At 36.6% G+C, this 144,179-nt stretch overlaps 1 long non-coding RNA gene across 1 annotated transcript; it reads right to left on the bottom strand.

Moving 5' to 3' along the window:
• Positions 1-24,898: 24,898 nt before the first annotated feature.
• LOC131066707 (uncharacterized) lies at positions 24,899-121,314 on the bottom strand. The gene is made up of 3 exons (XR_009111707.1): positions 121,217-121,314; positions 25,164-25,253; positions 24,899-25,040 (listed from the first exon to the last, which is right to left on the bottom strand). It is a non-coding gene; the product is annotated as an uncharacterized LOC131066707 (long non-coding RNA).
• Between the last annotated feature and the right edge of the window lie 22,865 nt (positions 121,315-144,179).

The raw sequence follows: 144,179 nt of genomic DNA, 5'->3' as shown, positions 1-144,179 counted from the left end.
TTCAGATAACTCCATATCCTCAGCTTGCGGGAACTTGTATACAGGAAGAAGATTGTTGACTGGCACCCTAGATTGCATGTCATAAACCAACTCAAAAGGTGACATGCCAATTGCTTTCTTGACAATAACCCTGTCTATCCATAGGGCCAACTTCAATTTATGGTCCCAAGACCTTTTGTTCTCCTCAAGGATTTTCTTAATAATGTTCAAAAGGCTCTTATTGCTAGCTTCAGCTTGCCCATTACCCTAAGGATGATATGGTGAAGCGTAGGACATAACTATTCCATGACTGGTGCAAAATTCAATGAACTCCTCTAATCTGAAGCTCATGGCATTATCCATTACCAATTTCACAAGAACATCAAATCTGGTTATAACATTATCCATCAAGAAGTCAATAACAACCTTACTTGTGGCTCTTCTCGTGGGTATAGCTTCAATCCACTTAGTGAAATAATCAGCGGCCACTATGATCCACCTATGACCTCTCCTTGATTTCTCAACTATTTCTCCAATAAAATCAATGCCCCATTGGACAAAAAGGGCTTCTACTGTGACTGGATTGAGGGGTAAGGCTCGCTCATACTTCAACTTGGATAAAAAATTTTGCCATGGGTCACATCTCCGAACATGTTCATGGGCATCTTTAAACAAAGTGGGCTAATAATAACTAGCCCAGACTATCTTACTAGTTGTGGTCTTGGTAGAGTAATGACCTCCACACATTCCATCATGCATTTCAATCAACATCATTTTCGCTTGGGATTTGTCTAAACACATCAACAATGCCCCATCTTTGTTTCGCCAATATAGATCAACTTGAATAAGGATATACTTCTGAGACTTCAACTTCAATGTTCTTCTCTGATTGTGAGTCATCCCTTCTGAATATGTTGCATCCCTTTAAAAATGTAGTATCTCTGAGTACCATCAATACTTGTGACGAGGATGTCCTTAATTTCAACATTATTCACCTCAACATCAAAAAGGTTTGATTCAGCCATTAGTTTAGCAAGACCTAAACCTCTTACTAATTTAGTAATTTTAATCTCTAAATCAAACTCTTGAATTCTGGTTATCCATCTACATCTTTTACCAGTGACCTCAGACTGAGATAGAATGTCCTTGACAGCCGCATGTGGGACATAAGCAATTACTTGTGCATTTACAAGATATGGCCTAAATGCTTTTATAGCTTTGACCAAAGCATATGCTTTTTTATCCATGATTTCATATTTTAGCTCTGCAGCTTGTAAAGATTTGCTATAAAAAGCTATAGGATGTTCATATCCTTCATTATCCTTTTGTAGAAGAACTACAGCCACTGTATGATATGAAGCAAAAGAAAACAGAGAGAAAGGTTTATTGTAGTCAGGGGACTTCAAAATTGGTGCCTCCTAGATAGCCCTTTTAATTTCACCAAAAGCCTTTGAAGCTTCTTCATCCAAGCAAAACTTTTTATCCTTCTTAAGCAATCTAACAATGGGCTTGACTATCTCTGCAAAATTGGCAATGAATATTCTAACAAAATTTACCTTGCCCAAGAAAAACTAGATACCTTTGACACTTTTTGGCTCAAGTACATTATTTATAGCTTCAATTCTTTTAGGGTCTACTCTAGCCCCTTCCTTGCAGACAACATGCCCAAGCATCTTTCCTTCAGTGATAGCAAAATGACACTTTTTTGGATTTAAAGAGATACAAAATTCAAGAGCTTTATTGAAAACCTTTTCCAAGTGCCCACAATGGTCATCCGCTCTTTTGGAGAAACATGTTAAATCATCTTGGTACACAACATGATAATATTAATGAATTCCTTGAAAGCTACATCCATTGCTCTTTGGAAAGTAGCTCCAGCATTTTTTAACCTAAAAGACATTCTTACATATACATATGTTCCCTAAGGGGTGGTAAAAGCAATCTTGAATTGTTTAGATTCTTTTACTAACACCTGGTTATATCTTGAGAACCCATCCATCATTGACAACAGGTCACAGCCAGTTACTGTCTGCAACATTGCTTCCATATTGAGAGAAGAATAATTGTCTTTTAAAGAAGCAACATTTAGGTTCCTAGAATCAACATAGAGCCTTATGTCCCCATTCTTCTTCCTAACTAGGACCAAATTAGTTACCCATGATGAATGCCTTATAGGCTTAATGATCCCCCCTTCCCTCAACTTGGTTAACTCTTGCTGCATTTTGGATTCCAGCAGGGGGTTGATAGGTCTTTGTTTCTGTCTAAAAGGCTTAGCAACTGGAAGCAAAGGGACTTCATGCTGAAATAGATCTTGTCTATACACCTTCAGATCTTCATAAGACTAGGCAAAAAGATGCTTATATTTCTTCAATAAATTAATAAGGTTAACTTTGACATGAGTAGACAATTTTTTTCCAATATATACCAAATTAGGGCATGATTCTATCCCCAAGTTTACTTCCTCCAATTCATCTAACTTGGTGGTTGACTACTGATGCAAATGACTATCACTGTAACTGAACATACTTTCCAATTCTACTAATCTTTTAGGAATTTCATTAGTTTCCAACTGAACCATGTCATTTCCAAACACAATTTATCTATCTTCTACCACTTCTACCAATACATTGCAATCAATTTTTTGTCCATCATAGTCATCAATTCATTGTATGAATCTGAGAATGTCTTCATCATCCACAAACACTTGCCAATTATATACATTATCAGGAATAGCGGGCCTAGCTTTTATCTCAACTGTGGATACACCGGTTAGTGTTATATCATCATTTTTTAATGCAACATTTATTGAGAAATCAGCCATGATATTCTTTGACCTTTTTATCCAATTAATAGAGAATGCACTAAAATGTTCAATCACATCCCATATTGCATGCTTATTGTTGGCATTATAACAGATAAAAAGAAGGCTGGCATTCCAATTACAATGAGAGATTGTTGGCATTTCAATAAGGATATTGAGAAGGTTGTTGATGACTATGGATATAACTGATTAAGGATGATTACTGTCTTAATATTATTATTTTGTCATTGATGTCAAGAAATTGATTTTCTAATTCAGTATGATGTTTTCATATCTTAATAAGTATGATTTGATGAGTATAAAGATGTCGGTAAAAGACACAGAAAGAATATGATGAATAAGGGGATAAGTTATTCAATGGGCAACTATTACCGAGTTAGACAATTATGAGATCATGATGTTTAGATTGTTTTGATATCCTGCATATTCTATTGTTTGAAAGGTTAATACTATACTATGCTACCGAGCAAAGAACCTAGTTGGTAAACCCTAAGATTATCGCTATCGGTTAATGAAGGTAGAATGTCTACCGAGTGAAGTTTAGTATTTACCGAGTTGCATTAAATGTTTACATGTGATATTTAATGAAGGAAGCTGATGAGTTGGAGTGGATTAAATGATTGGTAAGCTGTGTATGAAGATTGTTAAAGAATCTATGGTAAAGAAAGATTGGCAGGAAGATCTATAGCTTAGATTGAACCACAATACCCTAACACAAGTTCCAAGGTGAAAATGCAAGTTTCAAGGTAGGGTAAAACATTTTCAGATCGAAGGATACATTAAACCTAGACAAGATTGAAGATCTCATGGCTATGATTGATCATGGGAAATGTGATCAAAGAGATTAATTGGTTGGAAGATTGTTTATAAATAGGAAACTATTGATAAACAATGTATGTGGGCAAGTGTATGCATAGGGATGCTACATAGTGATTACCGAGCATAGAATCTTGAAGACCTGTTTTGATAATAGAGTATAGAGCCCAACAGAGGGGCAAGATAAGTCCTATGAATTGATTGTATTGAGCAAATAAGAATCCGCTTCAGCATTTTTAGATGTGAAGTTGCAGACATATTTTTATTACTCCTATTTTGAGAAGTAGCAGAAAATCTCTTAACCGAGTGGACTTAACAGTCTTATTTGTAAAATCCTCTAGCAAGGTGACATTCTTATTGAGTGTTTGAAATCCTTTAACAAGGTCACTTCTAACAAGGTGAAGATCCTAAAAGATCTGAGGGAAATCCCTTAACCGGGTCACATCTATCAATTTGTTTGTAATCTTTAACATGATTTGCTTTTAACCGAGCATACTCTAGAAGAGTATATTTCTTATTGGGTCCGAAATCCCCTAGTGGTTTTTCCCTATTTGGGTTTCCATGTTAAATCTAGTGTTATATGTTTGTGATCTTATCTATTTATGGGTCTACATGCATTACTATTTTTCTGATAAGGTTACTGAGGTTGAATTTTTTATTTTTATTGAAGATTAAGTTTGAATGATTCACCCCCCCCCCCCTCATATTGTTAGCTTGGCATCTTTACTAATCATATTTAGTATCAGAACTATCAATTGGTATCAGAGCTTTGGACTCTAGAAGAAAATTTTAAAGGCACTTGAGTTAAAGATCCAAAAGATGTATAAGAGGGATGCACCGAAGCTGAATAAGTCAAGTTTCTCTACATGGTAGAAAAGGATGAAGTTGCATCTATTAGGAATTGGAGAATATGTTGTCTATTATCTGGAGAATGATTTCATCACACCGAGCACCTATCCATTGACAATGGAAGAGATAAAGGCAAAGCAAGAACATATTCAAGCAATGATTGAAATAACATCTACATTGACCGACTCAGAGTTTAATGATCTAGAAGGATGTACTGATGCAAAGGCAATGTGGACTAAGCTCATATCTATGTATGGTGGAGATGAACATGTTCAAAGAGAAAAAGTGGATAGTCTAAGAGGACAACTTGAATCTATGAGGATGAATGAAGGTGAGAACATAACCCAGTATTGTACAAGACTAAAGGAGATTGTAATCAAATCAAAGGAGCAGGAGAAACTATTGAAGAAAAGGACGTAACAAGTAAGATGTTGAGAACCCTTCTACCTGCCTATACAATCCGAGTCTCTGCAATCAATGAATTGAGGTTTGTACCCAATATGTCTGTTTCTTTAGATGCTACTATTGGTAAGCTACATGCATTTGAGTTAAGTAACTTTGATAATAGTGGGTCATCGGTAAATAAAGTTGAATCTGCATTTAGTTCTTTTCATATTGATGAAACTGATGATTACAATGATAGAAAGTATGAGTACTCTAAAGGGAATCACAGTGAAGCAAGTGAAAGATTTCGCAAAAACATGGAGGAGGTACACAAACTGTATGAGGAAATCAGAAAGCAAGAAAAGTTTGAAGCACTATTAGCCAAAAGGCTACCAAGAGGAAAAGGTAAGTATAAAGGAAAGCTACCTTTAAAATGTTTCAATTGTGATAAGATAGGACATATGGCTTCTAACTGTCTTGACAAAGAATCTAGTGAAAAGAGAGATTACTGAGATGACAGACAGAAAGATAATCATTACAGAGGACACCGAGACTTCAGGAGAAGAGATAAAAAGACATGCCTAATAGCTGATGAGGAATCTAATGATGATAAATCAGATGAAACTGATACAGAAGAAGTTGTTTATGTGGCTATCAAAGATGGATCAGATGAAGAAAGGTATGAAGAAAAAGCTTTAATATCTCATATAAATACTAATGATTCTTGGATCATAGATAGTGGTTTCTCACATCACATGACAAGTGATAAACACAAGTTTATTAAATTAGATGATTATGATGAAGGCTATGTAAGATTTGGTAATGATGCACCATGTCCAGTAGGAGGTAAAGGATCCATAACACTTCTTGACAATGCTAAATGTAATGATGTTTATTGGGTTGAAGGTTTGAAATATAATTTGTTGAGTGTAGCACAGCTAAACAACACAAGTTACCAAATAGAGTTTGAAAAAGGAATTGTTAAAGTTCATGACAAGCATGGAAAGTTAGTTTCTACTAGGACACAAATAAGAGGTAATACATTTCATCTTGACTCAACTTGGAATAAATGTCTATATGCAAGGATAGATGATACCTGGTTATGGCATAAAAGATTTTGCCATGTTAATTTTGATAATCTGATCAAAATAAATAAGAAGCACCGAGTAAGAGGTCTACCGAGTCTTGAAAAACCTGAGAATGCTATGTGTCGAGGATGCTAGATGGGTAAGATGACAAGATCAAGCTTTACAAGTAAGTCCTACACTTCTAAACGAATTTTAGATCTTGTGCATACTGATCTTTGTGGTCCTATGAAAGTTCAGAGTTATTATGGTGATAAATATTTCATATTATTTGTGGATGATTACTCAAGGATAATGTCAATAATGTTTTTAAAAGAAAAATCAAAAGCTTTTCAAATGTTTAAATGGTACAAGGCTAGAGTTGAAAATGAAACAGGCAGACAACTGAAATGTCTCAGATCAGATAGAGGAGGAGAGTTTACTTCTAATGAGTTCAACTTCTTTTTCAATGATCATGGTATAAAAAGACAACTCTCTGCACCAAGAACTCCACAGTAGAATGGGATAGCTGAGAGAAGGAACAAATCTATTGTGGATTGTGTCAGAACCTTGATGATTGAAAAGAAAGTTCCACAAACATTTTGGAGAGAAGCAATAAGCACAATAGTTTACACCCTGAACCGAGTACAACTGAAGAAAGGAACTTTGAAGTCACCTTATGAAATCTAGTATCACAAGAAACCTAATGTAAGTTATTTTAAAATCTTTGAGAGTAGATGCTATGTTCACAAAGATGATAGAAATGGTAAGTTTGATCAAAAAAGTGAAGAAGGAACATTTCTAGGTTATTCTTCTAGAAGCAAAGCATTTAAATGTCTGATCAAATCATCTAACAAAATAGTAGAAAGTGCAAATGTGAAAATTGATGAGTTTGTAGAAAGAAATGATGAAGGAAACTCCAAAGAACCAGAAGATTATGAAGGATTTGTCTATGTTCAACCGAGAAGCCCTACTGAGAAGACTGCTAAAGAAAATGAAGCTAATATCTAGTTACCGAGTGATGAAGAAGATCATACAGAGCCTACCAATCTTGTATTAGCCAAGTATGTCATAGGGAATCATGCACCAAGTCAGATTATAGGAGATAAGAATGATCCAGTGATGATAAGGAACAAACTGAGATACAACACATGTCTAATATCTGAATTTGAACTGAGAATAGTGAAAGAGGCATTTAACAGTGAAGATTGGATAAATGCTATGACAAAAAACAATGATCAAATCAAGAAGAATGACACATGGACACTGGTCTCAAGACCGAAGGACAAAAATGTAATCGGTACAAAGTGGATCTTCAAAAACAAGCTAAATGAAAAAGGTGAGGTCATTCGGAATAAAGTTAGACTAGTTTTCAAAGGTTATGCCCAAGAAGAAGGAATTGATTATGGTGAGACTTTTTCACCTATGGCAAGACTTGAAGGAGTAAGAACATTGTTGGCATATGCTACTTACAAGAATTTCAAGGTATATCAAATGGATGTCAAATCTCCATTTCTGAATGGTATATTAGAAGAAGAAATTTTCATTGAACAACCTGAAGGATTCGTTGAAGGAGAAAATAATGATCAGGTATGTAAATTGAACAAAGCTTTATATGGTCTAAAACAAGCACCTAGATCATGTTATGAGAGATTGCACTCATATTTGATCAAAATTGGTTTTATAAGAACAAGTGAAAACAACAATATGTACATGAAGAATGATGAAAATGGAATACTGATCTCAGCCATATTTGTTGATGATATTATCTTTAGTGGAAATGACTCTCTATGCAAGAACTTTGGAAATGAAATGAGTAAAGAATTTGAGATGTCATTAATCAGTGAGCTAAAATATTTTATAGGTCTGCAGATACTGCAAATGAAAGATGAGATTTTCATTACCCAATCCAAGTACATAAAGAAAATCTTGAAGAAATTTGAAATGGAGGATTCAAAACCAGTAAGTACTCCTATGACTACCAACTGTAAACTATCAAAGAATGATGAATTTGCATCTATTCATGAGACACTTTACCAATCTATGATTGGAAAGTTGCAATATGTTGTTCATAGTAGGCCAGATATAGCACATGCAGTTGGTATTGTTGCAAGATTTTCTAAAGATCCTAAGGAAACACACATGACAGCAATCAAAAGAATTTTCAAATACTTAAAAGGCACTTAAGATTATGGCTTAGTATATCGGAAAGGAAATGTTTTTTATTTAAAAGTTTATACTGATGTTGATTGGGCAAGCAACATTGATGACAAGAAAAGCACAAGTGGAGGAGCTTTCTTTTTAGGAGAAAGACTAGTGAATTGGCTTAGCAAGAAACAAGGATGTGTTTTACAGTCAACAACAAAAGCTGAATATATTGTTGCAACACTGAATTGCACCAATATAGCATGGATCAAACAACTATTGGAAGGTATAAATGAGCAAGTTACCGAGCCAGTAACTATATTCTGTGATAACACTAGTGCCATTAACATTTCAAAGAATCTTGTTATGCACTCTAAGACAAAGCACATCTCTATCAAATATCATTATCTTAGAGAAGAAGTTCAAGAGAAGAAAGTGGTTTTGGAGTATGTTAGCAGAAAGGAACAAATTATAGACATCTTCACCAAGCCACTGCCAAAGGATACTTTTGAGTATCTCAGAAGACAGTTAGGGGTCCTACCCCTATCTTCCATTCACTGATCGAGTTCGGTGAAAGCATCAATTTGATGACTCTACAGAATATCTTTTAGGAGTTGATGCTGATTTACACACTTTAGGAGGGTTTCTAAAGGTGTGTAGGAAACAATAAATAGGGAACAGGAATTGAAGACAAAATACTCTAACCGAGACTGAATTGATACATAACAACATGGAATTCACTTCTCAAAGGAAGAAATTATGTTTTTAGTTCTTTTCATTTTTGGCATTTTTGTCAAAGGGGGAGAAGACTAATGTATGGGGGAGAAGTCTACTGACCGAAGGAGAAGACTAATGACAGAGGGAGAGCATTTCATAATTTCACAGCAATCTGAATCTGAATCAATAAAGTCAAATCAATTGGTTTTGCCATCAATGCCAAAGGGGGAGATTGTTGGTATTATAACAGACAAGAAGAAGGTTGGCATTCGAATTACAGTGAGAGATTGTTGGCATTTCAATAAGGATATTGAGAAGGTTGTTGATGACTATGGATATAACTGATTAAGGATGATTACTGTCTTCATATTATTATTTTGTCATTGATGTCAAGAAATTGATTTTCTAATTCAATATGATGTTGCCATATCTTAAGAAGTATGATTTGATGAGTATAAAGATGTCGGTAAAAGACACAGAAAGAATATGATGAATAATAGGATAAGTTATTCAATGGGCAACTATTACCGAGTTAGACAATGATGAGATCATGATGTTTAGATTGTTTTGATATCCTACATATGCTATTGTTTGAAAGGTTAATACTATACTATGTTACTGAGCAAAGAACCTAGTCGGTAAACCCTAAGGTTATCGCTATTGGTTAATGAAGGCAGAATGTCTACCGAGTGAAGTTTAGTATTTACCAAGTTACAACCGAGCTATAACAGAATGCATTAAATGTTTACATGTGATATTTAATGAAGGAAGTTGATGAGATGGAGCGGATTAAATGATTGGTAAGCCGTGTATGAAGATTGTTAAAGAATCCTTGGTAAAGAAAGATCAGCAGGAAGATCTACAACATAGATTGAACCGCAATACCCTAACACAAGTTCCATGGTGAAAATGCAAGTTCCAAGGCGAGGTAAAACATTTTTAGATTGAAGGATACATTGAACCTGGACAAGATTGAAGATCTGATGGCTATGATTGATCATGGGAAATCTGATCAAGGAGATTAAGCGGTTGGAAGATTGTTTATAAATAGGAAACTGTTGATAAACAACGTATGGAGGCAAGTGTATGCATAGGGATGCTACATAGTGATTACCGAGCACAGAAGCTTGAAGACCTATTTTGATAATAGAGTATAGAGCCTAGCAAAGGGACAAGATAAGTCCTATGAATTGATTGTATTGAGCAAATAAGAATTTGCTTCAGCATTTTTAGATGTGAAGTTGCAGACATATTTTTATTATTGTTATTTTGAGAAGTAGCAGAAAATATCTTAACTGAGTGGACTTAACAGTCTTATTTGTAAAATCCTCTAGCAAGGTGACATTCTTATTGAGTGTTTGAAATCTTTTAACAAGGTCACTTCTAACAAGGTGAAGATCCTAAAAGATCTGAGGGAAATCCCTTAACCGGGTCACATCTAGCAATGTGTTTGTAATCTTTAATAGGATTTGCTTTTAACCGAGCATACTCTAGAAGAGTATATTTCTTAGTGGGTCCAAAATCCCACAGTGGTTTTTCCCTATTTGGGTTTCCATGTTAAATCTGGTGCATGCATTACTATTTTTCTGATAAGGTTACCGAGGTTGAATCTGATGTTTTTATTGAAGATTAAGTTTGAATGATTCACCCCCCCTCTCATATTATTAGCTTGGCATCTATACTAGTCATATTTAGTATTAGAACTATTAGCTTATATCTTTTCAATTGGTCATTTTTAGATGCATACTTAGATCTAACCTGAGAAACAACCAGCTTTGAATCTCCTAGTACTCTTAACAACTGAATCCCATGCCTTTTTGCAACTTCAAGCTCCAATAACAAGGTTTCATATTCAACAGTGTTGTTTGTACATTGAAAGGCTAGCAAAAAGGTGTTGGCATTATAACAAACAATGAGAGATTGTTGGCATTTCAATAAGGATATTGAGAAGGTTGTTGATGATTATGGATATAACTGATTAAGGATATTTACTGTCTTAATATCATTATTTTGTCATTGATGTCAAGAAATTGATTTTCTAATTCAATATGAAGTTGCCATATCTTAAGAAGTATGTTTTGATGACTATAAAGAAGTCAGTAAAGACACAGAAAGAATATGATGAATAATGGGAGAAATAAGCTATTCAATGGGCAACTATTACCGAGTTAGACAATGATGAGATCATGACGTTTTAGATTGTCTTGATATCTTACATATGTTATTGATTGTAAGGTTAATACTATACTATGTTACGAAGCAAGGAACCTAGTTGGTAAACCCTAAGGAAACTAGTTGGTAAACCCTAAGGTTATCGCTATCCGTTAATGAAGGAAGAATGTCTATCGAGTGAAGTTTACTATTCATTGAGTTGCAACCGAGTAATAATAGAATGCATTGAATGAATAAAATAATTATTTAATGAAGGAAGCTATTGAGCTGGAACTGATTAAATGATTGGTATACTGTGCATCAAGTTTGTTAAAGAATCTATGGCAAAGAAAAATCGGCAAGCAGATCTATAGCTCAGATTGAACCGCAATACCCTAGCACAAGTTCCAAGAAATGAATGCAAGTTCCAAGGTGGGGTAAAACATTTTTAGATCGAAGAATACATTGAACCTAGTCATATTTGAAGATCTGATGGCTATGATTGCTCATGGGAAATGTGATCAAGGAGATTAAGCGGTTGGCAAATTGTTTATAAATAAGGAACTATTGATAAACAATGTATGCGGGCAAATGTAAGCACAAGGTTGCTACATAGTGATTACCGAGCATAGAAGCTTGAAGACCTATTTGAGAAACAGAGTATAGAGCCCAACAGAGGGACAAGATAAGTCCTATGAATAGATTGTATTGAGCAAATAACAATCTGCTTTAGCATTTTAGATGTGAAGTTGCAGATAGATTTTTATTACTGTTATTTTGTGAAAGTGATAGAAAATCTCTTAACCGAGTGGACTTAATAGTCTTATTTGTAAATCCTCTAGCAAGGTGACATTCTGATTGAGTGTTTGAAATCCTTTGACAAGGTCACTTCTAACAAAGTGATGATCCTAATAGATCTGAGGGAAATCCCTTAACTAGGTCACATTTAGCAATGTGTTTTATAATCTTTAATAGGATTTTCTTTTAACCGAGCATACTCTAGAAGAGTATATTTCTTAGTGGGTCTGAAATCCCACAGTGGTTTTTCCCTATTTGGGTTTCCACATTAAATCTGGTGTTATATGTTTTGTGATTTTATCTGTTTATGAGTTTGCATGCTTTACAGTTTTTTCTGATAAGGTTACCGAGGTTGAATTTGATGTTTTAATGGAAGATTAAGTTTGTATGATTAACCCCCCCCCCCCCCCCTCATCTTGTTAGCTTAGCATCTATACTAATCATTTAGTATCAGAACTATCAAAAGGAATATTTGAAGGTTATACCTGATGGGGACACAAAAAGAACTCCTGCTCCAGATCCTTCTTTAGAGAAAAATCTATCAAAATACATGTGCCACAAATCATGATGTTGAGATTCCAATTCAATCACAATAGAATCAGTATTCTTCAACTGAGGTAAAATTGGTTGAATTCTAAAATTGTCAAGATCCACATCAATCATACAGTTTAGCATACTAGGGTCTATTTTCTCAATTACCCTAGGGGCATGTGGTTCTCTATACAATGTAACCTAGCTTCCATTGATTGGGATAGTAGCATATGACAGATCCAACTGAACATTTCCACCTACTGTTGCAACCCATTGTCTAGATAATAGCATGCCATAGTGAGGTTTTATATCAGTTACTATGACATCCATCTTATATGTTGCTTCAAGGAATGCTGCTATTTTTACTTTCACATCTTTCATTGTACCTATCACTAGCACTTGTCTGTTATCCATAGCATAACACTTCCCATACATTGTACTTACTAACAACCCTAATTATTTCATGACACCATATGGCATCATATTTGCAGTTGCACCAGAATCTATCATACAGTTCGTTGAACCAGTTATTTAGTAACAAAGCAACATAGAAAGGATAAACTTGTGAAGGCTCCTTTGTAATAGTTGTTCCAACATATACCTTTGGGGTTTGTAGCTCATGATAATTTTCATCCTTGATTGAACTTGAAGGCAAAGTTGTACTACTATCAAATATCTTAGAAAATAAAGATAAAGCAACTTCTCTATGTTCCTTTATTTTCAATAATTCTATCAATGGGACTGTGACCTTCATCTGGGTAAGAGCCTGAGTCATATAAAAAGTGAAATTATTAATCAACTCGATATTAGTCTTAACTTTCTTTGTCTTAGGCTGACTTGCCCTTTTCGTTGTGGTAGTTCTTTGTATATCACCAGTAGCATTGTTATCCATACCTTTCGATACATCTTTAATTTGGTTATTCTTTTCTTGACCGCCTTGAGGAAAGGTGGCATTACTTACTGCTTTATTCTAGGATACTTCTTTAATGAACATTGAGATAGGGTCACCTTGATCTCCATCCTTCTTACTACTTCTCAAGTTGTAATTATGCTTGGCTTTGGCTATGGTAGCCTTAGTAAGATTTCTCACCTCTTCATCACTAGGTCTTCAGAGATGAACTTCTTCATCTTCAATAGTTACCACATTCAAAGTAGGATACCAATCAAGTGTCAACTATCCTTGGTAAGATCTATAACTATTTAACACATCACATTCACTAAATTCACTTTGTAAAGACTCATCATCACTATTAATAATAGTTTCAAACATATTAATGCCAGGCTCAACCTCTTTTCTCATGGATTCTTTGAGGGCTTGAGCTACAACACATTGACGAGGAGAATGTGGTCCATCACAAGCCATGCACCAAGGAGTATTCTCCATATTATGAACATTTCCTCCTTTCAAAGGATCTGGGGTATCTTGGTTTTGAATGTTTTTTGGCCTATCATTTTAAGGTTTTCCATCCTTCCAACTAGTATTGTAAGGCATGTCATGCAATCTAGGAGGCCTATCTTGCCAATTATAATGAGGCTTCTCATTTTTTCTTACCTTAGAAATAAGATCTTTCATGGTAGTCATTAATTTCTCTATTTTGTCTTCCTCCTTAGCAACTCTATTAGGTTGCTGCTTTGATTCTTGCCACAACCTCCCATCAGTTCTCCTTCCTACTTTCCCAGATGCTTTCATATTACTCTCCACATTAATGGCAATCCTAAATGCATCCCTTAAATTGTGCGGATTTTTATCCCTCAGAATATAGGCCATTTTAGAATCAAAGGCATTGTAATAAGTGTTCAGACACATATTATCATCTAACCTCATGACTTGATAGAGCCTATGCATTTCTTTCTAAAATATAGCATTGAAATCTATGACAATTTCATTATCAGACTTTCTAATATTTGTTAACTCATTGATCATGAAGCTCACATTTGTTTTGTCACCATATTGTTCTCAAAAGAAGTTCTTAAAATCTTCCCAAGACCCAATGCTATTCATAGGGAGACCTCTATACCAATCCCTTGCATCATCTACTAAGGATTGTACAAAAAATTTCATGATGACATCTTCATCTACAATTTCAAGACCCAATGCTATTCATAGGGAGACCTCTATACCAATCCCTTGCATCATCTACTAAGGATTGTACAAAAAATTTCATGATGACATCTTCATCTACAATTTCATAATCATTTATCAAGTCACCAAAAGATTTTAGATGCTCTTCTGTGTTGATTGCATTATTGCTAGCAAATTTGTGGAGTATATCCCTTAATTCAGTAGGAACATGGTTAGGGTAACCTGGGATTCCATCAAAGAAAAGTTATCTATATAACTCCAAGTTAATGGGTCTTCTCTAAAATGATTAGAAGTAAGGTTATTTCCCATGTTCATTTTTACATTAGGACCATGAGTCAAAAGTATTTGGTTACCTTGACTAGTAATAGGGGCATGATTAGCTAGGATAGTGCTTGTAGGCAAAGTTGACTAAATTTTGACTAGAGGGAGTGAGGCATGTTGAGGAACAAGTTTATTTGGGTCTACTGAAGGAAAAATGATAGGAGGAGCCTTTAGATAATTAATCTTTCTTTTAACCTCTTGATTGGCTACTTCTAATATAGCTTTTTCCAACTCCCTCTGCAGATATTCCTTCTCTTTCCTCATCCTATCTATCTCTCTCTCATGTGTAGATAACATATGAGAGATTTTTGATGTAGTCTTAGATCTAGACCCATCTTCCATGTACTTTTGTTTTCCTCTATCAACATTATTTCTAACAGGTTGTGGGTCACTAAGGACCTCCCTATTCGGTTTCACAACATATTTGTATGCAGGGTTGGTCTTGGCAACTAAAATTTCTCTGATGACTAGGCCTTTTTCCTTACTCTTAGCCCTCTCTTGGGTGAATAATTCAAGATCAGCAATCTGTCTTAAAAGCCTATCCCTCTCAATTAATTTATCTTTCACTTCCTTTTCTTTATTTGCCTCCTTTTGTGCTCTTAAGGAAATTAAGTGATGGACTCTTCTATTGAGGTTTTCAATTTCTTGGGATACCTTATCTTCATCAGGGAACATTTCTTTAGAATCTGACACATGGACTTGGTCAATATCAATGAAACTAATGTTTCCATCAACTGTTCTAGGTACAGAATCTATCTTAATATTTGAACTATTCCTATCCTTCCCAGATAAACTAGCATGAGAGATCCTCTGATTTAAAACAAGGAAATCTTCAATATTACCAAACAAACCAGAACGGAAACCCAAAATGTCCTGCTCAGATTTGCAGGAAGAAGAATTTGAATTTGCATATATGGGTCTTTCATATGATTTACCCATATTAAAGCTCGTTTGTACCCATGCAGCATTAGATAGCTCATGTACGACTGATCTTTTCTAGCCTCTCTATGCCTGTACAGGTAAAATCCCTCTTGCAATGTCTCTAAAGGATGCTTCCTCATGAAAGACCTGGTGTTCCTTCCTCTTTGCATTACACTTCTTTTTCTTAAAAGAGTTATACTTGTCAAAGTCGCCACCCACACAAATTGTGGGGAAATAAGAAAACAAGTTTTGACAAATCACTTGCAAAGATCTTTTTAAAAATTAGGAGGATTTTCAAAGAAAATGATAGTACAAACGAGAAATAATACAATCTACTATAAACACACAGATATCCCGACAAACTTGCAAACTAGTTCAAACACCAATCTGTAACATAGATACACACTATGACTCTCCCTAGTAGAGTAACCACTTTTGTTGTTCCCAAAATTTGATTCCTATCTATCCTTCTTGTAAGAAATATAATGAACTTTGTTTGCATATGGAGAGGACACCAAGAGAATTAGAACTCCAGAATAACATATGACAAGGTTTTAACAAAACCTTCTACACTTCAAACTTATCCAAAGTTCAGGTGGGTATACCTTTTTTTAAAACTTTCACACTTTGAAATTTGAAACCCATAGTAAACCAATGCTAAAACCTATGGACTTCATCACCTCAACAAAATGAAACAATGAAGGAAAAACTTATACTCATTCAGTATTGATCCCCAAGAGAAATGGAAAGAAAACCACAACCGATACCAGTTCCTTATCCAGGATACATAGGCATCTAAATCAAACAAGGATTCAAAAAATAAACATCCCATTACATCTCATTACTTAGGCTTTTATTAACCCTATTCATGCCTGACATATATTAGAGTTTTTTCTTGTTAAACTAAACATTGTCTATCAAATTCAAAGTTTCACACAAATAATCTACTGACAGAGATGTTTCATGCATATTTAATTCCTCTCCTAAAGAGAAAAGCTAAGAAAATCTCCATAAAGATTGCATTACAATCCATGTTTAGTTCAGTAACCCTAGACTATTCAAATGAAACCAGTAAATTACTGAAAGCACACCAGAAGACAACACAGGTTTTAGGCTTGAAAGGTTCTGATATGTATATTGATATTCATTTTGAAAAATAACTTTACATGACTTAAAGTATTCTCTGTAATAACTAGAAAAACCTAGAAATATTTCTACAGAGTTTCTTTACAAAAATTCTTGTGATCCTTTTTTCATTAGTCCTGGTATCCATTTATAACATTATGGATGCATAAAAGCTTCAGACTTTCCTAAGAATAATTAGTTACAACTGTAACTCTTTTCAAAAAATAGTTACAAGTCATCTTCGGTCCTCAATGGCCTTTTCGGTTTGTTGCTCCTTTGTAGCATCTTCTAACTGCTCCGGGATTCCTTCTTCTTGCACCACATACGTCTTGGTCCACTCTTGGAACATTTCATTAGTAGGCCATGAGTAGCTAACAATTTTCTCCTTTAATTTAGATAACCTTTTCCAAGAGTTTCCTACTTTCCTAACCTCTAATCCCAAAAATCCGTAGTGTGACTTTATCTTTTCTATTTCATCAATTGTTTTAACAAACAGAGATGTGTCATCTTTGTTAATGATTTCATTCACTCTTAAAGATAAATTATCTCCCAGCTCATCAAGCCATACCTGTTTGTCCTTCAACTAATTTTGGTTAACAAAACCCCCAGGAAACAATTCAAATTTATGCTCAGTATATTCCTTCCTGTACAAGTTATCCTTCCTCTCTACATTGGCTCTTCCTTCTACTAGCTTGGTTAGACCTTTTGCTAACTCACATGTGGATTTAATAATGGCATCAGATCCTGCTTCATCATAGGATGCACACATAAGTTCTAAATCCACTTCTCTTGGCATCCACTTATTCAAAATAGGCTCTAAAATAGCCTTGTCCTCATTGTACTCACACAAAGTATCCAAAATTCTTTTCATATTATTGTGCATAGTGGGGGCCTCTACTATATCAACAAAACTCAAAATTGTGGCCTTTACCTTCTCTTCATATTTATTCACAAATAGGGCTTGAGCCTATTTCAACTTTTCCAACTCATGTTGAATAGTCTCAGCTAGTTGAGAACTAGAAGGCATAGGAGAAGGGGGAAATTCTATGATAGGACTGGTAGGTGGAGGTCTTGTTGGCAAAGATGCAATCATCAGGGTAGAGGACTCACCTCCTTGGTGTTATCCTACCATTTGACTTTGTAGTCCAGCAATAATACTATCCCTGTTGGCTACCTCCTCTTTGGCTTCATTATAAGCCTTTAGAATTTTTTCTAGTTTCACTTAGAGATTAGCTCTCTTCTTTGCTTCTTTCTTAGAGATTATCTCTCTCCTTTGTTTCTTTCTTGGCCACTACTACACTGAATTTTGCAGTTTCTAAAACTATGTTGGTAGCTTCTACCACCCTTGTATCTTGAAATCTCTTCACTATCATACCTCCTAGGAAACTGGATTCTGAGGTATCTTTCCTCTTTCTACTTCCATCCCTCTTCAAGGACCACATGACTAAAGTAGCATTATCCTTGCTAAATGTCACTCCCTCCATAGGCTTGGTCTCTTTCCTGACTGCTTCAAGTACCAAGGCATCTACTATATCCCATTTAGGGAGGCATAGAATACCAGCCTTTGACACTATTTCCCTTCCTACTTTAGGAGTGATGGCTTGAAATTATGCCATTATTTCTTGTTTCACTTCCTCCTCTTTTGAAGTGGCATCTTTGTGAGGTTTCTCATTCTTTCTCTTTTCACGCCTTGCCTTGAATTTCTCAATGTTTTTCTTCCATACAAATTGCATGAAGGCCCCTGTTGTGACAAAATTTCTATCAGCTAGGAACTCTTCACTAGCTTGCTTGACAGCAGGGTTTAGCTCTTTACCTTTGAACTCATCTATAGTTAATTTCATCTTGACACTAGGTGGCTCTTCTAGTATTCCCTCTTATGTCTCCTCATATGTGTAAGCAATCTCTCTGAGGCTTCCCAACTTCAACAATTGTTTCGCTACTTTCTGTTCATCTCCTATATGGATAGGGGATTGAGATGTAGAGTATAAAGGTTCACTTGTTTGCACTTCCTTCCCCACCCTTTACCTTTTAGGGGAGTCTTGGATGTCAATCACATCTTCAATTTCTCTTTTCACTCTTTAAATAGAGGGCTCACCTATTACTGGCATCAACACACTATATTTGGACTTCTTATGCATTACATAATTGCCCAGAGGGATGGCCTTAGCAAAGGCAGGCTTGGCTAGAACCAACTTAGCCTTATCGGGATTATCTCTTATTATAGCTTCACTCTTTTCCTTCAAAGTTTGCATTAAATCTTCAAAATAAAGAATTAAGAATTTGATCTTTTCCTCAAAGGGATTAAAGCTAGATAGAGGGTCATAATTATTGTCAAATTGATGGATGAAATCTAGACCTTTCTTGTACGCTACCCACTTTTCTTTCCTCAATTCCTGCTCATCCAAACTGAACTCATTTCTAATTAGATCCTCAGGGAAATGAAATTGATGTGGCCTACCTTTGCATACTGCTCTCCTCCTGAACATGCCATTGAAAAAACCCTCAGGGTCAGCAAACCTTGTTACTGCAGTAGGCAACCTATATGGTTGAAAGAAATCTTCAAAGTACTTCCAACCACCCTTGGTGATCACAAATTGATGGGCCATGGTAACAATTTGGAAAATGGTCCCTTTTCCCCTATTTGTTAGTTCTCCCTCTTGCACACCTCCAATTTTCCTTAGGACCTCTCCAATTCCTATCTTGAATGGGACTTGATAGGGCAATAAATATAGAGTGCCTCTAAAACCATAAACTCTAAAAAACTATAGAGACAGGGTACAAGTATATGTCTCTTGAGTTGTACACAATCTTGATGCCTTCAGCAAATTCCTTAGGCCTAAGGAATTCTAAAAGAGCTTTGGGGATCCTAGGGTTTTCTAAACATAAAAGAATCCTAATCTTAGATGCAAAGAATCTGTCAACTTTTAGAGAGCTGGCATCCTCTCTATCCCAGGACAAAATAGTGCTCCATAGTTGTACAAGCATCTCTTCACCGTCCTTTTCCTTAACAAAATCCATTTCACTAGCAAAGTAATCAACACCTTTCAACAAAAACATGTGAATTAGAATAGAGTACCATCCAAATGGTCTGTCTACCTTACCACTTTTTATCCCCATCAGTCCTGCATGGATTGCATCTATGAGATAAGGTGCATAGTTGAATGTTACTACCAAAGAGAGGTTCAAAATCTATGCTATCATCAACATATAATGAGTTGGCATGGTGGTTTCAGCATCTTCCCCAAATATTTGACATAGTGACCAATACATGCCTTTAGCTCTTAGAGTGAACAAATTTAGGAAGAAAGGCTCCATGGTACTAGGGCCTACAACAATTAACCCTCCTATTTTAATAAAAAACTCTTTCAAAGGTCCACTCTTGAGGTGATCCCTTTATAAATTGTAAACCTGGGCCAGGGTATCAAAATTTATGGGCTCTAGATAATTAGACACCTTACTTAGCTTAAACACCTTTCTAAACTCATCATCATTAATCTCAATCAGGGCTCCTCCCTTCACATTCCTGATACATTTGGCAACTAGGTCATAACTGTGTGCAATTTGGGTTAACAAATCAACATCCATGAAAACCCTAGGGACCATGAGCTTTCCTACGTCCAATTCCCATATACTATTCATTGGGGCAAGATCATGTCCTTGACCAAATCCTAATTTGAAAAGACCCAGACCTAATATCCCTATATGTGGATCTCTTAACCAGTTGCCCTTTTCATACAAACCGTCTCCAATCCTTAGACAGGGGGCTTTAGATACCAATTCTTTATTTTTGGCTACAACATTCGTGGACATAGTCAATTATTCTAGGAATCATCACATATGTTTCTATCCTGATCATTTACCTTCCTTGTGAAATCCCTTCTTGGTTCCATCCTGATAATGCAATTATATCAATTAAGATTCAAACAAAACTCTAATTAGGCAAGCACACAATAATACCGATTTTCAAACTGTAACTAGCAAGACAAAAAAAACCTGTTACTCACCAGAAGAAAATCGCTCTGCACCATCTTTTCTACAACAAACTCATCAAAATGTTGTCGATATTCAATTTTGATGTGGACCTTAATACGACAACTTGGCATTGAATTGAGACATTAACTGGCATGCTTCGACCATCAACTCATAATTGAATTTGCAATTGAATTCAAAACTGGGCTCTAACAGATCACAAGCTTTTCTGAGTATTTCACTGTTTTGTTGTTTCACCATTTCGCGGAGCTTAAAACCCTCGCACGTTTCCTTCATGAAGCAATGACTCTCGTCGGATCTTGGAAACTTGCACTACCTTTACTTTCCCTGGTCATTCTATATTAGTAATGGGCCCCACCCTCCCTTCACTACTTCACGAAAGGTAAACCTTATGTACTTTGATCGTGTGAAACAACATTGGCCGTCTAATCAATTACCACCCACTCGATCTTTACTACTTATGGTGACAGCTAGTCTACTTCACTAATCGCGCACAACCATCACTGCTAGCGGTTTTCACTGCTTCGCGAAGGCTAACTACCTTGCATCTTCGGGCTATAAAAAAGCGTCCATCATCGGATCAATCTTGAGATGTACAACCTTTAACACACTTAAACCTTTTAAAGTGGGCCCTCAGCACGGAAACTACTTTCTTTTCTCTATCACCAATAAATGAATCTTACGTGTTAGTCAACTATTTGCCCAAGAACTCCATCGGGCTCCAATTTAGGACTTCCCCATGTTCTATTTCACCATGGGTTTCAACATCATCGCTAGTTAAATCAAAGCGGGCCCTCAACAATCCTTTGGAGCCACGTGTATCTAATAGGCCATCTTTTACCTCAGCCAAGTGATCCCTTGTCCTGCCATTTCATCCTCCATGTGATAGCTATGTCATTTCGCTACTTCGCAAATGGTGAACTTCGTTTGATTTGAGGCTGTGAATCAACATGAGTCGTTTGATCAACTACAAGTTGATCGCTCTTTAAAATCATGACTTACCTGTCTTTCGGGTCCACCAACCTTTCACTATTTTGCACTTTAAATCTCAAGCAGCTTTTCCTTGCGAACTAACGCAAACCATTGGATCTTGTCTAAGATGATCATCTGTTAACCACTTCATGACCACCTTACTTGGGCCCTCCACCTTTTTGCTGCTTCGCAAACGATAAACCTTGGACCATTTTCGGTTGCGAATCCACTTGCACTACTAGATCAACTCCAATTTGATTGGCCATTAACCAAAGAACCGCTTACCTCTAGGGCCCACCCATTGTTTCACTATTTCATAGATTTTAAAACACATGCATCTTAGGAAAGTAAATCAATGCGTGTCATTGGATCTAAAATGAGATGCATTTTCTTTACCTTACAAACCATCCTTCTACCCAGACCCATTTATCTTTTTGCTACTTCGCAAAAGGTAAACCACGGGCATCTTCTCCCAGCGAAACAATATGCATTGCAGGATCAACTTTGACTTGCATGATTGTTAAGAATCCTGACAAAGATTAAAAACAAGACATAGGTAAAGGCGTAAAAATTAAAATATATTTAAAACCTGCCTAGGGAAAACCTAAAGGGGGGACACCTTCATGACGGACCAACCCTTCCACTTAAGTGGAAAAGTAACATAGAAACAGAATGCAAGGGCTTTTAGAAGAAAAGAAAGGTCAAAACTCAAAAACCCTAAACCCCTTTTGGCACAAAACTCAGAGACAACATGAAATGTTAAACCCAGCCCTGTAGATTTAACCAATTTTGGAACAAAAATATCCAATTTTCAAAACACTGACAACAACCAGAAAAGCACTTTTGGTGGAGCTTTCTTTCTTGGAAAGAAGTTGGTTTCATGGATTAGCAAGAAATAGTCATGTACTTCTTTATCTACTATTGAAGCTGAGTATATTGTTGTTGCTACTAACTGTACACAAGTTTTATCAATGAAGCAAATGTTGAAGGATATAAAGGTGGATTGTGATACACCAGTAATTATTCACTATGATAACTCTATTGCTATTGATATATCAAAGAATCCAGTATTTGATTATAAAACAGAGCACATATCTATCAAGTATAACTTTTTGAAGGAGAAGGTGGAAGAAAATGAAGTTAGACTAGTTTATGTGAACACTAAAGAGAAGATTGCATATATTTTCACTAAACCTTTGTCCGAGGAATCATTTGAGTACCTGAGAGACAGATTGGGAGTTTTTGCCCCTCCGGTAGAGATTTGATTTATGCAGTTTGGCATCAGTTTGGCATGAATTATCAGAGATACTATTCATTTTGGCACTGATGTGGGATGCTACTGCTCAGGGGGAGTAGTCAGTTTGTGATTCAGTGGTTTATGTTTTTGATTTGATATTTCTATCAGATTTATGGCATTGATGTCAAAGGGAGAGTGATATTGATGTGAAAAAGTAAAAGAAGGTGAAAAAGAAAAAGAGAAAGAAAGAGAAATTCAGAGAGCTTTATAGAGATACTATTTGCAGGGGGAGAGATATTGATATTCAGAGCTATCTGTAAGAGTTTGTTGGTTGTCTTCCATTGGGGGAGACTTCTTTGCCATTTCTTGGTACTTAGATGTTTTTGACATTTAGTGTTGTCATCAATGCCAAAGGGGGAGATTGTTAGCCATCTAATGAAATTGATTATGTGTTGCATTGATGTTTTGTCATTGATGCCAACACTAGTTGTTTGGATGCTTTATCGACACCCTTCTGGTACTAGTAGGTTGAGTGGTTTTTGGTTAACTTGGATCTGGCATGATCCGATAGGCTCTGGTATAGTTTGGTGATGGAATCAGCTTGTTCATGATACTTATATTCATATTTGGTCAATTGGTTTAGGTCTGGAGATCGGATGTTATCGTGCCTTCTTAGAAGATTAGTTTCTGGTTCCAGCGAGGGTTTCACCAACAGAGATTTTGGTGGAGATCTCTAATGAATTGCATAAGTGGTGTTGGTGCAGCTTCTGGTGGAGTTTTAGGATTTTGTTGGTGATCATATTTGAGACTTGGCAGAAGGAGATCATTGTTGTGGCATGTGGACCTATACTTGGTCTCGGTTGATTTAGGTTATAGACTAGCTTTAATGTAACGTGTGGATAGTATTTCTAGGATTTCTTATGTGTTGATCTAAGGCCGACATGGTTTGTAATTATGTAATTGCTTTATTATCTGGTGGTTGACTTGATTGTTTATGGTCAAGAGTTTGTATATATATGTAAGATCTCATTATAGATCATCATGGTTATTGTTAGAGGTCATGGTCAAGGAATTTAATTTGCTAATAATGTAATATCATTCAGGTAGAGGAGTTGCTCGATCATTGGAGATCAAATTGGGTTTATGTAAGAGGATTTAGTCCTCTGGTATTGAGTTTAACCAGAACTATACTCAAGCATAGGAGATGCTATCTTTTACAGTTCAACACTTCTTTGGATTGTAGTCTGGATATATATGTAGTAATTGGGGCTCCTTTTATGATGAGTAGTGTGCTCTAGGTTGTTGGTCTTCCTACAAGTGCAGGCCCCTCAATTGTAATTCACATTCTTATTGCAGAAGTATTATTTGATTGTGGGTAGGCTTCCCACCATGCTTTTTCCCTTTATCGAGTTTTCCACGTACAAATCTTGGTGTCATGTGGATGGTATTTATTTTGTGATTATTGTTTATGCTTAATTGGTTTATCTTCTATTCCGATATTAATGTTTTGGATTCCAGTATTAAAGTTTAAATTTCTAACGGTTCTGGTAATCTGTGACAACTGATTCACCCCCCCCCCCTCTCAGTTGTCTTTTGGTTATTTGAACTATCTAACAAAATCATCCCAAAGCTTCTGCATAATATGTTACACCAAAATAACTGTATTCTTCCTGAATTACCAGATATCAGATCTTCAATCTTGCATGTGGATCAATATCAGAGACTAGGATTGCGAAATAAGTTGCCTCAAACATCCAATCAACTACCTCTATTACCGCAACCAAAAGTATGCAATAAAAATTGAGATAGCACTCAATGCATTCACACTTATATTCCACCTTCCAGACTTAAGCATAGATGAATAACAAATTTCTCAAACTTCTAGTAGATCACTTCTACATATACCAAATAAAATTTATGAGCTAAGTTGACATCAATAACAATCCCAAAGCATTCCTCATGCACAAATCTCTACCGGTATAGTGTCTCTTGCCAAAAAAGTCATCTCAAAATCTATACAAAATATACATACCAAATAGCCATGTATGAAACCCAAAATATCTCTATCACATCCTAAACTATTGATGGATTATCAAAATCGATCCTCTTTAAAGCACTCTTTGGTTCTAAAGGTTCCTACAGAAGAAAAAAGAAAACCACAATTGAGATTAGTTATATTATATTTACAATCAAAAAATTAACATCAAAATCAATATACATTGAACTATAATTAAACTCTAAAATTTAATTCTTGATTACCTCAAGTCTATGTCTTCTCCTAGGACAGCTAGGAGTCCTAGTATATGTATGTGGCAGAGAAGGGATGTCATTGACATTTTCAAAGTCCACCTGTATATGTTCACAAGCATAAAATTGATACAAGTTAGTACATAAATGTCAGTGATAGGAACATATCAAATTACGCAACTCACAAATCAAATGAACAAAAATAAATGAGGGGTTTTATGAATTTAACCTCTAAATTTATGAAATTTGATTAAGAATATAATCTATGAGTGCAAACTTGAAAATTAAAATGCATGCAAATCAAATTTGAGAACACAAATCAGAAATAATGGTGGAAAATTAGGGTTAGAGTTAAATTAAGATAATAAAACCACTAAGTTACCCAATCAACCATTATATTCAAGAGCAGAGAAATCTAATAGATCTAGCCTTGCAAGACCAAGATTCTGATTAGATTCCCAGTTCCTTTTTATATGGCTTTCTCCTCCTTAATTTGAATTGAATTGGATTGTTGAATTGAAGTGGTTTGGCAAAAACAGTAAGCTACAGATATTGTATAAAGCCACTGACTTAGATCTGCGCAAAAGCATATGTTTTGAAACTCTTCCCAAAAGTTTGATTTGATTTTTCAAAACAAGGTAGTATCAATTCGTCATGGTCCTCTGAATTTCTCATTGTCAAAAGTTGAACTTGTTCATCTCTGTGAATTCTATCAATCCTCCCAAATACAACTTTGTACCTATTTCCTATGTGTGTGGAAAGTGTACCTGCATTTGTAAGCACAACACTTCAATCAAGTCATTACATGCATGGTTAATCAGATATAATCAATGAATAATAAACCATAACAAATCGACCCATTGCCTTCTAAAAGATGGGAGTATATGATTACTCTTGGATTATAAGAAATACCAATGACTAGACAACATCAAGACAAAGGATTTAATCTATATGAGCATGATGAATGCTAGATGGATGCAACATTGATCTAACAAGATTTAAGCATATTAAGCGAAATGATTTTAACCAATGTGAAATAACTAATATGCAATATATCAATGAATCTAGAGCAAAAATAGTATAATAACGATGTATTCTCTAGCCTCCTTTAAATGAGAGATGAGCCTGAATTTATAGAAAATTCAGAAAGATACCAACGGCTAAGATCAATTGATGATGAGCGGTTAAGATTTTCCAACAGAAGCACAATCCAGGTGAATTGATATGATTGGATGCTTTTATCAGCTTTAAAGGAAGTTGAACTAAATTTAAGATTAAAATCAAAAAAAAAAAAAATTGATTTATTCTCTATTTCATTCAATTTTGAGATTTAATTGTTTTAATTGCTTTCTTTGAGATTATTTATCAATTTTTAATTTGTTTTTCAAGATTTATTTCCAATTGATTTCTTTTCTCAATTTTTAATTCTTTCTTGGTCAATTAATTCCTTTTTTTGATTTATTTCCATTTTTGAAGATTTGTGCTCAATTGATTTATTTAGTTGAATTAATTCTTCTTTTTGATGATTTAATGGTAAATTGATTTATTTAATTAAATATGCTAGGATATTCAATTAAATTAATTGTTTAAAATGATTTACTTGGGATGATCTATTAATTAAATAAATATTTAATTAATATTGAGTGATTGATTTTCCCATGTGACATTTGATGATTAAAGAATTAATTGTGTGCTCAAGATTGATTTAATTGCCTTTGGTTAGGACCTTAGTGACGTTGTCGAGATTAGGGGCTCATGGTTTAGATGACCATTTTTAGGGTTTTACATTTGCCCCTCTTTGAATTAATGTGCGAGCAGTGCGTTGGCTCAAAGAATAGTTGATGTCTAGGAGATGCCAGTTCTGAACTTGATTGATCACGAACTAGATGAAAGTGAGGTGTCAAGCTTGATTCAAAGCAACAAAGCTGAATGAAGTCTGATTAAAGTGATACCATTCCCAAACTTTATTAAACTTAGGAATGATAGAAAACAAAAGATACTAAACTTGAACTTGATTGATCAAGAAGTGGATCTTACTGATCTAGAACTTGATTGATCTAGACACGGTGAGTGATGATAAAAATTGATCTTGAACTTCATTGACCAAGATACGATGAAGATAAACTGTTTAGCTTGATCAAGAAACAAATGAAAATAAACACCTGCTTAGATTGAGTGTGATTAAAGATACTCTTTAAACCCTTGATTGAGTTTAAACAAATAATCAGCTTGATGAAAAGTGATGAAACTGATTAATGTTAAGAGATTGATTCAGATAAAAGACAAATATCAGCTTGATATGAAGCGATGAAACTGATATGCCCCTAGAAATTGATTTGATTCAGATGATCGAGAAATCTCAACTTGATATATAGCGATGAAGTTGAGATGCCCCTAGTGATGAGGTCTTATTTGATTGATTTTCTTTAGTTGAAAAAGATGTTTTGCTCGACTTTCGATGAAGATTGGAAAATTTTCTCGACATTTGAAGATGTAAGGTCGTAAGGTCACAAGTATGCCCCCTCAAGAGCGAAATTGAAAGGTAGTGAGGGTTCATGATGATAGGCAATTTTTAGTGATGATAAGTTGTTTGAGCACAAACTGGTTCGGAGGAATTTTTGAAATTTTTTGCGTTGATTGATAGGAAATTGAGTGCAAAGTTGATTGTAGAAATTAAATTGATATTCAGCATCGATTGATGAGAAATTGAGCGCAAATTGAAGAAAGAATGAGCATTTGACAAAAGGAGCGCTCAGTGGTCCAAATTCTAAAATTGACTAGCAAAATGATCTCGATTTTCAATTTCGATCCCAAAAATGGACTCAAGATGGTCACATTAGCTAAGGGTACAATTTTCATGTCCATCAGAGCAAGTTGAAAAATTAGGTTTTTGGCTATATATGGGACAAAAGTGTCATTTTCAATTCATTTTAACCCTCCAAGTTTGAAAATTCAAAAACCTTCTATGAAGAAAATGGTGGTCCCTACTCATTAGCATCAATTTGAACGCCAGAGGAGACATAATCGACCTTGGAACTATGAGCCAGTGGTATGTGATCGATCTTAAGGTTGTTTGTGTTTTCAATTTTGAATTTTTTTATGCATTTTTCAAGTTTTTCATATGTTTTGAGTCGAGTATCCCGGTTTATCGTACGAGATAGGATCCTGTCTCATACGAGAAACTGGTAAAGTTTCTTTTGTCATTTGAGCCCATTAGTTTTATCGTTCTAGGGCCACCCATGTCTCGTACAAGAGGTCTATAAAAGGACCCTTTTATCATGCAAAGTCTGATAAATTGTCATTTGAGCTTGTTTTCTCATACGGAAGTTATTCCTGGCTCATACGAGATGTTGCTTTTCTGTGTTTTCTCGTATGATAGATAGTGAGCATTTTTGAAGGTGTAAACGTGAATTTTGGAGTTTGCTTTTGACTTAGTTGGATTTGCGTGATGTTTTACTTCTCTTGTAAGCTCATTTGGAATGTTTTTCTGATGCTTCATTGTTGGGTTTTGTTGTTTGCAAGTTCGATTACCTCCTGTGTTATTCAGATGTGTGTATCCTCCTACCATGGCATTGGTGAGACATTTATCTGAGGTTGAGTAGGCTCATGTTGATTTGTGTGGCTTGACTCATCTGTTGGGATTACCCGATATCCGTGTGAACCACAGTATGCTCACGGCATTGGTAGAGTGATTTTATTCAGAGCATAATACATTTCATTTTCTAGTTAGGGAGTTGACTATCACTCCCGAGGATGTGTACAGGATCCTTTGTATTCTTTTTGCTGGGGATAAGGTGGATTATGATACCGCATTGTTACCCAGACTGCAAGCAGTCAGGCATGTCTTCGGGGATCCTGATATTTTAACTCATTCCATGAGTTGGGATATTCTTATGAGTAGATAGAGTGAGGAGTATCCCCTGGCATGTGTTCTAGTAGGGTTCATCAAGAGCTTTTTGATGCCAGAGAGGAGGTAACAGGGTTTCCAGAGTGGATAGGGCTGGATGCTAGAGAGGTTGATAGAGACCCCTCAGAGACTTAGTTGGGGCTCTTGTTGATTGGCCCACATGTATCGAGAGATGCATGAGATCGTATACAGAGATGGGCGGAGCATGGCCATGGGGGTATACATTTTGTAGGTGTGGGTTTGGGAGCACCTTCCTATGTGTCGGCCCATAGTAGCAGACAATAGAGAGCTTGGGCAACCGATCATTTATAGGTATACTGGATATATCACATAGCCCCATCTGGGTAAGACAGACTTCTGGAGACGACAGCTCGATGACCTGATAGCCATCGTATGGAGACCATACAGAGGGTTGGAGCCATGGGATGAGTGCGGCTAGTTCGTAGGGACCTGCTTGTTACACACCCACTGATTGGGAGATCACAGACTATTGTGGAGTGATTCGTCATTTCGCGAGTGATGAGGTAGTATGGCCGGCCCCAGGGGATTTCACAGGAGTATACAGCATATGCTCGATATGCAGATGAAGAGAGACAAGGATGGTCTCTGCGGTTATCATACATGTTGGCGATGCAGGAGTTGATAGGGTTACACCGTCTGAGGTGGGATTACCTGGATGATGTAGCAGATGTAGGGGTATTGCCCCAGTACAGAGATCATTTTCAGCAACATCCGTTCCCATGTTTTATAGACCGGGGCAAGCAGGCTCCTCATATTGAGGATGTTAAGGAGGATGCCCCTGCATCAGCTCAGGGATAGGACCAAAGACAAGGCCAGAGATAGGGTCAGGCACAGAGAGCTAAGGCTCTATGATGGGGTAGTGGTGATCCAAGTGCTAGCAGTAGCAGGGTACCAGCTGAGGGAGGACAACATAGGGGTGAGGGTGGATCCCTAGGGCAGGTGGGTGGTATGGAGGAAGAGGGAGCAGCTCCTGGACAGGTGCAATAGTGGAGAGAGAAGCTGGGTGGTGGTGGAAGTGGAGGTGGAGATGGGGGTGGAGATGGGGGGCCTGCGAGAGAGCAGGGGACAGATATTGGATGGTCGATGAGGGCATGTCTTGCAGAGCTACAATCATAGTTGATAGTGGCACAAAGTCAGTTGATGAAGTGAGACCGACAACTCGTCGAGGTGAGGGTCGAGCATGATCACCAGATCACAGCATTGAGAGCAGAGTCGAGAGCAAAGATAAAGTCTCTTCGATAGGAGGTCCTTCTCCAGAGCAGTAGGGCAACGTATTACGTAGCAGCGTATAGTGTTGTAGTTCCTATTGCACAGCAAGTGTAACCCTATTCACAGTATATGGCACAATCAGAGGGAGCTCGGGCACCTCATCAAGATCCCGGGCATCAGGTTCCTCCTCCTCCACCAAGTGATGAGGGAGAGGGTGCTAGCTAGATTATTTCTTTTTGTAGCTCAGATATTTTTTGTAGACACACCCATTTTTTGTAGCCTATATGATTCTTGCTTCGATGGGAGTTTGTATATATCTTTTGACATCATTTTGTACCTTAGACTTGACATGATATATATACAAGATCCGATTTGACTTCATCATACTTGTGTTGATTCGCTTATAAGATGTCCTTGATATGCTTTATTCTATATGTATGCATTTCTTTTCAATTATGGATGTATGAATGCAAACGATCATGATTGCTTATTTTTGTTTCTTTTCATATGCAAATAAATGATGATGCAAATGAGTGATTTGAATGAGTAATGCAATTTTTGCATTTTTTTGTGCAATAAGATTAATGCAAATGAATGATAATGAATGATGCAATGTTTTCATTTTTTCTATGCAATAAGATGGATGTAAATGAATGATAGTGAATGTATGAAACTATATGAAATGCTCATGTATGCAGCTAACATCTCAAAACACAAGTACTCGATCGAAGAAATGATGAAAAGAGACCACTTAGCGAAGAGATGATGACGTTCCAACTCTCATTCAAAAGATAAAGAGAAAGCATTGTTACTATACCGAAATCACTCCAAATTCATGGGATGTAGAATGAAATGCAAAGTGAGATGCAAAATGAGATGCAACCTAAACCTAGTCACTAGATTTGAACAGCTTAATTTTCATCATTGAGCGCTTTACAATTATAGTAGGCAGAATAGAGTTCATTTCTTTGTATGTGCAGTATTAATGATCTTGTCTGCAATGAGCTTTTTTCATTCATATCCTTGGACAGATTTTGCAGGGACTTGGATTGTATGATAAAGAAATTCCCTCAAACCAAACAAAGAAATGATATGGACCTCCCTATAACATTCAAATAAGTGGAGTCGAGGTATGTGAGGCAATTCCACCTTGATGTGAAGGCTCTTATCACAGACACCTAGCTAATTTAGATGTTTCCAGATCATTGGGATCATTCCTTCAAACAGAAAACAAAGAAAATATTATGCCCCCAATTCTTGCTCCTCTTAGTCAAAATGGACTTCCTTGAGTTACTCAGAGGGATAATAATTGAAAACCAATATAAAAGATAGCACACAAATAAAATTTCCATGCATAGCTCAAACTGTTTAGTGATTGTTTTCAATTATGTTGTTTTGCTTGTTAACTCAGTGATAAAACTCTTCAATAGTCAGGAGACAGGTAACTGACTCAAAGTGGATGACCAGGTTTCACTAACGTAAGGTTGACATGGTTGACACTGCTTAGGACATGTGATGTGCTCTTGTTGATTACCTAAGACTATGATAGTGATTGGTTTCAAGCTATGAGGGTTCCAATGAACTAGGATGTCACAAAAGTGACTAAAAGATATAGACAAGCGAAAGCAAAGATGCATGAAAGCGGGAATACCAACGTTGTGTTGATAGATGGAGCACTTGAGTACAAGACGCGCCTGTTTGCCCAAGGCATTTTCTCTCTTTTTTTCTTTTTTTTTTCTTTTTTCTCTTTTTTTTTTTCAAATTTCTTCAGGACTTTTTCTGATTTTTAGGATTTTTTCAGGACTTTTTCTAATTTTTAGGATTTCTTCATAACTTTTTTTTATTTTTAGGATTTCTTCAAGACTTTTTCCATTGTAAAAAGCTATTGGAGCAGAGAATATTTAGGTGAAGAATTTCTTCATATGGATGGTGTTAATCAGTTCATGGAGTTGTTCTCCTTCTGATGTTGAAAGTTGATAAGCATCAAAGCCGAAAGCTATAGTAATGATCAAGGAACCCAGCCAATTGGGTTCAAACTTCCCTTTGTTATCTCGAAACTGTTGCTTTTTAGGATTCTCTCTGAGAACTAAGTCACCAACCTAAAATTCTCATTGTCGAACTTTATTGTTATATCCTCTAGAAATTGATACACTCTGAGATGATCAAACACCACTTGCCGACGCTCATCCAACAATTTGAGCTCTTGCAATTTAGATATTCTATAGTCTTCATCAGTAACAAGACCTTGCAAGGAAACTCTTAGAGATGGTATTTCTACTTCAATGGGTAATACTACTTCGGACCCATACACCAAAGAAAAAGGTGTAGCCCCAGTAGGTGTTCTGATACTTGTTCTATAAGCCCACAGTACAGGATTGAGTTGCAGATGTCAATCCTTCCCAGATTTGTTCATTGTTCTGAGCAAAATAGTCATTAGGTTTTTGTTAGATGCCTCTACTTGTCCATTACCTTGAGGGTAATATATTGAGGACTAGTGTTGTTTGATTTTAAACTTCTCACAAAGTTCATCTAGATCTTTGTTCTTAAATTGTCCTCCATTGTCTATTATAATTGATGAAGGTATACCATATTTGCAGATGATATAGTTAAAAATAAACAGAACTACTTGTTTTCCTATTGCCTTGATGAGTGGAACTTCTTCTACCCACTTAGTGAAGTATTCAGTGGGAGTGATAATAAATTTATGTCCATTAAATGATGCAGGATAAATTTGGCCTATCAGATCGAACACCCACTATTGGAAGGGCCAGTGTGTCACAAAGGGTATGAGATCCCTTGCCGAAGCGTGTATAAGGTGTCCATGCAACCGACACTTTTTGCAAGTTTTAGTGAATTTTATAACTTCTTTCTCCATGTCTGGCCAGTAGTAGCCAGCCCTTAGTAGTTTTCATACTAAAGTTAGACTATTCGAATGAGATCCACAAACACCCTCATAGACTTCAGATAATGTGCGTTGAGACTCCTCAGTTTCTAAACATCTAAGCAAAGTATAATCTAAACCTCACTTGAATAGGTCGTTAGCAATGATGACGTACCATGATGCATTTCAGATTAGGTTCCCTTTTTCATTTCGAAAAATATTAGCAGGGACGACTTGGTCATGAAGGTAAGAGTAAATGTGGTTATAACAAGATGAGTCATGTCCAATAATAGAACAAACTACCTGGGACTCGGGAGAATCATAGGCAAGGTAATGTAACTCTTCCACCAGGAATTCAAAGCAAAAATTAGACTCCTGTAGCTGTGGTATAGATTCCAAAGTAGCCATCGCATCCGCTGCTCTATTTGTTGTTTTGGGTATCTGTTGAAATGATATAGAAGTAAAATATTGCTTGAGGTCATCCACCATTCTCTTTTAAGGCATCAGTTTCTCATCTCGCATCAGATATAGATCATTGATCTGGTTGATAATGAGTTGAAAATCTCCATAGATGTGTAATTCCACGATCTTCTACTCAATGGCCAACTTGATCCCATTTACCAAAGCTTCATATTTCGCAATGTTGTTTGTGCAAGGGAAGATATAAGCTTTTGGAATTGAGTATTTATGGGGAGTAATAAATAGTATCCCAGTGCCAGAGCCATGTTGAGTAAAAGACCCATCAAAGAACATTTCCAGGATTGTTTAGTAAGGTGCATGATTGATTCATCTGGGAATTCTATATACAGAGAGTGATCATCTTCAAGTGGAGCTTCAGCAAGTTGGTCTGTGATAACCTGTCCTTTGATGGTTGTGCATTCCACATATTCAATGTCAAATTCTGTAAAGACCATGACCCATTTGGCCAGTCTTCCTGTAAGCGTTTCTTTACTGAGAAGATATTTAAGTGGATCAAACTTGGCTACCAGCTTAATAGAATGTGCCAACATATAGTGCCTTAATTTTTGTGATGCAAAGACCAATGCTAAGCATGCTTTTTCTATTATAGTGTAATTCATTTCATATGACACCAATGTTCGGCTGATGTAATAGATAGTTTGTTCTTTTTTATTGTCGTCCTGTTGTGCCAGAAGTGCCCCCAGTGAAGTATCTATAGCTGATATGTATAGGATCGGTGGCTTACCTTGAATCAGTGGCATTAATATGAGTGGATTAGAAAGATATTCGTTGATTTTTGTAAATGTAGTTCACAATCCTTATCCCAATTGTATTGAATCCCTTTCCTTAATACCTTCATGAAGGGTCGAGCTTTGTCAGCTAGCTGAGATATAAAATGCCTTATGGACTGAAGACGGCCTTGTAGACTTCTCATCTGACTGATATTCTTTAGTGGAGGCATCTCCATTATAGCCTAGACCTTTTCAAGGTCAACCTCAATTCCTTTCTTGGATATTATGTACCCAAGAAATTTTCCTGACGTTACCCCAAATGCACATTTCTTTGGATTTAAGCAGAGCTTGAATCTTTCCATTCGATCTAATATGAGGCCTAGCTCTTGAATGTGTGTAGATCTCTTCATAGTTTTTACCAGGATGTCATCAACATAGTCTTTTTATGCATCATATCATGGAAAATAGTAGTTACTTCTCTTTGGTAAGTTGCTCCTACGTTCTTTAGACCAAACGGCATAACATTCTAGTAGAAGGTTCCCCATGCACATGTGAAAGTTGTCTTCTCTTGATCTTCAGGTGCTATCTTGATCTGATTGTACCCAGAGAATCCATCCATTAATGAATACATCCCATATCCAGCAGTCATATCTACTATCATGTCAATGTTGGGAAATGGAAAATCATCTTTTGGACATGCCTTGTTGAGATCCCTAAAATCTGTGCAAACTCTAATAGATTTGTCTTCTTTTGATACAGATACTATGTTGGATATCCATTCTGCATAGTCTATAGCTCTGATAAATCCAGCTTTTAGTAATTTATCTAGATCAGCCTTGACTAGTAGTGCCACATGAGGATACATCTTTCAGAGTTTTTGTTTGACTGGTTTAACTCCTAGCATGATAGAAAGATGATGCATGATGAGATCAGGATTGAGTCCTGACATATCTGAGTATGTCCATGCAAAGTTGATCTTCTTTTCTAAAAACATATTGCTGAAATCTTTTAACTCTTCTGCTGACAGCAATTGAACTAAATGAATGAAATGTGGTATCTCTTGACTCCCAATGTTCACTAGCTGAGTTGGCTTGATCAATATGGAAGATCTCTCCTGGAAGTGACTTGGCAGTATATCAAGTATCTCACCTTCAAGCACATCAGAGAGGTTTTCACCCTTAGGTTTGTCCTTTATTTTCTCTTGTTTAGAGTCTGATACCGCCACAATGTGGTTTTCACCATTAGATCTTTTATTTTTATTTTTTTTGTTTTTGTGACTAAGATACTTGATATCCGCTTCGATCATGTTTTCATTTTGTTCGCTAGTGGAAGAGTACATGGGTTCAACTGCATTGAGATAGTAGGATAGTGTATAGTCATTGGCAAAAGTAGGTACATTCAAGGGTTGATTATAAAGGGTGCAATCAATCAGTTCTGGATGCATTAAGGATAAGGTTGGAATAGGCTCAAGGGAATTCAAGGTACTATCATCATTGTTTTGGATTGACTACTCGAGTTCCAGAATACTACCTTATGTATGTGTCTCAAGACCAGGAAGAGTTACGACATGATTATCGTCATTCATGTTAGTATTTATTGGACTTAATTCAACCAACCTACTTCTAGCACCATCACCTTCTTCAGACTGGGCTACATATCTGTTAGGCCCAATATGGAAAGCTAATGTACTGAGAGGGGAGGGGTGAATCAGTACTTCAAATCCTTTCTTCAACAATATCTTTTCTCTTATGCATAAACCAAAAACTGTTGTAACATAACATAAAGCTAAAATAAATAAATAACAATCATACATGATTCGCTCCATAACACATATTTTAGTTATGCAGAAACTCTTGGTTAGAGAAAAAAACTGCGGTGGGGATGGCACCCACAACTTCACTACTGCAATAATAAAGGTTGTTCGGTTAGAGCTACATGTTCAGCCATTTCTGATAGCTTACCCTGTTAGGAGTATTGAGATCGTTAGATCTACCTTGCTAAAGGATTTTACAACACTTAAACTAAATGTTGCACCTAGTTAAAGGCTTTACAATTTATAGACTTTGTTAGAGTCTTTTACCCTGTTAAAGGTGATCAATGTTCTATATTAACTGCTTGGTTGTCACTGCTCAGTTCACTATCAAAATTGACTGTCCATTTGGATACTCTGTTCTGCTTGGTATACTCCCCCTGTATACTACACTCCCCCTTTGGTACTTTGATAGTATACTCCCCCTTTTTGACAAACATCAAAATTTAGTTAACATTCGATGGTGGCAACTAGTCAAAAATGGATTTATACTTTGTCTTTGCATCGGTGAGAGTGGCAAAGAGGGCATCCTTGACACTGTACATGAGTGAATTCTAAGCTGTAATGTCAGCTAACAGTGAAATTAGTCCATCTAAAGTGCTTCCCTCTTGCTGAGTGGATAGGGAGGTAGCTTTGTTGATCTGCTCTTGGACAGAGGACAAGTGTGGAATGAATAATGTTTGAAGTGTCATAATGTCCATCCTTATTTGGTGCTCTTCATTCCTAAGTTCCAATTGTTGAGCCATAAGCTTTTGTAACTTTGTATAGAATTGCTAAATAGAATTGGGCTCAGTGGTCAACTTATTCAAGAGATCAGTGATCTCTTTCTCAATCACTTCTATTTTATTTTTAATATCTTTAACGAATAAAAAGAATGTACAGAGTTTCTGAAATAAATAAAGAATGTGCTTGAGTTGAGGGGTCAACTCAGCAATAAATTTGACAAGTTTAACTTTGCCAATAGTAACAGCTTTCTGTACCTCTTCAATCATTTTAGCAATGAGCTCCTTGTCCTTCAATTTGCTAAAATATTCAGATGCATCTACTCCAGATGTCTCTATCTTGGTTAGGAGTTCATCCAGTTGAATATGGATGGTGGCATCTTTTGTCACTGTTGCTTCAGGTAGCACATCGGTTAAGAGTGATTTCACCTTTTGAAGTACTTTGTTTTTCTTTTGAATAGCAATTTGCTTCTCCTGTTCTGCTTTGGCCTAGCATAGTTCACCGAATTCAATGAGTGCTTGCCCTTTTAATTTGGATATATCTACATTTGGCAACACTATTGGTTTTGACAAATCTAATTTGAAACTATGATTGTTCATTTTCATGTGTCTAGAAGATGAGGCTTTCATCAGTTGAACTAAGACAATGGCTTGGGAGGCTTGTTGACCCTCGGTAGGTTGCTCGGTAGAGGCAACACTTTGGTTAGTTTCTTTAGCCTCTGTAATGTCCTTTGGTGCCTCAGTGCTTGGTGTCTTGGTTGTAACATTTTTAGTGCTATAAGGAGCTTGAGAGGTTTGTTCCCCGGTGGCTTGAGAAGTAGCTTCTCCTTTTGTAGACTTGTGACCTTATGTTCCTTGTTCAGTATCCTGAGGGGCCTCGGTTGAAATACACTGATTGACTGGAGGATAGGGCTGAACTTGGTCCAAAACTGACTCACTGGATACAAGTTGGGCATAAGCATTCCCTTCTATCATTTCCTATTCTAGTGCCTCGGTGTCCATGATATCCTCATCAATTTGTATAGTATCAGCAGGGTCTTCTCGATGATATCAAGATCTTGCTCGGTGACATCAACTATTTCAACTCCAACTTGTTCACTAGCATTTTTTATTTGAAAGATTTCCTGCCACTTTTCTTTGGTTTCATTCTCTACATCCAAGTAAAGTCCATTCATCAATTTTAAGGCTCTTTGCTTGACTAGAAAGTTTTTATGGTAGTTTTTCAGATTTTCTTTGAGCTCATCTACCGACATGTCTAGAAAGAGATGTACCAGACTTCTTTCTCTCATTTGCTTTTCCAAGTCCATGGCATATGTCCACCTATTATCAGTATGCAAATACAATTCTTTTGGAAGAGAATTAGTTACTTCCAATGGGACCAATCAGAATTTCAAAAGAGTGCAGATTACGGCTTCTTCAATTTGTCTCTTTTCTGCATTATTTCTAGATTCATATTTTACATATCTGAATGATCCAAATCCACCATATTGCTTCAGATTAACACAAAATTTTTCAACACTATGTACATTTTCCTTTTTACTCTTGACAATCTGAAATTTACTTTTGTCTTCAAATTCAATGTCACTAGACTCTTTAGCCAAAATGAGTCTCCGAGTAGATAGATTGTAAGTTTTTGTTACCTTGGGTGTGGCAACATTCTTTGGTTTCTTACTCGGTGATGTTGCAAATGCTCTTGTATTAGGTCACTTTGCTGGAGGAGCTGGTGATACCTTTGATGTATCAAGTTTCTTCCTTTTCAAAAAATTCCCTTTAGGCAATTCAGTGCTCAATGTAATAGTTGCCTCCTGGGCTTCAGATTCCTCCTCGGTGATGGCTAGAGTGCCCTTGACAGTGTTGGTATTTTGGTATGGTTTTTTCATTGATGTCAACACCTGCTAAATACACCTACTTTGGAGATCCAGCAACATTCACCGGCAAACAATAAACTGTGCAAACAGTTACCAGTATATGGTTAACCGGCAGGATATAATGTTCACCGGTACCTACAATGACATGGAAGACACTTGGTAATGTTGAAGACATCATGTGGACACTTTATTTTGAAGTAATAATCATTGGTATATTCTTATTTGCATATTTGCTTTTACCGGAAAATAGGTCCAGGTTATTTAGGGTTACACCAGCAAGCTTATCTTTTCCAGATCAGCATGGCATGCCACAGAGATGATTTATTGTTGTTGTAAATGCATCAAGCCGACATGTTCAATCAGTTATTGCATCGGATATTGTATTATTTGTAAAATATTTTTATTATAATATCTTATAGAGCCGACCTACTAAAATTGGTCTTAGGGTATGGTATAAATGTAAGATCTTATTTGTAAGATCAAATGTGGAATGCAAAAAAGAATTGTGTGGAGGTATATGCGAGATCAAGCAGAGGTATACACGAAGACATCATTCGAAGGTGAAGTTAGGTTTTTGAAGAAGCATATCAGCACTACATCGGTACTGAATCCAACATATGAAGATGCTATTTTGTGCAGTAGATTCTTATTGGATTTAACCATCCAACTGTAGTCAGTGTGACTTTCATTTGTAATTGAGTAGTGAGCTCTAGACTGTTGGCCTTTTTGGATGTGCAGACCCCTCTTTGTACACTTACTATCTGCAGTAGTATCATCTGATTGTGGGTAAGGTTTCCCACCATGGTTTTTCCCCTTATAGGGTTTCCACATACAAATATTGGTGTCATGTGTTGTGGATGACTTTGTGCTTATGTTTCATGTATTAATTCTTACTGGTATAGCAATTTTATGTTAACACTGTTTACCGGCATACTTAACTGTCTTACTGGTATTAAGCATTAAGTTGGTTAATAAGATTTTGGTTTGAATTTATTTGACAACTGATTCACCCCCCCCCCCCCCCTCTCAATTGTCTCTGGGACCTACAATTGGTATCAGAGCTTAGACCTCTTTTTACAGAAGTTTGACAACTTGAGGAGATCAAATGTCTACTAATTATTTTAAAAAGGATAGTCCTAAACTTGATGGAACCAACTATGGGATATGGAAAATCAGAATGGAGACACATCTAAATTGCATTGGTAAAGACATCTAGGAAGTTACTAAGAATGGTTATACTGCTGCTGTAGCTGGTCAGACTGCTCCCATTACTTTAGCTAAAGATGAAGAAAATGATTGAAAAGCAAGAGAAGCACTTTTGAGCGCATTATCGGATCAACAAATCATGGGATTATCATATAGATCCACTGCAAAAGCTATCTGGGATCATTTGGAAACACTGAATGAAGGGGATTCCACAATCAAAATTGCAAAACTTGAAAGCTTCTGAGTCAAGTATGAACATCTGAAAATGGAAGAAGATGGAAGGATTTCTGCTTTTATGGAAAGAGTAAATGAAATTGTTTCGGGTATCAAATGTTGTAGAGGAACCTTAAGTGAAGATGAGATTGTTTCAAAAATCTTAAGGGGTTTGCCACCGGCATATAAAATGAAGTTTACTGCTATAAATGAGTTGAGAACAATGCCTAATACATCAGTAACTAGAGATACATTGATTGGAAAACTTTCAGCTTTTGAAATTGAGGAATTTGGTCCTGTTACTACTATAAAAACTGATTTGGCCTTCAAAACATTAACATCATCTGCTCCATCTTTTGACAAATCAAACTGTAGAGCCTTTTATGCAAGAGAACTTGAAGAAACCAGGAAGGAGAATGAAGAGCTTGAAGAACTTGAAGCACTATTTGCAAGAAAAATGCCAAAAGGTCCAATTGGAAGTAAGTATCAAGGTAAAGCACCCTTTAAATGTTTCAATTGCAATAAGATTGGTCATATGGCTTCAAGATGCCCTGATAGACATGCTAGACTAAGAGAAGAAGCTAGAAGGACATACAAACCTAATCCTGAATATCAAAGATACAGATTTAAAAAAAACAAAGATAAATCTTGTTACATTGTTGATGAAGGTGTGGCTAATGATTCTGATGAGGATCCAACAGACAATGGATGGGTCTTTGTTGCTATAACAGAAGATCAACTGGTACCTATTGCTCAACCGGTAGAACAAGCCCTGGCAACTAAAGTTGAATCAAAGGATGAATGGATTATTTACTCAGGATGCTCACATCACATGACTGGAGACAAAGGTAAATTCTTGAACTTTCAAGAATACAATGGATGTTTAGTAAGATTCAGAGATGACAAAGCCTGTTCAATCAAAGGTAAGGGTTCAATATCTCTTGATGGTAAACATAACACTGACAATGTGTACTATGTTGAAAGATTAAAACATAACCTTTTAAGTGTTGGTCAATTAGTTGAGAAAGGTTTTTAGTTACAATTTAAAAATGGAAAATGCAAAATCATGAATAGAACTGGTTTGGAAATTGGAACCAGTAATCAGACTAGAGGTAATATCTTTCATTTGAATAACAGTGAAAATGCATGCTTAATTGCACATATAGATGAAAGTTGGCTATGGCATAAAAGACTATGTCATGTAAATTTTGATTGCATGGTAAAAATTAGTACTTCTAAGGCAGTTAGAGATCTACCTAAAATTGTGAAACCTCATAACACAATTTGCAAGGAATGTCAATTTGGAAAACAAGTTAGAGCTAGTTTCAAAAGTATTCCAGAAAAATCCAATAATGCTCTTGATTTAATTCACACCGATTTATGTGGTCTAGCTAGAACTAAAAGTTTACAAGGTGATAGATATTTCATGTTAATTACTGATGATTATTCTAGAATGTGTTGGGTTACTTTTCTCAAAGAAAAATCAGAAGCACTTGGGAAGTTCAAACTATTCAAAGCAATGGTTGAAAATGAAATCAGTAAGAAAATTAAATGTTTAAGATCAGATCAAGGAGGAGAATTCACATCTAGAGATTTTAATACATTATGTGAAGTAAATGGAATCAAAAGACAATTATCAACACCTCGGACACCACAACAAAACGGAGTTGTTTAAAGGAAAAATAGAACTATGTTATCAGAAGCAAATCTACCACATGTATACTGGAGAGAGGCAGTAAGCACTGCTGTCTATACATTCAACAAAGTTCACATCAAAGGTGAAACTGGTAAGACCCCTCATGAACTATGGTTTGGTAATACTCCTACTCTTAAGTATTTCAAAATTTTTGGAAGTAAATGTTATATTAGAAGATATGATTATATTGGCAAGTTTGATCCTAGAAGTGATGAAAGATTATTTCTTGGTTATTCATCTAAGAGTAAAGCATATAGATGTTTTAATAAAAGATTACAAAAAATTGTTGAGAGTACAAATGTAAAGATTGATGAACAATTCAGAGGAACTTCAAGGTATATAGACTCTGAACCGGTAACAGAAATTATGACAAATGAACTGACAATAAATCCACTGATACAGAATGATGATCCAGTTACTCCGGTATCATCAGAAGATTCCACAGTAATTGAAGAACAACAATAGACTAAGACACCCCGGTATGTAAGATTGAATCATTCTAAAGATCAAATAATTGGAAGCAAATTTAAAGGAGTCATGACAAGAGGAAGATTGGCAAATGAAGAGATGTGTCTTATTTTTCAAATTGAACCATTATCTATCAATGAGGCATGTGAAGATAAATTATGGATTAAAGCTAAGGAAGAAGAATTAGGACAAATTGAGAAAAATAATACTTGGACATTAGTTCCCCGGCCTAAAAATAAAAATGTAATTGGAACCAAATGGGTATTTAGAAACAAACTCAATGAAGATGGTAAGGTTGTCAGAAATAAAGCAAGACTAGTGTGTAAGGGATATTCTCAGAAAGAAGAAGTAGATTGCAATGAAACCTTTGCACCGATAGCCAAAATTGAGGCAGTTAGATTATTCTTGGTCTTTGCAGCTCACAAGGATTACAAAATTTATCAAATGGATATTAAATGTGCATTTTTGAATGGAGATCTTGAAGAGGAAGTTTATATTGAACAACCTAATGGATTTTCCTTGACATATGACAATGATATGGTTTGCAGATTAAGAAAAGCTCTGTATGGATTAAAACAAGCTCCAAGAGCCTGGTATGCAAGATTGGATAAGTATCTTTTAAAAATTGGTTTTACTAAAGGAAATGTAGATAGCAATTTATATTACAAAGTAACTAATGATGACATCTTAATTATGGAAGTATTTGTTGATGATATAATCTCTGGAGGAGAAGATGGATTATGCAAAGAATTTTCTCTTGAAATGCAACATGAATGTGAAATGTCTATGATTGGAGAAATAAAATTCTTTTTAGGATTGCAGATTTTACAGACTGATAAAGGCATATTTTTTAGTCAATCTAAGTACTTGAAAAAACTACTTAAGAAATTTGGGATGGAAAACTCTAAACCGGTAAGCACACCTATGACTACAAATGACAAATTATCACAAAGGGATGAATCTACACCTATTAATTCAACTAGATACAAATTTATGATAGGAGGTTTATTGTATTTGACACAAACCAGACTTGATATTATGAATGCAATATGTATAGTTTCTAGATTTCAGAGTAATCCCAGGGAAAATCATGAATTAGCAGTAAAAAGGATTTTCCGATACTTACAAGACATAGCAAATCTTGGATTATGGTATCCTATAGATGAAAGTTTTGATCTATATGCATACACAGATGCAAATTGGGTAGGAGATGTGGATGATAGAAAAAGCACCACTGGAGGAGCATTCTTTCTTGGAAAGAGATTAGTTTATTGGTTAAGTAAGAAACAGAGTTGTACATCTTTATCAATAGCAAAATTAGAATATGTTGCAGCAGCAACAAACTGTACACAGGTACTTTGGCTTAAGCAAATGTTAAAAGACATAAAGATAAAATACAAGGAACCTATTACTATATATTGTGATAACACTGCAGCAATTGATATATCTAAGAATCCAGTATTACATTCTAAAATAAAACATGTTTCTATCAAACTGAATTTTCTAAGGGAAATAGTTGAAGACAAGGAGATAAAACTGGTTTATGTGAATACTAAAGAATAGCTTGCAGATATTTTCACAAAACCTTTGCCTAAGGAAACTTTTGAGTATCTCAGAGATCAGCTTAGAGTCTTGCCTCCACCGATAGAAACTTAGACAGTTGATGATTGTCATCAACCGACAGAATTAAATGGACAAATCTTTTATTATGGTATTTGATGAGGAAGCTACTTCTCAGGGGGAGTAGTTGGTATATTGAATTGGTTGGTATTTTGTATGAACTTGACTTTTTGTGACTTTGGCATTTGATGTCAAAGGGGGAGAGATATATAGAAAAACATTAGGGAAAGATATATGGAAAAAAGCATTATCTTTTTGAGGAGAGATTGGTATGAGAGATTGGTATTGAAAATAAATCTTTGAATAAACACATGTTACTCTCAGGGGGAGAAATGGAGATTGTTGATTTTTGTACTTGGCATTTTTGTTTTAGCACTTTGATGGTTTTTCCATCTTGTGTTGCCATCAATGCCAAAGGGGGAGATTGTTAGTATTTTGGTATGGTTTTCTCATTGATGTCAACACCTGCTAAATACACCTACTTTGGAGATCCAATAACATTCACTGGCAAACAGTAAACTGTGTAAACAGTTACCAACATATGGTTAACCGGCAGGATATAATGTTCACCGGTACCTGCAATGACATGGAAGACACTTGGCAATGTCAAAGACATCATGTGGACACTTTATTTTGAAGTAATAATTATTGGTATATTCTTATTTGCATATTTGTTTTTACTAGCAAATAGGTCCAGGTTATCTAGGGTTACACCGGCAGGCTTATCTTTTCCAGATCAGCATGGCACGCTATGGAGATGATTTATTATTGTTGTAAATGCATCAAGCCGACATGTTCAATCAGTTATTGCATCGGATATTGTATTATTTGTAAAATGTTTTTATTATAATATCTTGTAGAGCCAACCTACTAAAATTGGTCTTAGGGTATGGTATAAATGTAAGATCTTATTTGTAAGATCAAATGTGGAATGCGAAAAAGAATTGTGTGAAGGTATATGCGAGATCAAGCAGAGGTATACACAAAGACATCATTTGAAGGTGAAGTTAGGTTTTTGAAGAAGCATATCAGCACTACACCGGTACTGAATCCAACATATGAAGATGCTATTTTGTGCAGTACATTCTTATTGGATTTAACCATCCAACTCTAGTCAATGTGACTCCCATTTGTGATTGAGCAGTGAGCTCTAGGTTGTTGGCCTTTCTGCATGTGCAGACCCTTCTTTGTACACTTACTATCTGCAGTAGTATCATCTGATTGTGGGTAAGGTTTCCCACCATGGTTTTTCCCCTTACAAGGTTTCCACGTACAAATATTGGTGTCATGTGTTGTGGATGACTTTGTGCTTATGTTTCATGTATTAATTCTTACCAGTATAGAAATTTTCTGTTAACACTGTTTACTGGCATACTTAACTTTCTTACCGGTATTAAGCATTAAGTTGGTTAATAAGATTTTGGTTTGAATTTATTTGACAACTGATTCAGCCCCCCCCCCTCTCAATTGTCTCCAGGACCTACAGACAAGTGTGGAGGAAGAACCTTCTCCAAATTTCTCTGGTAATACCTTGATCATTTTTGTTGCCTTCCTTGTAGCCTTGGGCACTACAATGCTCACCTTAACTTTCTCTTTCACTTCTTCATATGTACTGTATCTTAACTCAGTATCATGCCTTGGTAAAGTGAGAAAATCATCTATCTACTATTGTGTGATGTCAAAATCAATCTCGCAACCCATAGGTGGCAAAGATTGAGTTCTCGGTTCCATAGCATTAACATAGTAGTAGTCGATGTCTACTTCAAAACATATGTCATCTTTGTATTTCTCCACTAACTTGGGTGGAATTCTATACCTATTATGCATCTTCTCTTGAAACTTGCTAAAGTAATCATCCATAATATCATTAAAGTTATCACCTAGCTTCTTGATGAAGTCATTGATTTGATGGGTGATTGGTCGGTGTAGCTCCCAAACTACATTACCGACTGATGGAAAGAAATTCTCAAAATAGAAAAACATGCATACCAAAAGTGATCCAAACTTTAGTGTATTAGCCGAGTTGTTTTTCTTTGGCTTCCTTATGGTATTGAGATTCTCAAATAGGTTTTTCAACAATACTTCACATAAATCAATTTGCATGCCTTTCTTCACGATTTTATATGCTAAATCGACTGCTGCACAGGGTACACTATTTTCCCTTGCTGATTGGAAGAAACAATAACCTATTACTCTAATTGCAAACTTTAGCTCTGCATCTGTCACATTGTTCAGTTTTAGTCCTCTACAATCAGATTCTACTCTGGTTAAACTGATCAATTCCTTCTGTGATATCATTTTCTGAGCTCGGGCATGATCATAAATAGGGTAACTGGTGATCAAATGAATGATTTCCGTGGTGATTTTAAATGGTTGCTTTGCTAACCACATGAAATCATCATGAACTCTGCTCAAAAAAAACTTAACCCACTGGGGTTTGAATACACAGGGATAGGTTAGGGCTTTGGTCAATCCCTTGATTTTAATGTGTTCATACTTGATATCCAATTTTCCATCGGTACACAATTCATCATGTGTCCTTGATTTCAAAATGGCCTAATTCCTCAACAGGACACTTAGTGAAGAATCTCACATCCTCAACTAATAAAACTCTATCCGGAATGAGTGAAAATGCAGTTTTATCATCCAGTTCAGATGCAACTTTGGGAGTTAAAGAGTATTTAAGTGAGGGCTTTTCAATGTTCTCAACAAACAATGGGCTTCTGGATCTTAGGTGCCATTGCAAATTTCGGATAATCTCTTAACAAAAGATTCTTAGGGTTTGAAGACTTTCAAATGTCAAACAGATATAAAGTAGATAATCACAACTAATATTTCCCAATAGCTAGCTCTAAGAAATGTTTGAGATCGATGTGTAAATACCTTGAAATTCGCTCGGGAGGTGGTTTGATCACCTTTTAATCGCTTTGCTCTGCTTTCTTGAAAACTTGGTAAGTGTAAAATGACCGTGCAAAGTGCTTTAAGTACATAATATACCTTATTAGGCTCCGTGCAGTTAGGTCAGAAAACATTAAATGCACTCAGTGCCACTTCCTTTTTATGCTTTTACCAAGTAGCCAGACTTCCTGTATTTACCGACTAGACAGGCTTCCAAAAGACTTGATAAAATTTCAAATTTTCTAATGCATCTTTAGTTATGCATATTTTGAATTAAGTACATGATCAAATAGGAACTATTAAGATTTAACCTTTGAGAGAATGCAGTCCTTTATAACCTTTACCAATTAATTTGGAATAGGTGCACCTAACTCGGTAGATAAGGTGCTTTCTTCATTTGACACAATTTCCTTCTTTTTCCAAATCATCTGTAATTTGCCTTTTATTTCGTCAGTGTCTCCTCTAGGTTGATCTCTGTAATCTCTAGCCAAGTGTCCAACTTTGTGACAATGAAAACATGTCATACCAGGATTTCTCCATGATCTTCGATTGTTCATTCCAAACCTTATAAAGCAGTTGACACTTATATGTCCATATCTTCCACAACATTCACACCATATCCTTGTATTGTAATCCCATGGTACTACAGAATATTGTCGGTTAGGATATGTGTGAGTTTGGTAGCCTCTAGCATTTGCTCAGTGTGCAAGCCATATATAGTACTTTTGCTTAAACCAATACTTCTCGATACTCTGTCCATATCTATTGTAGTTTTTACAAAACCCTTTGAATTTTGCCTTCTGATAATGTCTAGCAGACTTTGTCCTACATTGGTTAGATGTGTGACCATATTTATTGCAATTGTGACAATAACCATTAGACCTAGAGACATTCAGCTGCTTACATTTCCTGATTTGGCACAAATTAGCAGTATGTCCTTGTTTTCCACAATAGTTGCAAGTAGGCTTCTTTCCTTTGATATTCTTCTTGTTTCTAGCTTTCTTTGATTATTCTCCTCTCGATAGTGTGGATTCCCTTCTCAGTAGAGTCTTTTCCTTTGTAACCGAGTCCTGCAACTTTGTTGGGTCTTTTTGTGTTCAATTGCTCATCCAACATCTTTGATGCTTCATAACTTTTCTTCAGTGTTTCTTTAGATTTCTCTCTATTTCAAGTTCATCAGTCAACCTTGATAGTTCAAGTTTTAATTCTTGATTCTCATCATCTTTCAAATTTGATTCATGATGTGCATAACACAATTGATCTGACAGATTTTGTTGAATCCCAGTCAACCTTGTGATTTCATCATTCTTTTCAGATACTAATGCTTTAAGCTATTATTTTTCTCTTTTTAGATCTCTTACTTTATCCTCAGCTATCCTTAATGCAACAAGATTTTCAATCATTTGTGTGCTGAAATGTTCATGTCCTCTTTTCATTGCTTTTAGCTGATTAGTCAGTGCTTTGTTCTTCTCCTTCAATTCTTCAATCATCTCTTCAGTCTCTTCAGATATACTATTCTCAGATGATGTCTCAATTTGTTCTACTAACTCTTGAGAGTCCTACAAATCATCAGATAATCTTCTTCTAACTTTCAATGATTTTTGCATTTGTCTTTACATGTCTGCAATCACTTGATTAGCATGATCCAACTCTTCTTGCAGATACACAATTCTCTGAGATTGTTTATAGCCTTCCATTGATAAGATCTTTCTCTTTAGGTTGTTAAACACTTTTCCAAGATTGAAGCTTTGATACCAATTGTTAGGCCCAATATGGAAAGCTAATGTACTAAGAGGGGAGGGGTGAATTAGTACTTCAAATCCTTTCTTCAACAATATCTTTACTGTTATGCATCAACCAAAAACTGTTGTAACATAACATAAAGCTAAAACAAATAAATAACAATCAGACATGATTCACTCCACAACTTCACTACTGCAATAATAAAGGTTGCTCGATTAGAGCTACATGTTGAGCCATTTCTGATAGCTTACCCTATTAGGAGTATTGAGATCGTTAAATCTACCTTGCTAAAGGATTTTACAACACTTAAACTAAATGTTGCACCCGATTAAAGGCTTTACAATTTATAGACTTTGTTAGAGTCTTTTACCCTATTAAAGGTTTCTCTTACAACTTCAAAATATTACAATAAAATCATTACAAATATCTACAACTTCACATCTGAAATGTTATAGCAGATTCTATGTGCTCAAAATGAGATTACCTTGCTTATAGCATACCTTGGTAACCCATAGAGTAACTCGGTAAACCCTTCAGTTTACTCTATTCTTTGACTGTTCTCTGAAATGTGTCTCAGTGACCTCTGTGTCTCTGACAGTCGCAATACTTAGTGCTTCCTTATCTATTAGACATGTCTTGCTTCACACACCTCTGTATTTCCATATTTTTATCCTTAATCCATGTTGTATATATAGATCTCTTATGTCGGTGATCTGGTTCATTTCTTCGATCTTACAAACATGATTTATCAAATGAATAAACATGCAAAATATTTCATTGGATAGATGACCTCAAAATCATACAAAATCTTTAAGTGCAATTTCCAATGTGATAATGGTTCTTTGTTCCTCGATCTTGTAACACATTTTCCCATGTGTGTCTAGGTTCAATGAATCTAGTAACGCGTTTCACTCGATGTATCATTATTGCTACTCGGTAGACAGCTCGGTGTATACTAGGCTCTGTGACTACTTTCTTCTATAACCGACTGCTCTGTGCTTACCGACTGAATATTTCGGTAGTAATAACCGACTAGAGTATATAGAATGACTTTGGACATAAAACTAATGGAAACTTAGTAAGTAGTAACAATACCGTGGTATAACAGTAGACAATATTTCATCATTCATGATAGAGTAGTCATAATGTGTTGTTGAATAGTTGTTGTCATAGATAGAGCTCTTGTTTGAGACATTAGAGTCATAGGATGAAGTTGTTGACTCATCTTCAAGTGATTTAGTGAAGGCATATATAGTATCAACAACCACATCTTTGGTGCTGCAAGTTCTTTTGTGATTTGGTTCATTGATTGCTTGCATTTGACACACTTGTGGACATGACTTTGACTGTTCTATTAACCCTTGTCGTCTGTTCCATTCAGCTTCTTCTGGACTAATGACTGGTTCTCTTACTCTAGCTTCTAGTTCTTCTTGTGTGGTTCCGTACTTGATTTTTCCTATCTCAATAGGAGGATTGTTAGGTGAAGGACTTTCTTGTGTCCTTTCTTTCTTCAGCTACCGATCATAGTCTTCTTGTCATTTTAATCTGATTTCTTCTATTTCCTTTTGCATTCTTAGGCGTATTAGCTCTTGTGCGTCATCTGCGGTATCCTTGAGTTCTTCAAGCATTTCTATAGTAGATGTATCTGAGATGTGATCTGGACCCCATTCATACTCATTTGAATTAGAGTGGTGCAAACAATTCTCTGATTCTATATATTTCATCTCTCATATCCTTTGGAGCGTCTACTCCATGTGGTATCATAGTTGATACAACTGGAACTTGATTACCATCTGTTTCCTTTCCCTGGGTGGGAAATTCTTGTTGTTCAGCATCACACTCTTCCTAAGTCTGGTGAACATTAATCTCTTGTATGGTTAAAGGTAGTACCTTCTTCTTCCACTTATGTTGATAGTGAGGTGTGCATTTCTGATCTGAGTGCTTGCTTGGATCATATCTCAGTCCAGCTTTATCACTGACAGACTTGGTTTGCAACTGAATGGGTTCAACAATACCTTGTTGATGCTTACCTACAGGACCAACATTTGAATATCCCATGCATTGAAGCATCTTATAGCCTGGACCATATTGTGTCAGAGAAATTATACAATGGTGTACTTGTTTATCTGCACTGTCTTCTTTGAAAAGTGATTTAAGAGCATCATCCCCTTCTATTTCACCTGTGAGAGAAGTAGAGGATTGTATAAAGGTGCCATCATAAATGACCTTTGGGGTTGAAATTTGTGGCTTCATACCCTCTGACGGTTTTCCCAACTTTCTTGGTGATGGATTAAGTGACATCAATGAGAGTATAGACTCTATCTTGTAGCCATCCATGCTAGTGTTTGTGATTTTCAGTTTCTTTTCCAAATCTTTTAGCAGAGATTCTAAACTTTTAGCTGCGGAAGCTGCTCTATTGTTAGGAACAAAAGCATCAGCACCCTGTGTTAATGCATTGCAGGTATAGCTTGTATAGGCCGGAATGTATAGGCCGGAATACTAACCTCTACTCCATTATAAGGGAATTTCAGGCATTGATGGTATGTAGACGGTACTGCTTTCATTTCATGAATCCATGGTCTACCCAGTAAGATGTTGTATGAAAGATGAAGATCCAAGACTTGAAAAATGACATCTCTCTCCACAGGTCCTACTCTGATTGGTAATGATACCAGTCCCTTAGAAGCTCTTTCTTCTTCATCGTAAGCCTTGATTGTTATTTTCTTTGTTGGATCAATAACATTTTCAGAGAATCCTAGTTGTGTTAATAGATTGTAAGTACAAATATTCAACCCAGCACCTCCATCTATCAAAACACATTTAACGTGGTGTTTATGGATCATGGCTTCAATGTGTAATGGCTGGTTATGTGGATGACTCAGTGAGTTATCATCTTCTTCAGAGAACGTGAGGTAATGAGGGGAGGTCAGATGACCTACCATAGATTGAAACTGACCTACATCTAAATATTAAGGAACACTGGTGGTAAGTAGAGCCTTGTCCAGGATCTCTTTATGGACAGAGGAGATCTTAAGCAATTCTACAATGGAGATTTGAGCATTGGTTCTCTTCAATTGTTCCACAATACTATAACTAGGAGAAGATGATGAAATTGGTTGCTTTGATTTAGCCATGATGGTGTCTGTTTGTTTATTTGGCAGTTGTGATGTTGTTTGATCAAAAGTGGAGGAACTAGCTCCTAGGAGAGAAATCTTCTTTTGAGTGCAAGTCATGGCATTAGCAATCTATGCTTGACTTTGGTGATCTTGGACGATGATTACATTGCAATATTCAGGTTGTACAGATTCAATCATGTTGATCACATTATCATGATTAGTGTAAGTATAATTGAGTCTAGCTCCTCCCTTGGATTTGAAGGATTCCCCTTGGTCATAATTGGGTAAGGGATCTTTAAAAGCCTTATGATTAGCATTAGTCACGTGGCTTCCAACATTGATCTTGCCTACGTCGATGAGATCTTGAATTTCATGCTGGAGTTTCAGGTAGTTGTTTATGTTATGTCCCTTGTTTCGATGATAGTCACAGTATTCATTTTCTCTCCACCATCTAGGTCTAATTTCTGGATCATATGGTCTAGAGTTGTCTGGTAATGTTATCAGATTGTTTTCCAATAAAGTTTTAAAAGTCAATTCATATGACTCATCTAGAGGATTAAAATCACGTTTAGGTTTTGAGACCCAAGGTTTGTCTTTAAACCACTCTCTTATTTTCTTTGGGGGATTCTCTATTTTAGTTTCAACTGCCTTGAGTGCTTGTGTGCCAGTGGCCAAGTTAAATATTGTGGATTTTGTTTTCGCTTGGATAGTATCTACCACTCCATCACTAACAACGTTCTTCTTGTTGTCTTTGCTCTATTTCCAGTATTTACTCTTTTCTTTAGAGCTAGAACCTTGCAATGTTTCTTTCCAAAGTGATATATCTCCTTTTTCTATAAGTACATCTTCCATTCTGAGGGTGTTATCTACCATTTTGTTGAATGAAGGGTGTACTTGCATCTAGCCATTGTATTTCAATTCAGGGACAAAGTTGTTGATGAAGATGTCCATTTTCTCGAGATCTGGGATGGTCCATGAATATCTAGAGAACATCTTTCTCCATCGTTGGAGGAAAGTGAGAAAGGGTTCTCCTGTATTTTGTCTGGTATTGCAAAGCTCTATCATAGTGACTGGGTGACGAATGTTGTATGAGTATTGTTGTAAAAATAGTTGGATTAGTTCTTCAAATGTTTTTATTCCTTTGGGTAGGCTTGTGAACCATTCCATTGCTTGACCCCCTAAACTCCTTGGGAAAAGGCGCATGAGGTATGTTTGACCATGCATAAACTCCATACAAGTGGCACAAAACTCTCTGACATGATCTTGAGGATCGAAGGTACCATCATATTTGTCAAATTTTGGGATCTCAACTCATGAAGGAAATGGAGACATGTAAAGGTTTTTGTCAAATGGGAATGGGCATATTGTGTCCAAAGAATATTGTTTTGGCATTTTATCTTTGTTTTCTATTCTTGTGACTGCAGTTTGTAGTGCTTGCATCTATTTGCTCATTTTTTCCCATGGTGTATCTTCTTCTTTAGCAACGAGGGTCTCCACATTATAACCAGTAGGGAGTTTGGCACCTTGTTTTGCTAATTCTAGGAAATAGTCTTCTTTTTCCCTAGCCATGATGACCTTCATCATTTTCCGGAATTGTTTATTATTCTGACACCTATGTACTTCATCTTCAGGACGTTCAAGGAGCTCAGATTCAGTTGATGAATTGTTGTCAATGGCTTGATTGCTGAAATCTTTGTGGGTGTTTCATTTACTGGCTTCTTTTTCTTGTCTTTCCCCAGACATGGTGGAAGATAAGGGCTAACCAAAGATTGCTATATCATAGACTAGTATTTATGACGAGGACGGTATCTGTGACAAGGACGGTATCTGTGACGAGGACAGTTTATTGTAAAAAGGATTTTCTTTGTAAAACAGATTGTCATTCGTCGAAAAGGGTGTCTCTTTTTCTTTTTCTCTTTTGCTGCGAGAGTTTTTGGTTTGAATAGGCATTTTGTAACTGATAGACCGAGAGCGGGATGTGTTGCAGAAGTCAAGATCAAATTGTAGCTAGTATTTCGTTTAACGTAGTAATTAAGAGAAGTAACTTAAGATGTGGTCTGGTTTCAGGAACGATCTATCCTATGTAAGATGTTATCCAAGTTGACTTAGGTTTGATAAAATGTTCGTTTGAACTAGCCGAGAAATGATCGACAAAATCGTGCAATGCAACTGTAGAGGTACACTATCAAGGTTGTTTTATGCTCAGGAAGATGATAACCAGTTTTGGGCTCGCTGTAAAACCGTTTTGGACAGGTTTTGACTGTTCTCGACTGACAGAATCAAAGACTCATACGACTGTATTTCTGAAGCTGTACGATAGTATAATAGGTGCAGGATGACAATATTTTGTTTCGTACGAGTTGCTACCTGGTATTGTATGACAAATGGGTAGGTCCCGGATGACAAATGATTATGTTCAGTTTTATCTCGTACGACACAGGACATGGCTTAGGATGACAGACTACTGGGTCTCATACAACAAAGGATTGGGCTCAGGATGAAAATATAGTATACTCATACGACATAGGATTTGGTGCAGGATGACAATTTACTAGACTCGTACGACTGTTCACAGATCAGAGAATAAAAAATTCTGGGTTTTTCTTCAATGACTAGATAAGGAAACTGAACATGACCAATTCTAAGGTGCACTGATTTCTGACCAGGATAGACTAATTTGTGACACGGACAAAGCTTTGATCACTGAGTTTGTTGATTTGTGTTCTCCAGTTTTAGTATTCCAGTTTCAGTTTGGGAGATGAAAGCACAGAAAACACACAGTATGAATAGTAACTCCAATCACAACATGCAAACCCTATGGAAGTTGGCTTAGAGAAGAAAACCTTTGCTTGCTAACTTAGGTACACACCCAATAGCTAATCAGCATATGGATGTTGAGTCTCACGCAATGGATTCTCAACGCCATATTAGCCGACTCCAAACACTAATGGGGGCATGATATGGCAAGTGTCTTGAGAAAGTTACTATCTCTCTTGCACAAAGATTATCAACCTTTCGGAGGTGAATCGGGTAGCTTCTAACTTCTATTGGATCTAGTAAGGGTTCCATTCAGCGCGTCGAGGTATAAACTCAATTAAGAGGTCTCTCAGCCTTGAAAACCAAGGTTTAATATACCCAAAGGTACTGAGGAGAGCTATTCCCGAGCACTGTCATTGACTTGATTTCCATCAAATCATGTTTATTTTATAGTGGGTTGGAGTACTTGGCGTTTAGCCATTCCCACTTAGGTCATTCCCCTCTCACCGGCCATAAAGGCTATAGAGTTATTAGCTCCTCAAGAAGGCAGGCTTGCTAAAGATGTACAAATCTTAAACAAAGAAAAAGTCTCAAGGGTCTAGATTTCTGATTGTCTTAGAAAGACAAGAGCATACTCTCCTACCTCTCAAAAATTTTCAAAAATACACAAAAGATAGATTTGTTCATTTACCCAGATAGCAAGTTAAGTGCCTAGAACAATTAAGGAATACACAATGTTTGATTGATTTCTCCTTAGGCAACTTGCAAAAACAATGCATTAGTAGTCATGTTGTTTTCACTCTTTGACAAACATCCTGCAAGAAACTGGTTAGGTTGTGAAAATATCAGGCAGATAGAAAATAGTTCATGGTTAGCATTAGCATTAATCAAAATTTAATCCAAAAAAAAAAAAATCCTGAAAAGTAGTCTGTTTTTAATCTGTCAGAAAAATCGTACGACAATCTTCATAAAGAAAAATGACAGAAATATTTTATTGTACGAGTTATAAATCAGCATAGAACAACAAAAGATAGAATGAGCAATATGTCGTATGAGTTAAGAATCAACACAGAACGACAGAGTATAAAAGAATCAGTATGTCGTACGAATGACAATCTTGATTCGTACGACAATTTAAAGGATATGATCTTATTGCATACAATAAGCTGCAGGTGTCAATATAATGTCATACGATGCAATGAAACTGCTCGTACGATATTTTGCAGAGGCTGTACAGATGAAACCTACAGGATAAAAAAATGATTTTGAGGCCAAAAAAATAGTTTTCTAGCCCACGGTGGACACTAGAAATGTGTGTGAAAAGTGTACCTGTATCTGTAAGCACAACACTTCAATCAAGTCATTACATGTATGGTTAATCAGATATAATCAATAAATAATAAACTATAACAAATCAACCCATTGCCTTCTAAAAGATGCGAGTATATGATTGCTCTCAGATTATAAGCAATACCAGTGACTAGACAACATCAAGATGAAGGATTTAATATATATGAGCATGATGAATGCTAGATGGATGCAACATTGATCTAACAAGACTTAAGCATATTAAGCTAAATGATTTTAAGCAATGTGAAATAACTAATATGCCATATATCAATGAATCTAGAGCAAAAACAGTATAATAACGATGTATTCTCCAGCCTTCTTTGAATGAGAGATGACCCTGAATTTTTAGAAAATTCAGAAAGATACCAATGACTAAGATCAAATGATGATGAGTGGTCAAGATTTTCCAAGAGGAAGCACAATCCAGATGAATTGATGTGATTGGATGCTTTTTTCAGCTTTAAAGGAAGTTGAACTAAATTTAAGATTAAAATCAAAAAAAAAAAAACTGATTTATTCTCTATTTCATTCAATTTTGAGATTTAATTGTTTTAATTGCTTTCTTTGAGATTATTTATCAATTTTTAATTTGTTTTTCAAGATTGATTTTAAATTGATTTCTTTTCTCAATTTTTAATTCTTTCTTGGTCAATTAATTTATTTTTTTGATTTATTTCCATTTTTGAAGATTTGTGCTTAATTGATTTATTTAATTGAATTAATTCCTTTTTTTGATGATTTAATGGCAAATTTATTTATTTAATTAAATATGCTAGGATATTCAATTAAAATAATTATTTAAAATGATTTACTTGGGATGATCTATTAATTAAATAAATATTTAATTAATATTGAGTGATTGATTTTTCCATGTGACATTTGATGATTAAAGAATTAATTGTGTGCTCAAGATTGATTTAATTGCCTTTGGTTAGGACCTTAGTGATGTTGTCGAGATTAGGGGCTCATGGTTTAGATGACCATTTTTAGAGTATTACATTTCCTACACATAGAAATGAAGGGGAGATTGTTGGGAATAAGGGTTTGTCTAAGTCAAACATTGATTTAGAAATCAACCTTGAATGAAATAATGCATATACTAAAATAAATGTTGAATATATATACCTCAAATATGCAATTATTGATGATGATTCTTTTCTCTTTGGATGTAATCACAAATATTATATGAAATAACACGACAAACCCAAAACCCGAATCACACATACATGCTTGCATAAGATTGGTGTAATTTTGCTCCGCAATGGTAGAATAATGAATATGCAGTCTTGAAGATTTTTGAAAATTCTTGATGAATACTTTATGGATGCACAAATGCTATAATGCTTGTAGATGGAGACTTAGATCTAAAATTAATTGATATAATGTCATTATATAGGGGTTTCTATGTAAATTACCAATTAGGCCGACCTCCAATGGTCATGTATAGCCACAAGGATGAATTCCTACCAGGGAAATACAACACCCACCCTATTTTAAATTTGAGCCCCTTTGAGGGGAACCATGGCGTTTTAGGGTGCCATGGTCCAAACCAAGACATACCACGCCTTGGTCCTAAAGGGTACCGAAATAAGGTGTCATGGAGGTGGGTACCAGTCTGTGGGACCCATAATAGGTTGCACGTGACATCAAAGTTGGATAATTAGAACAAAATTGTACCTAAAGAGGGGATGAGGATAGATCACGCTAAAGTGGAAGCACAAACATGAGGTGTAAATTGGACCGGTGACAATTTACGATGCTATATTTAGCCCTGACTTTAATGGGACTATGAGCCTATGCAAATACTTGTTGTAAAGTAGATTAACTATTAGAGAGAGAAGCAATTAGGAGCGTAATCACAAGGAGATAAGACATCACTAATTTTGAGAAACCAAACCCCCATTCTTAGGATCTTAACTCACACAATCATATGCAAGGGCATGCTAAACAAGAGAAAGACAAAAAGGGAAAGCAAAGACAAACAAAGACAAAAGGAAAAAGACACACAACACACAAGCTAAAAACCAAAATAAGACCTCAATAATCAAAATGTCTCAACCACTAATATCATTCTTGAAATACCATCACTAGGACGTAAGCAATCACATAAAAAGAGTAGGAGCATTCATCAAACCATGAACCACAAATAGCAAAGCTATTAGCTCATGATTAGAAGAAAGGGAAGACATGGATATCACACTCTAGTTGTGTTTTTCTAGGTGATCCATAAAAAGAAGAGCGAGAGAGGACATGGATGTCATAGGCTAGTTGTGTTTTTCTAGGTGATCCATGTTGGGAAGGAGAGTCAGAATAGTCTAGTTGTGTTTTGTTAGTTCCACTCATCCTATTGTGTATGTAACTCTCTGGTTTCAAGTGTTAAGCATCTCGTATAAGTGTTTGTCTTCTCCGGTTTCAAGCATACAACTACCTATATAAGACATGAAATGAAAATACAAATGTGTGTCTGGTTTCAGGAACATCTCGTGTAAGATTTTTTTTGCTCTCATATTGAGAATGTGTAACCCCATCTAAGACAAATATATGTCTATTTTCGAGGACATCTCGTGTAAGAATTTTGTTTGCTCTAGTTTGGAGAATGTGCACCCCATATAAAAATATATAAATGTTACGTCTAGTTTCGAGCATAAAACATCTTGTGTAAGAGTTTGTTTTCTCTGGTTTCAAGAATGAACACCCCATTGAAGACATGCAAAAATATAGTACAAAGAGAGCGATATATATATACCCCTATCTTAAGATGTCAACATAGCCCTATGTTGATATCTTAAGGAAGCTAGAAACAAGGATACCCACCTTCAACACCAAGGAGATATCCTTTTAGGCAACAATGTTCATAAATCCAAGCTAAAGAGGTAATACTCTTACAAGAAATGATAAGATAGTTGAAAAAGAGATATCTTGCATCAAATGTAAAGGGAATCCTTGGAGGACAAGAGATCTTTGCTCAAAAGACATCTACCTCTAAGAGGAGATTTTGAATAAACATAGCATCTTCTATCGAAAGAAGGGAAGGAGAAAAATAATGTCTACCTTCCCCTCATTGCTAAGTGAAAGAGATTCTTGATGAAGGATGATACACTTTTGACCCAATGTGAGGGGTTTGTTTAGAATAGATATACATTTCCAAGTGAAGAAGAGGTTGTATTCAAGGATACACACCTCTTGTATAAGAGAGAATCCTTGAGAAAATAGCAACAAGTTCACAAAAAGAATAACATCACGTTGTAAGCAAACACAACTCAACAAAGGAAAAGTGGATCCTTCGAAAAGATAGGAAAGATCAATACCCCCCAAGCATAGGGATAATGAGAAGATTTACACAGACTCTAAGGAGAGATTATACATAAGAAAATGTACTATTCCAAGAAAAGAAAGGTCCTAAACAAGGAAAACTTATGTACTCGCTTGAATGAATATTCAATGCAAGAAAAGACATTATGTTATGAAAAATGCAACTCTAAAGAAGAGGCAATAAAGAGAGAATTAGATATGTAGAGTCCTTGCCCCCCAAGTGAGGAAACAAGGAAATATATGCGTTGTTGCCCCGAGATGTTTGTTATTGAAATAGCATCACCACTCATGACAAAGAGACCTCAATGAAATTAACTTCTAGTGTCATAGGGTGAGGAGGAACATGGAGGATGAATGGAGTGCTAAGGCACTACCTCTTCACCAAGGAAGAGTGCAAGATCAGTTGTAAGAGCTATGCAAGCTCTATCATATTGGTCTTGAACAAATGTTTTAGATTATTTACATTTTCCAAGAGAATAGGAGTAACTATGACGCAATCAAGGCAAGGAGATCCAATGAAGGACAACCCAACCTTGTAGCTAAACACATAAACCATGCAAAGCATACCGGTAACCGGTAACAAGATGTTGGAAACAATAAAAAGAAACACCAATAACAAGATGTAACACATATCCGGTAAACAATCTGAATGAATCTTATTACAAGTTTAAGAATGATACATGCCACATGATGGATCACAGTCCAGGGTACAATCAATGCTTACAATACAATTACAAGATCCACAGATCATCTTCATATCAAATCGGCTTTCCGTAACAGTCTACCAATTCTATCCTAATCTGAACCTTAGCCTGTCGGCCTCAGTCCTACCAGATCAAAACCCAGTTGGTTCTACATCTTCACTCAGCCTCGATACTTTATCTTCAATCTTCTAACTTCTCTGATTGTTTTCAAATGATTCACAAGCTTTCATATATATACCACCCACAAATAATTATAACTTAAACAAGTCGGCCCATAAGCCAACCAGTTCATGAAACGTGCAATGGTAACATGTCAGCTCAATCACTTAGGAACAATCTCCAAACAATGCACGAACCTCTAGGAATACTCGCCAAGGCCCAAAGCAACACCTCAAATGATCTGCAAGTCACGGGAATCAACCACCACCCAAAATCATCTTCACTCAACACACTGCAAGCTAACCAGTAAGAACACACCAACCAAGACAATACCAGAATCTACATACTACTGGAAACAAAGCCAAAATATATGAAACTCAAACATGATAACGACCATGAACACAAGGGAATAAACCCAAAACTACAATGCTAAACGCTCAAACATGAAGAAATGTCACGCTCTCAAGAAATTCCACTAAAAACTGCCCAACCAGTAAGAACTAGACCAGTGCTCTTGCATGAAACTACAAAAAAAAAAAACAATGTTCATCACCTTCCTTATGCTTATAATTGTTATTAAGTCTAATGAAAGGAAAAACCACATTCTTATCATACTTCAATCTCCAGACTATTCTAGTAGATAATTTCTCTTGGTCATCAATAGGAGTAAGTCTGGTCTCTTGAGATGTAGAACAAGGATTGCTAGAAGAAGATGGATTGTTTTCTATGATTTTGACTATGCCATTATCAATGAGTCCTTGCATTCCATTTTGAAAATCTGGACAATCATTGGTATTTTGATCATTAGTTCGATGATGTGAGAAAAAAGAAGTGTTTGAGGAAGAAGCACCTTTAGATGGTTTATAGAGTTTATGTATTGCAAAGCACTCCTTAAGATTTTGAACTCTAAGGAAATCATCCTTAGATGAATGATGAGAATGTCCTAGATCTTCGATACTAGCTTGTGTAAGAGGGTTTATAGGGACTTTTATTCCTTGTTCAAATTTTCCAAGTCCTTGTCCTCTATAACCTTGTTTTGGTGTTATGTTATAGCCACTCCTATAAGAGATTTTTAATTAAGAAGGAGTGTTATAATTAATTTCTTTAAAATTTGTAGTGTAAGTACATCTAGAGGGAACAAAGGGAGAAGTAGATGAAGAAGGAATATCCTTTGTAGGAAATTTCTCATTTGTATCATCATGCATACCCTCCTTGATAGGTTGGAAGGGAAGATCCTTATCATCTAAGGCCTCATCTTTACTTAATGTTATGTGAGGAGATAGATAATGAATTAAATACATAACATCATCTTATCTATAAATGTTTTAGTGGTTAAGATAAGCTCTAGGAGAATAAGGGGGATTTAGAGAGATTGAAACACCAATATTTTGACCTTGTGCCCCCTATGCACTAGGGTATGTGTATGGCAAGAAGGTGGTGTCATGTTTCTCTTCAATTCTCTCTCCATTAGAGAGATCATTGATAGGAGTATTGGGTTTTTCTTCATTCACATGAGATACCCTAGGAGAGGCACGAGTGTTAGGTTTTTCACTAGCATCTCTAGTATTATGATCTACAAAAGCTTTATGTGATCCACATATGTAGTTAATTTTCTTAAAACTATCACCATAAAACAACATGCATCATGGACAAAAGCTTTGAGATTTAATTGATTAATAGGAAACGTTTTGGAAATTCTAAAAATGCAATATGCCAAAGTGCTATGAATGAAAAGAAGCAAGGTAAAATGAAAGAAACCATTATCCAACACATGATTTTGATAGATATAAGTGAAAAGAAATTTAATTATATGTGAAATGGAAAATAAATCAGATCTATTAAGTGTCATTATGAATGCCTAATATTAGATCTAAAAACAAAGGCTACAATTATGCAACTCACAAATCAAATTAACAAAAATAAATTAGGGTTTTTTATGAATTTAACCTCTAAATTTATGTAATTTGATTAAGAATATAATCTATGAGTACAAACTTAAAAGTTGAAATGCATGCAAATCAAATATGAGAACACAAATAAAATAATGGTGTAAGAAGTCGAGTTCACCAAAATGTAATGGTGGAAAATTAGGATTAGGGTTAAATTAAGATAATAAAACCACTAAATTACCTAATTAACCATTACATTAAATAGGAGAGGAATCTAATAGATCTAACCTTGCAAGACCAAGATTTTGATCAGATTTTTGGTTTCTTTTGATAGCGCTTTCTCCTCCTTAAGTTGAATTGAATTGGATTGTTAAATATTAGGGAAAAATAGGTGATTATTGATGTGATTTGGCAAAAACAATGAGCTACAGATGTCCTACAGAGCCACCGATTTGAATCTAGGCAAATGTATGTTTTAGAACTATTCCTAAAAGTCCGGCTTGGTTTTTTGAGATCAAGTAGTATCAATTTTCTATGGTCCTCTGAATTTCTTTTCGTTGAAAGTTGAACCTGTTCATCTCTATGAATTCTATCGATCCTCCCGAACGTAGCTCTGTACTTGTTTCCTACACTCAAAAATAAAGGGGAAATTGTTGGAAATTGGTATTTGCCTAAATCAAACCCCATTTTAGGAATTAACCTTGATTGAAATAATGCAAATACTAAAATAAATGTTGAATAGACATACCTTAGATCTACAATTGTTGGTGATGATGCTTTTCTCTTTGGATGTAATGACAAATATTGTATGAAATGGCATAACAAACACAAAACCCTAATCACACACACATCCTTGCATAAGATTGGTGTAATTTTGTTCCACAATGGTTGAATGATGAATATGCAGCCTTGAAGATCTTTGAAAATGCTTGACAAATGCTTCACAGATACACGAATGTTAGATTGCTTGTATATGGAGATAGATCTAAAATGAATTGATATAATGTCTTTATATAGGGGTTTCTAGGTAAATTACTGATTAGGCCCACCCTATTTCAAATTTGGGCCCCTTTGAGGAGGACCATGGCGTTTCAGAATGTCATGGTCTAGCCCCGATCTCACTATAAAGGGGACCAAAATAAGGTGCTAGGGAGATGGCTACCACTCTATGGGACCCACAAAAGGTTGCACATAATATCAAAGTTAGGTAAGCACAAATTAGACCTGGAGAGAGGATGAGGATAGATCACGCTAAAGTGGAAGCACAAACATGAGGTGTAAATTTGGACTAGTGACAATTTACGATGCTATAAAAGCCAATACTCATAAAGAGCTTGATGAGGTAAACACAAAGGTATGCTCTAGAAAATGCAATGGTACAAACAAATCAAACAAATTAAGAAAATGCCCCAAAAAAGAGATGGTACTTAAAGAGAGAGAACAAGAATAAGTGACATAGGCACAAGTCAAATAGGCAAAAACAAGGCAACAAAGGATCCTAGATCAATTCAAGTCCCTTGAAAAGAATCACCTACTAAAGTTAGAATCTATAGTAGCTACACCTTCATGCTTGGAAGCTAAGACATAGATGGATCTTGTATCAATTAATTTGATTTTTTTGATAAAACAAATTGAAACACCAAAACCTATGAGGAAGGCTAGATTGTTATGTTTAAAACCTAGGGATGGATCTAGATCCAAGATAACATAAATTGCTATTGTTATAGTCTTAAAAGATGAACGTAATATGAGGCCTAAGGAATATCATATTTCCACCATCAACCTAGTATATTCCACACAAGATCAAGATACATCAAAGCTCAGAGCTAATGTACATGCAATGGCCTCAAGGTTATTGTATGTGTGCAAATGATATAACTAAAATATGCACCAAATATAGCCTACTCAAACCAATTGCATGCAAACATCAAAAGGATATTTTTGGTGTGTTGATAGATTGGATGTGGTTTATCATAAATCCAACAACATGACAATATGATTGATATGATAAGTGATCAAACTAATAACATACAATACCATAATATTAGAAAGATCAAATAGGATTACAAGCCTCTCATTTATAGAATTTCCAAGAAGGAAATCAAGGGCCAGATGCATTGGTTGACGAATGGCTAGGGTTGATTAAGGATTAGGATTTGGACTAAACTTGTACTCATATGACAAGTGTCCCATGAGGGATAAGGGCTAGGTGATATAATGGAGGGCTCATGATTGATGAGATCTCTCAAGAAAAGGGAAACTATAAGAGTGTCAAAAAAGGATCAATGATGGAGATTGGACAAAGGGAAAGGTGATGGTATAAGATTTGGTGGGATAATTAAAAAAAAATTAGGAAGCGAGATTTGATTTTTTTGCACTTTTTAAGGGATATAGGAATTAAAAAATCAAGGTTTATTTGAAAGGGAACCTTTCCACATGTGCACAATATTAGAGGTAAATTAGTCTAAATCAATTAAATAATTATGTATTTATTAATTGATTGAGTTATAATATTTTGGGCATAAAGTTTACTTAATTAAATAAATATAAAATTATTTGACTAAGGAGGGAGATAATAGTGATGTGGTTAGGGTGTAAGCTAATTTAGGTTTCTATACTCATACAAACCTTAGAAGAAGAAACATGATGTCAAGAGGTAGATAGAAAATTTGCAAGGATACATCAAACAACTAATAGATTCTCTACGAATCATTCAAGAGATTGCCACCACAACTATTTTAATCTCTTAAGAAGAAGCATCAAATTTGGATAGGATGAAGGATATCTATAAAGAAACAAAAGGGTATACGAGAAAGGTGATTTCATAAGGAGAAGACATAATCATGCATGCCACAAAAATGTGAGTTGAAGTGTTGAAATAGTAGAATGAAGCAATCAAGCTCATAGAAATGCAAACACAAGCAAGAGAAATCTAAGATAAAATTGCCTAGATTGCTAGCAATGGAAGCTTTAAATGATCAAGTACTTTTAAAAGAGAACATTTTGATACACCAAACAACTCGACACCTATGTTCCACCAAGTTTTTGGGATGGTGGGATGAATTTTGAGGATGTGATTTTTTTAGGCCTTTTTAGGGGACAAGGATAGATGTGTATGTGTGTGTTCCACCGAGTTTCTAAGGTGGGAAGATGCGTTTTGGGGATAAGATTTTTTTAGGCCTTTTTAGGGGACAATAACGGCTATTTGTGTGTGTGTCTTCGTGCACGTGCATGTGCATGTGTGTGCATTTGTATGTGCATGTGCATGTGTGTGTATAGGGAAATTTTAGATATTCATATGATAACATCATAGATTTATAACATTGATAAAGTTCCAAAACAGCAAATGTAATCATATTGACATATACATATGTGTGTGTGCGTGTGTGTGTGTGCATGTCTGTAGCAAAATTTTAGATATTCCTATGATAACAGCATAGATTCATAACATTTCAATAAAGTTCCAAATCAGAAAATTTAATCATATTGACATATACATTATAGGCAAGAGAAAACTAAGATAAAATTACCTTGATTGCTAGTAATGGAAGCTTTAAATGATAGATTCTTTTTAAAGAGAATATTTTAAAATACCAAACAATTCCACACCTCTGTTCCACCAAGTTTTGGAGATAGGAGGACAAGGGGACCGTGGGATGCATTTCTTGGAATGGATTTTTTTAGGCCATTTTTAGGGGATGAGGATGTGGACGGGCATGTGCATGTGTGTGTGAGTGTGCATGTGCATGTGCATGTGTGTGTGCATCTGCATCTGCATGTGTGTGTGCGTGTGCGTGTGTGTGTGTGTGTGTGCATGTGTGTGTGCGTGTGTGTGTGCATGTGTGTGTGTGTGTGTGTGTGTGTGTGTGTGTGTGTGTGTGTTCCTTTATGTGTGTGCCTGTGTAAAATAGAAAATGTAATCATATTGACATATTGACATATACATTATAGGCAAGCAAAAACTAAGAGGACATTTTGACACACCAAAAACCTCCACACCTATGTTCCACCAAGTTTCCAAGACGGCGAGATATGTTTCGGGGACAAGATATTTTTTGGCCATTTTTAAGGGGATGAAGATTGGAGTAGCTATGTGTGCATGTGTGTGTGTATAAAAATATAGGGAAATTTTAGATCCATATGATAACATCACAGATTCATAACATTGATAAAGTTCTAAATCATCAAATGTAAGCATATTGACATATACATTATAGGCAAGAGAAAACTAAGATAAAATTGCCTTGATTGCTAGCAATAGAAGCTTTAAGTGATCAAGTACTTTTAAAAGAGAACATTTTCATGCACCAAACAACTCCACACCTATGTTCCACCAAGTTTTCGAGATGGGGGGATAAGGTAATGGCTAGATGAATTTTGAGGACGAGATTTTTTAGGTCATTTTTAGGGGACGGGGATGTGGACATGTGTGTGTGTGTGTGTGTGTGTGTGCATGTATCTGTGCGTGTGCATGTGCATATGTGTGTGCACGTGGGTGTGCATGTGCGCGTGTGTGTGCGTGTGCGCGTGTGTGTGTAAAAATATAGGGAAATTTTAAATATTCACATGAAAACATCATAGTTACATAACATTGATACAGTTCCAAATCAGAAAATGTAATGATATTGACATATACATTATAGTATCAAAGATTCAGATGTACTTAATAAAACACAACATGGATATAAGGAAATTTGAAATTTTAGATATGCATATGATATAATTTTAGATTTATAAATCATATAGAATACACCAAAATGCCCGAAGGCTACAAGTTTGCACTATAAATGTCATAATGACAAAGTCACAAATGTCCAAAACATAGTAAATTAGTAATAGAAAGTATGATGGTTGCCTCTACTCGGCATCTACCAACATGGAATCAAAATGTCCACTTAGAAAGAAAAAACAAATCCAAAATTAAAAAGTTTGATGTTTTTTTTTAATGAAAAATGAGATGGAAAAAAGGGGATGGTCGATCATCCCTAGGATAGTCAGAGGATGCCCAAGCATCCCCTAGCTCTCCCATGGATGGTGGGACATCCCCAAAGTCATCCAATGTTGTCCTCTTTGATCAAAAACATCCCCCCAGAAAAGATGAAGATTAGGGATGCCTAGGAAATGTTCCCAAGGCGTCCCCCATTCCCAGAACATGGGAAAATTCCTTAGGGGGGGCATCCTCATGTATCATAGCTCCACACATAAGATAATGGATTAAAATATCAAAGTGGTAAGATCAATTGATAAAGGAATTAGTCGATGAAATGATGGAGATCTAAAAGTTCAAGGAAGTTCAAATACTCAATAAAATAGTATAAACTTAATCCAAATGCTATTATGGAGTTAGAAGCATCACAAGTAGGGTTTTAGAAGATCTTCAATATCATGCTAGACAACAAGGTTGAGAAATTTGATGACGGCATGATGACAGAAGCTATGAAAACTAGGTTTGTAATGGATAACTATAAAAGAAAGGCACGAACAAGGAATGTTGTGTATTCAAAAAAAATTGGCTATTTAAAACTTATTTATATGGATGGAAATTTATGCAAGAACACGACTCAGCTGATATGAATAATATCTTGATAGCCTATGGTGAGTATGGTAAAAGAGGAGGAGATAACAATTAAAACTGATAGTGATGAAGAAAAATAGACTTTGAAATGAATGTTTTGACTTCTTTTGTGGAGTATTTGCCTCCTCATTATTTTTGTGAAGCATTTGTCTTCATCTTCTCGTTGCAAAATATATGCACCTTTAAAGGAATTTGTGAATTATTTCTACTTCTAGACTTTACAAAACTTTATAAAAGAAATTACATTATTTCCCCAACTATATAAACTTAGCTCATTAAAACATTAAGAAGAAAACTTTACAATGAAATATTAAAACTCCCTTTGAATTTAAAGTGATTGCCTTAGAATTATGTCGAATAGCTCATGTGCAATTACTATAGATGAACATGTTAGCACATATTTTTACAAAATATTTTATGCTATAAGGAGGCCTTTTTCTTTTATCATATGAGCATTTATTGTTGGTTTGCATGTGTAGGAACCTTATTAGCATGGGTAAAAGTTCTCTAAGGATCAGTTGTTTCAAGAGTGTCAAGATATCACTTGGGCAACACTAAGGGCATGCACTAAGTATAGACTACACAAGGAATCCATTATGGAAGCATTTGTCAGCAGAGAAGTCATTATGGTATGATCTAGGATTGTCCTCTAGTATGTACCAGACCATGTGGGAAAAAGTTGGGATCACCAATATTCAAGATGGAGGGCTCATTTGTGCTAGAGTGCAAAATTTTAATTATCAGCAAGCAAAAGAAGGGTTATCGGCATGACTTATACCGATGAAACAGAATGCGGATGCATTAGAGCACTTAAAAGAGACTCAGCACGGTGCGCGCTTTTGAAAAGGTCATACCATCGAGATAGTTTTTTCTGATGAAACAGAAGGTGGTGGTTTTATATCGGCATGTATTGGCTTATCAGTAAAATGTAAAAAAATTTATACCGATAAGCCTATGAAGCCATTGGAGTGACTTGTGACGATAAGGAAATGTGGATCATGGACTTATAGTATTGGGAGATCGGAAGAAATGAGAAAAGTCTATCTTGATACCCGATGACTAAAGGGAACCAAAGGCGAGCCCATTAGAGAAAAAGACCATATCGAGATAAAGCAAAAATACTTAGACTAATCCCCGATATCATGAAGAATCGGAAGGCGGAACCATCGGCATTACCTATATCAATAAAACAGACTTGGAAGCATAAAGCATAAAAGTTCATCGGAGATGCATCAAGACTTCGGGAGGAATAGAAAAGGGCTATTTCGACCCCCGATGAAGATAGAAGCACCTATGAGGATATCGGTATAAACTATACCGATAAAGTAAACATTAAGTGAAGACTCATCGGTTGATCAAAAGAAGAAATTTAATGCTATGCCAAGTCCCGATAGGACTGTTAAGGTAGATAGTGAGTTGCTAGGAGTTCTTCGGATTAAGTTATGCTGATAGTGCAGGGGACTTAGTCAAAACGCAGATTGGTATATTAAGATTATCGAGACATTGTAGGGGAATGAAATAAACTATGCTGACACCCGATGAGTTAAGTAGAAGAAAACCAAAGGCAAATGCATCGGGGGGAATTATGTCGATGGAACGTTAGAACAAAAAGAAAAGTCGAGACTGAAGGAATGCTCATCAAGATTAAGTGAACCATCGAGATAGGAGAAAAATTGTTGTCCCAAGACCTGATAAGTTGGTCGAGATATCTTGTACCGATCAGAAGGTGAAAAGCGGTAAGGTCATAACAAATGGCACTAAATAGTTGAATCATCGGGAAAAGTCTCACTGATTAGCCATTGGAGGTTTTGATGTGAAAAATTGACATAATGGCTTCAATTAAATGCATCTATTGAGTAGGTTCGTCGCCACACGAAGAAAATCCATCAAGATTGTGGTAATTGAGTACAAGATTGGACTTCCTAGAATATATAACTAGTGTTGCATAACAGTATTTCGCACAGAGCTATTGCAATAAGATATCAAGTATTTATTGAGAGAATATTTTGAGGTACTGAGCATAGAGTAAAGAAATTTACAGAGATGGAGGGGTCAAGCTCAAAAGGGAAGCGAAAGGTTGTTGAAGTATCCAGTACCACGATGAAAAAATTGAAGGGCGACGTTGGTGAAGCTCAGAGAAAATTAAACCAAGATATGATAGATCAGATGGGCTCTCCAGGAGCTAGGTCACACAGAGCTAAGGTGAATTTGTCTATTCGTGACCAGTTGGAGGATAGATACAAAGAGATTGGAGATGTACTCACAACAGTGTGTGGGCATGAGTTGTTTCTCTTTTATTACCTCCATAGGGATGAGCCTATGCCAATTTCAAACCCATGGAATACTGATTTAGGTAAAGTTGTGGTACCTAATATCTTTGTAAATATTGACTTATTGAAGCTCTTGGTAAGACATTATGATGCAAACAAATGATTCATTTTGTTTCCCGATGGGACTGCTTTCATTCACTTTGCAGTAGCCACAATTCAGGAAATTTTTGCAGTGGATCTAGAGGCAAATGTACCTTCATCATTTGTGGATTTGGAATAGGAATACAAAAAGATGGATACTACATATCAGGGTTGGAACCTCACTATTCACAAAGCAGAAAAGGGGAGGCTAACAGAGGAAGATGGTCCTCCTTATGATATGACTATTTTCAAGAAGTATCTACAGTATAGATATATGGCTTGTGGCCAGGTTGGAGGAGTTGAAGCTCCTGATGTGACAAACATAGGACCATTGGTTTTAGCAGCAAATATCTAGAGACATGAGCCTAGAGCTTTTGATTTTGCTTCGTACCTGGAGGACACACTGCATGAAGGCTTCATGAACTTGAAAGATAATCTAGGCAAGTATTTCAAGCATTATTCGTTGTTAATGCATATTATTTTATTTTATGGGAGATTCAGAGGATTATGGTTAGAGGGTTTGAATGTAAAGGATCAACCGGTACAATTGTGGGTTTCTATCTAGGATTACAGATATGTGAATTCTCATTACCTCAAATTTGAGGAATTCTTTGTTAAACCAATTTTCTTTCTCTTTGGTGAGCCTCTGCAAGGATCATTTTTTGAGGATGTCAAGAAGTTTCTTAGGCCTCACTAGCACAAAAATCCAAAGGTTAATCACAATTGGGGTGATTGTTACTCGTGCCAAAACTTCACTTTTATTTGATGTTATGGATCTGAGGGGTATCCCTATGTGTTACCAAAGCCTACACCAGATAGGATTGCTTTTCTGGAAATGGTAAGGCAATTAAGTGTCTCTAATGCTAAGCATTTTGGAGCTGCACACAAGCAAGCCTTCCTCCCTGGTACACTTCATTTCTAGGATTTTAAAGTTGTATCTACCAAAGCATATGAAGTTATTGGCAAGAAGTCGGTGGATGAATACAACCTATTCCAGCACATATCTAGAACGCATTATGATCTTGAGGGTTACATCCATGCAAGCAGGAAGAGGCAAGAGTTGGGAGATTATTTTCATCAAGAGGATGAATTTGAAGACATGTGTAGAAATAAGGAGGTGGAAGAGTTGATGGATGTTATGGAGACCTTGGAGAAAACACTAGAGGAGAGAAGGCAAAGATTAGAAAACATGGAGAAAGAACTGTTCGGTGTGGAGCCTGATCAGTCTCCAAGTGGGAGATTGTTGAAATGTGGCGACTGATCAGCAAAGTACTGTACACTCAGCACGTATCCTCGCCGGGGTCCGGGGCCGGGCTGGGCCCCGGGCAAGGGTTCGGGGGCAGGAGCCCCCGAGAAAAAAAAATTTTGCCATTTTTTTTAATGAAAACCGACATTGTAATAAAACCCTAAAAAAGGTCGACTTTGTTTGTTGCCCTAAAAACGCATGTTATAAGCGGCTGGGATGCTTAAGGCATTGTAAAGTTGATGTACTGTTTTTGCTGGATAATAAGAAAGATTGAACGACTGTGTATGGTGGACGTAACCCATTCTGGGTGAATCACGTTAAATCTCTGTGTTATCTGTGTCCTGTTTCATTTCTTTATCTTTTGTATTTAAATCTGCATATAATTGTTAGTTCATATTTGCTTCGGATCTGCTTGAAACCCTAACAATTGGTATCAAAGCAAGGTTTTCTGTAAATTGGCAAGACTTTCAGATTTGAGTGGGAGCAATGGAGGATTCCAAATTCAAGGTCGAAAAGTTTAACGGCCAGAATTATCAGTTATGGAAAATGCAGATGGAGGATTACCTGTATCAAAAGGATTTGTGGCGGCCATTGGAAGGAAAGGCAAAGAAACCGACCACAATATCAGATGAAGAGTGGGACATTTTAGATAGAAAGGCATTGGGATCCATTCGATTGTGCCTTGCGTCGTCTGTAGCATTCAATATAACAGAAGCAAAAACGACTGTAGATTTGATGGCAACATTAGCTAAGCTGTATGAGAAACCCTCGGCTTCGAATAAGGTATTTCTTATGAAGCGTTTGTTTAATTTGAAAATGAGTAAGGGAGGATCTGTAGCGGAGCACTTAAATGAATTTAATACAATTACCAGTCAATTGTCTTCGGTAAAAATTACGTTTGCAGAAGAGGTTAGGGCTCTCTTAATTTTATGTTCTTTGCCAGAAAGCTGGAATAGCTTGGTTATGGCTGTAAGTAACTCTGTCTTTGGTAAAAATACTTTGGTATTTGATGATATTGTTGGTGTTATCCTAAGCGAGGAAATGTGAAGGAAAAGCACAGGTGAGACTCCAACATCATCGGGTAGTGTTTTGAATGTGGAGAACAGAGGAAGATCAAAGGAAAGAGGAAAAGGCCCTGGGAATGAGAAGTCACGAGGGAAGTCAAAGAAAGGACGCTCTCAATCTAGAGGAAAGAAAGATTGCTGGTACTGCGGAAAGCCTGGTCATCTAAAGAAAGACTGTTGGTCTCGGAAAAACAAAGAAGAAGACAAAAATGAAAATGACAATAAGGAAGCTAATATTGCAAGTAATACTTTACAAGATGCTTTAATCTTATGTTTGGATAATGTTAATGATTCCTGGGTAATAGATTCTGGGGCTTCATTTCATGCTATACCCCATAGAAAATATTTTCTAGATTATGTTCAAGGTGATTTTGGACAGGTATATTTGGGTGATGATGAGCCCTGTCAAATTGTTGGAAAAGGAAAGATAAAGATCAAGTTGCAGAATGGTAATGACTGGTTTCTACAGGAGGTAAGACATGTTCCTAATTTAAGAAGAAATTTAATTTCTGCAGGGCAACTAGGTAGTGAAGGTTGCATAGTTACCTTCTTAGATAGTATGTGGAAGGTCACTAAAGGATCATTAGTAGTAGCTAAAGGTGAGAAGGTAGGCACATTATATCTGTGTACTGGTAACACTTACTCCACCTTAGCTGTTACAGATAAAGTTACTGTAGGGAAAACAACAATAAATGTTGCAAGAACAGATTCGATAATGTGGCACCATAGGCTTGGGCACATGAGTGAGAAAGGGATGAAAATCCTTCACTCTAAAAATCTATTGCCAGGACTAAAGAAGATTGATTTAGAGTTTTGTGAAAACTGTGTTTATGGTAAACAGAAAAGAGTCAGATTTCTCAAGGTTGGGAAAGAGAAGAAGAGTGAGAAGTTAGAGCTTGTACATTCAGATGTATGGGGACCGGCTCAGGTATCATCTCTTGGTGGCTCTTGTTATTATGTTATTTTTATTGATGACTCAACCAGAAAAACATGGGTATATTTCCTAAAACAAAAATCAGATGTTTTTGAAACTTTTAAGAAATGGAAAACTTTGGTTGAGAATGAGACAGGAAAAAAGTTGAAGTGTCTCAGATCGGATAATGGAGGTGATTATTGTAGCAAAGCATTTGAAGATTACTGTTCCTTAAATGGGATTCGAAAGCAGAAGACAGTTCTAGAAACTCCACAGGAAAATGGTGTGTCAGAGAGAATGAATAGGACCATCATGGAACGTGCGAGGAGCATGAGATTGCATGCTGGATTGCCCTTACATTTTTGGGCAGATGTTGTACATACTGCTGTCTATTTGATAAATAGAGGACCTTCAACCCCTTTGGATGGTGGTATTCCAGAGAAGGCATGGACTGGTAAAAAGGTAAATTATTCTTTTCTAAAAACTTTTAGTTGCGAAGCTTTTGTCCATGTTGATAAAGAAAACAGAACCAAGCTTGATGCTAAATCACAGAAGTGTACCTTCATTGGATATGGGATAGATGAATATGGCTATCGGTTATGGGATTTTGAAAATAAGAAAATAATTAGAAGTAGAGATGTTATATTCAATGAGAAGGTTGTGTATAAAGAACAAATGCAGGAAAAGAAGCATGAACGGGACAAACAAGAATATGTGGTGTTGGATGAGATTCCTGAAAATGAAATGCCACAGGTACCTGATGCTCAGCAACAACAGATTGTCCCACAAACTCCTGCAAGTGTTAGACATTCTACGAGGACAAGTAGACCCCCTGAAAGATTTTCTCCTTCTTTGTATTCTATTTTATTAACGGATTCTGGTGAACCAGAAGAATATGAAGAAGCAATGCAGGTGGATGCCAAACAACAGTGGCAACTAGGCATGAAAGAGGAGATGGACTCCTTGATGAAAAATAAGACTTGGGACTTAGTCCCTTTACCTGCAGAAAAAAGAGTCTTGCCTAACAAATGGGTTTATCGATTGAAGGAGGAGGAAGGAGGTCAGAAAAGATATAAGGCAAGACTTGTGGTAAAAGGTTTTGCACAGAAAAAGGGTATAGATTATGATGAAATATTTTCTCCAGTTGTAAAAATGACTTCAATTAGAACTGTACTTAGTCTTGTGGCCGCAGATGATTTACATCTTGAACAATTAGATGTCAAAACAGCTTTTCTCCATGGAGATTTGGAGGAGGAAATTTACATGTTGCAACCACAGGGATATGAGGTCAAAGGTAAGGAGAACTTGGTGTGCAGGTTGAAGAAAAGTCTGTATGGCCTAAAGCAAGCACCTCGACAATGGTATTTAAAATTTGATAGTTTCATGGCTGAACACGGTTATCATAGATGTCATTCTGATCATTGTGTATATTTTAAGAGATTTGATAATGGCAGTTATATTATCCTATTGCTTTATGTTGATGACATGCTTGTTGCTGGGTCTAACATGCAACATATAAATTATCTTAAACAGAAATTAGCCAGGTCATTTGCTATGAAGGATTTGGGTGCAGCTAAGCAAATTCTCAGTATGAGGATTACACGGGACAGGAAAAATAGAACCTTGAATTTGTCCCAAAGTGAGTATATAAAGAAGGTGTTGAAAAGATATAACATGCAGGATGCAAAAGCAGTTAGTACACCTTTGGCTAGTCATTTCAAATTGACTAAGGAGATGTGCCCAAAGGCACAGGAAGAGGTTAATAAAATGTCTAACATCTCGTATTCATCAGCTATTGGTAGTCTAATGTATGCAATGGTATGCACAAGGTCAGATATTGCACATGCAGTGGGAGTTGTGAGCAGGTTTATGAGTAATCCGGGTATGGAACACTGGAATGCTGTGAAATGGATTCTTCGGTATTTGAAAGGAACTACTAAAAAGGCATTATGTTTCAAAGGATCTAATGCTGCTCTAAGTGGATTTGTTGACTCTGATCTGGCGGGTGATATTGATTCACGCAGGAGTACTACAAGGTATGTTTTTACTACAGGGGGAACTGCAGTCAGTTGGATTTCTAGGCTGCAAAAGGTTCTTGCACTTTCAACCACTGAAGTTGAGTATGTTGCTGCTACAGAAGCCAGCAAAGAGATGATTTGGTTGCAATGTTTTCTAAAGGAATTGGGTCAGACACAGGAGGATAGCCCATTGTATACTGATAGCCAGAGTGCCATTCATCTTGCAAAGAACTCTGCTTTTCATTCAAGGACAAAGCACATTCAGCTCAGGTACCACTTCATCCGGACTATTTTGGAGGAGGGTCAGTTACGGCTTGAGAAGATTCACACAAGTGAGAATCCTGCCGATATGTTCACAAAAGCAGTTCCACAGGAGAAGCTGATTTCTTCATCAGTTTCTATTGGTCTTCTTGATTGATAATTGTGGAATTTATACCAGTCAAGTCCTAGTGTTTTATCCAGCGGATGTTGCATGTACAGTGGTGTCGTGTAGTATCAGTCTCCAAGTGGGAGATTGTTGAAATGTGGCGACTGATCAGCAAAGTACTGTACACTCAGCATGTATCCTCGCCGGGGTCTGGGGCCGGGCTGGGCCTCGGGCAGGGGTTCGAGGGCGGCAGCCCCCGAGAAAAGCGGGGGTTCGGGGGTGGCAACCCCCGAGAAAAATTTTTTTGCTGTTTTTTTTTATGAAAACCGACATTGTAATAAAACCCTAAAAAAGGCCGACTTTGTTTGTTGCCCTAAAAACGCATGTTATAAGCCGCTGGGATGCTTAAGGCATTGTAAGGTTGATGTACTGTTTTTGCTGGATAATAAGAAAGATTGGACAACTGTGTATGGTGGATGTAACCCATTCTGGGTGAACCACGTTAAATCTCTGTGTTATCTGTGTCCTGTTTCATTTCTTTATTTCTTGTATTTAAATCTGCATATAATTGTTAATTCATATTTGCTTTGGATCTGCTTGAAACCCTAACAAGAACCAGCCCAAAGTGATTCAGGGGAGAATGAGGTGGTTTCCAAGCTCCAGGCACTTGAGAAAAAAAAGGATCTAGAGGCACAAGATAAGCTCATCATTGCACTGAATGCAGAAACAGATGAAAGAATGATAGATCTTTTATATCGGATGATCAATTTATAAAGCCTAAGGAGTTCAAATCATTTCTATACCATTTCAAGGGTAAGAAATTAAGGGAAGCAGTGCCAAATATTACCCCTGAAAATGAGGCAGAAATGAAGAAGAGGTTGAAGGAAGATATCAACATGAAAGTTGAGACTATGACCCCACCAAAGGGGAGGCAACTATTAGTAGAAGTTGGAGTAATTGTGTTTCGAGGTTAGGACCTGAGTGCCTCATTTATCTTTGATTCTTTGTTGTACTTGGACAATAAGGATATGAAATTGAATATCCAAGGAGTAAAAGATATTTTTATTGGATCAAGGTACGATCCAAATGAGGAAGCAATATTGTTGTGGGCCTTATACCCTCCCAATAAAAGGCCAAAAATCATAGATGTGGATAAATATTTTGGTCACATGATGACCCTGAAAGTTGGAGAGGTAGACCCTACGGTCACAGCCGACATAGTTATTAATATTTCAAAATTCAACAAAGCCTAGATGAAATATGAGATAGCAGAGAAGAATAAATATAAGGCCTTATATGAAGAAACCCTTAAGAGGAGTGGGCATCTGATCCCTCAAATTACTGATTCAGGAGGTCAGTGGAAGAAGAAATTTGAAAAATTAGCTTATGAGCATACTAAGTTGAAAAGGGAGATGAAGAGCATCAGGGTTGACACTACTTGTGTTTTGCTGAGTAAGAGATATGACAATATGGAAAAGGAATTGGATGAGTTTTGGGGTGTATATCAGAGGAACATGGACAATATGGTTTCACGCACTAGAATTTGAGATAGACTCAACTTGTTATTACAAGATGCATCGATTAGAGAAAAGGTAAAAAGGAAGGTCCAGGGTCTACTTCTCACACCTAAGGAAGCTACAAACGAATTGAAATCTGAATTTTACGAATGCCAGCAAATTGTTCAGCATGGGGTTCCCCGTTTGGTAGACGATGCATGAGTAATTAAAGATAAAACCATATGGCTTTCTGAGTGTAAGTCTTTACTTAGTGCAGCCCAGGCCATTGCCAAAACAAATATCCTTGATATGAATGATACTGTCGACCAGTTCGAGAACTTTTACATGATCGAGAATGCAACCAGGGATGCGATCTTCAATGCTACAACCTACAAGGATGCAAGCTATCTACGGCATATTCATAAATGTGGACATCGGCTGGATCGAAAGTCTTAGTTCTTTGTTTTAGTTTTTATAATGTAATTGATAATTTAGTTAGGTTATTTAGTTATTGTTCAGTTAGTTGTTAGGATAATGGAAGGGTGTGTCCTTCCATTCGTATCTCTTAGAATATATATTTATAATAAGTCATTTTGTATAAAATAGAGGTAGGAATTAGAAAATAGATATTGCCTGGCAAGACTGCAAGTTATATGTATTAGGGAAGTCTAAAGAAAAAAGAGGTATCTTTTTATGCAAAACAAACTGTAATGGATTATTGTTAGGTGCAGCTTGTATATGAAATCATCTCTTAAGGATTAATAAATGAAGGTTCATTGTTTCTTTTCCTAAGTGTTGTACATAATTCAATGTTGATGAGTTATTTTGTCCTCTTGATAAATATGTTACATGATTTACTATGATGTGTCATCACATGTTGTTACATTAAATGTGATATTGGGTTCTTCATTGTTATGTAACACATACTAAAACTTTGATAGTTGATAACTAATATTGTCTCAGGAGTTGATAAGACTTTTTGTCCACAAAATATCATAAATACCCCTAGATAGAGTCACTGGTTTGCTATTTATCTTTTAAGGTTTTGGTTGGTCATGCATTCAAAGTCCCTGATAGAGAAACATTCTTCCTAAATTCTATATTAACTGATCTTTACATATTTCTTTTAAGTCCTAAAAGAATTCTTATTCTTAATATACTATTATAATCATTTTCATTTCTTTTCAAAGGCATTTTACTTAAAGCACTTTGTTGACTCTAAATTTTACCTTGGAAAACAAAGAACCTTATGGGAAATTCAGTGATGGGGGGCCAATTGCCCAGGGTTCACTAAATGACCTCTGGGATTGAGAAGCCCACTCTTCCTTATGTTTTTTAGAAAAGGGAAAAGAAGGAAACACTCAAAACAATAAAACTAAGCTACTAAGGCAATAGGCCGGAGCATTTTCTAAGAAGACATGAGTATACAAAAACCCAAATACATATGGTTTTTGAGTCCATTCAACAATCTACAAGTTTGAATCAGAAACACAACTAAGATACAATCAAATTTCCTTGCAACATAAAGAAATATCCATCATGCATCTGATAACTCAATCAGGAACGGATAGTACCAAACCGGTACTGAGAGGGGGGGGGGGTGAATCAGTACAGATAAAAACACAATCCTAAACTAGTTTGACAACAGACACTTCAAATGACTGGCAAACAGTGACACCAGTTTGAAACAGAGTACAACCGGTAAAGATAAGAATGACTGAGACAAGCATTAACTGGTTACTCACTTAGTTTTCCTCTCAACTCAATACTACACTTCCATTTCACCCTTATGCATGAACAGGTAATCTATCATCAAAAATATAATAGCTTGCCAACATAGTCATGATTCACTGCTTGACAGAAAATAACAAAGCATCACAGGAAAGAAGCATCACACATGACACACATAATTTTCACATGGAAACCCAACTGGAAAAAACCATGGTGGGGATGAATACCCACAAACTATTTTGAACTCTTTAGAAGTCTACTCTGTTAGGAGCCTTGTCTGGTTAGAGACATTATAATAGGTTCTGTTAGGAACAGATCTTGTTAGGGATCACCTGGTTAAGGGATGACAAATATACCTGGTTAAGGGTTAAACCCAGTTAAAGGTTACCTTGTTAGAGGATTTCACGAACTCAATGGTTTTGAGTCATCTTGTTAAAGGATTTACAGTAAACCGGTTAAAGCTACCCTATTAAGCGATTTCTCAACTGTTGAAGTGGTTAGAGATCAACAGGTATTACAATAATCTGGTAACAGCACTCAATGCCAATGCAGATCCGCTTTAGCTCCTCTACACCTTTTGCACTTACACTATGCAGGTATCACTTCTCTCCTCTGGTATGGCAATAATCACGTATCTCTTGACTTGGATACTCACACACAACTTTTGCCAACAACCTCAATATGAAACACAACATCGACCTTATAGGGAATAGATAGGTCCGTAGCATAAACCCTAAACCCTAAACATGTTAGGTTAAGCAATTCAAATGGTTCAATCCTGACCATTGAGCACATTGCATTAAATGCAACAGTCTTGAACCGATCTCAAGACGTTCTCCATCATTCATTTTCCACCGCTTTCATGGCGACTGATAACCCATCACGTGTTTTCACCATTTACAAACTTCGCACATTCCCGAGGTAGATAGGAACAATCTCCTTCATGAAAGATCCTTCACATGCACAAGGCGGATGTGGCAACACAGTCTATTCTTCTTTGCAATGCTAACTCATCACACAAAGTCATCGGTTTAGTCACATAGGCTTGAATCTCATCAATCGGAAACCATGAGACTACCAACTGGTAGTTCATACAAAGGTTCCATGTGCCGGTTCCCATACCAACATGTCGGTTCCCATACCAACATGTTGGTTCACCTTGAACAGACACATAGCTTTACATTGGCACATATACCAGTTCTCACATCTATCGGTTCTCACATATGTCGGTTCTCTCTTCTCACATATATTGGTTCTCTTTTCTTCAACATATTGACATCAATGACAACATACAATGTCATTTTATCCGCATATCGGTTCACATAATGCCAACAATCTCCCCCTTTGGCATTGATGGCAATATACAAAGATATCTCTCTGCTTCACATCTTCTCCCCCTTTGACAACAATGCCAAAGTGGAGGCACAAGCTTTCCTGTTCCATTATGTTGCTCCCCTGAGGAGTAGCATCCATCAACACATCAATCCACAAAAATATTTGACTATGCAATACCTGACTGATGTGGAGCATATACCTTTAGTTTACCTCCTGAAGGGGTAGTACCCCTAATTCACCTCTTAAGTACATAAATGTAGCCTTTGGGAGAAGCTTGGTGAATATGGCTGCTAACTTCTCCTTACTGGAAACATGTTCGAGTGCAATTTCTTTGTTCTGAACCTTTTCCCTTGAGAAATGATACTTAAGCTCAAAATGCTTGATTCCAGAATGTAAAACCAGATTCTTTGAAATATTGATAGCACTTGTGTTATCACAGATTATGCTTACCGGTTCAGATACAGGAACTTTGAAGCCATTTAATACATGCTTCATCCAAATTGTCTGAGTGCAGTTCATGAAAGTTGCAACATACTCCACTTCCACTTTAGACTGAGAGATACAACTCTGCTTCTTACTCATCCATGAGACCAGTCTACCACCGAGAAAGAATGCACCATTGGTTGTGCTCTTCCTGTCATCCACATTACCTGCCCAATCAGCATCTATGAAAAATTTCAAGTTGAAATCATTGCTATATGGATACCACAATCCATAGTCAACTGTTCCCTTCAAATACCTAAGAATCTGCTTGACTACAACCAAGTGGGATTCTCTTGGACTTTTCTGGAACCTTGTAGTAATGCCAACTGCATGTGCAATATCCAATTTGCTATGCACAACATAATGCAATTTACCAATCATTGATCGATATTCCTTCTCATTAACCAATGTTGAGTCATCCTCTTTGGATAGTTTACAACTAGTCATCATCGATGTACCAATCGGTTTGCTATCTTCCATGCCAAAGGTCTTCAACACCTCTTTGACATACTTGGACTGAATGATAAAGATTCTATCTTTCATCTGTTCAATCAGTAATCCAATGAAGAACTTAATCTCCCCTATGAGTGACATCTCAAACTCTTTCTTCATTTCATCTACAAACTCATGACTCATCTTGTCATCTTCAACAAAGATAATGTCATCAACAAATACCTCATAGATCAAGATCTGATCTCCTTCAGATTTCAAGTAGATATTGCTATCTTCACTTGTTCTCTCAAATCCAATTTTCACAAGATGGGAGTGCAAACGTTCATACCATGCTCTAGGTGCCTGGTTTAGACCATATAAGGCTTTATGTAGCCTACACACCATGTTACTGTCTTCAGATAGGGAAAACCCATCTGGTTGCTCTATATACACCTCCTATTCAACTACACCATTTAGGAATACAGATTTTACATCCATTTGATATACTTTGAATCCTTTAAAAGCTGCATATGCAAGAAGTATATGAACTCCTTCCAATCTGCCCACAGAAGCAAAGGTTTCTCCATAGTCTTCTCCTTCTTCTTGGGCATATCCTTTGCACACCAGTCTGGCTTTGTTTCTAGTCACCGTGCCATCCTCATTCAACTTATTTCTAAAAACTCATTTGGTGCCAATGACATTTTTATGCTCTATTCTAGGTACCAAGGACCATGTACCATTTTTCTCTATCTGGTCAAGTTCCTCTTCCATTGCCTTGATCCATCTTCATCTTTATGTGCCTCTTTGAATGATTTAGGCTCAAATTTATAGATCATACATGAGTTTTCCCTGATCTTCCTTCTTGTAAGGATTCCTGCATCCTTATCTCCTATGATCTGCTTAGGATCATGATTCAGTTTGACATACCAAGGAATGCTCTTGACTAATTCCTCTTACTTTTCTTCTTCATTCTCATCTTCATTAGCATTAGCCTCTACCAGTGAAGGACCACTATTACTAGTACTTGGAAGATTAGTAACCAGTTCCCAGAAGGTTACTAGCGGTTCATCTTTTACTTGTATATTGTCGGTTTCCTCATATTTTCTAGAGTTTTCATCAACTCTAACATTGATGCTTTCAACAATTTTCTGAGTTCTATTGTTGAAACATTTGAGAGCTTTGCTCTTGATGGAATACCCTAGGAATATTCCTTCATCACATTTTGCATCAAATTTTCTCTATTGTTCGCTCCTCTTAATGTAACATTTGTTACCAAACACTCTAAAGTAGCTAACCATAGGTATCTTACCGGTCCAATACTCATAAGGAGTTTTATCCTTACCTTTCTTGATGAGTACCCAGTTCATTGTGTAGACTGCAGTGCTCACCGCTTCTCTCCAAAAGGTGTGAGCGACCTTTCCTTGAATCAGCATTGTTCTTGCTGCTTCAACCATTGTCTAGTTATTCCTCTCTGCTAGACCATTCTGGTGTGGAGTCCGGGGGGCAAACAATTGCTTCTTGATGCCATGTTCTTCACAGTACTTGTTGAATTCCCCAGAAGTGAACTCTCCTCCTTGATCAATTCTGAGGCATTTAATTCTTCTACCACTTTCCTTTTCAACCAGTGCTCTGAAAGCTTTGAACTTTCCAAAGGCTTCAGACTTGTCCTTCAAGAATGTGACCCACATCATTCTTGAGCAATCATCTATAAGAATCATAAAATACCTATCTCCCTGCACACTCCTAGTTTGCATAGGACCACACAAATCAGTATGCACAAGATCAAGTAAATTGTCTGTTGTGAAAGATTTACCTTTGAATGTTGAGGAAGACATTTTCCCTAGTTGACATTCTCTACACAAAGGATTTTCTGGTTTGCTCAGCACCGGCAATCCTCTAACTACCTTGATCTTACTAGCCTTTACAGTGTTATCAAAGTTTACATGGCAGAGTCTCCTATGCCATATCCAACTATCATCAAACTTAGCCATAAGACAGGTACTAATATTAGCATTCAATTGAAACAGATTATCTTTGGTCTGCATGCCGGTGGCCACCAATTCACCATTCTTTCCTTTGATTCTGCACACTCCATTCTTGAATTCCAAAGTGAGACCACTATCATTCAGTTGGGCAACACTTAGAAGGTTGTGTCTGAGACCATCAACCTAATACACATTGTCAGCACTGCTCTTTCCATTCAGAGAGATGGATCCTCTGCCTTTGACCATACATGGTGCATCATTAATAAAATGAACCACACCACCATCATATTCTTCCAATGATAGAAACTTTCTCCGATCACCAATAATATGGTGAGAACAACCACTGTCAATAATCCACTCATTGAAATTATCAAAGTGGGAGACAAGAGCCTTCTTGTCTAACACATCTTCCTTTACTGCAACAAACACAATGTCTTCATTCTCTTCATCTTCTGATTCCTCATCTGTGACACCTTCATCTACTGCAACAAAATAGTTTCTTCGGTTTCCTCCTTTGAATTTCTTGAACCTTTCTGGTTTATCCTTGTTGTCACTATTAGGACAGTTTATAGCAATATGTCCTATCGGGTTACAAGAAAAACATTTCAAAGGGAGCTTACCTCTGTATTTACCGGTTCCTTTTGGAAGTTTCCTGGCAAGAAGAGCTTCAAATTCCATCAGAAACTCCTCATCATCCATTACTCTTCTCTATCTTGTTTCATCACTGGTGCATGCTTCTTTTCCTTTTCTAGATGGTATAGCAGAAGCTTTAAAAGTTGATTCAGTCTTTTGGATACTGCCATCAAAACTATTTAGCTCATAGGTTGTCAACTTTGCAATGATGGATTCTAGAGTTACCTTAGTCTTTTCTATCGATCTCAGCTCCTGAATAGCAACAACCCTTATTGCATAGACCGGTAATAAGGATCTCAAAACTTTGCTTAATACAGTGGAATCTTCTATTTTACCACCTGCACTCTTGATATCTCCGACAATAGTTTTGATTCTTATTCCATACCGTTGAATGTTTTCACCTTCAACCATCCACATGTCTTCAAACTTCCCTCTAAGGCTTTCTTCCTTAGCTTGTTTTACATGCTCATCACCGCCATAGATATTTTCAAGAGTATCTCATACTTCTTTGGGATTTACTTTATCTTGAACATCAATAAACTCAATGTCAGATAAACTACTAATTAGGGCTTCCATGACTTGCCCATTCTCCAGCATCTCTCTCTTTTTGTCATCAGTGAGAGTACCAGTAGGGGCAACATAAGCATTCTCAACATAGCTCCAGTGTTGAGCACCCATGCTTCTGATAAATATCTTCATTCTATCTTTCCATATACTGAAATTATCTCTGTTGAACTTTGGACCTTCCCTCTTCATCATTAGACTAGGATTTTTTCCTCAAGCAGTTAAGCTTATAACACAAAGGACCTGGAGGATGCTCTGATACCAATTGATAACTCAATGAGGAATGAATAGTACCAAACCGGTACTGAGAGGGGGGTGAATCAATACAGACAAAAAACAATCCTAAACCGGTTTGACAGCAAACACTTCAAATGACTGGCAAACAGTGACACTGGTTTCAAACATAGTACAATCGGTAAAGCTAAAAATGACTGAGACAAGCGTTAACTGGTTACTCACTTAGCTTTCCTCTCAACTCAATACTACACTTCCATTTCACCCTTATGCATGAATAGGTAATCTATCATCAGAAATATAATAGCTTGCCAACATAATCATGATTCACTGCTTGACAAAAAATAACAAAGCATCACAGGAAAGAAGCATCACACATGACACACATAATTTTCACGTGGAAACCCAAGTGGGAAAAACCATGGTGGGGATGAATACCCACAAGCTGTTTTAAACTCTTTAGAAGTCCGCTCTTTTAGGAGCCTTGTCCAGTTAGAGATATTACAATAGGTTTTGTTAGGAACCGATCCTGTTAGGGATCACCTGGTTAAGGGGTGACAAATATACCCGGTTAAGGGTTAAACCCAGTTAAAGGTTACCTTATTAGAGGATTTCACGAACTCAATGGTTTTGAGTCACCCTATTAAAGGATTTACAGTAAGTCGGTTAAAGCTACCTTTTTAAGGGATTTCTCAACTGTTGAAGTGGTTAGAGATCAACAGGTATTACAATGATCTGGTAACAGCACTCAATGCCAATGCAGATCCGCTTTAGCTCCTCTACACCTTTTGCACTTACACTATGCAGGTATCTCTTCTCTCCTCTGGTATGGCAAGAATCACGTATCTCTTGACTTGGATACTCACACACAACTTTTGCGAACAACCTTAACATGAAACACAACATCGACCTTATAGGGAACAAATAGGTTGGTAGCATAAACCCTAAACCCTAAACATGTTAGGTTAAGCAATTCAAACAATTCAATCCTGACCATTGAGCACATTGCATTAAATGCAACAGTCTTGAACCGATCTCAAGACATTCTCCATCGTTCATTTTCCACCGCTTTCATGGTGGCTGATAACCCATCACGCATTTTCACCATTTATGGACTTCACACATTCCCGAGGTAGATAGGAACAATCTCCTTCATGCAAGATCCTTCATGCGCACAAGGTGGACATGGCAACACAGTCTATTCTTCTTTGCAATGCTAACTCATCACACAAATTCATCGGTTGAGTCACACAAGCTTGAAGCTCATCAACCGAAAACCTTGAGACTACCAACCGATAGTTCATACAAAGGTTCCATGTATCGGTTCCTATACCAACATGCCAGTTCACCTTGAACAGACACACAGCTTTACATTGGCACATATACCGGTTCTCACATCTACCGGTTCTCACATATGTCGGTTCTCTCTTCTCACATATACTGGTTCTCTTTTCTTCAACATATTGACATCAATGACAACATACAATGTCATTATATCCTCATATCGGTTCACATAATGCCCATAGCATCTACCAGATAACAAGTGCAAAACATAGTTTAATCGGCAGAATCTTAGATATATATTCCCAAAGTTAGTGAAATCCTAATAAAAAGCACAGAAAAGAACCATCAGAGCATATCGACAAGAGAGATCACAAAGGCCGTAGGCACAACTTGATTGATCTCTTTCAGATAACAGTAACAGCTTAAAAGGCTGAAATTCCTACTAAGAAAACTTAATTGTTTTTCTCAAAAGTTCTAAACCCTTAGAAAAAGGAAAAAACTAACATAAATAGAGCCTCAGGCTTGCTAAAAAACTTGCGGATTCCACTGCCTTTCATTACATATGTCGTGGCATGCCTCCAGGCCATACCCGACTAACTGCCCATGAAGTTGTTAGTCCCATGATTCTCTGCTAACCTCTGCAACTATACAACAAGAGAATAGCGATCAAAAAATGATGGGTGGACCGAGAGAAATGTTGTGTCATAAAAACCCACGCCACGTGGTAGCCTAGCGCTAATGCAAAACTGAAACAGGAAAGGTGAGCGATCAGAACCCCTGCAGAGCCAACATCTATCTTGCTTGATGTATGAGAGAGGGAAAGCTAGCAAAACAAAAGGGCAGGACCACTAAAATATAGAAAATGTTGCCCGCAGATAAACCCGAAATAATGTTAACATTTCTTAGCGACTAAAAAGGGGAATTCTGCCTGCAGAAGCTAGGACCCAAAATCTTTGGTTTGAAAACCATGCCTCATGTCAAAATAGGATGGAGTAGATCGAAGGCCTACTGTAATGGAAACCATTCATCCTCGGGGGGAAAAACCTACGCCTCTAAATTATAGAAATGTTGATCCAGACAAATCGCTTTGTCAAAAGGTAAAGGTGCAAGTTCATCCTGAACTAGTTTTAGGAGAGCAAAGAGTTGGGCCAGAGGGTGTAAAAGAAATTCGACCTCATCCGCTGAAATAGGATTGCCTAGGCACTACAGGAAAGTTCTATCTTGTTGTAAATGCTCAACCTGGCTTGTTATTTGCTCAATTCCTAACATAGTACCATCTGCGAGAAAAGAAGGCAGGCCTAATAAAACAAACCTCTCTATACGTTGTTTGATGTCTAGAACTGAAAACTGTAGGGGTGCAAGAGCTGCCGAAACCTGCATGATTACCCTATGTCGGTTGATGAAAATGTAGACACCTAAAAATGTCTCATTGATCATGTACTAATTATTCCTCTAATTGACTAAATAATTCTTTAATTATTTAATTAAGTTAATTAATCTTGTTCTTCTAATTTCATATTTCCTCATAATCTTACTAATTATTCTATTTCTTATTCTTTCATCATTTAATCATTTTAATCATTTCCTAAATATTAATTAAATATTTATTATTTAATTAATTATGATTAATTCCCCAATTTAAATAATCTTTATTGTTTAAATAAATTGTTAGTTATTCAATTTCTATCTCTAATCATCTAATCATTCAACCCTCTTCTAAATATTAATTAAATATTTATTATTTAATTAATTATGATTTAATCCTTTAAATTAAATAATCTTTATTATTTAATTAAATTCCATTTCTAAATAATCAAATAGTTTCTTTAAATTATTTAATTAACTAATTAATTCTTCCATTTCTAAATCCCCAAATTCTAATTTCATTTAATTTCATATTCTTCTAATTTCTTCCAAATTCAAATACATGTGCATGATTTCGAAAACCAAATTGAAAATCAAAGTCAAGTTCTAAATATATTCAAATGCTAAATTGAATTAAATAAATTCAATTATTTGAATAAATATCATGCAAAGATTAAATTGAAAATCTAAGTCTAAATGCAAGCACATGCTAAATTAATTAATTCAATCAATTAATTAATTAAATCATTTATCTCTCCAATCTCTATTTCCATCTTTCAGTTAGCTTTTTCTAAATTAAGCTCTCAGTGTCATCCTCTCTATTTCCTCCTATCATTCTTTTTTTTCCTTTAGTCAACTCCTTTTCAATCAGTTGACTCGATTAATCTATTCAATCTATTGAGTTTCACTCCTACAATCAACAGCTCAACTATCAATTTTCATTTGAGCTCACCTGAGTTCCACCTTTCAATCAATCTTCTCCAATTTTCTATAAATTGAGCATCCAATCTCCATTTTCAATAATCACGAACTTTGAATCTTTGTGTCACTTGCAGGTTACCAGCGCAATATCTGAGAGCCATCATACCACGAAGAGGAGAAGAGCAATGGAAGCAATACGAAGTCACGGAATAGGGAGTTTTTGATTTAATTTGATGATTTATAATTCCTATTTCTTAATTGCGTTATTTCATTGTATTGTTTGTTAAATTATGATTAGGATAGGGATTCATGATTTCCCTTGTTTCTAATTGATTACTTTGTTAATATAAGATGAATTTTGCATCCCACATTTTGGTGAACCCAACGTGAACTAACAACAATTTAACCTTTTTTGTATTCTGTGTGATTTTTGCAGATTGGGTGGATTATTCATTGTTTTTTGCAGGTTGCACAAATTTTGAGAAAAGTTATTTCCGTCACGCAATCGAGTTTACATCGTCACGCATTCGACCCTTCGAGGTCACGCAATCGTTCTGACAGGGTCACACAATCACCCTGTCCAGATCGCGCAATCGCCCTTTCTGGATCACGCATTCAGAAGAAGCTTTGTTGTTTAATTTTTTCTTCCATCTATTATCTGTTTTGTTTAATTATGTCTTAAATTTAGTTAATCTAGGATTAAATTACTTTTTATGTCATGATTTGATTAACAAAATTTATGGCAAGAAAAGTTCAGTTTAAGATTTTAGGTGCAAGAAGGACGAAACAACAAAGGAGAGAAGCCAAATGATATCAAAAAATTCTCCAGGTAGAAAAATTGATACAGGATTTGGAAGAACAACTGGCCTTAGACAAATATAATAGCTTAGTTCTTTCTTATATAGTTAAATATGATCTAATCAATATTGAATGGATGATGAGCGATTTGGCTAGGGCTTCACAATTGGTTTCGTAGGTTCTTGATCGGGTTTAGTTTTTCTTTTTTTTTTAGTTTTTAACTTCTTTTTTTCTTGTTGTCTACATGTTGTCATGCAATCGACTTGTTAGTGCTACACAATCGACCAGATACCATCACGCATTCGGTCTGTTAGGTTTACGCATTCGGTTTGTCAGATTTACGCATTTGGTTTGTAAGTATCACACAATCACTCAGGTAGTATTACACAATTGCCTTTGTCAAGTTTTGAGTTTCTGTTTTCTATTGGTTTAATTTTACTATTAATCTTTTGTTTACAGCTTGTGGCAGATTCGCAGAGAGGATTAGATAAGTAATTTTGCATGCACACTTCACACTTCAATTTTTAGTGCTTAAAATCAACAACAGTTAAAATGGACATACATGGATAATCTCACACTTCAATTTTTAGTGTTTAAAATCAACAACAGTTAAAAAGGACATGCATGGATAATCTCACACTTTGTTGTTGGTGTTTAAAATGAACATGGGATAAAATTGACATGCGTGTATCTCACACTTGGTTTTTTGGTGCTTAAAATTGACATGTATGTCTTCATACTTGGATTTGGTGTTTAAAATTGGCATGCACATGCGGATCTAACACCTAAATTTAGGCTATAAAATGAATGTGAATAAGGTTGTATTAGATTAAATTATTTTCTTTTTTTTAAAGGTAAAGAACTTTTTATTGTGTCTAGGGTGGACCTACTATTGCACTAACTGAATTTCTACCTGCCATGGGGCTCTTGGGAGAAAGAAAGAAGGTAACAAGGACATCCAAATTTTTTTTTGTTCTACATAGTGAGGGGTATCTTTGACTAGGGATTTCATCACCCCAAAGAGGTACTTCGAATTGGGATGCATTGGAGATATCATCTCTCCTAGCATACTCTCGAGCAGGTTTTTTGAGCTACTATATAAATATACTGGTCAGGCGGCTAGAGTATTGAGTGAATTTGATGGATGTGGGGGCATTCCCTGCACCGATAAGCTCAACTAAAGCTTTAAGTGGCTTGCTCTGAGAAGCCGTCGTTGGATCAAGACCCCTCAAAACCTAATACTAAGAACCAATTTAGTTGTCAAAAATCCTACATTCAGTGGTTCTGGGAGTGTGGATCGTACCCCACAGATACCCTTCATGTTCCTTACACTATGATACAAGAATCCCTCGGCTAAAAGATCCTCGGATCTTCAAGGTAAGAGAGACTGGCATGCCTGAGAAGTGTGTGCCGTGGAGTGGAGCCAGTGCTGCCAGACTCTCTATATGTTCATTTTATCTCGGTATTTCATAAGGGCCTCACTGAATGGTGTCCACTATCTAGCCTAAGATTGTATTATGTGTTTTTTTATGTATCGTTGTGATAGACCAGTATTGAGTCAGTCCCTTGGGCTATTTCAGGCCCTATCCCACGTATCTCTGAATTTTCTGAGATTGTATGAAAAATGAGTCAGTCAGCTATACATACCTACCTGCAATTGTTCTCAGATTTGGAAAACTACAAAACATTGTCCTACACACGAAGTTACAGAAAACAAAGTCCATTTTGAAACCGATTCTCAAAAGTCCTTACATACTTGTGACCCTAAGCAGTCCTTTACACATCTTTTTCACAGTCCTAATTACATCCTCATTATCATCCTATGTCTTTTGCATAGTCTACTTACGTCCTCATTATCATCCTACGTCTTTTTCATAGTCCTACTTACGTCCTCATTATCATCCTACGTCTTTTTCATAGTCCTACTTACGTCCTCATTATCATCCTATGTCTTTTGCATAGTCCCACTTACATCCTCATTGTCATCCTAAGTCTTTTGCATTATCATCCATAGTAGGTGCATAGTCTTGCATTATCATATATGGATTCATCTAGACCGCATATACGTCTAAGTCCATTGTCAGTTATAGGTTCATAACATGTGCCTTCATCGGTCTCCCAGGTGATGGTTTTCTCCCCTTTGAGCAACCTAATCTAGTTCCAAACGGCGGTCAATGAGAAATCATTGATGGTCTAGCTAACTTAGCTTGGGATTTAAGAAGAAGTGCACCTCAGTATATAGGAGTCATACACGAGATAAACATTGAGTCTAGGATTTCCTGTATAATTGATAGAGAGATTGAGGTTGAACAACTTTGTCAACAAATGGAAAGACTTGCACTAGAGAAATCTAGAAATGCTAAAAAGGTCTCACATCAAAATCCTCAATAGAGTCTAGTATAGTCGTGCATACCTCATATTTACATCTATTGTCTAGTGTTAGGTCATCGTCTTACATAGAACCACCCTCATATAAGCAATTTTAGATGCTCGTCACAAGGTCCCAGAAAGCGAAAGGAATAATGGACCCGAACAACACACAGTCTATAAACCCTACTTGGAACATGGACATGTCAACAGGTCAACACTCAGGTACATAGACAATGTCCACCATAAACGAATTAAAACAACATTTGACAAAAGAAGAAATTGAGTCCGCACAGCAAGACCCACATGTCCTCATGATCCTAGATGCACTTATACATAGTGATAGGGACAAGTATCTTTCGTTGTTAATACAAAATGGGGCAAAACTACCTGAGGATTTTGATGTCACAAAGATTTTACCACTAGGAAAAACTTTAGGTCAAGATAACAATCAAACACCACCCTTGACACAAATACAAATGCAAACTTTCAAACAAGTGTGTTATCCTCAGCGATCAATGCTAGTATACCATCACAGAGCATACCAATAATATCAAGTATCTCAGCACATATTCAAACACAGGCAACAAGGGCAACCCAACCTCGAGTTTCCTATTCCATGGGATCTACATATAGTTATCAAAATGCAAATTTGGGTCTTGCCAATACAACAAATACAACTCAACCAAACATGGGTTCACATATCACCTATTTCACAGTACCTAGTGGAACGCACAACACACAAATTTATAATCTTGGTAGCTTCCAACAACCTCCTAGTTATGCAACCACAAATCCTTTTGTGGGACATACACAAACACAAGGTATACCTTTGACATAAACAGATATTCTGACATAACAAATGACAACCATGCAAACTGGTAACAATAAAAAGAGCTACACAATGCAAGACTTACGTCCTTATCCATTCGATCACACATTATACATGCCACCTTTCCCACAACATTTTGAAATGCCTAAATTTGATAGATATCGAGGGAAGGGTGATCCTAGAGATCACATCAAAGAATTTTTTACGGCATGCATAGAAGTTGTCTCAGAAGATACTTATCTAATGAGATTATTTCCTAAAAGTATGGGAGGTCCGGCTTTAGAGTGGTTTTCACATTTACCACCAACCATCACATCATGGGGAGAATTAGTTGAATAATTTATTGCAAACTTCTCGCACAACATTGACACCCCGATTACTTTGATGGACTTATGTGCTGCTAAACAATACGAGAATGAAACATTTGCATCCTTCATACAATGATGGAGGGCTCTCTATAGGTGGTGCAAGACAGTTATCCCAGAAATAGAGAAAGTGGATATGTTTACAGAAAATTTGATTGCTAAGATTAAATATCCAATACAAATGCAATGTCTAACCACATTCAAACAAATCACATAAAAGGCTCTCAAATGTGAGAAGGGATTAGTAGAGAAAGGTCTTATTAAGTATGGCAACACCAACAACAATGACAAATCTAAGTTTTGGTCAAAAAACAAAAATTTTACCAATGATGGTATTGTAGACGCCAGAACGATAAACAGAACTCAACCCGTTTTATCTTTGGGAACGAGTCAGTCAACAAATACACATACAGGGAATAACACAACATCAGCAAATGTAAATGCTACGCAAAACATGAACACAAGATACCCTAGGGTAAACACTCCAAGAAGAAATTACACACCTTTAGGAGAAGCTATTGAGTTAGTGCTCAAGAAGTTAATACAGACAAACATGATCACTTTACCTGAAGTAAGAATATATGAACCAGGGCCTTTCAAACCCACATGGTAGAATGACAATGATTTATGCGATTACCATAGGACTAAAGGTCACAAAACGGCAAGTTGCTACAAATTGAAAAACTTGGTCCAAGATATGATAGACCAAGGGGACATCACAATTGATACCGATAAGACCTCAGCAAACATAAATCATACAATTTTTAAGGATCCTTGTGTTAAGCATGACAAGGGAAAAGCTACCACATCAAGAACCCAAGACAATATGGGTAACTATACAAAGGTCTCATACAACTACACTATTCATGCCATTAGCTCAGGAGATACAACAAACAATGATTTACAGGAAACGCCTGATCAAAAGGAGCAATATCAAGACACTCATAGAGATGATAACCAAGTTTTCATGATATCTGAAGCACCAAAGTACGATGATGATACAAATCTTTGTCTTAGAGATTGGGGATATGATCAACCATCTCACTCAAGTTGGTTTGAAGATGAACTCATAGAACATATTATGGATGTCAAACATACACATCAAGACTATGAAGAGGGATTTAACATAAATCTTGATAAAAGAGCCTATGATACAAATGATACAATTGCTACAATCACAATTACTCCTAGAAACAGAGACTGTGCAGTGGTTACTCGCAGATCAAAGGTAACTTTACAAGGGATACCACAAAATCAACCACCAGTAGTAGGGACTTACAATATCGTTGAGAAACTTAAGAAAACTCTGGCACAGATATCATTATTCGACCTATTGCGTATTTCACCCAATCATAGAGCTATACTAGACAAAGCACTTCAAGATTCAGTGGTGGACAGAGATATAGATGAACATGCCTTCCAGTCTATGGTAGGAAATCTGACACAAGGCACACGTATTGCATTCATAGAATAAGATATTCCTAGTGATAAATTGCTTCATAATGACCCACTACATTTGGAAGCTTACATTCATAAGAAAAGAATCAGAAGAGTACTCATAGATGGGGGAGCTAGTCTCAACATTTGTACTTTAAAGCTGGTCAAAGCACTGGGATATTCTGAACTTCACATTGATTCTTCCAAAAGGATAAATATCAAGGCTTACGATGATGAAGAACGTCCATCTAAAGGCATTGTAACATTACTTGTACAAGTAGGACCAATAACAACAAAGGTCACTTTTCAAGTCTTGGACAGAGAGCTGGGAAATAACATGTTATTGGGTCGCCCATGGATCCACACCATGCAAGCAGTACCATCCACATTTCATCAATGTGACAAATTCCCATACAATGGTATTGAAATCACCAAAAAAGGTGATCCAAATCCCTTCCAACATTGCAATTATCTGAAAGACAGTGTCGATAATCAGGTACCTATCAATTAGGCCACACCTCTCACTACATAGCTAGAAATATTAAAGATCACATAAACAAAAAAGGAAATACCTACAACATCCTCCTTACAAATAAAAGATATGGGTTGTGGAGAGTATTCTATTGCAAATACTTCAAATGGGAAACAATTGTCTCTTTCTCTTAAGTCCTTTGGGAAACCTCAAAATACAGTGCAAAAATAGGACAAAGGAAAAGAAATTGTCAGATACAGAGACTCATGCTCTTTCATTAGATGGGGTGACTTACAAGAAGAATCCCTGAACGAAGATGTTAACCATTGGATATATAGAGAAGAAGATCATATGATAACACCCAGAATACACACAAATCAATATGGCAATGGATTCAAAATACTCCAAAGACATGGATATGATGGTACCACAGGCCTTGGGTTACAGAAACAAGGAAGACTACAACCCGTTGTTCCTAATAATAATCTAGGGAATCAAGGATTGGGATACAAGCATGTACAACATATTACCAAAACAAGACAACATACTCTTGATATACTAAATTGACCAAGCAAAACAACAGATTACATATCACATAGGAATTTGTCCACACAGGCGCTTCCATCTTCATCTCAAACGAGTAATCAGGTACCTACATCACCAAGTGCAGAATCGGATGGGGAAGACATGAGACAACTCTTGCAAGAACCTACCATTGAGTTATAAAATGATGTAGTTATTGACACAATAGTACAGGCTAATGTGGCAATAGATGCAGGATTACCCCCACCACCTAAATCCCACCCATGGTTATTTTCACTACTTCTACCACGAGAAGCAACTCAAGCTCAACCTAACGAAACAGATGAAAAAAGATTGCAAAGGCTTATACCAGGCTTAAGAAGGGTCACTAATGTGTAAAGAAGACTAGTCAATCTACAACAGAATCATGGACAAGAACAAGAAGAAATAAGTGATGATAACTCATATGATGAAACGTATATTGAAAGTGAGACAGACTCTCATGATTATGAATTCTTATCACTCCATGATTCTAGCCCACCAGAAAGTGTAATATTAAGGAATCAAATAAGGCTTATACACGATGAAGATACACAAAGCCAGTCAAACAATCAAGTCTTCATGTTATCCGAGTCTACTAAAGAAGGGAGTAATGATTTACACCTAGTACATTCACACTTGATTGATTGGGGGCAAGAAGGAAAACCAACACTAGATTGGTTTGAAAACGATGAAGCAATTTCAGAATTTCTAGTAGTCAGAGAGGGATTTCTGCAAGGTGATCATAAAGCAGGGTTTGCTATAGACCTAAATAAAATGACATACTTTGGAGAAGAAAGTACTTCTCCAACAGAAGATAAGGATCAAACCACCCATAATAACAAAATTGACTTGGGTTATCTTCCTATGGAAATTGAAAGCTCAACATTACTTACAAAGGAAACAGAAGAAGTAAACATAGCAGAAGGGGAGGTTGTACATAACATTCATCTGGAAAAATCACTAAGCAAAGAAGAAAAAGACATATTCATTCATTTTTTCAAGCAATGACCTATCAACTTTTCTTGGTCCTATTCAAATATGTCGGGCTTAGACTTTGAATTAGTGTTGCATCACTTACCATTGATACCAGGAGTTAAACCTTACAAGCAAAAATTGAGAAAAATGCATCCAAGTATTGCATTACTGGTTAAAATAGAACTACAAAAGTTGTTGGATGTAGGTTTTATTAGACCTATTGACTACGCGGAATGGATATCCAACCTGGTACTTGTGACTAAGCCCACAGGAGGCATAAGAATCTATACTGATTTTCAAGATCTAAATAAAGCTTGTCCTAAGGATGACTTCCCGTTACCCAATATCATCATGATAGTTGACCTAACAACTGGAAATGAGATGCTATCCTTAATGGATGGTTTTTTAGGATACAACCAGATTAAAATTGCACCAGAAGATCAACATAAAACAGCATTTACATGCCCATGGGGAACGTACTGCTAGAATGTGATGCCATTTGGTCTTAAAAATGCCAGAGCAACATACCAAAGAGCCATGACAACATTGTTTCATGACATGATACATAACATAATGGAAGATTACGTGGATGACATATTGGCTAAATCACAAACCAGAGAAAGTCACCTTGTAGTTCTTACACAGATATTTGATCAGTTGGAACAGTATAATGTCAGATTAAACCCGAAGAAATGTGTGTTTGGCATAACAGCAGGTAAACTGTTAGGGTTTATAGTATCAAACAGAGGAGTTGAAATAGACCCTGCCAAGGTCAAGACAATCATTGATATACAACCTTCGTCAACACTTAAACAGCTCAAAGGGTTACAAGGAAGATTGCAATCCATAAGGAGATTCATAGCACAGTTGGCAGATAAGTGTCACCCATTCCAGTATTTACTCAGGAAAGGAGTTACTTTTAAATGGATAGAACAATGCCAGGAAGCTTTCCAAGCTCTGAAAGATTATCTTTGAACACACCAGTGTTAATATCTCCTACTCTGGGAAAACCTCTATTGTTTTACATATCAGCAATGAACTTAGCTCTAGGAGCTCTATTGGCACAACATGACAAAAGTGGAAAAGAAAGAGCCATTTATTATATAAGGACTCTGATCGGCTATGAGCTTAATTATACCCCCATAGAGCGAGCACACTTAGTAGTAATCTTTGCATCACAAAAGCTGTGACATTACATGTTGAGTCATAAGGTACAACTCATTGCATGCTTTGACCCACTCAAGTATCTATTGAGTAGAGCAACATTGGTCAGGTGATTGGCTAAGTGGGTTATGATCTTGAGCGAGTTTGATATAGAATACATAGATAGAAAAGCCATCAAAGGACAAATCATAGCAGATCAATTAGCAGAGGCTCCTATACAGGACAGTCATCCGTTGCTGATAGACTTTCTAGATGAATCTATGTTTACATTAACTGCCTTAGTAATGTGGAATTTATACTTCGATGGGTCATATACAAGTCACGGATCTAGAGCAGGCATTCTCTTCATTACTCCTCAAGGGGATGTTATACCATAGTCCTCTTGGATCAATTTCCCATGCACCAACAATATGGCTGAATATGAAGCTCTCCTCATAGGGCTCCGTACAGCTATACAATGGAAAATACAAGAGTTACTGGTCTATGGTGATTCGCAGTTGATTGTAAACCAGGTCAATGATGATTACAACATGAAGGATGACAAACTCATGCCTTATAAGAAGTTGGTCAAAGATTACAAGGAGCACTTCAACAAAATTACCTTCGAACAAATCCCAAGAATACAAAACAAGGCAGCAGATGCAATGGCAACCATAGGATCTTTTCTGAATATGCTTGCTAATGAAACTCGATTTGAGTTTATCATAGAACAGTTAATGCTACCTGCATATGAAACTCCCCTATTAGACTATGTATGTGCAATTGTGGGTCGAGAATCACCTTGGTACAATGAAATATATACATATTTACACACCCAATACATGTCACCAGATCTATCCAGAAATCAAAAGAAGACCTTTATTCGTCAGGCATCTAGATACACCATTATAGATGATACTTTGTATAGAAAGGGTTTCGATGGAAATCTTCTCCGATGTTTGGATGAGAATGAAGCACACCTTGCTTTAAAAGAAGTCCATGATGGAATCTATGGGGCTCACCAAAGCGGTCTGCCATTGTCAAAGAAATTGCTGAGAACAGGGTATTACTGGCCAACCATGGAAAAAGATGCTTACAAATATGTATGGAAGTGTAAACAATGCCAAATGCATGGAGACATTATTCATGCACCAGCACAAGATCTTCAACCCATCACATCACCATGGCCATTTTCACAATGGGGATTAGATCTAGTGGGTAAAATCAACCCTACTTCTTCCAATGGGCACAAGTTTATCTTGACAGCCACTAAATACTTAAATGGGTTGAGGCAATTCCTTTAACATACACTACTAGAAAGTAGATAGCAAAATTCATGCTCAACTATATTATATGTAGATATGGAGTTACAATGTGCTTTGTTATAGATAACGGGTGTCCATTTAAAAACCAGGAAGTGAAAGAATTGTGTGACAAATTTGATATACAACAGAGATTTGCCACGCCATATTATCCACAAAGTAATGGACAAGCAGAGGCTACAAATAAAACAATATTGAAAATTCTTAAGAAATTAGTCATTGACACAGGACAGGACTAGCATCTCTAGTTAAATCTCGCTCTTTGGGCTTACAGAACAAGAGTACGCACACCTACAGGAGCAACACCATATTCCTTGGTCTATGGGACAAAAGCGATACTTCCCATTGAAATAGAAATACCGTCTCTAAGAGTCTCCTTATAGAATATCATATCAGAGGAAGACTACAGGGTAGTAAGGTTACAAGAACTCGAAACCCTTGATGAAAAAAGACAAACAACATTTAACCATCTACAAGGATATCAAAATAGACTGAGACGAAGTTATAATAAATGAGTCCGCCCATGAACTTTTCAACTAGGAGATCTAGTACTTAAAGAGAATCAAAGGAACCTAGCAAAACGAGAAAGGCCAGGGAAATTTGAACCTAACTGGCTAGGTCCTTTCATTATAACAAGGGTCATAGGCAATGGAGCCTATAATTTGGCTACCATGGAGGGAGATCCAATCTCTGACCCTATGAACAACATGCACCTTAAGCGATATTATACCTAAGGGCTATGTAGTTTAGGTTTTATTTTCTGCATTGCATATCATATCATTTAAAACACAACATTACATGTAGTGTCTTTTTTAGATGCATCACATTCTTAAAATTTCCACCATTTTCATATAGAAGCATCAATAAATAAGGCAACTGTTTGAGTTTATCATTCGTTTGCATCTAAGGAAAACAAGGGTCATTTCCTTTCTTAGATATTCGGACATGAAGTCTTTGAGGTTCTAAGGTCAATCATTCTCAACATTACCCTGTGATGACGCTTTACTTATGGTTGGGTAGTAATTTCACTATTTGAGAACTTGTTAACCCACAATCTATCAATTGCTATATCTCAAACACAATAAATCTCTAATTTACTCAAAGCACCTAGTTGACCATATGACTAGTGAAAAATCTAAAATTCTACTTCAGCGCCGTTGTAATTGTCACACCCAAGTAGGTTTCATTACTTACAAGTCAAGTCAAGAAAATAAAAAGAAAAAGCCAAATATCCATCTAAAGGCAAAAGGAGCAATGATATATAACTGAAATATCATGTATACAAATGTGATAAAAAGCTTGACTATGGGAACATACAAGTAACTCCATCAAGGCTATGAACGCCTACTGGCAATGGAGCAATATTTGAGAAATTACAGTCTATAACCTCGTCGGAGCTCTCAAGGCTTGTGGGCAGGGAGGTTCTATTCAGGATGCTTTTGAAGTTATAAAAATCATGTAGCTAGTCATATAGGATGCTAAGGATCTTTAGTGAACACAAGAGCGGGAATTAACGCATCTACACACACATGGGCAAACGAAGATCAAATTTTTAAGAACCAATGTGGAAGTTTTCCGCCTCTCCATTTGTAAATCCTAGTCACTAGATGTGTTAAGATGAATGTTCTGAAGGGCCTTAGAGATCGATTAACTGCTTATCTATGAAATGTTTTGCACCTCCATTTCAATACGTGTATTACAAATGCAAAAACAAAGATAGTCAACCTTGTTCAAATAGGAAATGCATCTTCATCCTACATATTGCATTCAAATAGGTCATGTCAAAAATTCATTCGTCTCCACATACATTCTACAGATTATCATGTCATACAGGTCTGCACACTGGGGGCATAACTGAAAAAATCTTTAAAATCATATAAAGTCCTGAAAAAATCCAAAAACAATGAAAAACTCAAAATCCAAAAACAATGAAAAAACTCAAAATCCAAAAACAATGAAAAAACTCAAAAAACATTCAAATACGATCCTGAAAAAATCAACCAAAAACATCCAAATATCATAATCCAAAAACATCGAAAAAACTCTTGGAAAAGAACTAAAAATTGAAGATCAATCAATCAGAAAAACTTGCAATAAAGTGTCTTGTAAGAAACAAATACCCCAACAGATATCCAGCAAACACTTCGCACGAAGTTAACAAAGGATATGACTATCCTGTCAAACATCTGCAATCAATTGATCAAACTGTCTTATCAATTGTATCATATCCATATCAACATGATCATTATCTTGTCTTAAATAGAAGAGGATACACTCGAAATCAGATAGGTCAGTCTTAAACGGGGTCCACAACTTTCTAAGATCATACATTATCAACCATCACATCAAACAACTAAGAACGAAGGCACAAGGTCAATATAGCTGTTGAATTTTGTCTAGGTTAGTCTTTATCTTTTTATCATTTAGCGACAGATATTGTTCCTATGCTACTCAAGGATGTCCACAAGTGACTAGAGGAGCTATGATTGGCATTATCTTTTTCTTTGTTTGTTGTTTGTGGTGTGAACCAATGAAATTCTAGGGAAATTTCTCTAGTGGGTGTCTGTGATAAGAACCTTCACATCAAGGTGAAATTGCCACACATACCTCGACCCCTAATGCAATTCCCAGAATGGAGAGTTCACTCCTTGTCTGCTACGTATTTGTTTCTTCAATGAGATATATTTACATCTTGGTTCCTTATACCCTGATGTGCTAAAGCTTCATTGTTCAATAATAAGGCTCAATGATGAATATATATTGATGCAATAAAATATGTGACACAAGTTCATGATTCATTCAATTTCATTCTTATTCTCATCTCAATTGCTTATTTCATTAGCATAACATTCATTATAGATTCCATTAGCATTCATTATAGAGTCATTTGAATTCATTTAGGTTTTATTTACATCATTACTACATACATGTACTACCATTGCATTTAGAATCATGTAGAATTAAAATAGATATGCATCATAAAACTCATAATATTGTATAAAACATACATAGATCATTACCAAAGCCTGCATGCCATATATATATATATATATATATATATATATATATATATATATATATATATATATATATATATATATATATATATATATATATATATATATATATATAACTCAAAAATGATAATGTGTGAATACAATAAATAATCCTGAAGGCTCAGATAACATGATCAACCAACACTACCTCTGTCAGCAAGTGGATCCTGTCCACTAGATCCTGCCCCAGGATGTTGAGGTGGTCCCATAACAACACCACTGCTAGTCCATCATGAAGTAGATCTACTCGATCTCCTCCCCATGTATGCACTAAAGCTAGACTCTCTCTGACCCTCAGGGACAACTCTCTCATATTCCTGTCGATAATAAATAGACTCCTACATAGGAGTGAAATACCTATCTGGCTGGTCACGCGCATCTGTACCTGCTCTAAAAAGCTGATCGAAGGCATCCATAGTAACCTGACATCTCTGCACTACCTCATCTCTCTCCCTCTGGAGACGATCTCTCTCAGCCTCAAGGGCACCATAATCTGCACGGTACGTCTCTTGCTCGATATCTCATCTAGCGACCTCATCCTCCAAACTCTGAACTCACACTCTAAGAGTCTCCAGCTCATCATCAACCTGTCCTCTCCCATCCTCAGCACCAGGCACATCCTCCAACTCTAGCATATCCTCATCATCACCTTCATCCTCGTTGCTCGATGAATCAGAAGAATCATCGTTGTCCTCACTGCTAATAGAATCGATGTCCCCACCAATGTCTACATCCTCATCTCCATCATCTCCCCCACCTCCTCCCTCATCTCCACCACCTCCTCCCTCAGCTCCACCCTCTCCTCCTCCTCCTTCGGCTCTCTCCCGTATGTCTATCCTCAATCGTTGTCTAGGATGGTGAATCTACTGTGTTGTAATCAGAACAACAAGATCAGTCAAAGGCACTGGCCCATGCCTAGCAAACCATGTATCGTACTCCACTGTCGTCCCTGGATCCGCTCCACCTCTACCCCAACCCCAGAGTAATGCTTGTAGAGAATTGAACTCAACAGAAGCAACATGTGGTTGTATGCACACACCCCAAACAGATACCTCTCGTGATACACGAGCAAAATAGGCAGTAACCACAAGTGTCACCTGTACCTCACCGAACTGTCTAAGAACCCGCCCTAGAAGATACATCTCGATAATCCACTGGGTCTCAAAGGTCCTCCCAATAAGATATCTCTATTGTCGGTAGAAAGACAAATGCACTACATCATTAGGCCAACTGGGGCAATCTAAGTAAGGTCTCCAAATAAAATGTTGCAATATGTCAAACTGATGTCTCCAGTACAAGGTGTTCCCCAAACCCCTGTGTTTGATACCTGATGTATACCGGAAGGCATAAGGCTCACCAGGCTGCAAGTCTACATGAATGACAAGCCTAGAAATAGAAATGCGCTCCCATGCCCATGTCTGAAGCAAAGTAACACCACAACTGATAGAACGGTATCCAAGATACACAATACCATGCATCTAATAGTACAACATGGCAAGTAGACAAGGACCCCACGCATACAATCGATGATGAACGATCATATCATGGAGCACTCTTCCCCATCCAACTAGAAACCCATGACCTCATCTGTCAGGTATTAGTAAACCACCAACAACACAACATAATACAATAGTCAAGTCGTCATAGTCTAATCGGGCCCAAGGGATGTCATAACGGCCACTAATCTGCAAATCCTGAACTCACACTCGAAAAGTGCACATAGTCCAGCAAGGCCATCATCATGGTCATATATAACTCTCTCACCATGAATGGGAATACGCAGCATACGCCATACATCCTCTAACGTAATGGATGCCTCACCAGTTCGAAGATGAAAAGAACAGGTCTCGAAATGCCACCGCTTTATCAAAGTTGTAATCATGGCCCTATTCGTCGTAACCTTTGGCAAATGTAAAACATGGTATAGACCAAGCTGTCGGATATGCTCAATCTCCTCATCCAGTAAGTTAGCTCGAAGATCAAGTCCACTAGGTCTGCTATGTCAGCAGTATAACACTCCAATGTTCTCCTGCAACAAAAAAATGATCAAAATATCAGATATCGAATCTCGAAAAACTTAAATATTTTTAAATGCATGACAAAAAATTACATATACAACAAATGCATGATAGTTATTACTTATGCAATGCAAATATGACTCTTGCATAATGATTAAAGATAATGCGTAATGAAATGGGTGCATGCATAACAATAAACACTTATGTGTAATGGTATACATGAATGTGGCATGATTACACTAATGCGTAACACTTAGGATGCATGTGTAGCATTTAAAGCGTTTGCGATACACTTAACACTAATGCGTGAAATTCGACAAGCGATTGCGTAACACAAAGAAAAAATTGATCATGGAAATTTTTTGCAAAACATACATAAAACAAGCATAAATCGAAAAAAAATTGGAAAAATACCATGCCGCTAGTCCCAGGAGGTCTCTGATATGAACGCACTCGGTCAGACAAGTGCAATCGAGCTCTATAACCAGCCATGATGATCAAATACTCAAAATAAAGCACACAAATTGCAAAGAAAACCAAGGAATTACCAAAGTTCAAATGAACAAATGAAAACCTAAAAATCTCTATTTATAGCTCAAAATTAGGGTTTTCTAACACCTTCACGCCCGTGGTCCCCACCAGCTTCAAACACCTCATAGCCTACTCAAATGATCTCGAAATCACATGAAATTCTAAGCGCTTGCTCATTTGACTGATATCGAAAACATGGTCTCAATTTTGGAATTTTCCGACCACCTTTTCCCAGGGGGCATATTTACACTATACAGCAGTACTAAGGCATGCTGGGGAAAAAAATTCATTTTCTTTGAAACAATGTCATTCCGACTTTGTCTCAAAGAGGGGCAAATGTAGACACCTAAAAATGTCTCATTGATCATGTACTAATTATTACTCTAATTGATTAAATAATTCTTTAATTATTTAATTAAGTTAATTAATCTTGTTCTTCTAATTTCATATTTCCTCATAATCTTACTAGTTATTCTATTTCTTATTCTTTCATCATTTAATCATTTTAATCATTTCCTAATTTATTTATTTTTATCGATAAGAGGCTGAGGCCAAGAATTTTAATAATCATTTTTTAAATTATACAATACTCCACTCGTGCGAGCGCCGATAGGAAAGAGTGGAGGGGAGAAAACCTCCGGCCTTGCCCGGAACCATAGTCCAGCAAATCATTTATCTTGAGGATTTTTTTGAGAAAAAATGAAGAATGCGAAAATAATTGCGAAAAGCAGAAACTTTTCTGTGAAACCCCAGTGACATCTCTACAGGCAGGGGAGGTATTTAGGACAATGGCAGAACAGTTTTTTTCCTCTGGAGGCCCATGAAGCTACCCGCTTGGAGAATTGTTTCAATGCCCTAATCATTTCCTAAATATTAATTAAATATTTATTATTTAATTAATTATGATTAATTCCCCAATTTAAATAATCTTTATTATTTAAATAAATTGCTAATTATTCAATTTCTATCTCTAATCATCTAATCATTCAACCCTCTTCTAAATATTAATTAAATATTTATTATTTAATTAATTATGATTTAATCATTTAAATTAAATAATTTTTATTATTTAATTAAATTTCATTTCTAAATAATTAAATAGTTTCTTTAAATTATTTAATTAACTAATTAATTCTTCCATTTCTAAATCCCCAAATTCTAATTTCATTTAATTTCATATTCTTCTAATTTCTTCCAAATTCAAATACATGTGCATGATTTCGAAAACCAAATTGAAAATCAAAGTCAAGTTCTAAATATATTTAAATACTAAATTCAATTAAATAAATTCAATTATTTGAATAAATATCATGCAAAGATTAAATTGAAAATCTAAGTCTAAATGCAAGCACATGCTAAATTAATTAATTCAATCAATTAATTAATTAAATCATTTATCTCTCCAATCTCTATTTCCATCTTTCAATTAGCTTTTTCTAAATTAAGCTCTTTGTGTCATCCTCTTTATTTCCTCCAATCATTCTTTTCTTCCTTCGGTCAGCTCTTTTTTCAATCAGTTGACTCAATTAGTCTATTCAATCTATTGAGTTTCACTCCTACAATCAACAGTTCAACTATCAATTTTCATTTGAGCTCACCTGAGTTCCACCTTTCCATCAATCTTCTCCAATTTTCTATAAATTGAGCATCCAATCTCCATTTTTAATAATCACGAACTTTGAATCTTTGTGTCACTTGCAACTTACCAGCGCAATAGATGAGAGTCATCATATCACGAAGAAGAGAAGAGCAATGGAAGCAATACGCAGTCACAAAATAGGAGTTTTTTATATGATTTGATGATTTATAATTCCCATTTCTCAATTGTGTTATTTCATTGTATTGTTTGTTAAATTCTGATTAGGATAGGGATTCGTGATTTCCCTTGTTTATAATTGATTACTTTGTTAATAGAAGATGAATTTTGCATCCCACAAAAAACATTCGTCTTTCTGATCAATTGTTGATGGTCCGCAATCCCTTTTTCCATTAATTCTTCATCTTGAGCAGAATACACCTCGGCATAGAGGGATTGTGCCTCACTAAGGAATCTTAGCACAGATTGCAGTGAAGGGCAGTACTATTTTACCTTTTCCCAATGAGAAATATATAACTCTGTTAAAATAGGGGAAAAGTCTTGAGAAATCTCCACGGGGGAGGAATATTTAGCAATTGCGAGACCTCCTCGTCCTTTGTTGCCACTTCACCTTGCAGCTCTCTGTATTTATTTTGTTCGGCGGCCACTTGGCTTTCCTGCAGAAGGATCCTTGTATTTCTATCTTGTGTCATTTGTCAAAGTTGCGCGACACAATCTTTTTCTTGTCGCAACAAAACCTCCATATCTTGCAATTTTTTCTCAGCTAGCTCCAAGCTAATACCTTTTTTGCGCAACTCTACTTCAAACTTTGATTTGTCTTCCAAGAGCGTGACCTGGGCATCACTCAATTGTCAAGCATATTCCTCCTTTAAGCGGATCTCCTCACGCAGTTGTACCTGCATTTGCGTGGCATCTCTAGAAGCTGCTTTTAGCTGCTAAATTTTTTGATCTCTCTCTTGCAATTCTTTCAAGGCCACATTTTTTGTTGCCTCTTGACCTTTCAATTGTGAACTCATATTATTGAGGGCAGACTGCAACTTCCCTTTTTTAGCGTTGGCCTATGTCAGCAATCCTTGCAAACGATTGATCTCAGCACTTCGAGCTTTGTCTTCTCTTCTCTGCTGGGTTAGAGATTCTTGGAGTTTAACATTTTCCACTTGCGTTTTCTTTAGGCGACGACTATTTTTGATGAAATCTAAAGAGACATCTTTCAAAGTTTCTTCTATCATTTCCACCTTATCGCATGTTGTATCATTCAAGAGGTTGACACTGATAGCATACAGAGCATAGTCATTAGGCCTCATTTCGGACTCTAGTTTGTTGACCTTGGGGAACATAGTCTCAAAGAAAAGACTATCCTTCTCCTCACTAAAATGGGTTTGTAGGTGTGGACGGACTGGCCTAGCGCTTTCCTTTTCCTTTCTTTTACTAGTTTTGCCAATATGGGCAGTCTTGGAATAAGTAACTTGTTGCTGGTATTCATCTGGGTTGGCAATAGCTTGACCTGCAAACGCGGCACCAGGGGGAATTGCAAAGGGAAACTGAGAAATGGGACCACCAAAAGTGGTTTGTATAGGGCATGATAACATGGTGGGAGAAAATAATGGGATAAAGGGAGAGGCTCCTAAGAAAAATGGATCAGCGGACGCTGCTCCAACATTTGGGAGAGGAGTGGACTCTCCAAAACCAAGTCTGCATGAGACGGTGACCGCTTCATACATTTGGGTGGAAAAGGCTATGGGCACAAAGTCTGGGGCTGGGAGCGAGATTGAAACCTGTGGAAATGCATCATGTGGGCCATCTAGTGACCCGGACGGTGCTAGGGTAAGGGTTGTGGGAATCTGAGTATGCATTTCTACAAAATGGGTAGCAAAAGAAATATTAGCTTGAGAAGAAGAAAACGATAAGGAAGAGCATACTTGAGTCGTGCAAGTCGTCGGTCACGAAGGATATGAGGGATTATCTGGGACTTGAGAGGATGAACTCCCCATTTCAGAGCTCAGAAACTGCTTTTTGCTAGGAGGGCCTTCCTAAACTTTCTTCTCAGCTTGTCTTTTAACTGCCTGAGAGCAGGGCCTGCGAGCAGAACCGTCGAGAGGGAGGAAAGTATGAGGTTCATTGTCCTTCTCTTCAATCCTTATAATCTCAATATCCCGTTGCTGGGTGACCTCGGGAGATGAATACCCATGTAGCGAACTATCGCCTGTCTCCTCGTTAGATTCATTGTACTGGCGCCATTCAAGATCAAAATCCTCATCTAAAGGAGTATTTCCAATATTCACTCTAGGCTGACTTACTTCCTGTCGCTAAATCCATAAATCCTCTCGCTTTCTCCGTGGCCAAGCATTTGCCACCATGATCTTGCGCATGGCTCGAGGAATGGGTTTCACGGGGTTATACCTTTGTAAAACAGAGTAAAAGTTTAACCAGGGGGGGCGTTTGAGCATGGGAAAATCATTGAGACCCACATACAAGATTGGGTCATCCACCTGTGGATTAGCGCGCCCTTCCATTATGCTCCACGGCTTGTGTTTTACTGCATTTTTCCTACGGGACAGGCACCCATCTGAGTCATAACTTCAGAAGTCGTCGATCACCAACAACCTGAGCTACACCAGCTTTGATGTCAGAATGTTCTCCGCAATAGTTCTTCGAACTAGAGTTATGGGACCAATAGCCTTGTTGTCTTCGATGATTGAGGTGTCGTGTTTTCTGGACCCTATAGCTCTCTCCACTCTTACCAGCTGTCAAGAAATCTCAAGAGCAAGAGTCCTCTCTTGAACATAAGTGGGCAAACGAAAAGGCTCCTCAGAGAAATCATGCACTCAAACAAACGAGAAATCGCTACTTATGAACCAGTCACAGGGGGGTCGCTCGTTATACATCCAGTTCATCTGGATCTATGAAAAGCGAGAAAGTGGTTTGCTGGGAATGGCACCGAAGTCCTTCAAGGGAGAGTTAGGAAGCAATCAGAAAACTAGTATGCATCATAGGAGGACAATAGAATGGGCGTCCAGGCTAAAACTGGCATTCTATTTCCTAATTCATCACAACTGGCCAATTTCATAAACTGGTTGAAGAAGACTTCGTTCTAATGCAGGAGCAGGTGAACCAAAATTGAGGAGAACTTAAAATGCCAAAACTAGTGGAACTCAGACAAATGCTTTATCATTTCTCTGGCTATTGGGACAGAGAAGTCAAAATGGAAAACCTCTTTCTGTTTTCTACATTTAAACAGAAAAAACCATAATAGCAGCAGTAATCTCCCGGTCATTTTCATGACCGCACAATAAGGCAAGAACGGACGAAATGTCCTTAAGGTCCTCATGCCTTAAGTCACTATAGGACAAGGGTAGCTTGGGAAGACCAACTGACTCGCTTCGATTCAAGGCGTTGTTACAGAAAGAGACTACATCTCTTCTCGAGTTCCAGTAATCTTCCATGATCGCGTCGAAGAAGACCTCCATGTCTTCGAAAACAAGACAGCACATCATGTCCCTTGTGGCATCCGGTGATATGACCATTCTTAAGCAAGAGTCGCTGATAGAATAGGAAATGGAGTCGAAACCATTAGCGATCACTGCCACGAGCTCTGGACAGTGCAGGACCATTGGGACTACGAATTGGGGAGCGCCACTATGCCAAAAGTGGTCTACCGTAGAAGATGGCTCCGCTCTATGGTGAATCATTCCATTGCATGTGGCCTCCCTTAGGTTCTTAGGCTACTTGCAGAGTTCTAGTTCCATGATATCTTCGAAAGGATCTATAACTGATGTGGTATTGTGAATAACAGTCTTACGTTTGACCTTGGTCCTCAGATATTCTTCCTTACGCGGAAAAGCATGAGAGGCATATGAAAGTTCGCCAAAGACATCAACCCATAATCCTCCCTGAGCAAGGACCAAAGAGGTTGCTTCTGCTTCCATCTATTACTAAGAAAAAAAAAAATTCAATTCTTCACCTGGCTCTGACTGGGGAAGGTCAATAAAATGAAAACAATCTGGCATTCTTCCTTCTTTAATGCATGGCATGCCTAGATCGCCACGAAGGAAGATACTTAAAGATGAAAACCCACCGCATGTATGCCAACTCATTTTTTAGGGTCAAAATTAACTTTGAGGGGGACGAATGTCACCATTTACGATTCCCAAGAGAACGCTTCTGTTGTCCGTCGAAATAGGAACCACTTGAGACAATTTGCTTGTATGAAGGATTTCTTCCTTAATGAAGAAAATCTCGCGCCAACCAAACTAGCACGAGGTGAGGCAGTCCTGTGGGAATTTCTGTTTAAAGGCAATGTACCTTTACAAAATGTGTGGCATTCATGGATATGACCACTTTAATCGAGGTATCGGCTTCGGATCTCACCATCTTTAAAAACCTACCAATGGGTATCATTTCAAATGCAAATTGATGCGGAATGGTGAGCACGTTGGTAATTAGGAGAACTAGCATTGTTATCAATCGTCATCTAGAGCTAAGAATTTTTATAAATATGCCTTTTCGTACATTCTTTTTTTTTACATCAGCTTCAACAACGGGCTTCTCAAAGATGGATACCCCCGTTAGGCTTGTCAACAGCAAGGCACAAGTAGCTTTCCTTGGTAATATTTCCGACCAGAGGTTGCAAAGGATGACAACGAGGAACAATCCTTTGATCATTTCCACCATTAAATGGGTGCTTGGTGAGGACTTTATAGACAACGCAAACCACTACCGAGTAAATATGGACATTTTCTCACGCTTCATAACTTCTCTGCTGGAGTCTGGAATTGGTGGGTATGAGGCCATAGAATTTATGAGAGCTCTCTTCTTGGGAGATTGTCTCAAAGGTTTGGAGGATGTCATAACATACTACATCCCTTTCAAGGGCTTACCTCTGGCATCAGACCTGTAGAGATTCATCACGTCTGGAGAAGAGGTGAGCTAGCATCCACTCATCGGTGGACTACGAACTATGTCGCTATCTTCTCATCGATTTCGGACGGAGCTCACTGCGGAGTTCCTCCTTTGCATCTCCCTGATCATCCCTGTTCCAGATGGTGTTGAATGGTACATGGACTTCAGGGACTACATATTCCCGCGAGTTTTGACGTCAGACATTCCTCCTGACATAGTCCTCGTGATCATGGTTGAAGAGTCTGGAAGCGCTTCGGATCATGAGTGGTCGGAAGGGGAAGATGCAGCGGATGATACTGAAGACTCTGATTTTCTCCTGGGGGAGCAAGAGGATGAAGATGTTTTTTGTTAGTGATAGCCTCCACTTCTCCTCTTGTTTAATTTTGACAAATACAGCTAGATGTGTTGTTACATTTTGTAAATCTCTATAAACCTATTCGAAATATGATAATCTCTCTCTTTTCTTTTAAAAAATGACGAATTTGAAATTCTCTCTCTTTTCCTTAATAATGGCATATTTGAATTGGCAACTTTACCAGGAGGAGAAAGCATTAAATAAATAAAAGCACACAAGAGCACTATTTACATTATGTACATTGGAGACACAAAGCTAATAAAAAGGTTTTAGGTGGAACCCGTTGACCGGGATCGTAAGAAGGTCTCCTTGCATATCCTCAAGATTGAAAGAATTGTAACCTTTGCAACTTACTATACGGAAAGGACCTTCCCATAACCTATCGAATTTAGCATGCTGGTCAGGTTTGGAGGCCCTTTCATTAAACTTTAAAACTAGGTCGCCCTATTGGAATTGCGGACTAGAACTTTTTTTATTGTCAAACCACTTTTTGATAGTTTGCTGACGGGTCTGGAGAGACATGAATCTTGCTTCTCTTGCTTCCTTCAATTCCATGATTTCGGCTAACCTCACATCCATGGGGCCATGCTCTACCACTTCAAAAGACTTAAGTAGTTGCAAGGCTAGGATTTCCAGAGATATGGGAAACAAAGCGTCCTTCCCATAGACCAGTTTATACGGGGAGGTCTTTAAAACCTGCTTCAGTGTTATCTGGTCTGCCCATAACGCGCTCCTCAAATGGTGATGCTATTCCCTTTTGTGTTCTAAGCCTATCCATTTGATGAGTCTGATGAGATTCTTGTTGGTGGACTCAGCAAGTCCGTTTCCTTGCGGATAATAGTTTGAGGAGGTTTTTAGATAAATACCTTTGCCGAGGGCGAACTGGGTGAGTTGTGAGCCTACGAATGCATGCGCATTGTCTGAAATTATGGTCTTTGGGGGACCATAACGACATACTAGATCCTCTAGGAAAGCTAGGATTTCGGACTCAGATGAATTTTTTAAAGGTATGACCTTGGACCATCGAGTGAAATAATTTGTGGTAGTTAAGATCCACTTGTATCCAGCCAAGCTTGGGGGGTTGATCATCCCTATGAAGTTGAGTCCCCATTGAGCCAAGGGTTCTTCCACCACTATGGGTTGAAGTGGCATTGCCGCTTTTTTGCATCTTCCAGTATAATATTGGTATTCCTTGCACATTCTTACCATGGTGTGCACCTCCTTAAACATAGATGGCTAGAAATATCCGGCGCGTGTGATTTTGATGATGGTAGTCGGCACCGAGAAGTGACCTCCTAATGAACCGTAATGAAATTCATGTAAAATTTTGTCATCTTGGCTTTGATTCACATAGTGGAGTAGGACTCAGTCGAAATTCCTTTTAAAAAGAAAGTCGACTATCAATCGAAAGTTGCTATTCTACTGATGAATACTAATAGGGGGGGGTGAATTAGTATACCAAAAAATACTGAAGTTAAACTCTTAAACAATTTAGCAGTTAACTGATATAACAAATTTACTAACAAACCGGTTAAGACAAATGCAAACTAAATAGCAAATAAATCATTCACCCACAAGAGCACAATCACCATAACACAAGAGGTTTTGACGTAGAAACCCAAATGGGAAAAACCACGGTGAGCTGAAACTCACAAGTAACTATCTGCAGAATAGTAACCAAACCGGTTAAGGTCATACAATGTTCTTCACTAGAACAGATCCTGTTAGGAATCTAGATCTCTATTAGGAGATAAGTCTGATTAAAGACTACCTTGTGAGAGGATTTCAGATTCACAGTTGTGAACCACCTTGTTAAAGGATTTACAAAGGCTTTGCCAAGCCTACCTGGTTAAGGGTTTCAAACTTGTCGAAGATATGAGTAATCAACAAGTAGATGATCTAGATACTAGCACAGTATGCTTGGTTAGATCCTTGATAGCTCATTGTTAATGCACATTTAGCATTACTTCAGTCTTCAATATCTCCACACTCTATTTCTTCACACAGACCTAATCTTCTCTGCTATGATCGCACATACAAAAATCTCATCAACCACCTAAAACCCTAACACCTCCTAGAACCCCAGACATGATGTCCTTATAAAGGAATCTAATTTCATGTCAGTCCAATAGGATTACATTGCAAGTTCCTAGGTTCAGTGCATCTGGACACATTTGGTAACACAACACAAAATCACCGCCAAAGTGTCGGTGGATGATAACTCATCACAAAAATACCGGTTGGTAACTCATCACAGAGTAATACCAGTTCATACATTTAACTAATTATCGATTCATCCATTTTACCAATTACCGGTTTGTCAAAATGAAGAGTGGGAAAAATGATAACTGTCGCTTTATTCCTTCATTCCACTTGAGATCCTTGAACCGCTTGAGGTCTTCATACCGCTTGGGTCTTCATACCACTTGAGATCAGTAACCACCTTTTGCAAAACACCAATAGTCTAAAGACTATAATACATAATACCAGTTGGAACAAATACCGGTTGAGCATAACTCATACATGCAAAAGTGATCTCAAAACAAGTGTGTGTCCATCACTGACAATCACAACATCATCAAAATGCCAACATCTACAACCTATAGAACCTCCTTTTTCCCTGAGGGAGACCCTTAGGAAAAATTCTTCTCTTCATAAAATGATTCCACTCCTCCAACTAGCATGCTTCCGCTGGTTCTAAAGTGACCATAACAAATTCATTTGTGGCTATCTCGAAGTCTTGGGGTCTGAAATCTTTTACTAAGTACTCACACAAACCTTTGTCATGAACTCTCTTGGTAGACCTGATGTCAACGTCGTACTCCAAGATTTTGGTGATCCAATTTTCCCTCTTCTCAGTGATGTCACCCTCCATGATATACTCTCTGACTGAAGGATGAGCGACATACACTATAGTCTTGTTACAGGCGATGAAATGCCTAAACTTTTTAAGGCCCTTAACCACATCCAGAGCTTGTTTTTCGATGAAGTTATACCTTGCCTCATATTCCTTTAGAGTCTTGGAGTGGAAAGCTATAGGGTGCTCGCCCCCTGAATCCGCCTCTCTTTGGGTTAGGACCACAGCAATGCTATAGAAGCTAGAGAAAACATACATAATGAAGTCTTTAGTCATATTGGGATTGGACAGCACAGGAGCTGAGCAAATAGCTTCTTTGATTTTCCCGAAAGCATCCTTCCCATCAGAAGTCCATTTGAAAAGTATTTCTTTTTTAAGCATCAGGGTGATAGGCCTCACCATTCCTACCAAAGTTAACCTTGCCCAAGACAGACTGAACTCCCTTCTTATTGACAGGAAGGGGAAGTTACTTTATCGCCTTGACCCGATCAGGATCAATGGAGACTCTTTCCTAGGATACAACATGCCCTAGCAATTTGCCTTGCAGGACACCAAAAATACACTTCTTCAGGTTCAAAGAGATTCCAAACTCTAAACACTTTTGGAAAACCAGCTCTAGATGATCAAAATGGTCTTCCTTGTTTTTTGAAAACACAGTCAGGTCATCCAAATATATAAGGATGATTTTGTTAATAATCTCCTTAAAGGCCAGGTCCATGGCCCTTTGAAAATTTGCGACGGCGTTTGACAACCCGAGTGGAATTTTTTGATAGGCGAACGTTCCCCATTTGGTCGTAAAGTTTGTCTTATGCTGATCTTCCCCTTTTACTAGAACCTCATTGTAACCCGAAAATCCATCCAGCATTGAGAACATTTTTTATCTTGCCACTGTACTTAACAATTATTCCATTGATAGCAACGGGTAGTGATCTTTTAGGGACGCTTGGTTTAGGTCTCTAAAATCCATGCATAGCTGGATATCTCCATTCTTTTTCCTCACGGGCACCAAATTGGATACCCATGTACTATGCTTGATGGGATAGATGATTCTTGATTCTATCAGCTTCCTTAACTCTTGGGCCACGAGTAACTCGATTTTTGGATTAACAGGTCTCTGCTTCTGTCGGACCAGTTTGGCTCCATCTGTGAGTTTGATAGTATGTTGAATGACATTAGGATTGTATCCTTTCAAATCCTCATAAGACCATGCTTGCACACCCGCATATTCATCACAGCATCGGGCCAACCTCTTTCGGTCTTGGGGGGAAATCTCCTTTCCAACTTTGAGGATCCTACCCTCGCCTATCGACATTTCGGTATAGTCTCCTTTGTCAGCCGTAAGCTTCCGCTTATCATTTTTGGCATCATCATGGTCGAAAATATTTTCTAAGGTGATTAACCCATTAGGGAGCTTATTTGACTTTAACTGTATGATTTGATCCCCGTAAGCTTCTTTAACCTTAGGCTATAGTCGATCTGCAAATTCCCCTGAGTTTTGGATGAACATGGTGATTTTCTCGTCACTCTCAAAAACTTGCCAATGGGTATCATTATCAGGGATAGCTGGTCAAACGATGACACTAATCGCTTACGGGTTGACTAGCAAATCCACGGTGGGGTCAAAACGCGATCCAATAGTGGCCATCCGATCAGTGGATGTGTTTGTCTTGTGGGGAATCCTTTGGATGTTGAAAGCATCGAAGCTTTCAATCAAATCCCATGCTCTATGGTGGTAAGATCTCATACGGATATGTTTTGCGCTGGAGATTCCCCGAATATGATTAACAAGAAGTTTGGAGTCACCCAGAACCTTTAATTTATTTATACCCATCTTTTCTACTAACATCAGGCCCTGAATCAATCTTTTGTATTCTACTTCATTGTTGGAACACGCAAACTGTAAGCAAAAAGACTTTAGAATTTGTTCACCCCAAGGTGAAGTAAAACAAATCCTAGTGCTTGAGCCTACTTTGCACCTTGCACCATCAAAATGTAGGGTCCAACGTACAAAAGATAAATCTTTTTAGGTAAAGGGATCTTTAACTAGTTTTGGGATAACCCGACCTTCATAAAAAATGCAGTAAGTACCAAGACCAGTGGCATGATAATTTGAATATAGGTCAGAGTCAATGAATTCTTCGAGAAAAACATCATGTTCTGGAGAGGTATCTCCTGTTATTTCTTCATCCTCAATGAATTCCACCATCTTTCTTTCTTTGCCAGAGATTGAAGTGTGAGTGGGCTCAAAATTGAGCATAGCTTGATCCACCACATGTTCAGCATGGAGGGGTTCTGAGAGGATTTTGAGCTTGGCACCCCACTGAGTATGGAGGATAAGGTGAGACCAATCTAAAGACAAATAACCTCCTATCTTGGCAGTGAAGTCTCTAGAGAGGCAGAAGCCAAAAACAAGAGGAATGTCGATAATCACTACTTCTTGAGACACTGTGACGCTAGGACATGCAAACAATGTTAGCGGAAGATTTTTAATGAGACCCATGGTATATACCTTCTTTCCATCTAACTGCATAACACCACGATTTAATGGCTCATACTTAATATTTAACACCTCAGCAATTTGCTTAGGCATGACAATAGTGCTGGCACCAAAGTCTATCATAGAATTATGCAGCAGCTTATCCCCTACTATGAGGATCAAATAGAAAGGTTTGGGCTTAGGCCTACCTTCTGATTGAGATTTTGGCGGAATGGCTTCATTTGTCAACGCCGCTGGCGAGTATAATCTATCTGCAGGAGGCTGAGAAGTTTGTTCACTGACCAACGGAGAAGTAGCAGCTTTCCCACTAGGGGGTTTAACCTCCTCAGACAAGGCTTCCTTCAAATGACTCCTTTGCTCTGGGATAGAGAGAAGATCCCATAAAGATACGTTAGTCGAGGCTTTCCTCAACTGCTCCACCACGTCCAGCACTGACGGCACCAACGCCTTTCTTTCTCTGGGCTTATAGGGAATAAAATCTTTCCTTGGATAAGTAACAGTAGCTATGGGCTACTCGGGAACTTTGTCAGTGGGGAACTTCCCTTGTATGTTTACATTTTCTCCCATGAAGTGCCTCTTTGATCTAAGATTATAATCTGATTGCACTTGAGGAGCCCCCGAGCTTGATGGGGCCGCACCATTAGTCATCACAACATCCTCTTCTTCCATCCAAGAGAAAAGTGCATGATCTAGGATTATTTTCGCTTCCTACTCCATCGACATGCCTTGCATTTGTGCAATGAAAGACGCATTATCCATGTCGGGGGCCACATAGGCCAAGTTGTTAGTCGTCATACCTTGGCAGCGCTTCTCTGCAAGCTTTTGTTGTAGATTACCTCTCAGACAACTTCTTGGGGTGTGCACACTGTTACATGGAAAACACCAAGAGTTGGTATCGTCTGCTAGATTATTTTGTCCCACTGTCAACTCTTTACCAGTGTTAGGGTAGACCGCTTGCAATGGATTAGGCACGGGAACTATCTGACCAGTTGATTGATTCGGAGCAACTCCATTGTTCGCATACTAGTTTTGTTGATAAGCAGGTCTATTAGATTGGTAATTTTGTTGGAAAGGGGGTCTAGCTGGTGAAATTTGAGATCTTTTCAGATTGACTATTTCATTTGAAAAAGATTTCAGAAAATTTTTCATATCACTGACCTCTACAGCTAAAGATGAGGGAGGAGGTGGATGTTCTTGCTGGGGTCTAGGGTAGGTGTACATAGATTGAGGAACAGATGAACTAGCAATAGCCGATTTTGAGACACTTAGGCCATTTGGCTGATTGGATAGATCTGGAAAGACAGGCATAAGCGGTCACGGCAATAGCTTCCCTACATCAATCAGGTTATTTCTGCGGAGACAGCTAAGTCGAAAGCTTGAGGGAGAGTATTACCACCTAAATATTGAATCATCACCCATATGTCGGAGTTGAAAGCCTTTAGATAGAAAACAAATGCCATGTCAGTGGGATGATGGACAGATAGGGGTATCTGCTTCCAAGTCCTCTGAAAATGTAAATTGAACTCTATTAATGCTTCTTGTGGCACTCTCTTTATCGTAATCAACTGATGCATCAAAGATGACCTATCCGCTTTGTTAGAGAATCTTTGGAAAAAACAGTTGCCCAACTGATCCCAGTCGCCTATAGAATTCGGAGCGAGGGATCTATACTAGTCTAGAGCTCTTCCTTTAAAAGATGCCACAAGCAATCTCAAAGCTACATTCTATTCGGTTATACTATGGACTGTGCAAACATTGGCTATATCTTGCAAGCGTTCTGCGGGATTTTTAGAACATTCTTCAGTAAACTTAGGAACCGTTTTCAGCGCAGCAGAGGGGATTTGGGCCCATATGACAAGCAAGACTCGAGGAATGAGAGGACTTCCATTATCCCATGTCACAAAATTTCTAGGTGGAAACTGAGCCATTACTACACTAAGAACGACCGCAGAAGAACTAGGAGGGTTCTGGGAAGAGGAGACAACAGATTGATAAACGCTAACCAAGGGCGGAATGAGCAAACTGGGATTCAAAGCTATCTGGCTCCTAGTAACGGGTTTGTGGCTCATATACTGGCTTGAATTTATTGAGAAGTAAGTGGTCCCACTGGGCGTGCCATAAAAAGAACTGTTGACTCTAAATTTTACTTTGGAAAACAAACAACCTTATAGGAAATTCAATGATGGGGGACCAATTGCGCAGGGTTCACTAAATGACCTCCGAGATTGAAAAGCCGGCTCTTCCTTATGTTTTTGAGAAAAGGGAAAAGAAGGAAACACTCAAAAACAATAAAATTAAGCTATTGAGGCAATACGCCAGAGCATTTTCTAAGAAGACATGAGTATACAAAAACCCAAATACATATGGTTTTTGAGCCCATTCAACAATCTACAAGTCCGAATCAGAAACACAACTAAGATACAATCAAATTTCCTTGCAACATAAAGAAATATCCATCATGAATCTACCAGATAACAAGTGCAAAATATAGTTTAATCGGTAGAATCTTAGATATATATTCCCAAAATTATCGGAATCCTAATAAAAAGCACAAAAAAGAACCATCAAAGCATATCAAAAAGAGAGATCACAAAGGTCGCAGGCACAATTTAATTGATCTCTTTTAGATAACAGTAACAGCTTAAAAGACCAAAATTCCTACTAAGAAAACTTAAAATTTTGTTTTTCTCAAAAGTTCTGAACCCTTGCAAAAAGGAAAAAACTAACATAAATAGAGCCTCAAGCTCGCTAACAAACTTGCAAATTCCACCACCTTTCATTACATATGTCGTGGCATGCCTCCAGGCCATATCCGACAAATTGCCCCTGATTTTGTTAGTCCCATGATGCTTTGCTAACCTCTACAACCGCACAATAAGAGAATCGTGATCAAAAAATGGCGGGTGGACCGAGAGAAATGTCGTGTCATGAAAACCCATGCCATGTGGTAGCTCGACACTAATGCAAAACTGAAATAGGAAAGGCAAGTAATCAGAACCCCCGTCGAGCTGACATCTATCTCGCTTGATGTATGAGAGAGGGAAAGATGGCAAAACAAAAGGGCGGGACCATTAAAATATAGAAAATGTCACCCGCGGATAAACCCAAAATAATGTTAACACACTTAATAAATCATAAATTGCAAAACAACAGATTGTCAGTTTTTGTAATTTGCTAAAAAGCTTAAATCCACTTTAAACAATCTCTTTTGTGCTTGGGAGAAAGAGGTATACCCACCTAGGTTCAGTGGAGCCTTAAGTGCAGAGGGATTTGGTCTTCGACCATCCCTATTTGTTGGCCAAAGCTTGTTGGATTAGTTAAGGAATTGGCAAACCCTTAAGTTTTCCAATCTGTAGTTTTGAGAACCAACAGAATATTCCTTCAAAATGCTTTATCAAACATATCAATGAACCAAATCTGGAGATGCTGATTTCTAAAGCATTTGATCAAACAGTTTGCATGAATTGTTTAGTCATCATTTTACTCCAAAAGCCATTCCAATATTGATAAATGGCTTGTACAACATGCAACCATCAGGAACCTTTGGAGAATTTATCAGACATATTATGAATCAAGCAGCCAAAGGGTCCTTTCTTACAATATAAGATGAAGGTAGGCTTTTAGTGAAACTATCAATAGATTAGTCCACCACTGTCCACACACCCACTTAATGTTGATTACTAAAATCTGAGTAATATTTCGGGTTAGCATTAATGGTGACAAAATATGGAGCTCTGTATACATCAGCAAGAGCGCACGTTTTAGATCGTCATCAACTCAACTAGATATAACATCTTTAGTAATTTCCCTTCAGACATCTCCTTCCATCGTTCCATGTTCAACAATTTCCTTATCAAGCTTAGACTCTTCATGGAGACCATGGCAGTTTCTCTGGTGGCATCATTCTTGTAGTCAAGATGCCTTTGTCTTATGTCAGACTTTGTAAATTGATTCAAGTATTCCTTACAGATGACAGATTCCTTACTGTCATAGTTTTGCAGTCATAAACTTCTTATCTATCTACAGCCCTCTTCACCGACTCTTAAGGAGTTCATCTTTTTCACCCATGCCTAAATCTTCTTTACTAATATCAACTAATTTCCTTTCCTTTAATTCTCAAGAATTTGAAAAGTAACCTGATCAACGATCTATGTTATAAAGAACCTCAATATCTCTTGCACAAATTTTGCCAGAAACAGCGTATTCTTGGCTCTTTTGAAATTACCTGATGCAATGTAGTAAATTAATGGCAGTTTGCCTTTTGTTCATCTTTTCAATAATCATCTAGGCTAATTAAATACTCTTCACTAGTCAAGGAGAAGAGAGGTAAGAAGAGCAATAAGCTTGTGATTACTTGAATCCTAAACGAAGCTTAGCTTCATTTGCCAATTCCCATTCCCAGTACTCATGTAGGCATCTTTATTTTCTTCTCTTCCCCTCCCTCCACTTGTGAAGTATCATCCTTGATTCCTTTAGTCTAAAATTTTCCTTGCTATACATAATTTGGGGACGAGTAATTTGATTCTATGATAAACTATGCATTTGTTTGATAGATTCTAAAGTGTCTAAGTTTTTAACAAATCCAAATTATTCATTTGCTGAAATCTGCATTCCATGACACTAAATTACATTGAGGAATTCTGTCAAACAGTTAACGGCTCTTACCTGTAAATAATCATTTTTTTGTGACATTTTGTCAAACGGTTGGCATACTTGTTCTGTGTTTTCACATTCCACATACATGCACATAGGAATTTGCTTCAACGTACCTCACAGACGTTTTCGCATACATGTTTGCTAAAGGTGGGATAAAAATACATTTCAAATGCATTCATGAGTTTTCCTGCAGCGTTCAACGTATGTATTGGCAAGGGAAATGTTAGGAAAATGGTGTAAAGTTTGGCTTTACACCTGCCAATATCATTTGTTACAAAATTTCCATAGCCTCTTTAACAGATCTGAAATCATTAAATTTCAGAATATCTCATGCGGTGTTGTCTATGTTTCATATATCGCATAAATGTCTTACTAGAACATTTGAAACTAAAATATTTGACATCAACTCCTTTCTATTATATTTTGATAAATGTCAAAACCCTATTCACATCATCTATTTAAGCAAAAGCAGGAAAAATGCAAGCAAAAGTCATGGAAATTGTTTTGCAACTAATAATTAAAACTTACCTGAAAGTTTTAAAGCGTTCTCAAAGATCCATTTTGTGCTTTTCCTACGAAAACCATATTTCTCAGACATTGCTTGGTATGTGCAATCATGGCGTTCGAATTACTATAATTACATTAGTAATGAAAAATAGAGAAAATGAAGAATGGTGCTCATGATTGTAGCTTGTTTGTAAATTAAAACATGTTTTTGCGACTATCTATGTCTTATATTAGCATGAATCAGATGCTTACAGAGAGATAAACAGGAACTTTCTTGAATTTTCCCCTGAAATCATAGGTGTTTATGAAGGAACCATAAGTGATTTTGAAGATAATGGGAGATATTGTGAAGAGAATGGTAAGTGCAAGTTGAGGAAGCATCTTGAAAAAGAAAAAGAAAAAATAAAGATAATTAGTTTAGATGTATTATCTTCTTCTTTTATATTTTCTAGATTTTTTTACATAAATAGGATGGTTAATTATCTCTTCATTACTCTTCATTATTGTTAGTGTGCATAATGTTCTAAAATCTTGATATTTTTAAGTATGTGCTAATGGGTGTTTGTAGAAATAAGAGGGACCAAAAAGTGGTCACAACCACGATTCAGTTCATCTAAGACATAATGTGAGTGTGTTATAACACACTTACATTATGGTTTGGTACCAATTTAGCTTAGGTTAGTCACTTGCATTATAACACGACCAAGTTAGTCACTACCGAACCATAATGCACTTATATTATAATATGAGCATGTTGTTTGTGTTAAAAATAAAAAGTAAAGAGGTTGAACTCATTTGAATTTGACTTCCTATCTTTGCAATAGGCATACATGAGTGAGGAATAGCATGTATGCATTTTGGAGTTGATCAAGCTACAATCAAAAGGTTGTGATGACATTCAAAAGATGAAGTAGGTATGCTTCCCAAGTTTTTAAGTATAAAATTTGAATAAAATACCAATTTAGAAAATTATTTTTATTCAATATTTTTTATTTTTAGGAATTGGAAATCCTTCACCAATTGATAAAAACCTTAATGAAGAGCATGGTCAACCAAACCCTCAGCAAACTCCATCAATTTTCTGGCATCCTCCTCAAACACAAGAAAACCTAACAAGTCAAATTGAACACGGTAAAAGAGAACTCCAAGCATTGATTGATAGGTTGAAAAAAATTATTGGAACTAATTCTCATCAAACAATCCTCACCACTTCATTGGAATCAATCATCTCTCATATAGATTTCATCAGTAGTCATATTAAAATGTGGTCCAATAAGAGGGAGGAAGCATGGTAATTTTATTCCTCAAAATTGTCACACCAACAAATAAAATAAAAAATAAATTAAAACATTACTTTTGTGTATTGTTTATTGAACCATAAACTAATGCACCCATGCACAATAGTTGATAAGTTTTCTATCCATTGGTACCAACACCAAGGAATAAGACTTTTTTTGAGATGTAGATGGTTTTTACCATCCTCCATACAACAACAATGAGGTCCCATGGTTTTTTTTAAGGAAACTATGTTGTGAGTTTTTCCTTAATGAGATCTTGAATTAATTTGACATGCATGACTTCTCGAGTAGACGAGAGGCCTTTGCATGGGATAGAGAGAAGGCATGTCAAGCCTAGAACCAAGCATAGAGACCTCTTGGTCGGCCAAACATTGAGCACATCATGATTTCTTGTTTGTGAAGGAGAGTGTTGAAGTGAAAACTTTAAAGTCCATCAAATTCATCGCATAGATCATTTTATAGTATAGTGAGCCTTTAGCATAGTGTGACAAGGGAAAGGCTCCTAAGTCCTATCAATCACCTCATATTTTCCAAAAGTACAATTTTTTCTATGATTGTGGATCTAAGGATGCTCAAAATGCATAGGGTCAAGAGTAGGGCACATCTATATTAGATGATATGGTGTTCATAGATGAGTTGTTGGAAAAAACATTTGACATATCAAAATGCTTAATAGAGTTTCTAGAAGTATAAAAGCATTTTGGATAACTCTATTTTAGAACCTAATAGAGATTTTTACGTATAAATAAATGCTTAATGGATTAATGGAAGTATAAATGCTTAATAATTTAGAGTTTTTTATGAACCTATTCTAGATAACTATTTTGACTATGAAGTATCTTAAATAGAAGTTCTCACACAACACATTTTGGACAATGGTATCAATTGGTTAAATACATATATATAAAGGCATCAAGAATGCAAAGTACTAGCCTAACCTTCAAAAAGGATGCATGGAAGAAGAGAAAGGAAAAATTGGATAAAATAGAAGATTATTTTGATGACTTCCTAATGAAGAAAAGAAGAGTACAAGAAACTACAATAGTGCAACCAAGAGAAGGTTCAAGTTCTACTACAAGAATAGCTAGAATAACTATTGTAACTATACGTAAAGGAACCAATCCAATTACTCTTCCACAGTCAAAGGGTGTGGCACCAGCTATATTCCAAGCTACCCAAGTGTTGCCTATGCTTAAAATGCACCAAATGGCACAACAAGCAAAATGAACCATATAAATCTCACCTACAACCTCTCTTATCAAGAAATCTAAGCTCATGCAATCTCCTTGCCAAATATAGATACAATTTCATAGGAGTTACAGGTGTTAGAATTAGCCCAAGGTGAAGTAAGAAGCATGAGAGAGGATGCTCAAGTCATTGTTGAAGAAGTGAGACAAGAAATCCCTATTAAATAAGAACAACAATAGGAGTTTGAAATAATTTTATTTGAAACCTAGTAGATGATTAAGGAGATACAAAAGGATGACATCCATTCAACTCAATACATTTTTGAGGAAGCCAATAAAGGACCTCGCGCAAGCCAAGAAGAGGCCCAAAAAAATGAGAAAGTGGTTTAAATAAACATACAAGAAACCAATATGCGTAAAGAGCTTGATTAGATAAACATGGAGATTGCTCTAGAAAATCTAATGGTACAAATGACTTGAAAGATTTAGAAAAATGTCTTGAAAAAGAAATGGTAGTATTAAAGAGAGACAACAACAAGAAGTGGCATGAGCACAAATCAAATAGACAAAATAAGGAAACAAAAGATCTTAGATCAATTCAAGTCCCTTGAAAATACACACCTGCCAGAGTTATAATTTATACTAGCTACAACTTCATGGTTGGAAGCTAAGACATACATAAATCTTGTATCATTTGATTTGAATTTTTTGATAAAACAAATTGAAGCACCAAAACCTGCGAGGAAGGCTAGATTCTTATCTTTAAAAACTAGGGATGGATCTAGATCCAAGATAATATTTATTGCTATTGTTGTAGTCTTAAAAGATGAACATAATATGAGGCCTAAGGAATATCAAATTTGCACCATCAACCTAGTATATTCCACACAAGAGAAAGATATATAAAAGCTAAGAGCTAATGTGCATGCAAAGGCCTCAAGGTTATTGTGTGTATGCAAATGATATAACTAAAATATGCATCAAATATAGCCTATTCAAACCAAATGCATGCAAACCTCAAAAAGATAGTTTTGATGTGTTGATAGATTGGATGTGGTTTCTCATAAATCCAACAACATGACAATATGATTGATATGATCAATGATCAAACTAACAACATAACAATAGCATAAAGATTAGATTGATCAAGGGGGATTATAGGCCTCTCATTTATAGAATTTCCAAGAGGGAAATCAAGGGCCAAGATTCATTGGTTGACAGATGCCTAGGATTGGTTAAGGTTTAGGATTTGGTTTTAAGTTGTAGTCATATGACAAGTGTCCCATGAGGGATAAGGGCTAGGTGATGGAATGGAGTGCTCATGATTGATGAGAGCTCTCAAACAAAGGGAAATTATAAAAGTGTCAAAAAAGCATCAATGATGGAGATTGGGCATAAGAAAAGGAGAAGGTATAAGATTTCATGGGATAAAAAAAAATTAACTTGAGAGGCAAGATTTCAATTTTTGCACTTTTTAAGGGATATAAGAATTAAAAATTAAGATTTATTTGAAAAGAGAACATTTCCACATGTACACAAGATTAGAAATAAATTAGTCTAAATCAATTAAATAGTTATATATTTATTAATCGATTTAATTAAAAAAATTTAAAAATAAAAGTTAACTTAATTAAATAATATAAAATTATTTGATTAAGGAGGGGGATAAAAGTGATGTGGTTAGGGTGTGAGCTAATTTAGGTTTCTACAGTCATACAAACCTAAGAAGGAACATGATGTAAATAAGTAGATAGAAAAATTGCAAGAGTGCATCAAACAAGTACCAAATTATGTACAAGTCATTCAAGAGATTGCCACCACAACTATTTTAATCTCTTAAGAAGAAGAATATCTATAGTGCAACAAAAGGGTATATGAGAAAGCTGATTTTACAAGGACAAGACATAATCATGCATGCCACAAAATGTGGGCTGAAATGGTAGTATGAAGCAATCAAGCTTATAAAAATGCAAACAGAGGCAAGAGCAAACTGAGATAAAATTGCCTAGAGTGCTAGCAATGGAAGCTTTAAATGATCAAGTGCTTTTAAAAGAGAACATTTTGACTCACCAAACAACTCCACACATAAAGATAATGGATTGAAATCTTAAAGTGGGAAGATCAATTGATAAAGGAATCAGTTGATGAAATGATTGAGATGAAGAACCAATCAATCGACTGAAAGTTCAAGGAAGTAGAAATACTCAAGAAAATAATAGGTATAAACTTGAATCCAAATGTTATTATGGAGGAAGAAGTGTTACAGATAGGGTTTAAGAAGATCTTCAATATCATATTGGACAAGAAGGCTGGGAATTTTAATGAGGAAATGACAGAAACTATGAAAACTAGGGTTGTAATGGATAAGTATGAAAGAAAGGCACAGACAAGGAATGTTGCATATTCAAAAAATTTGGCTACTTAAAACTTATTAATATAGATGAAAATCTATGCAAGAACACGACTCGGCTAATATGAATAATATCTTGATAGCATATGGTGAGTACGAAGAAAGAGAAATGATAAAAGATGAGGAAATAACAATTGAAACTGATAGTGGAGAAGAAAAATAAACTTCAAAATGAGTATTTTGAGTTCTTTTGTGGAGTAAATACCTCCATATGATTAAGTTAAGATGAAGATAGTGATATGATAAAATATTAACAAATTATCCTAACATGATATACTAGCCTAGCATGAATATTCTATGATATGGAAAGTAATTCTAAATGCTATGATGATGTTTTAACAAAGAGAGGCTAAAATGCTTAGTAAATTAGACTATAATGTAGATGCATGAAACTTGGATGATTAAAATGAAGAATGAGAGCTCTATTTGTAGGGAAAATAGGGTAATGGATGGTTAAGATTGAATAATCTTAACAAGGGCTAGGATTGAAAATTAATCAATCCTTGTTTACAATTTTCACCAATGAAATAGTGACAATTGTCAATAAGAGGTTGCTTCAGAGGAGATGCAAGAAGCATTAAATGTCTGAGAAGACATGAAGGTTACTCTAGGAGGTAAGGGTTAAGGGAAGGTTAGGGTTATCCAATAGATAAAGCTTTTACCCAAGGGGTAAACTCTTGTGCAAGGGTTAATAGGATAACCAAGGTTAAAGCCATGAATGCTTGATGAGACCCTTGAGTCAAAAGGATGGTTAAGTTAGAGGAAATTCTCTAACCAAAGGTCAAAGGTGAGTTAATCATAAATGGTTATGTAAGAGTCTTTAATGGTTTGGAAGATTTTTAGAGGTTAACCATTTGAAGACATAAAGCCTTTAATGGTTGTTGAAGATTTTGGAGGCTTTGAGAAGTGACTTCTCTTTACTTAGGAATGTGATAATAATTAGGGGATGAATTAGGCTAAATTGGAAGTGATTAGAAAAATCTAGAAGGGGTTTAGGAGGCAAGTGGGAGATGTAGGAAAATGCAAGTGGGTGAGGGAAAAAGATTTTAATTAAAATAAAATTACTTTATTTCAACCAAAATAGGTGCAACTTGCATAAATACAAGTGGGGTATTTAATAAATAAATTAGATTTATTTATTTGCAAGGATCAATTTAATTAAATGTAAATTTAATTAAAAATGGAGAAAGGGGATTTAATTAAATAAAGTGATCTATTTAATTAAAGGCTAGAAAAGGTTTAGGTGAATTTAATTAATAGAGGGATAGGGTTAAAATAAATATTAAATATTTATTTAAGAAAGTGGTCAGATTTATAAATCTACAGATACAATTTCATAGCAATTATAAATGTTAGAATTAGCCCAAGGTGAAGTAAGAAGCATAAGAGAGGATGCTCAAGTCACTGTTGAAGAAGTGAGACAAGAAATCCCTATTAAACAAGAACAACAAGAGGAGTCTGAAATAAGTTTATTTGAAACTTAGTAGATGATTAAGGAGATACAAAAGGATGACATCCATTCAACTCAATACATTGTTAAGGAGGCCAATAAAGGACCTTGTGCAATCCAAGAAGAGGCCCAAAAAAATGAGAAAGTGGTCTAAATAAACATACAAGAAACCAATATGCATAAAGAGCTTGAATAGATAAACACAGAGATTGCTCTAGAAAATGTAATGGTACAAACGAATTGAAAGATTTAGGAAAATGTCTCGAAAAAGAAATGGTACTTAAAGAGAGACAACAACAAGAAGTGGCACGAGCACAAATGAAATAGACAAAATAAGGAAACAAAATATCTTAGATCAATTCAAGTCCCTTGAAAAGACTCACCTACCAGAGTTAGAATCTATACTAGCTACACCTTCATGATTGGAAGCTAAGACATACATAAATCTTGTATCATTTGATTTGAATTTTTTTATAAAATAAATTGAAGCACCAAAACCTATGAGGAAGGCTAGATTCTTATCTTTAAAAACTAGGGATGGATCTAGATCCAGGACAACATTGATTGCTATTGTTGTAGTCTTAAAAGATTAACATAATATGAGGCCTAAGGAATATCACATTTTCACCATCAACCTAGTATGTTCCAAACAAGAGAAAGATATATAAAAGCTAAGAGCTAATGTGCATGCTATGGCCTCAAGGTTATTGTGTGTATGCAAATGATATAACTAAAATATGCATCAAATATAGCCTATTCCAACCAAATGCATGCAAACCTCAAAAAGATAGTTTTGATGTGTTGATAGATTGGATGCAGTTTCTCATAAATCCAACAACATGACAATATGATTGATATGATCAATGATCAAACTAACAACATAACAATAGCATAAAGATTAGATTGATCGAGTGGGATTATAGGCCTCTCATTTATAGAATTTCCAAGAGGGAAATCGAGGGCCAAGGTTCATTGGTTGACAGATGCCTAGGATTGATTAAGGTTTAGGATTTCGATTAAACTTGTAGTCATATAACAAGTGTCCCATGAGGGATAAGGGCTAGGTGATGGAATGCAGTGCTTGTGATTGATGAGATCTCTCAAGCAAAGAGAAATTAGAAAAGTTTCAAAAAACAATCAATGATGGAGATTGGGCATAAGAAAAGGAAAAGGTATAAGATTTCATAGGATAATAAAAAAATTAACTTGAGAGGCGAGATTTCAATTTTTGCACTTTTTAAGGGATATAGGAATTAAAAATGAAGATTTATTTGAAAAGGGAACCTTTCCACATGTACACAAGATTAGAAATAAATTAGTCTAAATCAATCAAATAATTATATATTTATTAATCGATTTAGTTAGAAAAAATTAAAAATAAAAGTTAACTTAATTAAATAAATATAAAATTATTTGATTAAGGAGGGGGATAAAAGTGATGTGGTTAGGGTGTCATAGTCATACAAACCTAAGAAGGAACATAATGTAAAGAGGTAGATAGAAAAATTGCAAGAGTACATCAGACAACTAACAGATTTTGTACAAGTCATTCAAGAGATTGTCACCACAACTATTTTAATCTCTCAAGAAGAAGAATATCTATAGCGCAACAAAAGGGTATATGAGAAAGCTGATTTTACAAGGACAAGACATAATCATGCATGCCACAAAATGTGGGCTGAAATGGTAGTATGAAGCAATCAAGCTTATAAAAATGCAAACAGAGGCAAGAGCAAACTGAGATAAAATTGCCTAGAGTGCTAGCAATGGAAGCTTTAAATGATCAAGTGCTTTTAAAAGAGAACATTTTGACTCACCAAACAACTCCACACATAAAGACAATGGATTGCAATCTTAAAGTGGGAAGATCAATTGATAAAGGATTCAGTTGATGAAATGATTGAGATGAAGAACCAATCAATCGACTGAAAGTTCAAGGAAGTAGAAATACTAAAGAAAATAATAGGCATAAACTTGAATCCAAATGTTATTATGGAGGAAGAAGTGTTACAGATAGGGTTTAAGAAGATCTTCAATATCATGTTGGACAAGAAGGCTGGGAATTTTAATGAGGAAATGATAGAAACTATGAAAACTAGGGTTATAATGGATAAGTATGAAAGAAAGGCATGGACAAGGAATGTTGTGTATTCAAAAAATTTGGCTACTTAAAACTTATTCATATAGATGAAAATCTATGCAAGAACACGACTCAGCTGATATGAATAATATCTTGATAGCATATGGTGAGTATGGTAAAAGATGAGGAGATAACAATTGAAACTGATAGTGAAGAAGAAAAATAGACTTCGAAATGAGCATTTTGAGGTCTTTTGTGGAGTATTTGCCTCCATATTCTTTTGGTGAAGCATTTGTCCTCGTCTTCTCGTTGCAGAATGTTTGCACCTTTATAAGAATTTGCGAAGCTTTTCTATCTTTAGACTTTGCATAACTTTATAAGAATAAATTACAGTATTTCCTCAGCCATATAAGCTTAGCTCATTAAAACATTAAATTAAACATTTTACAATGAAATCTTAAATCTCCCTTTGAATTCGAGTAAGTGATTGTCTTAGAATTTAGTTGAATAGTTCATGGCAATGACTATAGGTGAACGTTCCTTCAAAATACTCTATCAAACATATCAATGAGCAAAATCTGGAGATGCTGATTTCTAAAGCATTCATCAAACAGTTTGCATGCACCGTATAGTCATCATTTTGCTTCAAAACTCACTCTATTATTGATAAAAGGCTAGTACAACCTGCAACCATCAGGCACCTTTGGAGAGTTTATTAGAGATAGTATGGATCAAGCAGCCAGATGGTCCTTTCTTGCATTATAAGATGAAGATAAACTTTTAGTGAAACTATCAATAGATAAGTCCACCACTGCCCACACACCCACTTCATGTTGATAATAAATATCTAAGTAACGTTCCTGGTTGGCATTAATGGTAACAAAATATGGAGCTTTATATAAACTAACAAGATGTCATCCTTGTTTTACTATTTTTAATACTAGTATATTTATATTTTTTTTAAAAAAATGTAAAATATGCCGAGAGATATCTTATAATAGAAGAGAATCATTTGTAAAATAAATGTTCTTTTAAAATACTACACATCAAGAATACAAATCCATTAAAATCCTGCATGCAAAAAGTTGTGAATCTAGCTGGAGACAAGTGGCGAGGGTTCTATTTTATTTGGAGTAATAAAATAACACCTCCACAAAAGCTGAAACGTGACATATTTCATGCATTTACCTGTCATTTGCATGTCAAATTGTTTCAAAAATAGATTTTTATTTATGAACATTTTGATGTCATTGTAGATGCCTCTCGACATAACTTGACATAATTATAAACATGAACACACATTTTAAATCATCTACCAACTCAATTAGATATAACATCTATAATAATTTCCCTTGAAACAAGGCAGCAAAACGTCTCCTTCCATCCATCGTCATCAATTTCTCCGCCAACCTTAGACTCTTCATGAAAACCATGTCAGTTTCTATCATGGCATCATTCTTGTAGTCAAGATGGCTTTGTCTCATATCAGACTTTGTAAACTGATTCAAGTATTCATTACAGATAAGAGATTCCTTACTGTCATAGTTTTGCAATCCTTAAAACTTCTCAATATACAGCCCTCTTCACCGACTATTATGGAGTCCATCTTTTTCACCCATGTCTAAATCTACTTTACTACTATCAACTAATTTCCTTTCCTTCAATCCTCAAGAATTTGAAAAGTAGCCGTATCAACGATCTATGATATAGAGAACCTCAATATCATTTGGACAAATATTTTCTAGAAACAGAGTATTCTTGGCACTTTTGAAATTATCAAATGCAATGTAGGAAAATGGCAGTTTGCCTTTTGTTCATCTTTTCAATATAATCATCTAGGCTAATTAAATCATCTTCATTAGTAGAGAAGGAGAGACGTAAGAGGAGCATTAAGCTTGTAATAGCTTGAGTCCTAAACGTAGATTAGTTTCATTTGCCGATTTCCATTCCCAGTACTTATTTGTAACCATCTTTATTTCCTTCTTCCCCTTGTTCCTTTCACTTCTTCTCGGATTTTCCTTGCTATATATAATTTGGGGAAGTGTAATCTGGTTCTGTGAAGAACTGTGCATGTTTTTGATGGATTCTGAGGCCTTTTAACAAGTCCAAATTATTCATGTGCTGAAATTTGCATCCCACGACGCTACATTGCAGTGAGGCATTCTGTCAAACAGTTAACGGCTCTTACCTAAAGTAATATTTTGTTTTAGATATTTTGTCAGACGGTTAACATACTTGTTCTGTGTTTTCACATTCCACATACATGCATATAGGTATTTGGTTAAAAAAACGCCTCACAGACGTTTCCGCGTAGATGTTTGCTAAATGTGCGATAAAAAACCATTTTAAATGCATTCAGAGTGTTCCCGCAGCGTTACACATATGTATAGGCAAGGGAAATAATGATGCTTAAAAAAAGGAAAATAATGGTAAATGGAAGGGTGTTTATAAATCTCATGTAACAACAATGAGAACTCGTAGTATTTTTTAAGGGAAGTCTATAATGAGTTTTTCATGAATGAAAACTTGAATTACTTTGATATGCATGACTTCTATAGTAGATGTGAGGTTTTGTATGGGATATAGAGGGTTACATCAAATCTAGAATTAGGCATAGAGACCTTTCAGTAGAACAAAAATTGAACACATCATGATCCATTTTTTCGTGAAAGAGTGTTAAGGTGGAAAATTTAAAGTCCATCAAATCCCTCACATAGATCGTGTTACAATATAATGGGCTTTTAACATAGGGTGACAAGGGCAAGTCTCCTAAGTTCTGTTAATCACCTCATCTATGCCAAAAATTAAAAAATTGTTTATGACTATGGATCTAAGGATGCTTCGGGTGGTCGAAGTTAATGATGAATCATGTCACTCGCAACAACTTTCTTGTCTTGATATAATGTTGGTAATGACTCCTCTTGTGTCTCTTCTGTAAGATCTTTCCCCTCAAATAGCATGATGACGATGATGTCTTTGAGCGTCCCCCTGAATTGTCCTTCATATTTGGGCTCACTTGTAATAACTTGTAATTCTTTGTACAACATGTCTATTTGATTGTCTTCCTCATCAAGGCCGCTACTTGAAAATTATTGCAATTCATTCTCAATAATCTCCTTTTATAACATGCGCAAAAATACTTCAAGGAACTCTTCCTCTTGCAATAGGTGTGAATCACTTTCTTCCTTGATTGTCGGATTGAAATCCCGATCATCATCTGTCACTATTATTGTTTCAATCATCTCACTTACTTTGTCTTCTTGTGATTCCTTCTTTTGGGATGAAGTCATACCATACTCCTCTTTAGGTGCAAGGTATGAAAGGCCATCCACTGCAATACATTGATCATCATGTGAACTTGTGTCATCGACTAGCAACTGACTTCCTTTACTATCAGGCGATGTAGGGACGTCTTGTTTGAATGTGTTCTTATGAATTCAGCTGCAAGGTATTCACTCCAATATCTGTTCATGATACTCTCTTCCTTGGATAAGTCCGGCAATTTCCAAACTGATATCTGACTTGATTGATAGCCATTTCGCACAATGAGCGAGTGAATTTCGAGTGGGGTGCATTATGAATCCTGCACCATGCTAGTAGCAATATTTTCTCCAAGCGTCGTTTACCTTTGATAGCAAGCCGACTTTTAATCATCCCTAAGAATTTTGAAAGAGGGTCGTTACTCATTGGGACAATGAAATTGCCTTCCTCTACCTCTGGCTTGGTAACATCCCAAAAAAGGATCTTTCTTTGTGCTACTAATTTCGTCCTTGACAAGAATGTCAAGCAGTGCATTTCATCGTGCTCATTTGTCTCATGGATTCTACATTGTCCTAGCGATGCAAACTTGGACAAACGGTGTGGATGAAGTTGTGCATTCAGTCTCCAGCAAAGTTGAAGAATATCAACTTCCTGCTCATCTTGGTGATGCGATCACTCCATTGAGAAATCTTTCTTTTTGATTTTTTCTTATTTTTTTATTTTTTTGGATTTTTCTAGTTTTACACTTTTTTGGATATTCTAGGATAAGAGAGATCTTGCAAATCTCAAATCTAGCTTGAAAACTCAACTAGTTCCTACTACGTGAAGTGCTTCCTTACTTTTGCAAGTCCATTTGATAGTCCAATGATCTTTCCTTCCACTGAATTCACATGGTCAAGAGTTTACAGTCATGCGTTTGTTGTCAGTTGATTCTGTTGAGCACGTAGAAGAGTAGAAAAAGACTTGAGATGACTCCCACAAATATGAATTGATAAGATTTGGGGTTCATCTATTCACGTTCTTGCCCTCCCTCTAGCGTCAATTTTGTTGATGGTGTTTTGATGCACTATCAAACACATAATAAAATTCTAAGTACTATATCCTCTCTTGAGTAAACACTCTCAAATGTTGAAGATTCACATAAGGATCACTTGAGATGACTTCAAGGTCCTTTTATGTCAGGTCTTGACTTGTTGGATAGCTTCAATGGTATATAATGTGATTTTTCTAGTATCACAAGGTGGACTTACGCTGAATGCTTGAATGATGCAGGAACTTGATTTGAAAAAAAAAAGATATGGTTTAGGAAGCTATTCTAACTCTAGGAATGTAAGAGCAATGGACGATCTTTGATGAAACTCTAACTAAGTCTTGCTTTGACATGCTATGAACATCTCCACAAGGCTAGTGCAATCTTCTAAGGATAGCTCTATGATTTTCAAATCATCACCACAAGCATAGACACCATCAAGTTGATGCATATCAATAAGAAGCAATAATTGAAGTTAAGCTTTAGTTGAATGATTCTGGTTCACCATGCAAGGCACTTTACCATTGGCAAAGTGTTAGTAGTATGGATATATGAATTTCACCATTGATCATACAAAGTTCTTCCATTCATCTAAGCAACATGAAAATAAAACGAGAAGTAGAGATCATGACAATTGTAGAATCAACATATCAATTTCACCATATCTTCAATGAAGTTTAAATGTCTTTTGCAACAATGTCTTGGCAACAATCTTATCCTTCTCTTTCTACTCTACTCTAATTACTTGCAATCTAATGTCTATTCGCTATTGCTATTAACTTTACAAATGAAGAAGTGAGGCCTTTTATAGTGCTCTCATTACATTCAGTGGCTCGGATCAATTTGAGATCAATGGTGTTGGTGTAAATAATTATTCATCTTGGATATTATTACACCTTACTTAAGTTTACTTAGGAAATTCATTTCATAGTAGTTTGGGTATGAGACACTTGGGTGTTTATGCCGCATTGGGATAGTGTGTGTAGGAGAATTTCCACCTTTTATGGTGTGATCTTGTTGTTACACTCCACATTCAATGGGTGATCCACCTCATGTAGACTATTATATTGTTTCTCCTACCTACCCACACCTATTTTCTACCTACCCTTGTTTCTTATTGAGCCACATGTCATGTTTGTGTGCTCACATATCCATATAGCCTTGCCTATATAAGCAGGGTCATATTCATTGTATAAACAACAATGCTTGATGATCCAGTTGATCAGTATTTTCATCTTGATAGAATACAGTTTATTTCTATCATATATTTTGTCTCTCTTATTTGTACTTTCCATTGCCACTTGATCTTGGAAAAATTTCACATGGTATCAGAACTAGTCCAAATCTCACATGGTATCAGAGCCATTAGAGTGTCATTGGTTTGCTAATTGAGAGAAATTTGATGCTATTTGGGGTTTGCATTTTTGGAGTTTTCTATTGCAGGTTATTATTGAAGCTTGATGGGTCAAATCTAAGGATTGAGGAGGTCCAAGAAAGTCATTTTTTCCTTTTGTTTCATCCAAATCGGACTTCGGAGGCCAAATCTAGAGGCATTTGAAGTTTGATGATGCAGCGGAAATTTTCCAGAAATTATAATTTTGCAGGCATTTTTCAAATAGCGATATCTCACTCATCTGGACTCATTTTTTCGAGAAATTTTTTTTGTTTTGGGGTAGAATTTCGTGATCTATATAGTGGTGTAGGAGGTTTCTGATTTTTGGATACAGGTTTTTTAGAAATCGCGAGATCCCAATTTTTACAACTTTGGAGGCTTCGTTTGGGCTCATATGGACTCCTTTTCAGGTGCCGTTTTTTTTTAAAGTGCATATTTTTTTATTTACTTTCATAATCTACCATCTGTTTGCAGTGATTTTAAATAGAAACTGTACTTTCAGTATTTGGCCATTTTTGACATATTTGGTACTTGCATTTTGCTTGGATCCTAGTTTAGATCACTAGCAGTATTTGTTGAAGTCTCTTATATCTCATTTTGAGAAGTTGTAAAATTGAAATCAGAAGTCCACTTTGCCTTGTTTTGCAAGTGGCCCATTGTATACGCACTAAGTATAAAGTGCCAAAATCACCATTTTGGGGGGATTTCTTGATTGAGTATTTTTTTTTGGGGGGGGGGGTGTCTTGTGTGATTGTGCCTCTCTCTATCTTGTGTTTTTTTCATTTTGGTGCTATGGGTTCTCCTAAATTTCCACTTTTAACTCCTCATAATTATGCATCATGGAAAATTAAGGCATGGAGTAAACTAATGGAAAAAGGACTCATTCATTATGTAAATGAAACTATTACAGCACCGCCTGATCCTAAGGCTAATCCTAATGCTCAAATTGAATGGCTTACTAAGAATTCTATGGCACTTGGAACTCTTAGAAAGTATGTATCAGATGACCTCATTTTTCACATTGATAAGTGTACAACAATTAAAGAGGCTTGGGATATTTTTAAGAATTTGTATGGTCAAGTTGACGAGATTAAGGGCTACAAGCTTGATAGTGAACTCACAACTTTGGATCCCAAGGATTTTGATACAATCCAAGATTATATCACAAAAGCAACTGAGCTAAGAGCAAAGCTAAAGGATTGTGGAATTGACAAAAAGGATGCTCAATTGGTTTATAACTTGTTGGACAAGCTTCCTTCAGAGTATGCAGCCTTTGTATCTAGCTTTCACACCCATAGGTTAGCTCAAGGTTCCTCATACACTTCTCCCTCATTTGATTCATTCATGGAGATGTTGATACTTGAGCAATATAAGTTGACCACGATGGGGATTCTCAAATCTTCAAAGTCACAAGCTTTGGTGGCTAACAAAGGTAATCAAAGTAATCAAGGAAAAGGTAAGAATCAAAAGCAACCTAAGTCTAAACCACAACAAGATGGAGCACAATCTTCCTCTCCACAACAAGGTGATTCACCATTCTCACCTAAGAAGAAATCATATAAGGACAATCTTTTTTGTGGATATTGCAAGAAGTCAGGACATGATGAATATCATTGTTATAAGAAGGATATTGATGAGTTGAAGAATCTTCTTGAGAAGAATAGAATCAATCTACCTTTTAGAATGTCTACATCGGCTTCTTCTTCCAAGGATAAAGGAAAGGATCACTCTTTTGGGATAGATAAAGGAAAGGGACAATCTCTTTGTGTTACTACAAGTCGTGATTCAGGGAGATGGCTTCTAGATTTGGGGGCTTCTCATCATATGGAATCTTCACAATCTATGTTTTCTACATTTGAGCCTTGCCACATGCCACAGATTTTGATGGGCAATCATACATACATGGATGTGATTGGGAAAGGATCTATTTCCATTGGGGATAACTCCTTCAATGATGTGTTGTGTGTACCCCACTTGACAAATAATCTTCTTTCCATCTATCAAATCACACATGGGGCACCTAGGAAAACTGTGGAGTTCACACCTGATTCAGTTATCATTAGAGACTTGGAGAGTGGAGCTATCATTGCGACTAGGGTGGTTGATCATGCATCTTGGTTGTACTCTTTTTCAGATTTTGGTCCTATTGATAAGGTTGGTTCTTCCTATGTTGATGATTCAGATTTTGAGGAGAACTTTGAGCATTTGAACTTGGGGATTCTCACATGTGACCCTATTCTTGAGCCTTGCATTTCATCTCCTTCTATTGATATCACACCACCTATTGCACTTGATGATGTAGCTAGTGCGACAGTTTTGCCTTCTTATGATTCAGTGCAGCAAGATATTTTATGTCTTCCAGCGTCACTTGATTGGGATGCCTACTTGATAGACATTGCAGGTTTGTTTATGGAGTTCTACATTGCAGATTTGGGAGACACCATTGATGACATTCATCTTCTCTTTGATGAAGATGATCCTTCTTTGATTGTTGCGAGGGATCACTCTGACCCTCTTGTGCATTCTCTACATGATCAATCTTTAGAGGTTGACATGATTGTGGATACTTTTGTACAACACTTGGAGGAGATCTCTTTATCTTTTGAGAAGACATATGAATCTTTGGACATTGTTCTATATTCATCTCCACTAGATCTTGGAGTGCCTTTTTGAGTAGTGTGGCACAGTTTACCACCATTGGAGTGGGTACCTTTCAGCATCGACATGGGGGCACTTGAGCAATTTTCAGAGATTCCTTTCATCATGAGTATTTTTCCTACATCTTCCTTTCATGGTTGGGGAGATTTTTTGGATTCACCTTTGGTTTTGTTTCTTCCTAAGAGGAGGAACGTGGTTCGATGTTCATGGAGTAGTTTCTTCATTCATCTTCGAGCTTCTATCATTGGTGTAGATTCCACATTTAAGGGGGGCTTCCTAGTCTCTCTTCTTCTTCTCTCATATTGGGGGGACTTTTTCCTCACATAGGATTTTGTTCTTCACATACTTCTATGAGAGTTCTTTGTATCTAGTTTTCATCTCTCTTTTGGGGGAGGGTTTTTTCCCATTCGGTTTTTCTCTCTTTCCCCGCTTTGTGAGAGATTTCATTGCATTGGGTTGTATGCATTTGCATTTGTACATGGGTACCTAACATGGCCTCATAGCCGGGACCCATCTTTCATTGCTTAGTTGCATTGTAGATTTAAGTGCATTCCCCTAAGTTGCACTTAAGGGGGGGTGTTGGTGTAAATAATTATTCATCTTGGATATTATTACACCTTACTTAAGTTTACTTAGGAAATGCATTTCATAGTAGTTTGGGTATGAGACACTTGGGTGTTTGTGCCACATTGGGATAGTGTGTGTAGGAGAATTTCCACCTTTTATGGTGTGATCTTGCTGTTACACTCCACATTCAGTGGGTGATGCACCTCATGTGGACTATTATATTGTTTCTCCTACCTACCCACACCTATTTTCTACCTACCTTTGTTTCTTATTGAGCCACATGTCATGTTTGTGTGCTCACATATCCATATAGCCTTGCCTATATAAGCAGGGTCATATTCATTGTATAAACAACAATGCTTGATGATCCAGTTGATCAGTATTTTCATCTTGATAGAATACAGTTTATTTCTATCATATATTTTGTCTCTCTTATTTGTGCTTTCCATTGCCTCTTGATCTTGGAAAAATCTCACATGGTATCAGAGCTAGTCCAAATCTCACAAATGGCCAAGATTGAAAGATAGGAACCCTATTGCTAAGCATTTAATGCTTGACCAATGATATAATTACATTTGATGGGACATATGTCCTTCTTAGAAAATTCAACCAATAGGTAACAAGGGTAGGTACATCGAACTTTGTTCCCATGTGGTAATTATCTTCTTTTGATGGATGAGTTATGTACATTGAACCTGGACATGCTAACGTAGAATCTTTTGATTGGTTAAGTGATGAGTAGTTGCCACCTCAGCTTGCTTGATCTCTATAACTCATCACAAGTTGTGAATGATTGAGGCATATCTCTTGATACTCAACATGTCCAAGCTCCCGACGTGACGATGACTTCACTCAAATTGATCTTCTAACTTTGATTAACTCTTCTTGAACTTTCCTTGATCACCTGCATTCTTGAGCTTCATTTGGCTATACTGGCAATAATTCTTGGATTTTTGAAGGAAATTCAAGATGGTGAAAACTTTAGCTCCTTGAGTGCTTGATGTTGATGCTATCTTATGCCTTGATGTTGCATTTGGTGTAGACCTTGTCTTGCCTATAATGGATCCTCATTGTGCCTTGAAGTGCATTGATCCTATTTCTCTTTGGGTGTTCTTTAGGATGGATAGTGTCACTACCTTCGACAAATTGTGTCATTGTCTAGGACGCCTTGTTCAAGTTTGTGATGTGATGTGATGCAATATCTTCCTTCTTGATGAGAGCTCGCCTTTCTCTTTGATAACCAATACTTGTTGACTATGCCAAGACATTTATTTGGATCATTGTCGTAGACGGCCTTCGCGTTGTCAGGGCTTTTGTATATTATGTTTGTGAATTGAGGTATGTGAAATGCTTTGTGGATTGCTTCCTCAGAGAGATAAGCTATCTCTCTTCCATCTGGTGTTGTAATCACTCTCCTATCGGGATCATAATGTCTTGCGCACTCAACAATGAGTTCGTTGCATTGCACTACTAAAGGGAAGTTGGATGCCTTGATGATGCCACTCTCAATCATTGCTCTTGTGCATCTTGTTGGTCTGATAGTGTAAAGCATGCCTTGAAATTTCTTCATGTCAATGCGTCCAAAGTTGGTGTCACCTATATTGCCCCAATATGGCGTGATCTTTGACTCCACAATGACATTATTCAAGTCCTCCTTGATAAGCACTTGTCACGATCCCGCCATTATGCACCTTCAAAACTTTGTCAACTAGCTGGCCAATGAGGTGATTCGAACCTGTGTGGTACTGTCAAAATAATAATAATCAGATCAACGCAGTGACATCAGCAAGTAATAATATCAGTTTTGACAAGGAAATCGCTTTGAAATAAATGGGTATGTGTTACCAATGCATTACCACCTTCAAACGCACAAGACTATTCCAAATGAAGACAGTCAATCTGATTTGGAAGTCACTGATTCTCAGATCAGAACCCTAAACCGTCGACTTAGAGGTCACATTCGTAGTTTTGAAGGCAAATTCGCTGTGTGAGTTCGCTATTACAATTCAGAATGGTAGTATGTGCGAACAAATATCTCTCAAGGCCTTTGTCGCTGGACCTTGTGAACTGATATTCAAAAATCTGATCGCTATGAAACAAGATGAGTGCCAATCAGTGGTCAAGTTGCAACACATCAATTCCCCTTAGGATAATATCGCCAGGCCTTGTCATAAGTTTGAACACCAAGTCGCAGATCACCAACTTCCTGGTATTAAAACTGAAGTCGGTATATGAATCTGATCAAAATCGCTGGTGCTCGAAAGGTGGATTCGCTGATATCTGAAATCAAAATCGCCACCTTAAGATGATTAAAACTCGATCAAAACTGGAATCGCTGGTGATCAATTTGGAGATGATTTCGCTGCCTGATAAAGCTCACAGTCGCTATCAAACAGCTCGCTGATAAATGGACGTCGAATATTGCAGATGAAAAGCAAATCGATCACTATTTGATCAAATTGAAACTTATAATCGATCAGGCAAAGTCGAGCAAATTTCATTAAAGGAGTTGATGCCGACATATAATGGATTGGAAAAGTCGATTTTAAATGTAAGGCATCAAACATTAAATTTATTATATCAAAAAGTCGAACTCTGAACCTTTGAATTTGAACGATTATATACCCATTACAATTTCATTTAAGGCTCCGAATTTTTTAGTGTAATTGGTATTGCATTGTTAAGTGCAATCTTCATCGAGCTTGCAAAGTTTACCATCTTCATTTCATACTTCCTCATCGATTATTAGTGAAGGACATTGGGCCGCCAACTTAGAACTTTGCTTTGGATATTGATTTAACATATATTGAACTTCGCACTGTCTCAAGCCATCGACTTTAGGTATTTGTGTTTGCGCGATCACTGTCATTTAATGCTTGCCTTATCATTTAAATATTTCGTCACGTTTGTTGAGTTGCCAAAGGTCTTGTTACAATGTTCGCCACCTTTATTAAATATCCTCCAATCGACCATAGAGGGGATGCATTGAATTTTGCATTCAAATCCTTTGATCACTTAGCTCGAAAATCAAACACCACATGCCCCGTATTGAATATGCTTTCATCGACTTGAATTGATTTTGACTTCCAGTATTCCACGTTGAATGTGATTGGGAGATACGTCGCACAATGCAAGGGATAGCGTTCGTACAGCACTTGCAAGGCGTTATCGGTTTTCTTCATTGCATTGATTTCACGATTTGCATCGTGTAATACCTATATCTTATATACTTCTTCGTTTTAAATTTTCTGCACAGCAGAAGAATCTAGCTAGAAAAGAAAAGAAACAAAACTTGCATATTGAAATTTGAAGAAAAAGAATTAGTGTAATTAAATCATTTACATTACCATATTAAAACTTGAATGAATTACAATTGGTTTATAGATCACAGGAGCAGAAATTATGTATTAGATGCATGGAATTTCTAGAGATCAAGAACTGTTTGCATAAAACAGAACTAGAAGATGAAGAGGGAGTTAAAAACAAGAACTCTTTGGTTAGCTTAAACATAAGCAACAATGCAAATCACAATCACCGTAAATCACGGGGAAGACTGCATGTTAAGTTGCGCTAACACTTCATTCTACTTTCATTGCCTGACGACTTCTTTGTTGCAATCAATATTGTCACGATCCGATATTATTGATGCTTGATGATATTATGTTCCTTCAACCAATGTTGTTGTAGTCGAGGCTCCTATACAAAAAGAGGTAGTGCCTTTGACATTGATATTATGATAATATTTGATGTGTCTCGCGACAATATTTACGTTTGACATTATGAAGTGTTGACGACATTATGATGCTATGTAATGATATTTTGATGTTATTTAATTGAAAATATATATATATATATATATATATATATGATGATGTTATTAACTGCATTATTTTAATTATATTGCGAATTTCTAAATATCATGATGATTTGACGATTTTTGTTGAGTGCGAGATGGATGCAGGGTCGACTGTCAAAGGCAGACAAATAACCGAGGAGGGGTCTTCTAGCTCAACAACAGTAACCTGGGGAATGTGGCATGTGCATTCACACACACACATGTAATAATTAAACAAATTGATCAAATAATAAAGTCGATTTGGGAAGTTGATAATAAATAACATTATGATATAATTGAAGCATAAAATATTAAATTTCAATTAAAATGTTAAATAAGAGATTACAAGTAAATGAATTTAAAATATTAATTTAATGACTTATTTAAATTCAAGCATGTTTTAAATTTAACACTTGAGTTTCAAATTTGATGGAGAGTTAAACTGCCTTTCCTATCAACCCTCAAAATTTGCTCTTCCTTACTGGCTAATCAATCTAGTCCAACTCTTGATCAACTTTCTTAACTGGCAAATCTATTTGAGTTTTCTCGAATTCCAATACCAATCAATCCTGAATTCTTCAATCAAGATCCACAATCTGAGGATCGATTCTTCTAGCCAAATGATTATAAAACCCAATCCTTTGCCACTATTTGATTCGTCCAAGTTTTAACTATCACATTTGTAATGAGTCGAATTTTTTTCTGGAAGTGGGGGTCCTTTCGATGGCAAACTGGTTGGACAGGGAGAAGGCGCTAAGTGTCTTACTACTTTCACAACACCACCCCCCTCACACACTCTCTACCGCCAAGTATTATTGAATCGATCTTTTTTTGGAAGAGTTGCAGATAGCAAGGTGCCTCCTCTTCTCAAGTCTTGCAGGGTATTCTTTGTTGGTATCGCCCCCTCCCCATTTTTCCTTGATCCTATTTGCATTTTTGTTGAATCGAATTGTTATGAAAATGCCTCCTCTTTTCTCCAATTTGCAAATGTGTAAAGACGTAAAATGTTCTAAATTCAATTACAAAATGAAATACTTTTTATTCTTAAATAGACTCATAATACCTTTAATAAGTCTATTTTCTTCCCTAATTCCATTTTTAGCTCTAAATGATCATTTCTAATGATGTCATTATGATTTCTGAAAAGAGATAAAGATCATTTATTCAATAAGAAAGTGTAGTAGTATTTCAATCATATCTGCATACCATACTTAGGCCTTTCTATTGCCTTAAGTTCATATAACAAGATAAATATTAAGTAAAGGATGAGATGTGTCCTTTGATCTGCAATCCAAGCTATCTTCAATGCAATCTTTACAATGAAGATGAGAACAAGATTTAGGTGTTTTTTCCACCCAACCTTGAAGCTTACATTTCCCCGGAATTCTTAGTCAATCAAGATTACCTGACCCTGCACAAATTGCTTAGCAAAAAGAATTTGATACACAAGATGGAATCTAGTGCATGCCTAGAGTGATACATGCATTTTTAATTTTTTAATTCCATTAAGAAACTAGCAAGATCAATCAAAGATATGGTAGAGAGCATAAATGAATCCATCTATTTCAATGGTCAATAAGTTACTTGGCCAAGTATAATGCCATGCATTGCAATAAAAGATAGTTTTGAAAAGCAAACTATTATCTCTATGATTCCACATTCGGCACCCTTCCGGGAAGGTAACTTTCCCACAAACACAAACATATCTAGCTTTTCAAGTATTCATATAAAATCAGGAGAAGTACATGGAAGACAATCTTTCTTTTCTAGCTTCCCATTTCTTGCATGATAAAATTACATTCTTAAGGAAAACAT

The sequence above is a fragment of the Cryptomeria japonica genome, chromosome 9 (genome assembly GCF_030272615.1).
Source record: "Cryptomeria japonica chromosome 9, Sugi_1.0, whole genome shotgun sequence".
Taxonomy (NCBI): domain Eukaryota; kingdom Viridiplantae; phylum Streptophyta; class Pinopsida; order Cupressales; family Cupressaceae; genus Cryptomeria; species Cryptomeria japonica.
This window is presented reverse-complemented; position numbering and strand designations above follow the sequence as displayed.